This window comes from Gorilla gorilla, chromosome 17, assembly GCF_029281585.2.
Source record: "Gorilla gorilla gorilla isolate KB3781 chromosome 17, NHGRI_mGorGor1-v2.1_pri, whole genome shotgun sequence".
NCBI lineage: Eukaryota > Metazoa > Chordata > Mammalia > Primates > Hominidae > Gorilla > Gorilla gorilla.
Window position 1 is genome coordinate 61,063,560 of NC_073241.2, and position 144,179 is coordinate 61,207,738.

The 144,179-nt window shown below is 39.6% G+C and overlaps 1 protein-coding gene, 1 non-coding gene and 2 pseudogenes across 5 annotated transcripts; 3 read left to right on the plus strand and 1 right to left on the minus strand.

Moving 5' to 3' along the window:
* Nucleotides 1-941: 941 nt before the first annotated feature.
* On the minus strand, nucleotides 942-114,382 carry TRAPPC8 (trafficking protein particle complex subunit 8). 4 transcript variants are annotated; one of them, XM_055368284.2, is made up of 29 exons: nucleotides 113,737-114,382; nucleotides 102,496-102,690; nucleotides 88,777-88,866; nucleotides 87,480-87,654; nucleotides 84,656-84,809; nucleotides 80,950-81,043; nucleotides 80,027-80,283; nucleotides 79,574-79,689; nucleotides 78,735-78,885; nucleotides 71,913-72,013; nucleotides 68,758-68,863; nucleotides 61,719-61,850; nucleotides 45,410-45,634; nucleotides 44,361-44,469; nucleotides 41,893-42,087; nucleotides 41,339-41,469; nucleotides 38,374-38,448; nucleotides 37,821-37,947; nucleotides 35,585-35,739; nucleotides 28,511-28,953; nucleotides 26,651-26,798; nucleotides 24,851-24,947; nucleotides 23,602-23,670; nucleotides 23,453-23,511; nucleotides 20,578-20,751; nucleotides 17,708-17,809; nucleotides 10,300-10,445; nucleotides 3,079-3,168; nucleotides 942-1,984 (listed from the first exon to the last, which is right to left on the minus strand). In XM_055368284.2, the coding sequence occupies exons 1-29, from the start codon at nucleotides 113,891-113,893 to the stop codon at nucleotides 1,750-1,752; spliced, it is 4,308 nt and encodes a 1,435-aa protein (XP_055224259.1). In that variant the 5' UTR covers nucleotides 113,894-114,382; the 3' UTR covers nucleotides 942-1,749. The 4 variants fall into 4 exon arrangements, with proteins under 4 accessions (XP_055224259.1, XP_055224258.1, XP_055224260.1 ...); XM_055368283.2 differs by having other exon boundaries at nucleotides 80,027-80,286; nucleotides 113,737-114,371; XM_055368285.2 differs by lacking the exon at nucleotides 3,079-3,168 and having other exon boundaries at nucleotides 80,027-80,286; nucleotides 113,737-114,375.
* On the plus strand, nucleotides 108,667-108,773 carry LOC129528474 (U6 spliceosomal RNA). Its single transcript, XR_008673699.1, has one exon. It is a non-coding gene; the product is annotated as a U6 spliceosomal RNA (small nuclear RNA).
* A 24,289-nt stretch (nucleotides 114,383-138,671) lies between the features above and the next one.
* On the plus strand, nucleotides 138,672-140,123 carry LOC101126880 (6-phosphogluconate dehydrogenase, decarboxylating-like; annotated as a pseudogene).
* Nucleotides 140,124-143,457: 3,334 nt separating this feature from the next.
* LOC101130244 (epsin-2-like) overlaps nucleotides 143,458-144,179 on the plus strand; it is a 758-nt pseudogene continuing 36 nt past the window's right edge.

Sequence of the window (144,179 nt, forward strand, 5' to 3'; positions counted from 1 at the left end):
TAAATAAATCAAGCCCTGGTGTGTAGCATTTGCTGGTTTTCCTGAGGTAAACATTCTACTATCATTGATTTCAAGCTACCAGCAAGTCACTGAATGTAGGGTTGGCAAGAGATGAGCAGAAACACACCATTATGTAGTATTTCCAGGATACAGATGCAATAGACATAAATAATCCTGAGTAATATTCAGGAAGTAATTTTGAGTGCTTTATTACCTTTATTTTTAATATATTCAGTTGTAGGTTTATATAGTTTAATTTTTTTATTAGTGTCTGTTTAACAATCGGTTCAATTTAATATTCAGCTGAGTGGTTTAAATATGAGATACCACTGTGATTATGCCTCCTTCTCATTCTTCTTTCCTCCTCAGACTTTTTTATAAGCCCATGGCCCTAAACTCTCAAGAAGGAAATGAGTGTCCTTAGAATGTGACCTTCCTCTCCAACTTGTCCCACACCTGCTAAGACACAGAGTGGAAGGAGCTGAAAAGCCAGAGACCCACTTAAGATCCAGAAGCATAAGCAGCAGTTGCAGAGAGGCACACAGACTAGCCACCCATCTCTCAAGAAGAGTTGTTCCAAGTACAGGTTTGGAATCTTCAGTCTGAAAACGGGGTCTTTTGATCTCTCCCCACTTTGGTGCAGTCCGCTCCGATTAGTGCCGAGATTGAGACTGGAACAAACCATGGTAGCTGTCAATGGCACAAGGACCCCATCTGCTCCAGACCTGACTGACCCTGGCTCTTGTACTCCCTGCCACCCACTCCTACACCCTGTCTTCCCTCCTTCTCCAACGACAAGAGATATTCATTGAAACACCCTTGCTCCCATTTCTCTATCTGCAGCAGGGCTGAATTGAAATTTCTTATGTCCAAATGCCCATTCTCTGAATAAAAAGATATTTTGAAACCAGACTTTCTAATCAACAGATACTAATACGCTATACAGTGAATAGCATGTCTTTATTCTATTTACAGTATATTTGTTATAAATATAATACATTTTTGAAAAGCTTATTTTTAATTGAGATTTATATTTTAAACAGATCAACTCAATTGTTAACGTTATATAATAAAGAATATGGTAATTTTAATGACAAAAATCGTATTGTGAAATAGCGCACTCTAGACTGAGATGAATGAGGGGAAAAAAGTCAAAACTCCTTTCAAAACTATATTCAAAGCATCAGAAAAAATTTGTTTTCTTTTTACAAAGTTATGTATAAGTCATAGGGACCACCAAATACTGAAATATGAAGACTCTATGACCAAAGTTCAAAACTGATTTTAAGGAACTGTGTGAAGCAAGACAGGAAAATTTGTATTTAACACTCTATAGAACTTCACAGTAAAGCTGGAATTTAGAGACTAATGGCTTAACAGGAGTACTGCCAACAAGGCCTTTCCTTTCTCAGAATCATCCCCTAATATTCATATACCATTGACAAGTTGTAACAGCAGACTTAGACTTTGTGTTTTCTTAAGATGGGGCTTAATAAGGTGCACAGATATGCTGATATCCTGTATTATGAGCATGTAAATTATTCTCAGGGTTTAAAGAAATACAGAAAAAGAATGTAAGTATTCTCAGTCCAACGTGCTTTGCATCATCAACAAAATGACAAGTCAAAGTATTTTGCAGGGATCAGATATCAATCAACCTCCATAACAAGTTAGGTATATCAAATACTGCTGTAAAACCCATCCAGCAAAAACTGATTACTGTGGATTTCAGTACAAATTTCCAAGTTGTCACACATTATTGATGATGATCAGGGCAGGCATGGAATTCTGCTGACTTGTTTCAAACACTGTAACTTGGTCCGATAACTTGGCAAATACCCTAGGAGTTCCAAGGTTATAAACACCTGTATGAACAAAGCACGCTTTCAGCTGCAGACTGTGAATCTCCTGGCTTTTAAGTTGAAGTTTATACTGTGTTTGTCCAAGCCACGTGAATGATCCATGGATTTCCAGTGCTTCTGGACTAAGGGAGGAGGAAAATGTAAGTTGCAGGATTTTTTTCTTTTTAATTTTTTTCCCAAAGTCACATTAACATATCCCTTTCAGCTGGGCGCGGTGGCTCACGCCTGTAATCCCAGCACTTTGGGAGGCTGAGGCAGGTGGATCACCTGAGATCAGGAGTTCAAGACCAGCCTACCAACATAATGAAGCCCCATCTCTACTAAAAATACAAAATTAGCCAGGTATGGTGGTGCACGCCTGTAATCCCAGCTACTCAGGAGGCTGAGGCAGGAGAGTCGCTTGAACCTGGGAGGCGGAGGTTGCAGTGAGCTGAGGTTGCACCACTGCACTCCAGCCCATGAGAGAGCAAGACTCCATCTCAAGAAGAAAACAAACATCCCTTTCATCTAACAATTCTATTTCTAAAAATTATTTTATGAAGCCAACTGTTTATTAATAATAGCAACATCATTACTATAACAGCTAACATTTATTATTTAATAGTTACTATTTTCTCGGCACAATGCTAAGAGTGGATTATTTCATTTAATGCCCATAAGAGTTAGTATATGTTGGAACTTGATTTCAAACCTAAGGTTTTAACTCCTTAGTTAGCCATATATAAGTGTCTGTACATGAATGCTTTTAATATTGAAACTGTTTATAATATTGAAAAATGGAAAAGCCAGTACCCAATAAAGTATTAATAAATTTATGATACACAAAATCACATATATATGTGTCTGTTTGGATTTCAGAGAACTGTCCCAGATCCTGTTTGGGGTGTTATACAGAAATATTAAGTATACGCTTTATAGTATTTTTCCAAAAATTCAAAAATTTCTGAATTCCCAAAAGCATTTGGCTCTAGGAGTATCTGATGTGGGACTGTGGATCTCGATGTTTTTTGTTGTTAAGTACTATTTTATAATCAAGAAAAAAAAATCTTTCATATTTAAAGCCTCTGTAACACATCTGTAAGCCTTCTATATTACCAAACAAAAAACCAGGACAAGCTTGAGTAACTTTCTTATCCATGTTAGGTAATTATTTGCATAATTTCAAAATATTAAATTGCTCCCAAATCAAATAACCTTGCACTAAACAAATCTTTACCTTGTTGTTTTATGCCGAAGATCAACTATGACATCTACATCAGCCTTAGAACAATTGGAAAGTAAAAGAGTGACTGGTACTAAACAAAGGCTATGGAAGAAAAATAAACAAAAAAGTTATATTTTTTTTCTTCTTAAAAGCAATTTTCCTGAAAATAACACTTAAGAATATGTAACAGAGCATAAGCTCCTTAAAAACAATCAGATTCAAGAAGGAAAAAGCTCAAGTTCCAAAATCACTCAAGACAAATTATATTGTAAATAAAAAAATATATTAATACAATGACAATATTAAATATCAGAATATATACATTCACAGAACTATTTTATTTTCATTTATTAATCTTCTAAAAACAACTAAAATGTTTCTAGATATTTCACAAAATGAAAAACAAAATCTCAACTTAGATCAATGAAGAAAAAGTAAACCATGAAAATGCCAACAATACTGTTGTCTTTGTGCTTATTAAAAATTACTTAATTTTGAGAACTTGGCCTAGACTGACATTTGTTTTTCTATCAAATTTGCACTACATCATGTTTTGAAGAATATGAGAATGATTTCTATATAGTTATGAGGAAATCTCTTTCGAGTGGATACATTTTGCTCAGGTAGCCTAGTTTCTGATACCATAATTAATAAATTACTAAAGCATAGGAAAAAAGGCAGTGATAGAAGAGGACATGTGAATAGAGTGGTACAGATTTCAAATCAAGAATGCAAGAAATGAATATAACATGTACAAATGAAGCAGGGTTATATACTATTATCTACCTTTTACTCTATAAACACAAAGATAGTAAAGAAGAAAAAATAGTAACCGTATAAGTTCATACACATTAACTTTTAAATTCTGCTCAGATAATATATTTTATACTTTCAGAAACTTTGTATCTTCTTACTGAGAAATACTTTTTAAACAATACCACAAACGTCACAGGTTTCCCTAAACAAAAACTAAGATGATTTAAAATACATACCAGGTTGTACTGGTGCTATGCCCTAACTTCCCCCACAAACTTCTCATGTGGCAAGAAGGGCAACAAAGACTACTGGGTAGGTGTCCAGTCAGTCTAAAGCATCTCATTAAATTAAGTTCCAATTGCATAATTTGTAGCCCAAAGTAAAAATTCAGGAACTTATGTTATTCTGTTCCCATTTGATCCTCAAATGTCAAATTCTTTGTACCTTACCCAAATGCTTCTAGTAGAAGAAGAAATGTGAACATGTGGATATCTCCTGGTCCAAAGTGAAACTCATCATCTTCATTCCAGTGAAGAGCACCCCCATCTACCCCAGCAAACTGTAAGTATCATACTGATTCCTCCTAACAGTCACTAACCTCCACTCCCAATGTTCTTCACAAATTCCTGCCAATTCTCTCACCCACACATCTCTGGAACCTGGTTACTTCACTGTATCTCATTTTCCTTACAAGTTCAAGTCTCATGTCTCATTTTACTGCAAGAGCCTCTTAATTAGCACCACAATGCAATCTATTCTTTAACCATGTTTCTCACACTTGAGTATGCACCAGAAATACCTGGCAAGCTTGTTTTAAAAAACCTGCTGGGCCTACTCTCAGAGATTCTGATTCCATAGGTCTGGAGTGTGGCCCAAAAATTGCATTCCTAGGCTGGGCACGGTGGCTTGTGCTTGTAATCCCAGCATTTTGGGAGACCGAGGCGGGCGGATCACAAGGTCAGGAGATCGAGATCATCCTGGCTAACATGGTGAAACCCCGTCTTTACTAAAAATACAAAAATTAGCCGGGCGTGGTGGCAGGTGCCTATAGTCCCAGTTACTCGGGAGGCTGAGGCAGAAGAATGGCATGAACCCAGGAGGTGGAGCTTGCAGTGAGCCGAGATCACACCACTGCACTCGAGCCTGGGTGACAGAGCAAGACTCCGTCTCAAAAAAAAAAAAAAAAAAAAAAAAAAAAAGAAATTACATTTCTAAGTTCCCAGATGATACTAATACTAATGCTCCTGGTCTGGGATCACATTTTGGTTGTTGTTGTTGTTGTTGTTTATTCTTTGAGATGGAGTTTTGCTCTTTTTGCCCAGGCTGGAGTGCAGTGGCACGATCTTGGCTCACTGCACCCTCCGCTTCCCAGGTTCAAGCTATTCTGCCTCAGCCTCCCAAGTAGCTGGGATTACAAGCACTCGCCACCACACCTGGCTAATTTTTTTTATTTTTTAGTAGAGATGGGGTTTCACCATGTTGACTAGGCTGGTCTTGAACTCCTGACCTCAGGTGATCCACCCGCCTTGGCCTCCCGAAGTGCTGGGATTACAGGTGTGTGCCACCAGGTCCAGTCTTGGGACCACATTTTGAAAACTGCTTTACACAATAGTTTTTCTAAAATGCTAATCTAATGAACCACAAACAGGGCTGAGAAATCAAAGTTCTGAACTATTCTCCTACCACTGCATCCAATGAAAAAGCTGGGCTCTAGAGTCAGACTGCTACCTGTACCTCAGTTTTCTCAACTGTAAACTGCAAAGAATAATAATTGATTCTACCTCTTGGGTTTGTTGTGATTAGGTAAAACATGTTAAGTGCTGAGAATGGTGACTAGCACATGTTCAAAAGCTCCATAAACATTATTTAATATAACAATTTATGCTCATGGCAGCTAAACATAGTATGATTTTATCTTTGTTATCTCCTGTCACCTATTCTTTCTTCTATTCTCATACCTCTACTGCTCTGTGTCCCACTACCATGACCAAACCTCCTACTGTCCCATTTCCTCACATTTCTACTTGTTTTCTGAAACTCCCATTAAATTAAGAATGCTTCCTTATATCCTCCATCTCTTCTCTTTGTGTTTCTACATCTATCTTTAACTGTATCGTCCTCTCAACAATAGATGCTGTATTTCTTCCAACATCTTCCATACCTCGGGGTGGCTGATGTAGTTCTTAATGATTTCTTCCTACTACCTCTCCTGTAAAGATGCCTCCACTCTTTCATCATAAACTACCTTAAGGTTTGTATTCTTTTTTCTGTTCCCATTCTAACAAACACAGTGACAGTAACTCAGTACAGCGAGAATTCTTTGGGGAAAGGGGAAGAAATAGATATTCTGAAATATTTGAGGTAAAGATGAAGCATGTGTAGTCTGAACATCTGCTTTACCTCCCATTTGTGAATTCATCTGCTGTATCGGTCAAGCAGAGGCATACACCTAGTAAGACACTATTCTCTCGCTACCCTCTTCTGTACTATCTATTGGCATAATTTTAGAAGTGTCAGGGAAGTTTGTTTTCTTCCTTCAACTCCAAGTCTTGTCATCATTTTGGATAACTTCACTGTCTAGGTATATGACTTATTCAACATCTTCCCAAATCCTGGACCTATCATCTCCATAATCTTCAGTACTATTCAAAACTCAGCCACACAACTTCCATGACCAAACCATGACATTTTTTCCCATCACATTAGACAACTATCCCTAACATAATACTCGGTCACCCCACTCTGACCACCATCTCCCAACTCTCTAGCTTTCTCAATCATACTCTCTCATCTGTTTTTGACTTTTACACGGACACCCAGTCACTCGATCCTTCATTTCAACGGTTCTCAACCTTGGTTACTGTGGTAACTGTGAGTACTGCTTAGCAGTTATTCACTCTCACTGTGGGACTGTGAATCATCCTTGTTGATTATGGAAGTGAGGCTATTTGGTCAATGAAATATTAACATCTTTTGATGCAAGCAAAAGTCTTAAATGTGCTTTTGCAATGTGGCTCACTTCTTATACTCCGGAGACATGCCACCAGAACATACTCCAGGTAGCAGCTGCTCCTTTGGACTGGGCCCAAAATATATGTGGCACAGACGGGAACCCAAGTTTCTTCAGGTGCCAAATCCAAACAGCACACAGACCAAAGCACAGCTTCAGCCAAATTAACTGGCAGACCCATGAGTATGGAAATAAATGCTTTGTTATAAGCTACTGATTTCTGACATGGTTTGTTATGAAGCATTATTGTGGCAACAATGACTAATAGAGATGGACATGGGTATGATCTGCAGACATTTTAAAACTAGAGATGCCGGTACTCTGCTTCCAGAGAATCTGATTGAATCAGCCCAAGCACTGGAAATTTCAGAAATTCCCAAATGATTCTAACATGCAGCCAAGGAGAAAACTGCCACATTTTATCCTTGAACCTGCCTTGTTTTCACATACTTCCATGCAGAGTTTTGATTTTGGAATGCTTCATTTAACCCACTCTTCTACTTTAGTTTGATCAAAACTTTCCTGTTTCACATAGATTCCATAGGGTTTTTTAACCCCTAAGTAGAATGATGTAGAGAACTCCTAAACATCCTAGCCTCTCAATGCAGCAAAGGTTTAACCACTAAGGTTAAAAAGAAGCACCAAGGTTATTCAGAAAGTACATGAAGCAGGACAGGTTTAATAAACAGAGCTGAAGTAGAAGATTGGGTTAAAATGAATCACAGAATCAAAATTGTTCATAGAAGTGTGTGAGGTTCAATAAGGATAAAACACAAACATTTTTATTTTCACTTATGGTTGCATATTAGGATCACCTGGAGAACTTAAGAAAATCCAGGTGCCAACCCCTACTCTGGGCCAATCAAACTGGAACCTCTGAGGGTAGGACTGAATGAAGCATCTTTCAGTCTTTCTTTTTTTTTTTTTTTTTGAGACAGAGTCTCACTCTGTCGCCCAGGCTGGAGTGCAGTGGCACGATCTCGGCTCACTGCAAGCTCCGCCTCCTGGGTTCATGCCATTCTCCTGCCTCAGCCTCCCAAGTAGCTGGGACTACAGATGCCCACCACCACACCTGGCTAATTTTTTTGTATTTTTAATAGAGATGGGGTTTCACCGTGTTAGCCAGGATGGTCTTGATCTCCTGACCTCGTGATCCGCCCGCCTCGGCCTCCCAAAGTGCTGGGATTACAGGCGTGAGCCACCGCGCCCGGCCCATCCTTCAGTATTTCTTACATTTCCCCAGGTGAACCCTGCATACATCTGTATCAGAGAAAGGAACAAAGAATGAGTACTGGGCAACATTAAGACCATGACAAAGACTTAAGACCACAAGTATTTAAAAAATAACTTAGGATAACATTTTTTAAAGATCCAACAAGAGTTAAGTGCTGGTGAAGGTATCAAACAGAAGGAATTCGCATATGCTGCTATTGGAATATGCAAACTAGTAAAACCACTTTGGAGACGTTCCTATGTAAAAAAAAAAAAAAAGGCAAGCACATATGTACAAGGAAAGGTGTAGAATATTCACAGCAGAATTCAAAATAGTTCAAATCAGAAACTATTCTACAGCTGAGCGTGGTGGCTCACGCCTGTGATCCCAGCACTTTGGGAGGCCGAGGCAATCTGCCTGAGCCCAGGAATTCGAGACCAGCCTGGCCAACATGGTGAAACCTCATCTCTACTAAAAATACCAAATTTGGCTGAGCTGGTGGTGCACAGTGCATGCCTGTAATCCCAGCTACTCAAAGGCTGAGGCATGAGAATCACTTGAACCTGGGAGGCAGAGTTTGCAGTGAGCCAAGATCGTATCACTGCACTCCAGCCTGGGTGACAGTGTGTGACTCTGTCTCAGAAAAATCTAAAAAAAGAAAAAGAAGAAGAAAAAAAAAGGAAATATTTTAAAAGTCCATTAACACTTAAGTAGGTAAACTAATTCTAGTATATCGAAACATACTCACATGCAATGAAAATCAATTCTACAGGTTCCTGCAATGGTTGACTCTTACTAACACAGTATTAAATGAAAGAAGCTAGACATACAAATATACTCTATAATTCTACTTATATAACGATTATAGAGATAATCATTTAGGTGTTAGCTTTGTTAAAAAAAAAAATCACTTAAAAAAAAAATAAAGAGAGACATGGTCTTGCTGTTTTGCCCAGGCTAGAGTGCAATGGTGCAAACATGGCTGACTGTAGCCTCAAACTAATGGGCTCAAGCGATCCTCCTGCCTCAGCCTCCCAAGTAGCTGGAACTACAGGCGTGTACCACCATGCCTAGCTCTAAGTTACTTTTTAAAATATTTTTTCTCTTAAAGTCACTGTCAAGGTCTTAATTTTGCCCAGTACTCCTTCTACGCATCCTCAGCTAGCATCTTCTCAGTAGCTATCCTAAAATTTCACTTTTTTTCAAATTCTCTACCCTTTACTGTTATCTCCTAGATTAATTAGCTAACCTTGCTCTTATAACTACCCCCTAAAATGGAGGCACTACATAACGTGTAAGAAGGTCCCTTCTTTAGCGCAAAGCAAATCCTGTCATTCTTCAGTGCATGTATCTTATCTTTCCATCTACTAAGGATTTTGTTAGTTTCCCTGCATCTCATCATTTTCTTCAAGACCAGAAACATGCCTATATCTTACCTAGTAAGAACAGATACTCCCTGATCCCTTTTCATAGCCCAGTTTCTTGAAAGGATGGTCAACGCGGTATCTTTACTTTCTTACCTCCTATTTGCTTCTCAACTTATGATGTCATGCTATTCTACCCTCTATACAGTGGCATTCTTCTCAAAAATCATGATCTCCTTATTGTCAGATCCAATGACCTTTTGGCCCATTTACTATTTGAGCTTTCTGTAGCATCTTAAACTATTAACCACTTCTCTTGAACTATTCTCACTCAACCTTTGAGATAGTTTCTTTTTATTGGTCTTTTCTTCCTAATTTTTTAATTAGTTCTTTTTCTTCAGTTTTCTTCATAGGCTTCTTTTTCCTTAGCTTCTTTCTCAGATGTTACTGTTCCACAGGTCACCATCCTCTTTCTGTTCTATTCCATCCTATCCCCATCCCCATCCAGGGTGTTTGCACCAAAATTCATACCTTCAATTATTACTTAGATTGTTTCTAACAGGCTTCTCTCCATCTTTTATTTGCAAAACTGGCAAACTTTTGAAGTGTTGCCTGATTCAGGACTTCTTATTTTTAGAATTTTAGAGGTTTATATATTCCAGCTATTTACCAAAATTACAAATATATCACATTTGCCATGAAGTTTACTTAATAAATCTTTAACTGATATTGTCTAAACTTGAACTGTTTAGTTCAAGTATTCTATAGACTCAAAAACATTCTAAATTTCCTCTTCAATATTTGGGTTAATGTCACTGCCAAAATAAAAGAAACAAATACATGTGCCAGTGTGTTGTAGAAAATTTTGGTAACAAAAATAAAGCTCAAACCTTTTTTGATGAAATGGATGATTAAATGATTCTGGGTAGTGAAGACTCGTTTTAATGAGACTAGAAAGCTGCTCTACTGATGGCCTTGAGGAAACTGTAATGTTTTCTGGCCTGAAAAATTTCAATAGTTCCATTTCTGGTGGCTCCTGAGAAAAGAAAGAAAAAACATATGACAATAAAAACACTACCTTGTTTAAAAAAAAAAAAAGCATAGTGTATATATACAAAAGTTAAAATCAGCAGAGATAACGTAATGCATGAACAGTACTTTTCTGCTGTTAAGCTAATAGCTGCTATCATTTGCAGTATAATCTAGGATAAAAAAATCAGTATCTGGAATCATTTATTCATTCCTCACTTATGTGTTGGAGTTAGACTTGAATCTCAGTAGCTTTACGTATTAGCTCTGTTATCTTGGATAAATTACTTAATACTTTAATAATTAATTTCTTCATATGTAAAAAGAAGTTCATGACAATAATAACTTCAAAGGTTGTTGTGATTCTCATCTGATAATACTGCACAGGACTTAGGACTGCAGACATTCGATTGCATAGCACCTATTTTAATAGCTGAAAATCTAAAACTGTTTAATATTTCATTCTGAAAATATCCAGCTGCATTATATAGATTATAGTGCTTCAACTACACTAGCTAAAGGTTAAAATGCACGTAAAAAGTATTAACATAGCTGTTTGTCAGGCACATTATGACTATTTCAATAAATAATCATTATCATCTAATGAAAATAGAGGTCAGGCAGGGTGGCTCACGTCTGTAATCCCAGCACTTTGGGAGGCTGAGGCGGGCAGATCACTTAAGGCCAGGAGTTGGAGGTTAGCCTGGCCAACATGGTGAAACGCCATCTACTAAAATTATACAAAGTAGCCAGGCGTGGTGGTACACACCTGTAATCCTAGCTACTCAGGAGGCTGAGGCAGGAGAATCACTTGAACCCAGGAGGTGGAGGTTGTAGTGAGCCGAGATTGCACCACTGCACTCCAACCTGGGCAACAGAATGTGGCTCTGCCTCAAAATAAATACAGAGACAGAGGGAGGGAGGGAGGCAGGGAGTGGGGGAGGGTGAGAGAGAGAGAAAGATGAAAGTAGAGAAACATCCCATTTCTACTATTATTTTCTTTCTTGGTTATTTTTTTTTCTCTATTTTCCCTCACCACCCAGGAGAATATTAATTTTCTGATAGCTGAGTTTGATTTTTATCTATACCAGCAATTGGCAAACCATAGCCCATGGGCTAAATCCAGCCTGCATCCTGTTTTTGTAAAGTTTTATTGAAACGCAGCCACATCCATTTGTTAACATACTGTCTATGGCTGCTTTTTGACTTCAATGACAGAAATGAGGAGTATTATGACATAGTCAATCTGGTGAGCAAACCTAAAATACTTCCTGGCCTTTTTCAGTGTAAGTTTGCTGACCCCTTATCTACACAGTTGCAAAAGCAAGAGCTAAATTTGCTGGAAATAAAATAAAAGCTGGCACTGGTTCCAGATTCATCCCATTAACAACTAACAAATTAACCATATTATATTCAAGTAACACCCTGGGGCTACTGGTAAAAAAAAAAAAAAAAAAGACAAATTTTAAAAAACACAAACAAAAAAAGATTATAGCCTAGTCAGTGGTAATAGACAAGCATATAATCATATGGCCAGAAATTTCATTTCCAGAAATCTATCCCACAAAATATGTAAAAAGCAAAATATTTGAAACTGGCATGACATACAAATGTATGAAAATTGACCAAAAATATCATATAGTCAAATAAAGTTTAACAGCATGTTAAAAATACATATATTCCAATGCTTATATTTGCATAAGCATGGAACATTTCTGGAATAGAAAAGGAACTTGATTATGGGTAACTTCAAAAAGTGGCCCTGAGGAGAGAAAAGAAAATCAGAATTTGCTTTCTCATTTGTATATTTGTTTTTTTTGTTTTTAATTTTTTATCTTTCCCATTGACAGCTTGTGGATATTTTGCTTTTTTGCAATTAAAATTACTACTTTTATAATAAAAATTTTAAAAAATCAGATAAACCAGAGTATATGAAAGAGAACATAAATGTGATTAAGGGGAAACCAGAGAAAGAAACTATCTGATACAATGTAATAGCCTTCACATGTGGGATGTAGGTGGAAGTATTTGCATGTTTAAAAAGAGGAAAATTAATTCAGAAACGTTAAAAAAAACTGAAGATCTTTAAGTGGCAGAGATTATATACAAATACAGTTCTATTTTGAACTACTGTGCTATACTGCTTTGGCAATTAAATTTTCCTTCTGCTAATCATATGACTTAAAATTATAATTTTATATGCCTGCTGTTGCCTAAACAGAGGATTCAGATTATGAGGACTTCTACCTATACCTCACAGGGTTGTAATTTTAAGTACTGATGTGAACCAACACTTGACAAATACCAAATACCTTATGAATGGTATCTATTATTGTTATTTACCTATGTGGATTACTTTATCCCCCAGTATCAGATAACTTTCTCTAGCTGAATGTTTTTAAAATTTATTTAAAAAAATAAACTATCTCAGACTTGTTTTCTTTAAGAGACAGGGTCTTGCTATGTTACCCAAGCTGGTCTTGAACTCCTGGCCTCAAGCAATCCTCTCACCTCAGTCTTCTATGCAGCTGGGACTAAAGGCATGTACCACCACACTCAGCTTCTTTCAGACTTTAAGGAAATTTAGATTGGTCAATTAGAGATTCAAACACAAGACCAGTATACCCTTGGTACACAAGCATCTTGGTGTATGTATGGGCTACTTGCCAGCTTTTCACAGGATTCAAAATATAACACTTATATTGGTGATTTTACCTTTGTCCAAGGTCTGTCATTTGGCCTTATAGACTGGTATTTAATCTCACTATTTTCTCAGAGTTAAGTAATGGCGAGATGTTAATCACTACAACACAGTTAATGTGGATGAATGCCAATATATAGTGATAAATATAATTTGCTACCAACTGACCAATGTGCACAGGGTTTCTGTTGGTAGTTTACTTAGGAAGCAAAGTTTCAGAACACTGATTGTGAGACATGAAATCAGACAAGGGATATTAGTGAGGTAACATAAATGTTGACTGGCATCAGGCTGATCACCTGCACAATGAAGATGTAACTACAGAGACACCAAATACTAATGTGGGTAAGCAGAACCTACTTATCCCATGACAATGGTTGGATGAATATTGGCAATGTCTTTTTTTATTCTATAATTTTATAACTGACTGACTCCCCTACTGATGGACAGTTTCTTTCTTTACTTATACAGGATGAGCAGCCCAAATCCAAAGATGCAAAATCTGAAACGCTCTGAAATCAGAAATGCTGCAAAATCCAAAAAATTTTGGGTGTTGACATGACACTCACAGGAAATGCTCTTCAGACCATTTTGGATTTCAGATTTTCAGACTAGGGATGCTCACCTAGCAGGTATATGATGCAAATATTCCAAAATCCAAAACACTTTGGGTACCAGCATTTCAGAGAAGGGATACTCAATCTCTTATTTTCTCTCAGGCTGAATTCAGTTTGTGTATGACTAGGAATGCTCTTTCAAATCTTGCATATTTCTGCTCTGATCCATTACATAGTTTTTTTTTTATGTGAATGAATCACTTTATGAAAAGAAAAAGATCTAAAGGTGCAATACATTTTCAAGGCAAAGAAATTCATGTACAAAATAGTAAGATAAAAAGTAGAAAGACTTTCCTTTTATAAATTCTTAAGGAAAAATGTTTCTAAAACACTTTAAACTTAAGGGTTGTATATTAATCTGCAACACAATCAATTTAGCAGGCTCTTATATTTAAAAATAACAAGAGAAATTATAATTCCTTTCTTTTTATAACAACCATTCAATGAAACCTGTAGTTTATTAAACAATATCACCTCTTCTGTCTTTTTTCTTTTTCGGTTAAAATTTTACCATTCATTAAGTGAGCTGAATGAATGTTTACGTGAACTTCATATGTAGTAAATGCATAACATAAGCACACATATAAGTTCTGGAAATAGAATATTTGCTAAAGGAAATAGATTTTGTTGTTACATTGGTAAAATAATTTTGTGCACAGCATTCCCTATATTTATTCTTTATAAGGCAGAACAAAAATTAAAAGACATGCTGATTATAGAACTGCAATGTTGAAAGTTGCAATCTTAAAGCTTACTGTGTACTATCTATTTGTGTGCAAACTATTAGTATGACTGAGCCACTCATATCTGGTTAAAATATTTTTGGTTTCTTAATGCAGTGGAATGAATTTGGTAACTCAGCATTCTTTATTCATTTACTTAATAATTACCAAGTACTTATTATGTGGTAGCACTATCCCAAGAGGTTGTAGTAAAATAGTAAATAAAGCAAACAAATTCAACCTCAATAAATAAGTCTACCTGGGGGATAGACGGAACAATGTGAAAACTGATAAATTACAAATTCTCAATCAACAGATTTCTATTTTCTCTCAGACAATTTTAAAACTGAAAATTATTATGAAATATTATAGCTGTACTTATTTCACAGAGTCTCATTTGTAAAATGGGTGTAATTCTACCTGCCTTGCTTACAGAGTATGAGGACCAAAGGAGAATAAAAGCCACTTTGTAACCTGCAAGAAACACAAATTCAATATGCTCTCAATCAGTTTGGGTACATTTCCTTACTTTCTGGCACCATAATATCTTCTGGTTCATCTTGCATTTTCTCTGCCCCAGCCCTAAAATCAACCATTTTTCCAAGGAACCCTGGCTCCTTTTATTGGAGAACAGTAAGTTTTCAGGTGAAATTTTTGTTGCGAATAAAAAAACTACAAGTATACCAAACAATATGGATAAATTTCACAAACACAGAAGTTGAATAAAAGAAGCCGAGGTATATATTGTAGGACTATTTACATAAATTCAAAAGCAGTAGTTTTGCTTTTGACTTGTAAGTCAGAAAGAAGTGACTATAAGTTTGGTCTGGAAGAGAAAGATTTCTGATTGGAAAGGAACAAACGCAGAACTTCTGGGTGCTGGTTACGTTCTATTTCTTGATCTGGGTCCTGGTTTGGAGTGTTCCTCAGTTTGTGAAAATCAAATAAGCTATTTACTTTTCTGTACTTATGTTACACTTCAGTAAAAAGTTCAAAAATGTATTATTAATATATTCAAGTCACCAAAAAAATACAAGCTATTTATTTGAGACTTCTAAATTATACTGAATACATTTCTATATACCACCTGTCAGGAGGAAAGCACGTGAACAATGGCCTTAGAAGAATACCTGCAACCTTGCAGTGAGCCGAGATTGTGCCACTGCACTCAAGCCTGGTAACAGAGTGAGACTCTGTCTCAAAAAAAAAAAAAAAAGAAAAGAAAAGAAAGAAACCAGACATTTATACCACCTCAAATTATCTCCCCACAAATTACTTACTATTATGAAAGGAAAAACAGTAACTTGACTGTGAAGAAACATGGCACCACCTTAAATGATCCAACACTGATGAGGCAAATTAACATCATGCACTTTCTTATGCAACACAACACTTAGTATAAACTTAATCTAATCATGAGGAGACATGAGAAAAACCCAAAGAGGTATTATTCTAGAAAATAGGCCGGGCACAGTGGCTCACGCCTGTAATCCCAGCACTTTGGGAGGCCGAGGCGGGCGGATCACGAGGTCAGGAGATCGAGACCATCCTGCCTAACACGGTGAAACCCCGTTTCTACTAAAAATACAAAAAAAAATTAGCCAGGCGAGGTGGCGGGTGGCCACTGCACTCCAGCCTGGGCGACAGTGAGACTCCGTCTCAAAATAAATAAATAAATAAATAAATAAATAAATAAATAAATAAATAAAATAAAATAAAATAAAATAACTGGCCCAAGCTCTTCAAAAAATGTCAATGTCATGATCAACAAATAAAGGCTAAGAAACTGTTTCAGATTAAAAGAGACTAAAGAGATATAACAACTGAATGCAAAGCATGATCCTGAACTGGATCCTGGATAGAAAAGAGCAAATAGTTACATGGATGGAATTAAAACCTTTGATAGCATTTGAATATGGATTGTATATAAGAGTACTGCATCAATGTTAAACTTCCTGAATGTGATAATGTTGTAGTTTTTTTTTTTTAATGTAAGAGATTTGTCTTTCTTCTTAGGAATACTCAATGAAGTATTATATTTAGGGACAGAGTGACAGGATGCCTGCAATTTACTTGGGAGTAATTAAGAATGATTAAGGGAAAAAAACTAATACATATGTAAATAACAACAAAGCAAATAATGCAAAATGTCAACCACTAATAACCTGAATGAAAGTTATAAGGGAGTCTTTTACACTATTCTTGAAAGTTTTCTGTAAGTTTGAAAATTATTTCATAATAAAAAGTTGTCAAAACTAATGGGAGGGGTTGCCTTCAGGTCCACGGTGAAATAAAAAAAAAAAAAATAATGGAGGTGGGGCCCTGAAAATTAAGATCTGTTATTTAAAAACAAAATACAGGGCCATTGTTTGAATTACTAGACTAAATGTGCTTATATTGTATTCATACTTACTATGAAAGTTTTTCAGTAAGATTAAGTATTATTTTAGGAAAAATAAGAAAGCATACTCAATGCTATCAGCAGCTGCTACACAACTCCAGAGGCCACCTTTTACATATTACAATATACCCTCGGAGCTCTGCAATGATATCCTGTTATAACAAATAAGAAAATATAGAGATATAGTTTCTCTACTCTTAAGCAAATCAATTCTTTTCATACCTATGAATTCTGGATTCAATATGGAATGTATGTGAGGAAACCCCAAAAACCGTAACTGCATCTTAATACTCTGATAAAGGTGCTAATGAATTTTAAAATCAATTTATGTTCACTTTTAACTTTAATCATTCTTCTGTCACCAACACCCAACCCAAATACCAATATAAAAACCTGAACATGGCGGTGCGTGGTAGCTCATGCCTATAATCTCAGCACTTTGGGAGGCCAAGGCAGGAGGATCGCTTGAGCCCAGGAGTTCAAGACCAGCCTGGGCAACATGGTGAAACTCCATCTCTACAAAAAAACACAAAAATTAGCCAGGTGTGGTGGCACACACCTGTAGTCTCAGCTACTCAAGAGGCTGAGGCCAGAGGATCACCTGAGCCCGGGGAGGTCAAGGCTGCAGTGAGCCATGATTGTGCCATTGCCATTGCAAACCAGCCTGGGTGGCAGAGTGAGATCCAGTCTCAAAACAACAACAACAAAAACCAAAAAACAAAACCTGAACAAACCAGACTCCTTCAAAAACACAAAAGCCAACCAACCAAACAACAAAAAAAACCCCACAAGTTCACCAGAAAGCTCCAAAGCAAACTATGTTATCACCTGTTTCTGAGGATATGAAAAGGCTTCTTTTCCTATAGTGCGAAGAATAACATGATGTTGACCTTCCAAAATAAGCTGCTTACTGTCTTCCACAACGTATGCCTAAAAAATGCAAAGTACAAAAACGTTACCGTGCTTGACAGTAACCTCTAAAGTAACCAACCCAATACTTGATAGAAAGTGGAAATATTATGGCCAATATCTATCAATTATTGACACTCCTGGCAATGTCACCATTTCTTTATTATTTATTATTATTCATTTAGTTATTCATTCAATCAATAAAGTATCTATCCAAAAAACAAATCTTTTCACCTCAATATAACACAGTTGGCCTGGATATTTGAGAGAGATACATCATGAAATCCTTTCCAACATTCTTTAGAATTCTTAAGAAACTACTTTAAAAGAACTGTGCTATAACACAAGCTGTTTTCTTTATTGAACTACCAATATACAGCTAGAAGGCTTATTCTTACAGTCTAGCTTCTGAAATGTCCTAGGGTTTATCACACAGCTGAGCAAAATCAGTGAGTACAATCATAAATCCTGTAAGTGGAAATGTTATGTTCGTAAATATAAATATATATGCTTTAAAAAAGGCTTTTTTCTTCCAATATAGTGAGCAGACTTTATCTATATTAAAATACTTGTTCCAGTTTATAACTCTTCTCTCTCTTGAATTGCTTCTGTGTTGGGGAAAATATAATCTATAAATGGCTCTGATCTACTGTCATTATCACATTATGTGCAAACACAAAGGCTTAATTTTTTTGACAAGCCCGATATTTTTACTGTTAGGTTCAAAAAACATAAAATTACTCCGTCAAAATGCTATCAAAGTTTCTTCTTGTTTACTTTCAATTTCTATACTTATAATGGACTAGTGACAGTTTGCCATCCACAGAACAAACTTTGAGTAGTGCTGCAGTAAGGCATAGGATGGCTCAGGACCTGCTCAGCATCTATATTTGCAAAACCCAGAAAGGCAGGAGAAGTTAAACACCTGACAGGGTAATGTTTAATCAAGAAGGAATAAGAGCTGACAGATAAGGGTCTGAGACTTGTCAGATGTCTTTTCTGATGATGTTATGGCATTGAGCGACAGTCACCCATAGCCATGGCTAATTCTATAATGCATCCTCCTGCTTGCGCAAAACCTTAGATTTTTAAAACTAACCTTTATTTTTGATTAAAATTGTTTAGGAGTTGTATTATGTCCCTTTTTCAACTATTTTTTTTCACAAAAATGTTCAAGCTCTTGGTTTTCTCCTGAATCATATTTCATTCAAGAGTCCTATGCTTCCTGTGCATCTTACTCTATAACTTTAATGACTTTTCAAGTTTTCTTTAATCTAATGAATCATTTTTACATTATCCAGAACTCTAACTAAAACAAACAAAAATCTACCAGTCACTTTCTCCATTGAGTAAATTATAAACTTACGAGGGTACTAGCCACTACCAAACTTAATAACCCATTATTTAATGTATTCAAACTTCCATTTCCCAGCCAAGGAGCATCACAATCTTAGATAACTTTCTTCTTTATGTGATTAGTGATACCAGCAGTGGGCTTTAGGTTCAGGGCCATTTCTTAAAAGATAACACTTTCCCCCTCATCAAAGAATACCATGCACTTAACAATGAGTACAGAATACATTACACAAAACCTTGTCTCAGAAATATTATGGATTGCTACACGGCATAAACCTATTGAATGAAGACACAAATGCCAAAGATCGTTATACACTTATATAATATGATTCTAAACTTCGGAAGAATTTGATTTCGCCAATAACGTATAACTGATCTTTTTAACATAAAATGCCTTCTATAATCAACAAAAGTATCAATTTACTTAGTAGATTTCATTTGAAACATGCAAAGTCAGCTTGGTTTCAAAAAAATGTTTATTTAAAAACATGGTTTAAAAAAAAACACTTCATAAAAACTTCTGAGTCAACTTAAAATACATGTATTGATCACCTAGTATGAACATGTCTCTTGCATCAAACAACACAAAATCAAAACCTTGTCACAAAGTTTGGGTGATTATTCTTGGACAAGATCCTTAATTTTACTGCAGAATCATTTTTAAAAATAGGTAGTACATGCATATGATACAAAAGGGTGTAATGTAAGAATTAAGACTCCTTTGCAGTATAGTTCAGTTAACTTTAGGGAATACTAGTGTCTAAATAATCTCATTCTGGTCTGCCATGTGTGAACTTTATTTGGATCTGATTTTTTTTTTAACAGGGTAAAATAGTATATTTAAATAATCTGGAAAAAACTGATCACAGACCATCAATTAGATAATTAAGAATTATTAATTTGGTTGGGAAAGATAATACTGTGCAGTTATATTAAACAAAAAAGTCTTCATCTGTTAAAAGTACATATAAAAGCATTTACAGATGAAATATGTCATTTTAAAAATACTACAGCAAAAAAATTAAGAATAAAAGAGAAGAGAAGGTAAATGGATTATATGAAATATGAATAACAAAAAATTAATGGTTTTTGGAGCCAAGGTAGTGGATTTCCAGAGGTTCATGGTGCTATTTTTCCCTCTGTAGAATGTTTGGAAATGCCCCGAACAGTTTAATACCACCTGCTTTCAGAGCTTATCATGTCTACAATATTCTCAGTAACACATAGAAATAACAGTAACACAGAAGAATGGTATCTAATTTGAATGAATTCTTTTTTTAGGCCAAAAAAAAAATATGTAACTGTTAAAGTTTCAATATTGAAACTAGAAAAGATAAGCATAAAAAATATAAATAGTAATATACGTTTGTGCTTCAGCTTAAGACTCGAGTATCTACAAGTGAGGCTTGCTGAAATAATTTAGTAGCACATACCTTCCATAATATGACAATATTCAAATCTACCTCACTGCATTTTTGAATCAATCTCACAGCATCCTCTGTTGACTGTTTTTCTGTATGCACAGGCAAGTGAGCTTGTGGTTTTTTCAATTCAGAAGATAAACTTCGATAAAAGAAGTCTGCACATGGGCTTGCTGAACTTATTATCTGTTAAAAGAAAATCACTTGTGTTCATAAATGCTTTTAATTATGTTGTCAAAATTTATTTTGTATAACTCAGTTTTAATTAAATACATCCTGCCAAAATTTGTATTTCTATAGCTTATACATACCCAAAATACTTATTCAATAATTCTTGTCAATGTAGTTGAATACAGGGAGGCCACTTGAACATTCAAAAGATTTGGTACAAATTACCCTAAATCTTTTTTTTTTTTTTGATACAGGGTCTTACTCTGTCATCCAGGCTGGAGTGCAGTGGTGCAATCTCAGCTCACTGGAACCTCTACCTCCTGGGCCCAAGCAATGTTCCCATCTCAGCCTTCCGAGTAGCTAGGTTACAGGTGCGTGCCACCACTCCTGCCTAATTTTTGTAGCGACGGGGTTTTGCCAGTTTTGCCGTGTTACCCAGGGTGGTCTTGAACTACTGAGCTCAAGCATTCGCCTGCCTCAGCCTCCCAAAATGCTGGGATTGCAGGTGTGAGACACTGCACCCAGCTGCAAGTTACCCTGAATCTTAAAGCCGTCACCCCAAAATAATTAAACTACGCTCCCATAACATTAGCTTTGACCTTCCAAGTATCTAGGGAGAATGAATGGGTATCACCAAGAAAATAAAAATAAAATGTTGAAAACCCGTATTTTAAAATGACAGAAATATTTCTCATTTAAATCCAAGGCAATATCCAATGAAGCAGAATGCAAATAGAATTATTAGCATTAACTTGGCTTTCATGCTTAAACAATGAAAGTATAAGAATTTTAAATGGACTCAATTACAGGATTTCCCTTAACTAATGAATATTATGCCACATAATAACATCTTTATATTTATGGTTTCCTGTATTACAGGCTATGTATATATCATGTAGATGTTAAACTTCAAGTTAATTATTAAATAAGTATTAAATATGAATAAATATATACATTTTCTCCTTATGAGCGAACTTCTTGTAAAACACTGTCCCCATAGTTTTCTCATTAATCTGTAGTGCTTGGCAAGTTCTATTTATTCAACCAGGTTCATCAAAATGAAAAATGTGTTTCTTTCTGCCTTCACCAGTGCTCTTACACTAAATTATTTAACAACAAACACAATAAAAATTACAATATAAGAGTCCTGCTGATGTTTCTGGGATTTTAAAAGTTTTTAAAGAAATTAAAAACAAATAACTAAAGTCCTGAAAACTAAATTCAACCATTCAGGAAGCACAGTATCTCTGAAAGTAATGCATATTTTGAAATTACTGAGCTTTTGAAACTTGGAGATATTTCTAAATAGCTGTTTCCTCAAATGGTAAAAAGATAATGATGAGTCAGATGAAAGCAAATGATAAAAGAAGTACAAAAATATAAGGATGTTTAGAATTATCAAGGAGACGAGCAGAAAGAAGAAATCATCCCACTAATAGCACACAATTATATGAACTTTTACACCCCAGATTCAGCATTTTTCAAAGCAGGTCACTACTTCAGATTATCTTCAGGGATAGCTTAAAATGCATACTCCCAAAGTCCACCCAAGATATAATCAACCAGAGCTTTAGAGGTAAGGGAGGTAAAGCCTGTATTTTTACAAAATCTAGGTCCAATTATGGTCTGCAGGCTAACAATGTCAACCTCACCTAGGAGCTTGTAACAATTTAGAACCTCAGGTTCTACCCAAGTCCTGTGGAATCAGAATTTGCATATTAACAAGATTTCTGATAATTTACATGGACACATTTTGAAACTTTGAATACCACTGTTCTAGGAGGCTCTTTTTTTTTTTTTTTAAGAGACAGGGTCTTGCCTTGGTCTCTGACACCCAGTCTGGTCTTGAACTCCTGGCCTCAAGCAATCCTCCTGCCTCAGCCTCCCAAAGTGCTGAAATTACAGGCATGAGCCACCACATCTGGCCCTCTACGTAACTCTTATACATAATTAGGATGGAATATCACTGCCCTAGAGAGTAATAGCTTTAAAATCACAATGGAGTCTTATGTATCTGCCTTATTATCTGGGTCTCAGAATATGATATGATATGATACAGTATGCCAAAATTCAGAGGGTTATCATCTATATATTCCATTGTGACCACTTTCCCTAATAGAAAAGCTCCCTCATATAATCTTGCTTTTTAAAAAAAATATCCCAAGAACTATACTTACTTCATACGATAGTCTCAAAAGAAAGTTAATTTTAAATAACTACTTAAAATGGTATAGTCCATAAGCATTTTTGGTTTGTTTTGGGGACTGAAGGCAGGTTGCAAAACTCAATAAAGTTCAGATGTTTATTATCCTCCAAAAAGTCTGAGGAGGCTGGGTGCAGTGACTCACACCTGTAATTCTAGCACTTTGGGAGGTCGAGGCAGGCAGATCACTTGACCTCAGGAGCTGGAGACAAGCTTGGGCAACACAGTGAGACCCTGGTCTCTATAAAAAATAAAAAAACTAGCCAAGTGTGATGGCTGATGCCTGTAGTCCCAGCTACTCAGGAGGCTGAGGTGGGAGGATCACTTGATCCTGGGAAGTCGAGGCTGCAGTGAGCTGTGATCACGCCACTGTACTCCTGGGCGACAGAGCAAGACCTTGTCTCCCCCCAAAAAGAAAGCGTTTGGGAATTACTGCGATAAGCCTTGCCAAAAATACCCAGACATGCTATAACTATGACTTAACATCAAACACTACTATGCTTACTTGCATACCTGTTCATTTCCAAAGATGATATCTGCAAAGGTATATTTTTCAGAGGACTGTGTGGCTGCTAAAAAACAGGGGAAAACAAACTAATCATATCATTGGCATAAAATATAAAACGACCATTTAGTAAACTGTAAAAGTAAAGTGAATTTACCTTCTTTTTTCTCACATCTTATTGCCTTAAAGCAAAACTTTCCCTTCTCCCTACTGGCAAGTTTGGCATCTAGGAAGAAAAAGGGAAATTTTAAAGATGTTTCTCAGTTCATCACATGATAAAAACCAATTCATTATTTAGACTTCCTTGGTCAAAATAGAAAATAATTCGTAATTATAAATAATGTTTAATGAAGAACATCTTTGTTTTTATCTCAATGAAGTGACCTCTTAAAAAGGATAAATTTCAATTTTCTCAAAATACATACTCATGTGTGCACATGTATATATATATGTATTCATATATGCGACATTTCAGATAAACAGTAAGTTTGAAAGATCAGAACACAGGGACTGGAAAGCCCATAATCCTGCCACTCTACCACTTCTTCATTTCCTTTCAGTATGTTTCATATGCATGATTTATACCAACATTACTATACGAACACACTCTGCTATATGTTTTCCCACAATTGCAGGCACTTTTAAAATGGTACTTTAAGTAATTTCTGGTACACATTCTTTTGTTTGAATGTTATATAAACATGACAATTCACAGAAAAGCCAGTCAGTACGTAGGTATGGCTATTCACAGATAAACTCACCAGTGGTAAAGGAAACAAAGAGAAAATTCCATATTCTAGTCTATATATTTTTGTACCAGTTAAGTTTTGTTTTGTTTTGTTTTTTTGTGACAGAGTCTTACTCTGTTACCCAGGCTGGAGTGCAGTGGCATGATCTCAGCTCACTGCACCCTCTGCCTCCCGGGTTCAGGCAATTCTCCTGCCTCAGCCTCCCGAGTAGCTGGGATTACAGGCGCCTGCCACCACGCCCAGCTAATTTTTGTAGTTTTAGTAAAGACAGGGTTTTACCATGTTGGCCAGGCTGGTTTCAAACTGCTGACCTCAAGTGATCCGCCCACCTCAGCCTCCCAAAGTGCAAGAATTACAGGCGTGAGCCACCACACCCAGTCCTGGTTGAATTTTTGACAGTAATCATGTACCCAAGCACTGATTTTACAATAAAAAACAAAAAGAAGAAAATACAAGTATAAAAGATGTGGGAGGGAATTTAAAAAATGGGAAAGACTGGATCAAGATAGGTAATTTGACTTACAGTTAGGTAAACTAATGAAATCACAATTTAATGCTTAAAAAAGTTAATCCTAATAATCTTAAGACATTCTGGTACTATTCTGGAAAACCAAGTAATGAGTTTTCAAAATTATGTAGCAGAAAAAACAAACAAACCTTTGTTTTCAGAAAGATTTACAGATTTCTGTAACTTCCAGTGTTTGCTACTACTTGATACTTGCACTATGTGGAATTCCTTAACGCCTGCTTCACTCTGTCAAAAAAAAAGATAGGAGTCATTCAGGATTTAGAAGCACTAAATCAGAATGTTCCGATGAGAACAAAATTCAGACGCTGCTACCAAAGTCAATGTCAATTAATATAAGATGCAATTACAATATACATTACCAAAAACTTATTTAAATCCCTTTCTAAACACTTTCAGAGACATCAACATTTTGTCCAAGAAGTATTTTTGACTATAATGCATACTCAGTGGTAAATTTTAAAATACTGAAAGCCACTGAGTTATTAAAGCCTATCACAATGAGCTATTGGTAGTATTTAAAAGATAAAAAATTGTCAATTTTTAATCAAAATTATGGCATTTTCTTTTTATTTCTCTACTCTGAGATATCTCATTCTTATTAAGCAAAAAAACAAGCAACAAAAACTCACATAACAGAATCCTAATATATGGTCAGTACACATGAAATTATTTAAGTAGCATGTATTTTTTTAATTCTCCTGAATAAAAGCTAATCTGAAATTATTAAAATATTCTCACTCTTACTATAAAAATATTGATTTTTGGGGGGAGATCACCAAAGTACGGCACATTAGCCCTAAATATCCTAGAAAGCAGACACCTTACAAATTTAAGAAGTTAAAAGTAAAGAACATTACAGAATTAAGTAACATTTCAAATAAGTACCTGAATTGAATCAATCTAATGCTAAGAGTCCTATTTCAAACATGAGAGATCACACTCTCATCTTTGAGAATATTCATTTTTGGCCGAGCACGGTGGCTCACGCCTGTAATCCCAGCACTTGGGGAGGCCGAGGTGGGCGGATTACGAGGTCAGGAGATCGAGACCATCCTGGCTAACATGGTGAAACCCTGTCTCTACTAAAAATACAAAAAAATTAGCCGGGCGTGGTGGGCGCCTGTGGTCCCAGCTACTGGGGAGGCTGAGGCAGGAGAATGGCATCAACCCGGGAGGTGAAGCTTGCAGTGAGCAGAGATCGCGCCACTGCACTCCAGTCTGGGCGACAGAGCAAGACTCCATCTCAAAAAAAAAAAAAGAATATTCATTTTTACAGCCTGGCCAACATGGTGAAACCCTGTCTCTACTAAAAATACAAAAAAATAAGCCAGGCATGGTGGCATGTGCCTGTAATCCCAGCTACTTGGGAGGCTGAGGCATGAGAATCACTTGAACCCAGGAGGTGGAGGTTACAGTGAGCAACCTGGGTGACAGAATGAGAACCTGTCTAAAAAGAAAAAAGAAAAAAAAAATGTTCATTTTTATATTAGAGTACATAAATAGGAATGGCAATATTTCAGAAATTTACTATATAAAGGAAATGGCACTGTTAGAAATGTGCAAGTGAAGATTACCAAGTTAATATTGAATGTGATATATTAACAGAACCTCACAATTTAGTAACACCAATGGATCTCAATGGTGAGACCTAGAAAGCATTTTATGAGATCTTTTAGAATGAATTAATGGAACTATATAGCATATCAGTGTGTACCATAATATCAGAAAATCTTTTTATTTGAAGACAGACTAAGGGATAAAATCACAAATCTAATGAAGAATTAAGATGATTTCATACTATTCTACATGAACATTCCTAAAATCCCTAGCTTATGCTGTCTTGTAAAGGAAAACAAAAACCACTACTAAACACAAGGGAAACACTTCAAATATAATTAAAAACAAAATTCAGTTTTAAACCAACTTACAGTATTGGTATTTTCCACATCCACAAAGACTAGCATATTGCCTCCTCTGCCTTCTTCATTTTCAAGAGAATTACTTCTGCAGACAGTGGCCCGTACATTTAAAGACCGACTGGTACAAATAATTGCAGTGTGTCTTAATATTCTGTGCCTGAAGTTAAAAAAAAAAAAAAAGCACATTTAATCTCAGAGTCTCTATGTTATAATTATCTAATTCCAAATAAAGATTTTAAAAACTGATCACTCTCAGGACCATTTATACTCTAAAAATCCATAGAATACATTAAGTAAAATTACATAGTTAGCCTAACTTCAGTTCAATTCTTTCTATCCAATTTGGAAGGAAACTACTAGTCTCCCTGTCTAAGTTTTTGCCCTGCTTATCAAATTCATCTGTATAACACATAAAAATAATCTTCATATGGTAATGTTCTGATTGTGCTTCTTTCTCTCTTTTTTTTTTTGAGACAGAGTCTTGCTTTGTCACCCAGGTGGGAGTGCAGTGGGGTGATCTCAGCTCACCACTGCAACCTCTGCCTCCCAGATCAAGCGATTCTCCTGCCTCAGTCTCTGAGTAGCTGGGATTACAAGCATGTACCACCACACCCTATAATTTTTGTATTTTTAGTAGAGATGGGGTTTCGCCATATTCATCATCTTCATCATAAGGTGTCTGCTTTCTAGGATATTTAGGGTTAATGTGCTGTACTTTGGTGATCTCCCCCAAAAATCAATCATATTCACCATCTTCATCAGCCACATTGGTCAGGCTGGTCTTGAACTCCTGACCTTAAGTGATCTGCCCACCTCAGCCTCCCAAAGTGCTGGGATTACAGGTGTGAGCCACTGCACCCAGCCTTGCTTCTAATAGTGGTTCTGAAGCTACTGAATGACTACCAAATAAAGTTCAAACTTTAACCTGGTATTCAAAACTCCTCACCATATATAAGCTTTACATTTCAAAGGTTTCTTCCTCTTTACTTCTTCTACAAAAATTTTACACTGTGGCTGAACTAACTACATTCAGTTTATGTTCTCTAATCTGTAAATCTTTACAAATAAAATATATACAGCCGCTCCCTAGAACAATACCCACTACTCTCTTGCATATCCCTCCCTTGATATTCAAATGCTAAAATCTTTTTTTTTTTTTGAGACAGAGCCTTGCTCTGTCACCCAAGCTGGAGGACAACGGTATAATCACGGCTCTCTGTAGCCTTGACTTCCTGGGCTCAAGCGAATCTCCTGCCTCAGCCTCCCAAGTTATTCCTAGTTAATTTTGTAAAAATGACAATGGAGGTATCAAAAGAAAATATTCTGTTGAACAAAATATAGGTCATAGATCCTGGATGAGCCAGTTAGCTTTGATTTCTTCAGTGATCATCTATTGTAACACCATTATAATCTTCTCTTCTGTAAATATGTACTGTTTTTCATACATTCTTGTGGGGCAAGGGGGAACACTAGGGAAAAGGTAAAACAAAACAATTTTCTTAAAAAAGGATGACTGAGACGACCAGGCAGGTTGTCTTCATACATAAATGACGCCCTGTATTTAATACATGGTACCTGTTAATTTCATTATTATGTGATAGCTCTGTCTACAGTACTTAATCGTATCAAACAATTGAGAAGTTTACAGACAGAAGCAACTAAAAAAATGTGTGCCGTTAAATTTTATTTTTTCATTTTCGGGTACCTAGAACTTACAGTTCTATTTGAGACAATTTCAGATATAAATATCCTGCATAATCTGGAAAGGAGTAATTTCTTAACATGTTAGTAAATATCAAAATGTTTATCTGAATATGTGCATATACATTGAACATAGATGTTAAATTTTATAAGTTTTATAATACTAACCGTATTTTTGGCTGCTTTTTGACACTTTCATAGTAAAACAAAAAGTTAATTTCATGGACACCTTCTTCATCAGGCCCACGTAACCACATTGGCAGCTGCACTGAGGCTCCGGGTAGAAGAACAGTGTCAGGAAGGGGAACAGGAATCACCTCTGGTTGACTTCCTGTGCCAATGCCAAAGTCTACAGAAGAAGCTGATGATATGAGTGCTGTACACACAGAGGTAGCATCTGTCACAACAGTCTTGTAAGCACTACAGTTCTCAGAAGCTGAGGGACTTAGTGGTGTTAGAACAGCAGTATTACCACCGAAAGTAAAGAACTCTGGACGTTTAGAAACAACCTTCAATCCAGTAAGTGGACATTTGCTGACATTGACAAATTCTACATATGCTTTTCGGATTTCTCCACAGAGGAGCCCTGTAGGAAAATGTATAAAGAACACCTGCATTGGAGGGAAAAAATATTATTATTTGTCTGTTAAAAATTTTGAACCTCTAATGAATAACATTTTAAGACACTTTTTTTTTTTTTTAACCAAAGGTTTACAAGTGTTTCATTAATCCTTTGGTATCTCCCTGAATATGTGGCACTTAATGACTCCATTTTAGAAAATATGATGAGACAGAAGAATGTTACTCTGCCACTCAGTAGTGATTCTAGACTTATGAATTAAAGGTATACTATCAGTACACAAGAGGGCTAACATGTCAAAACTTTCACAACTTGGTAGATTATGGACCAGAAAAGTTGAAAGTAATTTAACACGGCTATATGAAGTAAATATCAGTTTTATAACCCTTATAACTGTCAACTAAAGAAGCAGCTCAACTACTTATGTCTATATCATCAAGATGAAAAGATATGCCAGATTTACCATGGGTTTTAAAGTGAAAGAATGGGCAGATCTATGATTTCATATCCATAATTTTAAAATCCAAAAAACTCCAACCTCAGGCTTTTAGTAACTCATGTGGGGGCAAAACCTGACCTAATAGAGGCTTTTTATATTCCTTCCCATTTAGTGTGATATTAATATAGTTCATGCAAGAAATATTAATGTGTTTGATTACTAGGTGCTGCCACAAAGCAATGGGGTTTACATAACTTCACACACACACTTCTAAAAAAAATTTTTAAATTGATTTCCAACACACATGTGGCCTCAATATTTCAGATGAGGGATTGTGGACTTGTGCTTAAAGAGACAGAAATTCGGGCTAATGAAATCATACAGTAAGTTATCTGCATTTAAAAGATCTTTAAGTATACTGGCTGGGCACAGTGGCTGATGCCTGTAATCCCAACACTTTGGGAGGCCAGAGTTGGTGGATCCCAGAGTTGGTGGATCCCTTGAGCTCAGGAGTTCAAAACCAGCCTGGGCAACATGGTGAAACCTGTTTCTATCAAAACTACAAAAAATGAGCCGCACGCCTGTGGTTCCAGCTACTGGGGAGGCTGCAGTGGGAGGACTGCTTGAGCCCAGGAAGCAGAGGTTGCAGTGAGCCAAGATTGTGCCACTGCACTCCAGCCTGGGTGACAGAGTGAGACCCCATCTCAAAAAACAAACAAACAAACAAACAAAAAAACAGATATTTAAATGTCACAACTAACATCTAAGCAAGCAGGAAGATAAAGGTAACAATATGAGTCAAATGTTCTAATAAAGTTATAGCTGGCAGTCACTTCATGAAATTCCAGTGAAAATATGTTTTTGAATCTAAATGTGAGTGGGACTTCATTATGGCCATATTCTTAAAAAGAAAAAAATCAGATGAAATTTGGGGACATTAGAAGCTTTAAAAATAAATGAGAAAACAAGGGATTAATGTAGAAATCCCGCACATAGATTTAATAGGATAAAAAAATAAGCTAGACATAGCATTATACTGAAGACACTGACTCTCTGTACTGATTAGTCAGTGTCAAGCTCATAGTCAAGCTAAAACTTGTGGAGGAATTATTAATTTTGTTATTACATCCAACACAGCTGCATTAATAAAAAGTGAAATAGAGTATTCAGTGTGTAAAAACACACTACAATACATAGAGACACCTAGATACCATCAAGAAGGTTACAGCATTGGTAAAATGGTAACAGTGATAGAACACATAAAAGACCAGTGGTACCAACTATGTATAGGATCACATGTACCTTCAGAACACAGTTTTACTAAATATACTATTTTGACTCTTTAAGAAGAACAAGGCCACGCACAGTGGCTCACGCCTGTAATCCCAGCACTTTGGGAGGTGGGCAGATCACGAGGTCAGGAGTTTGAGACCAGCCTGACCAACAGGGTGAAGCCCCGTCTTTACTAAAAATACAAAAATTAGCCAGGCATGGTGGTGCGCATCTGTAATCCCAGCTACTCAGGAGGCTAAGGCAAGAGAATTGCTTGAACCTGGGAGGCAGAGGTTGCAGTGAGCCGAGATGGCGCCACTGCACTCCAGCCTGGGTGACAGAGCAAGACTCCGTCTCAAAAAAAAAAAAAAGAACAAGTATATTTAGCCTTTACTTCAAATGCTCAGTTGCTGAAGTCCTTTTAAATAGTTGATATTTGTGATAGCTTCAAATATAAATGGAAAACAAGACCAAGAACTCACTATCTCACTTCTAATTTATCCTGAAGATATACATGTGTGAGTACAAAATGACATGCTTAGGATTATTCGTTGTGGCTTTGCCTGTAACAGAAAATGACTAGACACAAATCAAATGGTCTAGTTGAATGATACATATATATAATAGTGCTTGTGTGTAAGAAATTAAAGGAGTTTGCTCTTTTCTCTGCTTCTCTACATGTTAAAATTATTCCTAACAGAAATAATTGTATGAAAAAAAAAGATTTAGGGGGAAAGATTTCTAATCCACATAGCTCATTGTTTGAGTTCAGTATGCTATACATATAGTAGTATGCAAATGACTCTTATTTTTATCTTCTCTCAATGAGCTACAGTAACTTTCATTCTCACCCTTGTTTGATAAATATATATTGTTACAGATTATTTCATCATACAGTATAGATGGGTAACTACTTCTACTATTCCCTTAAACATCTCAAATTCCATAAAATATTTCTGAAATATTAGGCACAGGAATATTCTATGAATTTTTTCACCAGTTTTCATGTCTTCCACTGTCTGTCCAAATATAATAAATGGTCTATTAGCTGACTTCCATCATAATCATACCACCTTGTTGAACTAACCAACTTCCCTATTCTCTTACTAGAAAATACTGAGTGATGTTTATGGAACTGAACATCAGTGGCTTTAGGCTTTCTGTAATGCCCATCATATTCTCCTTTCAAGAGTCACTATCTATTCCCAAACTTGTTCACATAAATTAAGTATTGTGTAAACTGCTTTCATCCATAGCTGAAAGTAAAGCTTTTATCTGTAGATAAAAATCCAGACATACATAGTGTTTAGATTACTTGACAAACTGTCTAGATTCTCACTCTGAAGAAACCAAAACTGGAAACATAAAGTGCAACTTATGGATGTAGTTTAATGCATGAAACAAGATGAAACTCCTATCAGGAAACCCATACCAGCACTCATAGAAAAGGTCTCTGCTCTAAATCCACCCCCCCAGAAATGGTGAATAAATGTACATCAGTATGTTTTAAATTAAGGTAAAATGTTTAGGGTATGGATCTACTGATTTTTTTGTTTTTCACTTTACAAGCTTTGTTTCATCAACCAAACACCATTTTTGTTATGTAGAATAAGAGGCCCTCTGCTCTAAAATACCCTCTTCAAGAACTGCCTCTATAACAAAATTTTTCTAAAATTGTGATATGCAAGAAGCAAAGTTAAATACAGACCTAGCAATATCAAAAACCAGATGAATGTAAATATAAAGACTGTTAAGTTCAACAGAGTTAAAAATCCAAGAAGATATCTGGTTTAAGCTTCCTTCCTTTCTAAGTGAAAAAACTTTCACTTAGAAAATGAAGGCCAGATAATTAGGGATGAGGCTTAAACAATGTAAAAGTAAACCTCTATTCATAGGAATATGTTATTTGAGAAGCATTGCATTTAAAAACCATCTGTACATTTAACAATCTTAATAACTGAAGAATATTTAAATGATATGGCTTATTGAAAATCATAGGTGCTGGGCACGGTTGCTCATGCCTATAACCGCAGCACTTTGGGAAGCAGAGGTGGGTGGACTGCTTGAGCTTAGGAGTTTGAGACCAGCCTGGGCAACGTAGTGAAACCTGTCCCTACAAAAAAACACAAAAAAATTAGCCAGGTGTGGTGGCATCCACCCGTAGTCCCAGCTATTCAGGAAGAACACTTGAGTCCAGGAAGCCAAGGCTGCAGTGATCAGAGATCATACCATGCACTTCAGCCTGGGTGACAGAGCGATCCCGTCTCCAGAAAAAAAAAAAGGGGGGAGGGGAGGAGAGAAAAAAATCAAAGCTAGCAGCTAGCAGAATCATTAAAAACAGTATATTTTGGTGTCTTACACTGATTTATTTTGACCACATAGATCAGAATCTTCCCATCTGAAAGTAAGCTCTAACAAATTTTTAGAAACGTAATTCCAAACAAAATGTTCATCAGTTCAAGACTTTTAAAAAATAATGGTGAATAACCCTAAAATAACATTTGAATCCTGACTCATTTCAATTCATCATCTGCTTTTTAACTCCTAGGCTTTACCAATGCAATTCTAATCAAAATTATTATTGTGGGAACTTGCAAAGCCTGGACGAAAATGGCACAAGTATTAAGAAAAATGAAAAAAATTAAAGATTATAAAAGGGACTTGGCTTGCCAGATTTAAAAAAAAAATGATGAAGCAACAGTATAGTACTGACACAGAAAGAAATAAGGAAATATTATCAAACAGAGTAGACTGCATCTAAAAGAGAACCTGGTATGGATACTTTCAGAATATTAATATAATAGAAAGATGGCATAATGAGTTGCCCACATTCTATTAATGGTACTAGAACTAAAAAACAAAGTTTGAGCCTTATCTCTTGACAACCAGAAACTGGCATTTGGGTCAGTCCATAAGTTTTTTTTATTGCCCTACAAAATTCTTTACATGCATCACAATTAAGCAAGGGTTAAATGCATACAGAATATGGGTAGTTCAGCAATGCCCACCTCTCAGCACACACCACCCATCACCATTTTCATGAGTATGTTACCTATATCACCACTACATGTATAGGATTACTACCATAAAAATCATCCAGTAAGAAGAAAGGAAATAACATCCAATTAAAAGAGTTCCCAGCACTTTGGGAGGCCGAGGTGGGCGGATCACGAGGTCAGGAGATTGAGACCATCCTGGCTAACACAGTGAAACCCCGTCTCTACTAAAAATACAAAAAATTAGCCGGTGCATGCTGGCACCTGTAGTCCCAGCTACTCAGGAGAATGAGGCAGGAGAATTGCTTGAACCTGGGAGACAGAGGTTGCAGTGAGCCGAGATCCTGCCACTGCACTTCAGCCTAGGTGACAGAGCAAGACTAGGTCTCAAAAAAAAAAAAAGAGTATAAGCAGGCAATCATATGGACACATGGAGGGGAAAAAAATCATACAAACAAAAAACACTGATCAACCCTATCAGTTATCAGAGAAATGTAAATAAAAACATCATTTTTCAATCTGATTTGCAAACATTAAAAAACAAAAACTGATATTATCCAGAATGGCACAGATGTAAGGCAACAGACACTCTCACTCTGAAGAAAAGTGCAATTTACTATAGTTTTGCTGAAGGTTATTTTGTAGTGTATTGCGAAATTTAAAATTTATATATCTCTCCACCCAGTAATTCCATTTTTAAAGTTTAGTCAAATCTAGAACATGGACAAAATATATACATGATATTTACTGCAGAATTGTCTGTATTGATGAAAAACTAGAAGTAAACCCATTAAGAGCAGGAAAATATATTACAGTATATCCAAATAAAAGAATACCATATGTAACGGTTAAAAAGAAGACTGAGTTATGCTGTTAAGGACAAAAAGCAAGTACAGGATAAAACGTGTAGTATGATTGCATCTATAATTATTAAAACTATATATAAGTGCACAATGCAAGGTCTGAAAAGATAAACAGCAATTTGGTATCACTGGCACTTTTGGAGGTAGGTTGCTATCCTTGTAAACTCCCTACTAGAATAACTTGAGGATGTGGGAGGAAGGGCCTTTTTCACCCTTACATTACATGACCCTACCACCTTTGCCCTGCTCCTCAGGTATAAGCCTGATCCAAAGTGGACCACATCTTTCTTCTAGAAACTTGAAATTTGAAGTGGCTCAAAGACTGAAAATTGCTGGACTAGGGTTATATCAAAAGCAATGCTTTCTAGAGGCTTAAAAACATTTGCTCTTAAATTCCCTGGAGCTTCTGCCACTTCTTGTTCTATAATACTTTAGTATTATACTTTAGTAAAATACTGAAGTATTATAGAACATATTATAATACTTTATATTATAATATGTTCTATAAAATATAAATATATATATTTATATTATATATTATATATATGTTCTATAAAATATTATAATACTTTAGTATTACAGAACAAGATCCTTCAACTAAATAATACATTTCTCTTTCTCTGGCTATACTACCTAGCAACAGTTTCTATCTTTTCCAAATTTTAATTTGTATGGTATAAAAGTAGGATAGGATGGGATAAGAAGGTGAAGACAAGAAGAAGGTGAAATACTGCTTTTTATTCAGATGCTTCTACATTGCTTAAGTTTTTTTATAAGCATTCATTCACAAATTATTTTTTATAACTTATGAAAAAGAGTCACTCATTTTTAAAATCCAGAGTGGATTTTTTAGAAGTATTTTTCCCAATTTCCATTAATATTTTGAGGGTTATATTTTAGAGCCTGGCTATGACTTAATGGCAATTTGCATGATTGCCTTACATTGTGAATTAAATATATTTAACACTAGCTTAACAATAATTTAAAAGTATAGTTCAATGTAATATCAAAAACCTCAGAGCCTAAAATTAATTTACTCAGATTTGCTCATATAGATAAATTAAATCCATGAAATTTTAAAAAGTGAAATACCTCCAACAGTGGCATTTCTTCTGTGATTATGGGATCTAAACGTCGATCAGGGCCATATTTAACAGATGTTTTCTCTTCTTTTGTGTTGTTAAGTCGAGGACCTTGAATTTCTAAATCCTGCTTCCCTCGGACTGACATACTCAAGGAATATTTTCCTGAAATAAAAAACAATCAATGCCCTAAAATAATTTGGTATGTTAACTGACATCAATTTAACTTGAATATGTGAATATTGTAAGTTTCAGATTATTTCTAGAAAAATTCTAGACAATTTTGATTAACATGATTAATCAAAGAATTTAGTATATTTTCATTCCATGTTTAACACCAACTAAGGTATGCTACTTAATTTCTCACTTGGTTTTAGATATACTTTGCAAAAAAAGACTACACATTACTCAATAGGAAGCCCTCTGAAATCTGTATTTAACCATGTGCCTATTAACTAACAAAACCTGAGAGAATAACTATCTTAGGTCCAACAATTTAATTTAGGCCATGAGAACGGGTATCTATTCACAAAGAAAAGAAGTGGAAAACAATGAAAAGGTCAACTTTTTACTTTTACTCATATTCAAATATATACACTAATTTGAATTATTTCTGGAATATAAATAACTGAATCTTCTCAAGAGACTGCACAAAGAAAATTAAATACAGTAGAGTTTTCTCAAAATTAAACTTCTTTAATATTCATGTGAAATTTTTCCCAAAAGCGTCCATGTAGTGCATATATGTGTGAAAAAAGCTAGAGTATACAACTATCTTTCTTGCAGGACTACTTAAAGCCTTTAATGTGCTGAAGGTCACTGTAATAATCTCAAGCCAGATATAAAATGTATTGATTCCCACACTTCATGTGACCCAAATCCTTATTAGCATTTTACATAATAATGAGCTACACTAAATCATGAAAACTCTGCTTAGAAGATAGGATTTTAACAGTTAATTCAGTCTCTTCCCATTAATATTATACAATAACATATAAAGTATTTTTTAATGCATATATTTGGTGCCTTAAATAAAACAACTACCTATATTTTACTGACAACCATAAATTTGTGTACTAGATTAAGATCCTAGTTACATACAAGTGGGAAAAGAAACGAGATTCAAAAAGCTCTTAATATCCAGTTATCTTGCTTTAAAAATGCAATAAATTAGCATTTTTAAATTATATATAATTTAAATTATAAATAATTTAAATTATAAATTATATAAATTATAAATAAACTTTGTCTGGTTCTTGTCAACCAAAAAATACAAATACAGTACTAAAATGCAGAATACCTTACTCAATTTTAGTGCAAATTTTTTTCTTTAGTAAAATGTTTTTAGTTTCTATGGATTCATTTCACTTATTTTTCTTAAATGGTGTACTGAATTATCCTAGATACCCAGGCAAGTATATTTAATTGAAAGTTAAAAGAATCAACAAATTTTCCAAGTGTTCCCACTTTCTCAATGTTAATAATCAGCTTTTGTAAATGCTAAATTCATGTTTGTCAAGGACTATTCAACTCAATTTGTTGTAAAATAAGACATATCTATTAAAATGAGCCAGAAGTAGGAAGTTTCATGGTAAACTCCCTCTCCTAGCATCTTTTCAACTTAAACTCAAATAACTACCCACAGTAATTACATGGTAATGTTAAATCTTGAAGGGTTCCCTGAGTTTAAAAAACAAAGAAAACTATGTTAAATGCACGTATCGTGTAGTTTTACTCTTCAAAAATGTGTAGAACATACTGTATAGTGCACCAAGAATATCAGATTAACACTAAAGCTCTATTCTTTCAAGACAGAAGATAGAACTTAAGGTATTCAATATCCAGTGATGTGAAAACATAGGTCTTTAATTTGTTCCATGTTTTATAAAAAGGAAATATTCAAAAAAAAGAACATATTAAGATGGTTTTTATATTGGCAGCAGACAATCAATGGTTAGAATTTATTTGGTTAGAATTTACTAAATTTGGATCAGTAACAGAAAAAAATACAGTCTAAAAATTAACAAAAGAAAATATATCAGAAGGGAATCAAGTTGTTTACTTTTGACGCTAGAGATGATGTTAGAAGTTAAAATAATCTAAATTTGTCATTCTTACATCTGGCTAAATGTCTTTACTTAACGATACATTAAACCTATTTAGAAAATACCTCATTTTTGTCCATTTTATTCTATGGAATGATTTAAGAAAGTTTTCTAATTGTTTACCAATGCTATAGCCTTTACCTGTGTGACATCCGGGAAGAGCACCAATGCCATCTACTGTCATAGAGCCCTGAATAGTGCCAAGATTATAAACAACTCCCAGAATATGCAGCTCCCCTATGTGATGGGGAAAGAGCTTTAGTCTTGCCTGTGGAGATATTTAAGTCAGTCTTATTATGTTTTCATAATATCTTAAATAGCACAATACCTAATTCTATAATGTTGCAAAAACATAAACTCAGGACCTAAACTTTTAAAATGCCAATTAATTTATGAAAAGCATCTTCTTCAAAAGAAAATGTCTAAATTTAACAATTATAGGCCTAAACCCTCAATAATAACTTTTCATAAAAAGCATATCAAGAAGAAAGCAACAGGCTTCTCAGGAAACTAACAAATCAAAGACCACTGCAAACCACCAATTTCCTCCCGAGCAATTCCTATTTCCTAATCTTCCAAATTTTAGTTCTTAAGAAAACTAGAATATAAAATAAACTGAATAAAGATTATTTAAAAATTTGTTTTCACCTTACTTTCAGAAAGGCATAAAGCAGAGAAATGATAAAATAATTACCACTTTTGATTCTTCGCCATTAATTAAGAACTCTGAAATAACTTCAGCTCCAATCATTTCAGGTTCACTTGTAACCTAAAAAATAAATTTCATAAATTATACATTCTAATGAACAAAGTATCAGATTATTAACACTCCTATATATCAATACTTCAAAACAATAACACTAATTAAAGTCTGCATTTACTTGGTTTTTACCACATGCTGAGCTCTACACAAAGTGTTTTTATTTCCACACCTAGAGTAGACCCAGGCTGTAGTAGGCACTCAATATATATTTTTTTCATTTTGTTCAGTCCAATTCAACTGAGAAGGATAAGCAATCGATTCAAAGATGCCACTATCCACACGCCTGTAATCCAAGCTACTCAGGAGGCTGAGGCAGGAGAACCGCTTGAACCCGGGAGGTGGAGGTTGCAGTGAGTCAAGATGGCGCCACTGCACTCCAGCCTGGGTGACAGAGTGAGACTCTGTTTCAAAACAGGGGAGCATATCAAAGATGCCGCCACCAAGATAATAAAACCCTGAGAGAAAATACCTAGCTGCTCATAGTCAACAATGGCCAAATGGTCATTTAATTTAATCTTACAATAATAGCAAATTTCTTCTTTTGCTCTGACCAGCCTCTTTTTCAAAATTGGTCAATTACATAGAAAAGATAATGGTGGGCTAAGCATGATAAAGAAAGACAGGTAGACAATAACAGCAGTGGGAGAGAAGGGGAAAAGGACTGTTTCCCCCAAAGCAATGACATTTCTCTGGTCATGTAGCAAAGCAGAGCTAATTGGCTCATAATGGAGATAAACCTGATCCTCATAAACGCTATTATACTTTCACCATGACATTATTTAGCACAAGAAACAAAAAACTCCCTACATTCCAGTTCAGCATCTTAGTCCATCACCAGCTTAGTCCATTTTCTTCATTTCTTAGTCATGAAAAAATCCAAAGAGTTTGAAATTTATAGAAAAATATTATTTTAAGAAACACTTCATCATACAAATGAAAATATTCACTTAACTTTAAACCTCCTTTAAAATCTCCCATATTGAACAGACTAATATACTTAAAAAGCTAATAAATCTTTTTAAAAAACGTTTCCAAGTTTAACCGCTCATACTGAGTATTCCAGGCACCCAAAAGATTAGAAAAATTGCAGAAGTTGCTAAAATTCAAGTCAGAATAAAGCCTGGGAAATCTCATTCAAATTATTAACAATGAATATAAATAATACAAAATATCTTCGACAAATTTAACCAGCAAGACTTATTTATTTATTTAATTTTATTGTTTGTTTACTTGTTTTGTGGTTTTTTTTGAGACAAGATCTTGCTCTGTCTCCCAGGCTGGAGTACAATGGCATGACCTTGGCTCACTGCAGCCTCAGGTTCCAGGACTCAAGCAATCCTCCCACCTCAGCCTCCCAGATAGCTGGGACTACAGATGTGTACCACCACATCTGGCTAATTTTTAAATTTTTGTAGAGATGGGGGTCTCACTATGTTGCCCAGGCTAGAGCAAGACTTAAAATAAGGCAATCTTGAAAAAATCAAAACACTTGAGCACCAAAATGCTGGGTTATTTCCCAGTTCCAAAATCCTTTTTTTTTTTTTTTTTGCCACATTATTAAAGCATTTAGCAAGGTAGTATAAAAAAAGCAAGTTATATAATAGATACTGGTGAATAAACTAATAAATTAGTAAGCAAATATATCTATTTGTCCAAGTTATTTCATTTACAGTCAGGTGGGTATTAATAAAGAAACTATTTGGCCACATCATTTCTGCTTCAAAATTAAGTATCTTAGATACATAAAGGACTTACTAGACACGGAAATGAAAAGAAAAAATATAAATGAGGTTTTGAATAGGCAATTCACAAAAGAGGAAAAACAAAGAGTTTCAACTTCACCAGCAATCAATGAAATGGAAAATAAAACAGTTAAGATGGCATTTTAAAAATATCAAATCAACAAAGTTTTTAAGTAATACTGCTTACTGTCATAAAGATTAGACACCCAAACCCATATGCTGCTTAGTAAGAAGCTCATTGGTATGAACTTTTATGAAACCAGCAGGGCACTACAATACTTTTCCCTAAAATCTTCACTTCATGCCCTGGAATCTTCCCCACAAAAATAATCTAAAGGTAAAAAGCCACACACAAAAAAGTGCACCACAGTATTACTGTGATAGTCAACAAATGGAAACTTGCCAAAAAACTATCAAAGATAGTAAAATAGCTTATAAATCACCCATATGATGGAATATTATGCAAAAATAAAATATTAAGACACTCTGATATCAGAATATGCCTATAAAACAACACAGAATGTAAAAAGCAACATACACAGTATGAAGGAATCCCAAATATGTGGGAAAAACATACAAATGAAAATAACTGGAAGGCTGGGCGCGGTGTCTCATGCCTGTAATCCCAGCACTTTGGGAGGCTGAGGCTGGCAGATCACCTGAGGTCAGGAGTTCGAGATCAGCTTGGACAACATGGTGAAACCCCGTCCCTACTAAAAACACAAAAATTAGCTGGGCGTGGTGGGTAAGCCTGTAATCCCAGCTACTCAGGAGGCTGAGGCAGGAGAATCACTTGAACCTGGGAGGCAGAGGTTGCAGTGAGCCGAGATGGCGCCACTGCACTCCAGCCTGGGCAACAGCGTGAGACTCTGTCTCAAAAAAAAAAAATAAAAACAAAATGACTGGAAAGATACACAGCAAAACGTTAAAGTGGTTATTTCTAAATATTATGAAGACAGATGGTTTCACTTCTATTCCTTATGTTTTTCTGTATTTTCGATTTTCAAAAATAAGTACATATCATAATTTTTATAACTAAGGAAAAATAAACCAAAAAGAAGTATAGCTCACTGAACAGAGTACATTGAAATGTTACTACAGCATTTGTTAGGCTGTAACTGAAACATAATTACAAATACCTTTTAATAACTTACTAGTTGTTTAACTTCTTCATTATCCTTTCCACTGAAATCTTTAGGATGAAACTTCCACAGCAATGACAAATCAGTCAACAAAAGTAGAACTTTCAAAGGGTTTCTAAAAGCCACTTCCACTGTAATTGGTTCTATTAAAAAAAAGGCCTAAATTAATAACTTTAATAAACATCACACCTCATTCTCAGCTTCGATCTTCTAAATGCATCTTGCTTTCATAGCTCTGCATTTCTGCCTAGACTGTCCTTTATTACCTTATAAATGTCCACGTATTCAGGATTCAGTTGTAATACTACATTACCTCCTTGAAAAGATTTCCCCAATTTCTCTGTACTAAAGAATGCCATTCCCTCTTGTATATTCCAACATCACATTGCAAATAGCTGTAGAAGAGTCCCCCTTGTCTGGTTTTATAAATGCAGCTCAGTAAATTATGAGTTCCTAATTTATTTTTGCATCCCCAGCACCAATTATGTGTGCCAAACAATAAATTATCTTCATCATGCTGTAAGTAAAACAAATAAAAAAAAGAAATAAAAATTCAAGTATATCACCTTCTACAACTGCAAGTGGAAATCTTGAATTATCTGAGTAACTGTTCAAACAGTATTGTGTGGGATGAAAATTGGATGGAATTACTCCTTTGTTAACCACAGAAACAACTTGTTCCTCAAGTTCTCGCCACTGCTGAGAGGATTCAGAATCATATTCTTGATCAAGACTTACATGAGTAGCTGCTTGTTTTTCACCTAAAAAAAATTTGTAACAACACGTTTATGAAGACTTGCCCTCAAATAAAACATATTTTAAATAGACATAAGGTACAGAAATAAAAATATATATATATACATTCACTCTTGCCTATTTCTAATTCTGAGTGAAAAATATCCTCTCATTAATCCTAGCTTATCTGGATTTTGCTTATAATACTGATGTTCTTTTCCTCCTGACTCTGAAAGAATGTATTTTCCCTAGTGTCCACAAGCAATTTTTATATAAAACATTTCAAATATACAGAAAAGGCATGGAGACTAATATAACAAATATTTGTATACTAAAATTTAACAAATGTCAACTTTCACCTATGATCCCAAATATTTTTAATAAAAAAAAACATCACAGATAGAGTCGATGTCCTCTCTGCACCACCCCCAATCTTATTACTCTCCTTCGCCCCCACTGGCATCACTTCTTCCCAGAGGTATTCCAAAGTTAAAGTGTATCATTTTCATCCATGATTTTACCACATAAGTATATCTAAAAAATGCATAAAATTAGTTTTTATGTTTGAAACTTATACTGTAATTGACTCTTCACTCAGCATCAAGTTGTGGGAAATGTAGAATTAGCATGAATTCTCATGTACTGCAGTATGAATCCATTATTGAATATACAAAACCATATCAATTAATCCTCTATTAGGAATTCTATTTCTTTCACTCTTTTGCTATTACAAACAATGCTACTATGAATATGACAATTTAAAAAAAATACTAAATCGTATCTCAAGGAGAAACATTGATTAAATTCAAATATAAGAATGTTTAGAATGACAAAGTTTAACAGCCATCAAGAGCTTTAAAATATATGCATTTATATAAAATATATTTGTATAGATTTAGGGGGTACAAGTGATGTTTTGTTATACAGACATATTTTCTTCGCGGCAAAGTCTGGGCTTTTCGTGTAGCCATCACCCAAATAGTATACATTGTACCCATAAGTAATTTCTCATCCTTCACTCCCTACCCTCCCAAGTCTCAATGTCTATGTGTACACATTATTTAGCTCCAACCCCAGTTATCGATGGAAGCATGTAGTATTTGACTTTCTGTTTCTGAGTTATTTAATGTAAGATAATGAAGAGCTTAATATATTTATACTTTTGTTCCATTATTGCCATTCTAGGGCTCAATCCTAAAGAAATCCTGCATTTAAAAAAAAGTCTTACAAGAACAGCAGAACATTGGTAACTGTTCTTTACTTCTATGTACATTTGAAAATTTCCATAAGACATTTAAAAAACAAATTTTATCTACAAAGATGTCCATCACAATATGATTTTTTTTTTTTGAGACAGTCTTGCTGGAGTGCAGTGGCGAGATCTCGGCTACTGCAACCTCCGCCTCCTGGGTTCAAGCGATTCTCCTCATTCAGCCTCCCGAGTAGCTGGGACTACAGGTGCGTGCCACCACGCCCAGCTAGTTTTTTGTATTTTTAGTAGAGACAGGGTTTCACCATGTTGGCCAGGATGGTCTCAATCTCTTGACCTCATGATCTGCCCGTCTCGGCCTCCCAAAGTGCTGGGATTACAGGTGTGAGCCACCACACCCGGCCACAATATAATTTTATATAAGCAAAAGATGGAAACAGTCTATATATATCAACTGGATGTTAAAATAAAGTATAAGCACTGAATAGAATATTTTACTAACATTAAAAGTTTATGAAAATTATATAATAACAAAAGCATTCTTTAAGTGAGAAAAGCTGTTGTAATTACAACTGTTTTGTTTTCATTTCATTGTTTTTAGTTTTTAAAGCTGGAAAGAAAAACACCAAAATAGTTATCTTCAGGTGGCAGGACAAAAGAAGTAATAGAGAGCTATTCATTTTCCTTTTTTTTTTGAGACAAAGTTTCACTCTGTCGCCCAGGCTAGAGTGCAGTGTCGTGATCTCAGCTCACTGCAACCTCCGCCTCCCGGGTTCATGCCATTCTCCTACCTCAGCCTCTTGAGTTGCTGGGACTACAAGCATGTGCCACCATGCCCAGCTAATTTTTTGTATTTTTAGTAGAGACGGGGTTTCACCATGTTAGCCAGGATGGTCTCGATCTCCTGACCTCGTGATCTGCCGGCCTCAGCCTCCCAAAGTGCTGGGATTACAGGCATGAGCCAACCGTACCCGGCTGAGCTATTAATTTTCAAATATTCAACTATACATCGTTTTTTAAATGGAGAAAGGAAAAGAAGTTTTTTTAAAATTGTCATTAGGTAATTAGGCTAAATAAAACTTTACTAACCATCCGCTGGTCGTCTGTCATGGCCAAAAAAAACCCGTGTTGCTGAACTGTTAATATACGGTAAAGGAAGCTGTGGCAAAGGACCATCTGGTGACAGCTGACTTACATTCTGAGAGAAATATAAAAGGGAAAAAAAGTAGTTTTTGTGAAAATGGTATTTTTATTTGTTTCCTCGTTTCTTAATACACAAGGCATTAAAAATATGTTAAGCAAGAATATTAAGATATGTAATTACTAGTTTTATTTCTCATATCAGTCATAAAATTTTACAACTCAGAAGCACTTCAGATATTTATTCTGTCTCAAAAGAATCTTACTGAGGTTACTCAGCTAATTACCTGGATGTTAAATATGCAAAACTTATTTTAGTAAGCGTTTTACTTCTTATGACTCATTATAGCATCCTATCTGCCAAAATTCTAACCCATATAATTTCAAATTAATAAAGTCTAGACCCTAAAGGTAGTTATTTTCTGCACGATAGATATAATATGCACTATTCATAGGCCTTGGGAAAAAATTTACAACTTCCCATTTTTTCCATAAAACAATGCTTTATATGTTTATCTGCTTGCCTCAGTGAAACAGTCCTTCTTCCTGTTAATTTTTCTCCATTGCACCATAATAGCCTGTCTACTTTCCACAGATCCATACCCCCTCATCTTTCACAAGGAAAAGAACATAGAATGTCCATCTCCAAAGGATGGTAAAGAGAACCCACTTAAAACCAACTGTAAAATCAGTTGTGAGTCTATAAAAGCATGATGAATAAAGAATCCAGAAAACCCGTGGAATCTTTTTTTTTTTAAGATTCTAAGAACAGCCACAAATCAAGTGTTCATTGTAATATTAAAATTCTCTTTTCAAGAACTGTGGAAGGGGCGATGTAACCAAGATCTATAGCCAAAAAGCCTAGACTGCCACAGCTTTTTTATGACTGATAACTACATATATTCTAATAAAACTATCCTAAGATATGGTAATAAATAAATACTTTCACACTAAAATACAGTTTTAATATCTACTCCTGAATGAAAATAAACAGTCACCTTGTAAACATAAAGATATTCTCTGAGGAAAGCCCCCTGTTGAGCAGCAGATTGTTTACTTTCATTAATTAGAATATGCCTAAAAGCAGACACAGCATTATCCAGCTGTCTAAGAGTATAGGACTGGCGCCCAATAGTGAAATTAATGTGATCCTCTGCAAGAGACCAGCCTTTTCCTTTGTAAACTTGCATGGCTTGACAATAACAGCGTAAAGCATGCTTTTTCTGTAAGAAAATAAACAAAATAATGTATTATACGCCAAATTTGTTTGAACTAGAAAAAACAAATACAAACACACACATAGAAACAATTAAGTAACTGGTCCTTCCTCTAAGGGGGACTGGGATAATGAAGAAAATAAAACTAACATTTATGATAATCCCTTCACAATTATATACGGAATGATATAGATAAAGTTACCTGAGCCATTGTGTGTGTGCGTTAGAGAGGAGTAGGGTACCTAAAGGAGGAAAAGGGAGACCAGACTGCTTTGACATTTACCCACTACTTCTCTGAGCCACAATTTCAAAACATCAACTTCAGAGGAAAGAGCTTACTTCTCAACTTGACTTTATCTACCTTAAATTCTTTCTGGAAAAAGACAAGGGATATGTAAACAAACTTCAACATCTAAAATGGTCAGATTTCACTAATATTATCATGAAAAAAATGTTCTCATACTTTAACTAGAAGCATGCTATGTCTACAAAGAGTTTCTCCATATTAAGTAAAACAATAAACACATTTATCAAAGTTTTTTCTTGCCTACGATCAGAGACTTACATTGAATGTATGTGGCCACATATGCCAGATTACACATATGCCACAGTTTTCCACAGTACAAATAATATATAATAATATATATAATAGTATATATAATAATATATAAATAAACTTTTTTTTTTCTATATTAAAAATTCACATACTGGACCAACCATGCTGATCCCAGCCTGCCTGCCTGCCTGCCTGCCAGAACTCACTGGCCAGTGTTGTGACCACTGAAAGGTTATGCCTCACATGGTTCAAATAAAGCAGTGGGCTAGGACAGCAGCACAGTAAACACTGCCTGGGCAAGACATGACGGGGTTCTCTGCCAGCATCAGGTGCTACCACAGCCTCCTTTTCAAGGTGCTGTTGGCAAGTGTCAGAGCATACTTCCTGGTATTCAGTGCATTTACTGCAGGACTTAAGAAGAGCAAGAGATTAATAATATACCAGAATGATACACAAGGTGTGTGTTCAAAATGGAAAATTGCAAGGAATGCCAAAATCTTAAGAGTATTGCAATAAGAATGCAATATTTGTGGCAATAAACATCATCAATGTAAAAAATCAAAAGAGGTACACAGAAAGACAGATCCTGCATGTTCTCATTCATATGTGGGAGCTAAAACAGTGGATTTCATGAAAATAGAGAGTGGACTGGTGGTTACCAAAGGCCAGGGAGAGTGGGTGATGGAGAATGAAGTTGATTAATGGGTACAAATACATGGTTTGATAGAAGAAATAAGACCTAGCGTTAGACAGATCAGCAGGGTGACTATAGTTTACAACCATCTACTCTACATTTCAAAATAGAGAATTTGAATGGTTCTAAGGTGATGGATATCCCAAGTTCACTGATTTGATCTTTATAAATTATATGAATGTATGAAATTATCACGTATTATACCCCAAACTATGTATGTTTATTATGTATCAATTTTTTTAAAAGGAGAGTATTTTCTTCAAGATCGCTTACAGCCGGGAGGGGTGGCTCACGCCTGTAATCCCAGCACTTTGGAAGGCTGAGGCGCGCAGATCATGAGGTCAGGAGATCGAGACCATCCTGGCTATCATGGTGAAACACTGTCTCTACTAAAAATACAAAAAATTAGCCGGGCATGGTGGCGGACGCCTGAAGTCCCAGCTACTCAGGAGGCTGAGGCAAGAGAATGGCATAAACCTAGGAGGCGGAGCTTACAGTAAGCCAAGATTGTGCCACTGCACTCCAGCCTGGGCTACAGTGCGAGACTCCATCTCAAAAAAAAAAAAAAAAAAAAAAAAAGATCACTTACTAGGGACCTCAGATGCCAGTTCTCCTCAGAAAGATCAAAGTAACTAATTATCCAAACAGAAAACTGAGAAAAGACAGCCAGGATATGATGAAGAACCCATGGAAAGAAACTAGAGTGCAGGAAAGAAAAACAACAAGAGTTTGGCAGGGATCGAGTGCTAAGGAACACAAAACCCCATGGAAAGGGTAAGTGGGAGTACTTCTCTGCTGCCCTCACCCCTCTGACCATCTGTTCACCATCCAACTGATGGGGAGTCCCTCTGCCCTCATGATCCAGGACAACACTAACAGTGGCAGTTTGAGAACGTCCCAGGGACAAGGATGTGGGTGGCCAGCTCACAAAGGCATGCCCGCCCTCCTTTCAGGCCTGAACTGAGATAGGAGATACCATTGCCCTGCCCAGGAAATCTCTGCTCTTGAGTCACCACCGCACCACCAGATCCCTAACATATTCACAACTGCTGTGACATTAGCAAGTTTAGGAGACCAGTGGGTCCCCAGAGAAGGTGTGAGACCCATGGAGATGTAACCCTTAATTTAGGCTGCCCCTAGGGGAAGGGGGGACAGCAGCCTGCCGAAGCCCCACCTTGAGACAAAGGTAATGCAAGCAAGCAACAATCGCTGAAGTGGGCAGCCCCAGCGGCTAGAAATGAACACGAAGAGGGGATCATTTCCCGCCCACCCCATCCACTGTTGTGGACACAGGAGAGGTTCTCCCTGCTGGGAGCTGGCAGATGTGTTCTTGGGGAAAGCACTTTTCATGCTTTTTGTGGTGGCTCCATCGCAGCTAAAAGTGAGCCTGGCTGGGCGCTGTGGCTCACGCCTGTAATCCCAGCACTTTGGGAGGCTCAGGCAGGCAGATCACAAGGTCAGGAGATCGAGACCATCCTGGCTAACACGGTGAAACCCCGTCTCTACTAAAAATACAAAACATTACCCGGGTGAGGTGGCGGGGGCCTGTAGTCCCACCTACTCGGGAGGCTGAGGCAAGAGAATGGCATGAACCCTGGGGGGGCAGAGCCTGCAGTGAGCCAAGATCGCACCACTGCACTCCAGCCTGGGCAACAGTGAGACTCCGTCTCAAAAAAAAAAAAAAAAAAAAAAAGTGAGCCCATGGCCAGGCACGGTGGCTCACGCCTATAATCCCAGACACTTTGGGAGGCCGAGGCGGGTGGATCACCTGAGGTTGAGAGTTTGAAACCAGCCTGACCAACATGGTGAAACCCCGTCTCTACTAAAAATACAAAATTAGCCAGGCGTGGTGGTGCATGCCTGTAATCCCAGCTACTCGGGAGGCTGAGGCAGGAGAATCGCTTGAATCCAGGAGGCAGAGGTTGCAGTGAGCCGAGATCGCACCATTGCACTCCAGCCTGGGTAACAAGTGCAAAACTCTGTCTCAAAAAAAAAAAAAAAAAAAAAGTGACCCCATGCCAACTGGGCTTGCAGGAAGGGCAAGGCCCAATTCCCCCTCCCTACAGAGAAGCATCCGGGCAACAGAAGGTGGACAAGCTGCAAAGCTGTTTACTCTGTACTAGAGGAAGAAGTTCCACCCTGAGCCCATTTTGGTGGCAGCTGCCCGTTTTGGTGGAAGTGTACTCTGGCCAGAGCCTAATGGACAAAGTCTACATGAACTGATGGTTGTGAGCCCTCTGACAGGGGCGTGATAAGGAAGCTTCTGTCTGCTCAGGATGAGTAACTGGTGCACCCCATCCCAAAAAGGATCAAATAATCTATAAAGTAAATATTATCAGACTAACAACAGACTTCTCAGAAGAAACCTTACCAACAAAAAGAGATTTGGGGCCTGTTTTTACCCTTTTTAATGACAAATAAAAACAAAAACAAAAAAACTGCTAGCCAAGAATTTTACAGCCTGCCAAACTAAGCTTCATAATTGAAGGAAAAAATAGTCTTTCTCAGACAAGAAAATGCTAAAGAAATTTGTCACCACCCGACCAGCTCTACAAGAAATGCTCAAAGGAGTTCTAAACATGGAAACAAAAGGATGATACCTGCTACCATAAAGATACACGTAAGTACAAAGTTCAAAGATCCTATAAGGCAGTTATACAATTAGGACTACAAAGCAACTAACAACATTATGACAAGTACAAAACCTCACTTATCAATATTAACTTTGAACAAAAATAGCTTAATTGTTCCACTCAAAAGACAAGATACAAGCATATGCTATCTACAAGAGACCTATCTTCTGTGTAACGAGATCCACAGGCTCAAAGTCAAGGGGTGGAGAAAGATCAATCACGCAAATGGAAAACAAAAAAGAGCAGGGGTTGTTATTCTTGTTATCAAATAAAATGGACTTTAAACCAACAACATAAAAAAAAAGACAAAGAAGGGAATTATATAATGATAAAGAGTTCAATTCGACAAGAAGATTTAACTAGCCTAAACATATACACACTCAATACACACCAGAGCATCCAAATTTATAAAATACTACTAGACTGAAGAAAAGACAAGCAGCCATACAGTAATACTGGGGGACTTCAACACCCCACTGACAACACTAGACAGATCATCAAGGAAGAAAACTAACAAAGAAACTCTAGAATTAAATTAGACTTTTGACCAAATGGACCTAATAGACATCTACAGAAGATTCCAACTGACAACTACAGGATATACATTTCTCTTATCTGTGCATGGAACATTCTCTGAAGTTGACCATATACTGGGTCACAAAGCAAGTCTCAAAAAATTTTAAAAAGTCAAAATCATATCAAGGATCTTCTCAGACCATAGTGGAATAAAATTAGAAATCAATACCAGGAGGAACGCTCAAAACCATATGAGTACATGGAAACTAAGCAACTTGGCATTGAATGACTTTAGGGTAAACAATGAAATTAAGGCAGAAATTTAAAAAAATTTTGAAACAAATGAACATAGAGACAGAACATATCAATACCTCTTGGATACAGCAAAAGCAGTGTTAAGAGGAAAGTTTACAGCACTAAATGCTTATATCAAAAAGACAGATCTCAAATTAATAATGTCACACCTAGAGGAAAGAGAAACAAGAACAAACCAAGCCCAAGCTGGCAAAAGAAAAGAAATAAAGATCAGAGCAGATCTTTATTCTTTAAATGAAATTGAGACCAAAGAAATCATACAAAGAATCAACAAAATAAAAAGTTATTTGAAAACACAAACAAAATTGATGAGACTACTAGGCAAGATTAAGCAAGAAAAAGAAGAGATGATTTTAATAAGCACAATCAGATATAACAAAGGTGACATCACAACTGATACCACAGAAATACAAAAAGTCCTCAGAGAATACTATGAACCCCTATGCACACAAACTAGAAAACCTAGAGGAAATAGGTTAATTCCCAGAATCATACAATCTCCCAAGACTGAACAAGGAAGAAACTCAAATCTTGAATAGGTCATTAAGTAGTTACAAAATTCCATCAGTAATTTAAAAAAAAAAAAATCAACAACCAAATGAAGCCCAAGATAGCCGGATTCAAAGCCAAATTCTACCATATGCACAAAGAAGAGCTGGTACCAATTTTACTGAAACTATTGAAAAAAATATATATATATATAAATAATATATATAATATATATATATATTTTTTTTTTAAGGAAGAAAGATTCCTCCTTAACTAATATCATCCTGATATCAAAATCTGGCAAGGACATACACACAAAAAGAAAACAAGTCAATACCCATGATGAACACAGATGCAAAAACCATCAATAAAATACTAGCAAACCAAATCCAGCTGGACATCAAAAAGTCAAATTAATCACAATCCAGTGGGTTTTATTCCAGAAATACAAGGATGGTTCAATATTTGCAAATCAATAAATGTTACTCACCACATAAAGAGAATTAAAAACCATATGATCATCTCAATAGATACAGAAAAAGCATTCAATGAAGTCCAAAATCCCTTCATGATAAAAGCTCTTAACAAACTAAGCATTGTAAGAAACATACCTAAAAATAATAAGACCCATATATGACAAACTCACAGCCAAAATCATATTGAATGGGGAAAAGTTGAAAGCATTCCCCCTAAGAAGTGGAACAAGACAAGGATGTACACTCTGCACTCACACCACTTCTATTCAACATAGTACCAGAAGTCCTAGCCACAGCAATCAGGCAAGAGAAAGAAGAAAAAGCATCCAAATAGGAAAAGAGGAAGTGAAATGATCTTTGTTCAATGATGACAAGATCCTATACCTAGAAAACCTAAAGATTCCTCCTAAAGACAGTAGTCATTAGGATAAATGACTTCAGTAGTTTCATGATACAAATTTAATGCACAAAAATCAGTTGTGTTTCTACACAGTAATAAAACTCAAGATGAGAACCAAGTAAGAACTCAATCCCATTTACAACTGCCACACACACACAAAATAAAATACCTGGAATACATTTAACCAAGGAGGTAAAAGAGAACTACAAAACACTGATAAAAGAAAGTACAGACACAAACAAAAGAACAAAAAAAACTCACGCTCACAGATAAGGAAAAATCAATATAGTTAAAATAACTATATTGCCCAAAGCAATCTACAGATTCAACAAACTATCTATCAAATAAATAATGTCATTTTCCACAGAATTAGAAAAAACTATTCTAAAATTCATATGGAACCAAAAAAGAGCCTGAGTAGCCAACAAAGTCCGAAGCAAAAACAAAGCCCGAGGCATCACATTCCCCAACTTCAAACTACCCTACAAGGCTATAGTAACCAAAACAGCATGGTACTGGTATAAAAAATAGACACATGAACAATGAAATAGAATACAGAACTCAGAAATAAAGCAGCATACCTGCAGCCAACAGATCTTTAACAAAGTCTACAAACTAAGCAATGGGGAAAAGGACTCCCTATTCAATAAATGGTGCTGGGATAACTGGGCTAACCATATACAGAAGAATGAAACTAGACCTCTACCTATCACCATATGCAAAAAATTAACTGGAGATGGATTAAAGACTTAAAGATAAGACCTCAAAGTATAAAAAAATCCTAGAAGAAAACCCAGGAAATACCCTTCTGGACATCACCCTTGGCAAAAAATTTATGAGCAAGTCCTCAAAAGCAATGGCAACAAGAACAAAAATAGACAACTGGTACCTAATTAAACCAAAAAGCTTCTGCACAGCAAAAGAAACTATTAGCAGAATAAATAACGTCCAAAATGTGAGAAAATACTTGCAAACTACACATCCGACAACGGACTAATATCCAGAATCTAAAATTTGTAACTTAAATCAAGAAAAAAAATCAAATAATCCCATTAAAAAATGGGCAAAGGACGTAAGGTACTTCTCAAAAGATACACAGGCGGCCATGAAAAATATGAAAAAATACTGAACATCACTAATCATTAGAGAAATGTAAATCGAAACAATGAGATACCATCTCATACCAGTTTAGAATGGCTATTTTAAAAGGCTATGGAGAAAACAGAATAGTTATACACTGTTGGTGGAAATGTAAGTTAGTTCAGCCAGTGTGGAAAGGAATTTGGAGGTTTCTCCAACAGATAAAAGAGAACTACCATTCAACCCACTAATCCCATTACTAGGTATGTACCCAAAGAAAAGTAAATTGTTCTACCAAAAAGACACCTGTATTCTTATGTTCATCACAGCACTATTCACAGTAGTAAAAACATGGAATCAACCTATGGTGCTCATCAATGGTGGACTGTATAAAGAAAATGTGGTACATACACACCATGGAATATGACACGGCCATAAAAAAGAATGGTATCATATCCTTTGCAGCAACATGGATGGAGCTAGAGGCCATTATCATAAGTGAAATAAATCAGAAATAGAGAATCAAATAGGCATGCTCTCACTTACAAGTGGGAGCTAAACAATGGGCATGCACGGACATAAAGAGGAAATAATAGACACTGGGCACACCAAAAGGGGAGAAAGATGAAGGGAAGGAAGTGAGGGTTGAAAAACAACCTACTGGATAATATATTCACTATTTGGGTGATGGGTTAGTTCTCTGAAGCCCTAATCACAGCATTACACAATATACTCATGCAGCAAACACAGACATGGACCTCCTGAATTTGTAATTATTTTTATTTTTATTTTTTTCGAGACAGAGTCTTGCTCTGTCGCCCAGGTTGGAGTGAAGTGGCACTATCTCGGCCTACTGCAACCTCTGCCTCCTGGGTTCAAGCGATTCTCCTGCCTCAGCCTCCCAAGCAGCTGGGATTACAGATGCACACTATCATGCCTGGCTAATTTTTGTATTTTTAATAGAGATGGGATTCCACTGTGTTGGCCAGGCTGGTCTGGAACTCCTGAACTCGTGGTCCACCCACCTCAGCCACCCAAAGTGCTGGGATTACACACATGTGCCACCATGCCTGGCCTCTGTAATTACTGTTTTAAAAGAGGTACAGCCAGGCGCAGTGGCTCACACCTGTAATCCCAGTACTTTGGGAGGCTGAGGTGGGTGGATCACGAGTTCAGGAGTTCGAGACCAGCCTGGCCAACATGGTGAAACCCCATCTCTATTAAAAATACAAAAATTAGCCAGGCGTGGTAGCGTGCGCCTGTAATCTCAGCTAATTGGGAGGCTGAGGCAGGAGAATCGCTTGAACCTAGGAGGCAGAGGTTGCAGTGACCCGAGATCATGCCACTGCACTCCAGCCTGGGCGACAGAGAAAGACTTCGTCTCAGAAAAAAAAAAAAAAAAAAAAAGAGAGAGGTACAGACCACCTCTCAGTGCCAGCAGCAGTATGTCTGACAGAAAAGATGACCAAAAAAGAAGGGATGGGAAATTGATGCTGACCAAACACACTATAAAAGTACACCCTGTAGAAAACCAAAAAAGCAGCAAAAACACCAAAGCAGTTATCCAATGTCAGCCACCACAAAAAGAAGATAGACAGTAGAGTGGGTAGCACCCACTGTAACAGCTAGAAGACTTCCCACATCTCTACATCAAAATAAATTTCCAAAGAAAAAGGTCCAAGTTCCAGTCAATCACAATTCATGGGGATAGCTTTCCTCCAGATCTGGCTCTGAACTCACCAGGTACTAACCATTTGGCCATCACTGCCCAACTAATGAAAGAAGTGAACACTGAAGAAGATGCTACATCAAAAGGACCAAATGTTTTCAAAAAAGAAAAGAGGACTGCAAAGTTGAAGGCTGATTTTTAATAACAGGTATCTCAAATAGAGACAAATTAACCAGACAGAAGAAACCCAAAAGTGGTAACAGTTCTAAAAATCTAAAAGTTTTTAGAGCTGCAGTTTAAAAACCAAGAGGAAGTCCTGAAACAAGCAAGCATCTGCTTTGTTCAAAGGCAAGAAGTATATGAACTCAGTAATAATAATGACTGTGAAAAACCAGTTGGGAGGTCGAGTGTGGTGACTTACACCTGTAATCCTAGCACTTTGGGAGGCTGAGGCAGGTGGATCGCCTGAGGTCAGGAGTTCAAGACCAGCCTGTCCAACATGGTGAAACCCCATCTCTATTAAAAATACAAAAATTAGCTGGGCTTGGTGGCAGACACCTGTAATCCCAGCTACACGAGAGGCTGAGGCAGGAGAATCGCTTGAACCTGGGAGGCAGAGGTTGCAATGAGCCGAGATGGAGCCACTTCACTGTAGCCTGGGCAAAAGAGCGAAACTCTGCCAAAAAAACAAAAACAAAACCAGACGGGAGTTTCCAGAGCATTAGCATATGTAGTCATGGATAGAGTTAGAGGCTTTGTTATTATCTTGTAACTAGAAGCTATTTTATGAAATTTAATTTTGATGTGGTCATCCCTCTTTATACCACTGCACTGGCCTGAATGGAAATACCAGCGTGTGCTAAAACTGCATGTGAGCATACAGTGAATGTGTGTGTGAATATTTATGTGTGTGTATATATTTATGATGTATGCACATTTTTACACAACCGGTTTGTTCTGTAGTGATACAGTTTGGTATTCTTTTCTTCTGGCTATTGCTGCACCCTATCACAAGCATAAGCAGCTATTTGAAATTACTTATCACTGCCACTCTCTGAACTCAGACAACCTCCATCCTAAAAAATGGGATTTGGTACCAAGAAAAGGCTTTTTTTCACTAAACTTTTGTTTCAAAATATACTAGTTTCCACTGTCCTCCACACGTGCCTTACAGTATTGTCAGAATTGTCTTTGAGGGGGTTTTTTAAAGAAATATTTTCTTGGCTGGGTGTTGTAGCTCATGGCTGCAATCCCAGCACTTTGGGGGGCCAAGATGGGATGATCTCTTGAAGCCAGGAGTTTGAGACCAGCCTGGGCAACACAGTGAGACTCCATTTCTTTAAAAAATTAAGTTTTTTTTTTTTTTTTTTTGAGATGGAGCCTCACTGTGTAGCCCAGGCTGGAGTGCAGTGGCACGATCTCGGCTCACTGCAAGCTCCGCCTCCCAGGTTCACGCCATTCTCCTGCCTCAGCCTCCCGAGTAGCTGGGACTATAGGCACCCGCCACCACGCCCAGCTAATTTTTTTTTTGTATTTTTAGTAGAGACGGGGTTTCACCGTGTTAGCCGGGATGGTCTCGATCGCCTGACCTCGTGATCCGCCTGCCTCGGCCTCCCAAAGTGCTGGGATTACAGGCGTGAGCCACCGTACCCAGCCAAAATTAAGTTTTTTTAAAAAAGAAATACTTTATTGATTAAGCGATAAATAAAAATAGTCTGCCACTGGACGGCATGAAATGAGAACACAGGATGTCTTCTGTATATTCCTACAAACATACCGAATTTGAATCTCATCATGAAAATAGCAGAGACATGTAACTTGGGACAATCTACAAAAATAATTGGACTGTAACCTTCACGAGTGTTTAAGTCATGAAGTCAAACGATCCTTTGACTAAAAAAGGACAAAACATCCTATGCCCTTTGATAAAGGACATGCATGAGATGACTGTCAAAATCTGAATGGGGTCTGAGGATTACACAGTAGCTCTGTATCAATGCCAATTTTTTTTACTTTGATGGTTATGCTATGGTTATGTAAGGGAAAGTTCTTGTTTCTAGAAAATAAGAAATATGGGCCAGGCGCGGTGGCTCACTCCTGTAATCCCAGCACTTTGGGAAGCCGAGGTGGGCAGATCACCTGAGGTCAGGAGTTCGAGACCAACCTGACCAACATGGAGAAACCCTGTCTCTACTAAAAATACAAAAAAAAATTAGCCAGGCATGGTGCATGCCCGTAATCCCAGCTACTCGGGAGGCTGAGGTGGAAGAATTGCTTGAACCTGGGAGGCGGAGGTTGCAGTGAGCCGAGATCGCGCCATTGCACTCCAGCCTGGGCAACAAGAGCAAAACTCCATCTCAAAAAAACGAAAAATAAGAAAATAAGAAATATGTCCTAAGGTATTTGAGGATAAATACGGCAAGAGATAAACCACTTAACACTCAAATGGCAAAAAGAAAAATTTCTGAACGGTGCTTGCAACTTTTCTATAAACTTGAGATTGTTTCCAAATTATTATTATTATTATTTTGAGATGGAGTTTTGCTCTTGTTGCCCAGGCTGGAGTGCAATGGTGCAATCTTGGGTCACCACAACCTCCACCTCCCTGGTTCAAGTAATTCTCCTGCCTCAGTCTCCCGAGTAGCTGGGATTACAGGCATACGCCACCATGCCTGGCTAATTTTTTTTGTATTTTTAGTAGAGTTGGGGTTTCTCCATGTTGGTCAGACTGGTCTCGAACTCCTGACCTCAGGTGATCAGCCCACCTTGGCCTCTCAAAGTGCTGGGATTACAGGTGTGAGCCAATACGCCCAGCCTGTTTCCAAATTAATTTTTAAGTGATGTTTCTTGAGGAAAAAAAAAAAAAAAAAAGCAACCCTATCTTCAGCATTTAGTAAAGGAACACAGTATTAAAAACTGATAGATATAGAAAAAGAGTTGAATGTGTCTTGTGTGTTCAAGTGGATTTTCGAATGTGTTCAAGTGGATTTTTAAAGATTTTTTTGGAAAAGAAATTTAAATGAGGTAAAAAGGTTTGAGTCAGCTTTTTATAGTAAGAACAGAAAGGTTGTCTAATCACATACACTCTTCCCCAGTGTTGTTTTTTTACTGACTACTTTCATGCCACTTCTTTTTAAAATGCACTTTACTTTCTGATATTCTTAATGAAAAATAATTGAACTATAAACAACTTCTGGGGATGCCGAGCGCAATGGTTCATGCCTGTAATCTCAGTACTTTGGGAGGCTGAGGCGAGCAGATCACGAGGTCAGGAGTTTGAGACCAGCTTGGCCAACATGGTGAAACCACGTCTCTACTAAAAATACAAAAAGTAGCCAGGAGTGGTGGCACGTACCCGTAGTCCCAGCTACTCAGGAGGCCGAGGCAGGAGAATCACTTGAACCCGGGAGGTGGAGGTTGCAGTGAGCTGAGATTGCACCACTGCACTCCAGCCTGGGTGACACACACACACACACACACACACACACACACACACACACTTCTGGGGCAAGATAAGCAATTCAGCATGAATTCTCAAATAGAGGACTAAGAGAAATGGCATTACTCTATAACTTCTTCTCTCATTCTCACTCATCCCTACCAATACAACCCTGTTTTAAATTCAAATGTCATGAAAAGTTGGTGCTTGTCATCAAAAAGCTTATCCACCACAATCAAGCTGGCGTCATCCCTAGGATGCAAGGCTGGTTCAACATATGCAAATCAATAAAGGTAATGTATCACATAAACAGAACTAAAGAGAAAAACCACATGATTATCTCAATAGATGCAGAAAACATTTTTGATAAAATTCAACATCTCTTCATGTTAAAAACTCTCAATAAACTGGGAATCAAAGGAACATACCTCAAAATAGTAAGAGCTGGCCGGGCGTGGTGACTCACGCCTGTAATCCCAGCACTTGGGAGGCCAAGGCGGACGGATCACCTGAGGTCAGGAGTTCAAGACCAGCCTGGCCAACGTGGTGAAACCCCATCTCTACTAAAAATACAAAAAATTACCCGGGTATGATGGCAGGTGCCTGTAACCCCAGCTACTTGGAAGGCTGAGGCAGGACAATTGCTTGAACCCAGGAGGCAGAGGTTGCAGTGAGCCGAGATCACGCCATTGCACTCCAGCCTGGGCAACAGGAGCGAAACTCCATCTCAAAAAAAAAAAAAAAAAAAAAATAGTAAGAGCCATTTACAACAAACCCACAGCCAATATCATACTGAATGGACAAAAGGTGGAAGTATTCCCCCTGAAAACCAGCACAAGACAAGGATGTCCTCTCTCATCACTGCTATACCAGCACAAGACAAGGATGCCCTCTCTCACCACTGCTATTCAACATAGTATTGGAAGTTCTGGCCAGGGCAATCAAGCAAGAGAAAGAAATAAAGGGTATTCAAATACGAAGAGAGGAAGTCAAATTGTCTTTGTCTTTGCAAATGACATGATCCTATGTCTAGAAAACCCCACTGTCTCAGCCCAAAACCTTCTTAAGCTGATAAGCAACTTCAGCAAAATCTCAGGATACAAAATCAATGTGCAAAAATCACAAGCATTCCTACACACCAACAACAGACAAGCAGAGAGCCAACCAAAAAGTAGGCAAAGAACATGAACAGACACTTCTCAAAAGAAGACATTTATGTAGCCAAAAAACATACGAAAAAAAAAGAAAGCTCAACATCACTGATCATTAGAGAAACGCAAATCAAAACCACAATGAGATACCATTTCATGGCAGTCAGAATGGTGATTATTAAAAAGTCAAAGCTGGGCATGGTGGCTCACGCCTGTAATCCCAGCACTCTGGGAGGCTGAGGAAGGTGGACCACCTGAGGTTGGGAATTCAAGACTAGCCTGACCAACATGGAGAAACCTCATCTCTACTAAAAATACAGTATTAGCCGGGCATGGTGATGCATGCCTGTAATCCCAGCTACTCGGGAGGCTGAGGCAGGGGAATTCTGTTTTATGGCACACGTATGTTCACTGCAGCACTATTCACAATAGCAGAGACATGGAATCAACCCAAATGCCCATCAATGATAGAATGAATAAAGAAAATGTGGTACATACATACACACAATGGAATACTATGCAGCCATAAAAAGGAAAGAGATCATGTCCTTTGCAGGGACATGGAGGAAGCTGGAAGCCATTATCCTCAGCAAACTAACACACGAAGAGAAAACTGAACACCACATGTTCTCACTTGTAAGTGGGAGCTAAACAATGAGAACACATGGACACAGTCCAACACACACTGGGGCCTGTTGAGGGGTAGGGTGGGGAGAGGGAAAGCATCAGGAAAAAGAGTTAATGAATGCTGGGCTTAATACCTAGGTGATGTGTTGATGGGTGCAGCAAACCACCATGGCACACGTTTACCTATGTAACAATCCTGCACATGTACACTGGACCTTAAAAATTTTTTTTAAATAAAAAATTGGTGCTTCTCAGAAACAACTAGGCCTCAAGTCAGAATTATATGTGTTCTATGCACCCTAACTTCCAAGGAAGAGACTGTTCTTGATGAACTTCAATTAGATATATATTGTATTGGCTTATCTAGTAGATCTTAATTTATAGTCATATTCTCAGATTTCCACAAACTGTACTGTTTTGTGAAAGAGCTGTCTTGGGTTCAGAGTGTACAGAGTGGTCATGAAATAGCAAATCCAGCTACCCTGAATCATTAACTTCACAGGGTTATATACTACAGTAAGAGGTGATTACGAAGCCAGATAGCAAATGTATCTCAACCTACCACAAAGGTAGCATTTTTAACTTGTTAGGTATTTCCTAGAAGCAATATGCTCTATAATCTGGGAAGGCAGATACAAGCAGCTGTTTCTAGTTCCAATGACATTACCATTCTCACAAATGAAACCATTCACAAAAGTGGACAAAGATGTAGAAAAATGATGACTTATTTTCAATAGGAGACAATAGACCATTCCTAATGGGACATATATTTTCTTTCAAGCAAAGGAAACCTCCTGCTTAATACATTTTGTCATTTTTTGAACAGAAACCTTTTAACCAGTGATACACAGTGGCGTAACATGTTTCAGATGCACTTGCATTTACTATTGAAGAAAAGCCATGAAAAGTAGTAATAGTTATTTCTTTAAGTTTTTCCCATGTTAGAGCCTGAGAAATTCTAATTCATGGAGTGTATCAATTATTATAAAGACGTTTAATTTTATATTAAGATTTGAAAGGTTTTTTAATGAACATTAAGCAAGTCCACATATTTTCTAACTTTCCACAGGTTCCAAAAATAGAGGAAGGAACCCAATTTTGAAATGTTGGTTTTAAAAAATTACAATATTTTTACATGAAATTGAGAGTAATTTCTGAACATCTTTACTTCTTTGTACCTTTGAAATAATGTACATTGTGTAAAACACTGGGATGCTTTGATTAGCACAGACTTAGAAAAATTAAGGATGCTCATAGTTACATTTCATACTTAGTAAATTCATATTAACTAAATTTTTAAAAGATCCTCATATGCCCCTAATAGTTCAAAAGCTCCTTAAGACGTAAGACCATGTTGACTTTATGGGTGAATGTTCAGCTCCTAGTACAGTCTCTGAAATATAGAGATGGTTGTTTAATGGTTGTTTAATCCAAGTTTCCATTTATATTTATAGTAAATCATCATTTCCCTACTGCTACTCTCGGCCTCCAAGAAAGCTAGCTCTGTCCAACTAATGGTTCTAGGACAACTGGGGCCGGATAAATCTCTCTAAATCAGTAAAGATCCCAGCAACTCAACTGCTTCAAGAGACAACAGACAGAAGATGTCTATACATTAAGTATTTAGTCAATAGCATTATAAAGCACTCTGAAACAGAAAGAGCAGGATTTTTTTAAAAAGTACTTTGAAAGAGAACAGAAGATCACAGCTGAAATAGGGAGAATGCATTCCTGCTTGAGTGCATACAATCTATCTGGCCTTTCACAAATGTGATTTAGTTTAACCTAACCAAAATTTGGATAAAATTACAAATTTTATAAATAAAAAAACCCCGAGGCTCAGAGAAGTAGCTTGACCAAAGTTGTGAGTAGAAGATCAAAATTTATAGCCAGATTTGTCTAAATCCAAATCTCACGCCCTTACCAATATATTACCTCAGAACAAAATTTAGTTTTTAAGATCCTTTTTAAATAATAAAAATGGACAAATGACACACACTTATAAAATAAATAGCAACTTTTCATTGTAAAGCAAATGCACTCACCTGCCCTGCTTTACTAAATCGATGGCCTGCCAATATCATATGAAACGCGTATTTTCTAACCATGGGACTTTTCATGTTTATAAAGCAATGTGCTGCCTGTTCCAAAAGAAGTGCACTTCGAAGATCAGAATCCTAGTGAATGTTTAAAAGAGAAAAAGGTTAGTTTCACCAAGTTAAAAGTAAATAGATAACTAGTGAAAAAAACATTTAATTTCTTAATATATAGCATATCCAATGTTTAACTTAAGAGTATATGAGGGCAAAGATCAAGGGGCAAACCAATCTTGATTTTTCCAATAAACACAAAATTCTTTTAAGCTTTGAAAACATCTTCTACCATGAAATACTTAGCTTTTGATAAAAGCCACATGTCTGGTTATGATATGTGCCATGTACCAAATCTGTGAATAATTGCAATCCTTTCTCAAATGGCAAAAAAGTATGTAAACTACAAATTTAATACAGGTATACCGATAAAAAATAAACCAGAAAACATTTACACCAATCGAATTTCCTCTGAAAATTGACTTGTTGGCATATTTTCATCCACCCAAGAAAACATGTACATAGATTATGAAATATTCTAATCTACTACTTCATTCTCTGTAAAATTTTACTGTATTTAAAGGAATCCTCAACTTTTGCTATAATTCTAGAGGGCCAAATCGACTGCATTTCATTAAAAAGTTCAGAGGGCTTCTGCTTCAAAGATTTTCTTTTCACCTGTTATTATTACATTAATGAAGAATACAACTCAAGTAAGTTTCCACTTCAACTGAACCTTACAGTACAGCATCTACAAAACCACATACATTACGTCACTGCCCTTAAGACAAATCTTTTGACTGAAAGAGTCATCACTTTACAGATAACTGAGAAAGTACTGAAGGTTGCTGATTAAATATCAACAACATTTTCACCAAAACTTTCTCCAGGTTTTTAGCTGTTCTCAAGCTGAACTTACCATGCCCTTCCATGTGTTCTGCTGCCATTATTTTCCCCAGGGAAAGTTGAAAACAGAAAACATTGACTTTAAATGCGATAATCTCAACAAATTATAGTTACATCAAAAGTGTTCACAGACCATTGATTAGCATAAACTGTCTCTGCGTCAATCATAGAATTATACTAGAGCTGAAACAGACTCGAGGAAATCATCTAGAAAGCATTCAGTAAATGGCAGCTATTATCTATTTCATCCTCCTCCTGACAAAAACTAAATGATTAGATGATTGCTCTAGTAATTAAGATCCAAAAGCTAGTAAGTAAAAAAGTCAGAAATATGTAATTAATGAGTGGTTCTTAAAAACGGGTTTGTGTCAGAAATACTTAGGGGAGCTTGGGAGCCTATTTTATTTTTTAGAAAAATGTTTTCTTTTTAGAAATTATTAATACAAACTAATTTTTTTAAAAAGAATACGTTTGAAGAAAAAAGTGAACATCTTTCCTAGCCCATGCTTCATGTCATTTGCCAGAGTAACTATTCTTTACAGCTTAATAGTGTTGTGTCATGTCACCCCTCCTATATATGTATGTGCATGTGTTTACATGCCTAATACATATGGATTTTTTAAAATACATATATATTTTGATACATAAGTGGTATTTATATGGAGTACCTTGCTTTTTTCACTTATGTAATGGACATCTTTCTAAGACATCTACATCTGTCTCATTTATTTTAAAGCTACACTGTATTCCATTATATAAATGTACCCTAACTTACCAATTGATTGTTTCATATTTTGTTACTACATAAAATGATTTGATAACTATCTTTATAGAAACATTTGAATAATTATTCAAATATTTTTAATAGAGAAATTTCTGGAAGTAGAACTGTGGAGTTAATGAAAGCTATGCATATACTACTTCAGATTCTAATCAATATAGCCAAACTGCTACAAAAAAAGTAGCACCAATACATACTCTCATCAACAAAGAATAAGAGTATATGTGTTCCACTCTACTCAGCCAAAAATCTTTAAAATTTTTAGCTAATAAAATAAAAATGACACCCGGGAGCTCACACCTGTAATTCCAGAACTTTGGGAGGTGAAGGTGGGGGATCGTTTTGAGCCAAAGCGTTCAAGACCAGCCTGGGCAACAAAAAGAGACCCCTGTCTCTACAAAAATTAGCTGGGCATGATGGTGAGTGTCTGTGGTCCTAGCTACTTGGGAGGCTGAGGCAGGAGAATCACCTGAGCCTGGGAGGCTGCGGCTGCAGTGAGCCATGAATGCACCACTGCACTCCAGCCTTGGTGAACGAATGACGCCTTGTCTCAAAAAAGGGGGAAAAAAAAAAAACAACATCTTGTTCCTTAACATACATTTCATAGTAGGACTGTTAATCTTTTCATATGTTTAGGGGATTTTGTAATTTTCCTATGAATTGCCTGTTTATGCTCTTTTGTGAATGGTTTGTTGCGATTTTCTGCTTTGTAAGAGCCCTTGTATGCTCTTAATATTGGTCCTTTGTGATATATTTTGCAAATAGTATTTTCCAGTTTTGACATGAAAGAGTTTATTCTTTTGCAGGGAAGCACACTCTCTTTGCCTTTATAGTGTCAAGATATTACATCAAACTAAGAAAGGATGTTATCATTCCAGGACTTTAAAAAGTGGTCTCCTAGTATTTGCTTCTAGGTGTGTGTGTGTGTGTGTGTGTGTGTGTGCGCGCGTGTGCCTGTGTGTGTGTTACTCTGGTTTCATTTTTTATTATAGCTTAATCAAGCCATAATATATTAAAACACAATGAATAAGCTAAGATTCCAACCCAAACAGCTGGTTAGGTATCACAATACCATTTTGTGAGTAAGTTAGCTCTCTCCACTGATTTTAAATGATACCTTAATCATATGCAGTATTTAAATTCTCATTCCAGCCCATTAATGTCTATTCTTATCACTGTATAGAGTTTTACTTTCTGTAGCCTTATATTTTAATAGCCATATATTTTAATATCTAAAATAGGTAATTCTCCCTAATTATTGTTTCTATTTCAGAATTTCACTTAGGCCTCAACAGAGTTCAGTTTTTTAAGTGCTGTAATTTCTTAAGTCTATTCTTAGCACAATGCACATATGCATGCATACATACACACGAAAAAATAAAATAAAATAATATACACACACGCACTTTTTTACTGCCTATGAAGCTTCACTAAACTGCAAAACCTGGATGGGCAGCAATCCTGGACATTCTCATAAGCTAAGAATATCCCCTGAGAATATTTAATGGTTTGCAAATGATTCTAACGCACAATCCAGTTAAAAACCAAAATGAGAAACCCTTAGCATTCCCAAATTTAACACTCAAGAACTGACCAACTGAAGGCAGATGTGGAAGTCCATGGCCTTCCATGGTATTAATTTGGCTGAAACAAAATTTTGACTCTTGCATGTGGACAATCAGTTTCTAGACTGACTGAGAATCAGTTTCTAGAGCTGAATACCATGTTCTCATATCTTAGTCCAGCTTTATTCTTCATTGGACCCTGACTCTTACTGTGACACCCAAAGTGGTAAAAACATTGTTTTGAGAGGAGGAAAATTGCCCTGAAAAGAATGACAACTGGTATCAGTGTTGATGGAAGAGAAATAAAAGGATTTTTACAAAGTGATGGTTTTATCCAGAAAGCAAAGGCTTTAAATGAACTGAAAGATAAAATTTTAATACAGTGGTGTATTTCACGCCATCGAATAACAAGTTTTGTTTATGTTCTATAAGAAACTAAGAAAAAAAAATCTGTTGATAGCACTTCAACAAGAACTCTGGCCTATGAAAATTCTCCACAACCAAGAGATAATTTTAACAAAAGATAAAAAGATAACAATAACTTAAAATATGAGAGTATGTACAGGAAAAAAAAATCACCTGAGGTAGAGGCCTCAATTAACACTTCAATAAAAACACAGTTGATAAAGCCACCAGTTGCAGCTAACTAACTGAATTAAACATCAAACAAAAGATGGCTCTAAGCTTTTAAGATTTCATCTCTGCATAATTGTGAAGTTAACAGGAAAGGTGCTATCAGCTGATAAATTTCCCATAAGACCAGTTACTCCTAAGCTGAAGAAACTTACAAAAAACTGGTATTAGCATCCCTAGAAACTGATTTTTCATATTTAAAATAGTAACAGAAAAAATGGGTTATAAGACCAGAATAAGTGTTCAACACAGAAACAGACACAAGCAGGTATGTCTTAAGCACCAAATTCATATACATCCTATGCAGTGATAAAGGTAGTATGTTTCACCATTAAACTGGGTTTGCTCTGCCATTCTGAGAATCCCAGGGCATAAAACAAAAAATATGATTCACTTGACCAAAAATTTGCAGTACACAAAGTCAAAGCACAGCTCCTCCTTTTGCCTAGGCCTCATTAACTATCTTTTGCTATGACGGTATTAGCAAAAATCTAGGGAACACAGCTCAGGAATGTCAAGAGTATGTAACTCAATTCTCCAGCTTCAAAACCAGTGTACATCTCTTGATATTATACAGCCTTTCTAGTTAACAAAATACATACAGTAAATGTAAATTGTTGGTAAAGATTTAACATAATTTATAAACATTATGCCTAATAATCATTAGTTTCAAGTTATCTCAAAGAAATTTATGAAAGGTATAGCAGAAAAGGCCATTAAGAATCACAATTTCTGGGTACGTGCACCACCACTTGCCCCCTCTCCCCACCACATGGCAGCAAATAACAATGATACATTTTCTAGACTTTCATGATAAAACAAATCATCCAGATTTGAGAAAGAAAAGTGGAAACAAAGAGTTGGAAAGAAGAGAAAAATGACAAAAAATAACACGGTTATAATGCAGACAGGAGAACTTGCTCTGAAGAAATTTTATTCACATATGTGGATAGAATGGCATATTGAAATCATTTAAGCAAGGAAGAAAAAAAGGAATTTTATTGAAGCTCCTGAACCATAAATTCTTTTTACATTCACTGATAATCCTTAGGTTGAAGAACACAGCAACACATTCAAAGCCAAGTTAAGATTATTTATTATAATAGAGAATATCAAAATACTCAAAAGCCTATATTCAGCTCTACAAATAGTTTGTCTGTTATCTATTCATATTTATTAGTCAGTGTCCATGCAATAACAATTATTAAACATTTTAAATATCACTTCTGAACCTAACTAGCTAGACCTTACAGAAACTTTTGTAGAAGAATTAATGGTTCAGTTACAACAAACACTTGTAGAGCATCTAATCCATGTGCCAAGGCCAGTGTTAGGCAACATGAATAAAAACAGAAAGCAACACGGTTCCCTGCCCTCAAGAAGCTAACAGCTTAAGAAGCTTAAACATAATTTCCAATATAATATAATATGACAAGTCAGGTTTTACAGCATTGTATGAGAGAGCAGAACAGACACACTTAGGACAAACAGGTGTATTAGGAAAGACTATCTGAAGTACACAACTGATATCATGACTAGTAAATTAGGCAAAGCAAAAGGAAAAAGGCCGCAGTCCCAAAGAGAAAATATTAAGAATGAGAACTAGAACAGTAGAAGTTTAAGAAAAACCAACAACAAAAGAAAGAGAGAGAAGTAAACTATTTGGAGATACAAAAAGAAAATATATTTTTAAAGGTTAAAATTTTTTAATTAAATAAATAATGTTTAAGAGCTTCAAAACAAAAATTACTCCCACCCCCACCCCCACTCTGCACTGGATTACAGACAGGATATGAGAATACAGGAATATCTCAAGCCATTTCTGCCTTGAGCAAATAGAGGGCTAGTTAGTGATAACATAATTTAAGATCACGATATATTAGGTAAAAAATTTTATGGGTTTATTTATATGTTAATTTAAGATGCCTTGGAAACACGCAAGTAGATAAATCTTTGTTGTTGTTGTTGAGACAAGAGTCTCGCTCTGTCGCCCAGGCTGGAGTGCAGTGGTGCGATCTCAGCTCACTGCAACCTCCACCTTGTGTTCAAGCAATTCTCCTGCCTCAGCCTCCTGAGTAGCTGAGATTACAGGTGTGCACCACCATGCCTGGTTAATTTTTGTATTTTTAGTAGAGACAGGATCACACTATGTTGGCCAGGCTGGTCTCAAACTCCTGACCTCAGGTGATCTGCCCGCCTCGGCCTCCCAGAGTGCTAGGATTACAGGCATGAGCCATCATGCCTGGCCACAAGTAGATAAATCTTAAAGACAGTTGGCCATACAAATCTAAAGCTCAAGGAAAGGTCAGGGTTGAAGACAGATTTGAAAGTGAAAAGCATGGCTGTGAACAAGATCATCCCCAAAACGTAAAGAGTTAAAAAGTGCATTGGTCCAAGGATTAAAATTCTAGGATAATTTAAAATTTAAGGAGCAAACAAAGGAGGTGTTTGATTTTGTTCCTTCGTTCTTCAGTATTCATCTAAAAAATGTGTTATTAACAGTACTTATAAAGGAATTACTACCATTCTTTACAAGCCTGCAGTCAATGTAACTCAATAATATTTGTTGTAAAATCTTCAACAACTATACATGAATTACATTTTTCTCTTTTAAAATATTCACAATATAGGTTTTTTAAATGTTTAAGATGATTTTCTTAAAAAGTTCATGCTAGTTGAAAGTAAAACTAAAAATTCCTCAGTGATTAATCTTTTAAAATTAGCTTTATCTCCCTAGCAAGCAGACTCGGATAACAAAATATGAATAATAAAAAATAAAATATCATTTTATATTAGGAACAATGCACATGCATATTGTTTTCAATATTCTTATTCAAAGGACAAAACGTAATAAGTCACAGAGTATGCTCAATACATGTCTGTAGTTAATAATGAAATGTAGGCTTAAAATACGTAAATAAATTTAATTTATAAAAAATTACATTTAAAATTAACTCAACAAAAAACTAAAATAGCCATGTTGTAAATTCCCAAAGACAGATTTCCCTGGCTAATTTTATGTTTTGTAAAGCCTTTCAAGAAAAAAGATACATCTTTTTAAAAAAAAAGAACAATGCTAATTAAAGCAAATACTACACAGTTTCAGTACCTCACTGGTCAACCGTATTAGGAGAGCTGCAGCCTCTGAATATTTGCTTTGGCTTTTTAAAAGTTCAGCACTAAGCAACACACATCTTTCAGCCAACACCATATTCCTATAGAAAAAAGGACAAGAAGATAAAATCAGCACAATAATACCTTAGCACATCAAAGTAAATGTGTTCAGCAAAAGATTCCAATTACAGTTTTAGAGGATAGTTGCAGGGAGATGGTTCCAGGACCCTCCAGGATACTAAAATCCAAGGTTTATCAAGTTCCTTATATAAAATTGCATAGCATTTGCCTATTAACCCATACACATCCTCTTATATAATTTAAATAATCTCTATATTACTTATAATACCTACTACAATGTAAATACTATGTATATCATTGTTACACCTTATTTTTTATTTGTATTTTAAATTTTTGTATTGTTATTATTTATTGTTGGTTTTTTCCCAAATATTTTTAATCTGCAATTAGTTGAATCTGCAGATGCAGAACCTGCAGATACATAGGGCTGACTGTAAAAAGAAGAAAAGAAGTCTATGTCCTTGTTTTGCACCTACCAAAAAGGTTTTTTAAAAAAATCTTCAAAGACTTCTTATAACTCATCAAAACTTTTCATTATCATGTAATTTGGCAGTAAGAATACAATGCAAAGTCATATCTCCTGCATGCAAAAAAGCTAGAACTGGTTCCAGAACCTATTTAACAAAGTCTGCTTTGAACAGAAAAATATAAACATGTCACACATTATTTCTTTCTCCTTCCCTATGCAAATTCTGACTGTGTTTCATTTTGCTGGCTACTTTGAGAAATATTTAGGTATTTTCCCCCTGGTAGTACCATTAGGATATTTCTGCTGGAGATGGCTTACAGCCAGTGTTGTCTGATTGATTCCTGATCCAATTTTAGTTTTTTTTTGTAAAAACACAATCAGTTGATTTTGTGGACTACTATATCAGTAATCTAGAATTAGATTATCCATTTTAGAAAAGAATAAAAACAAATGAAAACATTCTTACTATGAAGTTACAAGATGGAATCCTATTGCTGGCAAACAGCAGCAAAAGTTTTTCTTTTTACTTTCTAATCCTTATAGAATCAAAAATATCACTTGGCTTTAAAATTATTAATATAACTAAAGCTTGCTAACTTGAACTTACTTTGGAAACCCATTCTAAACGATGAATAGTATTTATTTTAGAAACACAATTTACTCCTTTCAAAAATTCAAAAATTACTATACTGACTTGTCATAAACTTTCTACAAATCACACCTTTTCTTGGAGGTTAGATATTTATGAATACCTAAGACTGTTTTGATGAACACAAAAGACTCCTATATACTAGCAACTACTTATATAACAGGTTCAGTTCTTAAAGATTTGTCTTCAGTAAATTTTATAAACTCCCTTAAATCTTAACACTTATTTTACTTATTTATGTTTGATTCCTAAACCATTTATCCCATATGGTCAATTACTTCAGTTTCCTCATCTGTAAAATGAGGATAACAATAGCATGCACGATTTCAGAGGTTTGTTGTTAAGACTAAATGAGCATATAGATTTCTTTGGCATGGTGGCGAATGCTGAACACTCAAAAAATGTTTATTATTATCTTATTAATGATGTTGTTCTGTTCTAACCATGTTACCATTACGATGACTACTTTTACTTCAACATTATAGGGGTTTTATAGGGGTCAAAACTGCCTCTATATCTGCCTTCCAGTGCGTCTATTCTGAAACAACAGATAAGTCGGATTAATCTTTCCGAAAAATAACTTTTATTACGTCAACTCTCTACTCAAATATTCGGTAATTTTCCATTTACTACTACGTAAGTCTCCACTGCAGCTTAATAAAAATAATACATGGGCCTGGCGCGGTGGCTCACACCTGTAATCCCAGGATTTTGGGAGGCCAAGGTGGGCGGATCATGAGGTCAAAAGTTTGAGACCAGCCTGGCCAAAACAGTGAAACACCTTCTCTACTAAAAATACAAAAAATTAGCTGGGCATGGTGGCGGATGCCTGTAATCCCACCTACTTGGGAGGCCGAGACAGGAGAATCACTTGAACCTAGGAGGTGGAGGTAGCAATGAGCTGAGATCACACCATTGCATTCCAGCCGGGTGACAATGTGAGACTGTCTCAAAAAAAAAAAAAAAAAAAAAAACAGGGCTGGGCATGGTGGCTCATGCCTGTAATACCAGCACTTTGGGAGGCCGAGGTGGGTGGATCTCTTGAGGTCAAGCATTCGAGACCAGCCTGGCAAACATGGTGAAACCGTCTCTACTAAAAATACAAAATAGCCAGGCATGGTGGCGCGCACCTGTAATCCCAGCTACTCCAAAGGCTGAGACAGGAGAATCACTCAAACCCAGGAAGAAGAGGTTACAGTGAGCCAAGATTGCGCCACTGCACTCCCACCTGGGCGACAGAGCAAGACTCCGTCTCAAAAAAAACCAGAAACAAAAATAAAAATAATACATGACAGTAAAGGTTCCTCACACAGATTTATCTCAAACCTCCTTTCCAAATTTATCATTCAGTACTTTCCCTATACAGAAACCTTCCAACCTAGCCAGGGCTTTCTTCTCTTTAGCCAATAATGCACATCTAAAACATTATGCCTGCCAATCACAATTCCTGATACGTCTTCATGGTTATCAAGTCCTAACCACCTTTCTTTCAAGATCTATCCATCAAATATCCCATGAAATCTCCCCTGACCACTGGGGACCAGCTCATAGTCTCCTTATAGGTGGTGAGTTCTCACTTTTATAGGGTTCCAACAGAAAGCACTATGAATACAATATTGTTTAACTATTTGTGTTTTGCCTATTTAACAAAGAAAATGCAAAATGACTAATTCCTAACTTGATAGCAGTTTAAAGTTAGAAATGTCCCCACAATACAAATTACCTTCAATGTAACATATAATCTCAACATTACATAACACATTCCTAACCACCAATCCAAACAAAATAGAAAAGAAAAAGGTATAATAAAACACTAACTTTTTAAAAATCACCTCAACTTGTCTCCGACTATATTAACTTGATTTGGGAGTTTAGGAATGGGAAAAAAGAAAAAAAAAAGAACAAACTGACCTTTAACTGGATACAACATAATTCTTATATAGTCACCTACTTGCAGATATCTCTGTATGTCTGAATTGCTGTATCCATGTAATGAGCAGGATATGGCCTAGGTGCTCCTGGTTGAAGAAAAGCAGACACTGCTGCCATTTCCTAAAATAAAAGACATAGTTTACATATTTCAAAAGAAGAAACAGTCTTACAGTTTAGATGGGAAACTAAAAGTTGGAATGAAATTTGCTGGTTTTTTTTTTTTAACTGGATACACATGTATAAACTTCATAGCCTAATGCAGACTTGAAAAACACATTTGTAGCCCAGTCACTCTTCAGAGAACATGGGTGATCCGACTCTGGAAGGACTGAAGTCAGAGAGGTCAAAAGAGCACCTAGAATTCAAGTAAGTAATGAGTAAGAGTCTTATAGAAACCTCCAAGTAGCACTGTCTTACTTGGCTCTTGTGAGCAAAGACTGCAGTACCTTCAATTAAGGCCTTTAAAACATCCTTAAAGACTAGTGGATCCTTGGCCACCTGGTCTCAGAGAAATCATGAGAGTAACAGGCATTTCTTTATTGTATTTATATTATTTCTCTTTCTACTTTCCAATTTCTGAACACCCTCAATGACCACTGTTTTGGGATGTGTTTTTCCTGAAAGAACATGGGGAATACAGAGATCAAAAGGGAGATGCTTCCATTACAGGTAAAGTTAGATCAGATAAGATTTAGCAGTTAAACTCCAGGAAAATGAAGAATGAATTCTGGTGTCCAGACAATTATGAAAGGCTCAGGCAAATATAAGGGCACCACGGGCTACATGGGGAGCAAAGACTGCCTCCTAAGATTTGTTTAGACCCCAGGGAGGTCTTCACTTTTGCCTAAACTCAGATTTGCCATGGAAATTCCAGAGCAGACATTTGGATTTGTCCTCCTTTGGGCGTCTACGTGAATGTTGTGTGGCAGTGTCAGTGGGTGCACGTATATACAATGTGCTTATGGGTGAATGTTTGGTCAGGCCTAGTGGTTAGGTGTGTTGTCCATCACTTTTATTTTGTCCAGATTTTTTAATCTTCTGTTTTCTATAGCTACTCATGTTTCCCCTTCCTCTTTGTCACTGTAGTATTTGACAGTTATCTTTTCCCATCAAAAATATGCTGAACTGGCCGGGTGTGGTGACGCATGCCTGTAATCCCAGCACTTTGGGAGGCTGAGGCGGACGGATCACTTGACATCAGGAGTTGGAGACCAGCCTTGTGAACATGGTGAAACACTGTCTCTAATAAAAATACAAAAATTCCTGAACACCCTCAACAGCCAGAAGTGGTGGCAGGTGCCTGTAATCCTAGCTACTCAGGAGGCTGAAGCAGGAGAATCGCTTGAACCCGGGAAGCGGGGGTTGCATTGAAGCGAGATAGTGCCACTGCACTCTGGCCTGGGTGACAGAGTGAGATTTGGTCTCAAAAAACAAACAAACAATAACAACAACAACAACAAAATATGCTGACCCTACACTGGTCCGAGCAACCTCTTGGGTCACAGCAAGAGGTTATTTCTGTTAAGCAGCATCTTACCCCCAGTGTTCTCCCAGATATTCTGCCTAACAGCTTTAAGTGGGAGGTTGAATAGTCAGTTTATCTAAGCCATCTATTTTTCCAACTAGCTTGAAAGGTATTTCCATTTATGTTTACTCCATGGGCCTCTGATATGCTGAGATGTAACACAGTTTTGGTTGTGGTATCATCTGTTATAGAGACAAAGGGAAAAAAGGTTGGCCAGGCCCAACATAACCAGCATGTTAGGTTGCCACTGGAGATGGGGGAGTCAGTCTCCACTTTACACAGCTGGGTTTTTCTCCTCTAACCCATTTGCCGGGCTTTCTGTTTGAAAATAGCCCCTACTGGCCAGGCGCGGTGGCTCACGCCTGTAATCCAGCACTTTGGGAGGCCGAGGCAGGCGGATCACGATGTCAGGATATCGAGACCATCCTGGCTAACACAGTGAAACCCCATCTCTACTAAAAATACAAAAAATTAGCTGGGCGAGGTGGCGGGCGCCTGTAGTCCCAGCTACTCGGGAGGCTGAGGCAGGAGAATGGCGTGAACCCCGGGGAACGGAGCCTGCAGTGAGCCGAGATCGTGCCACTGCACTCCAGCCTGGGTGACAGCGAGACTCATCTCAAAAAAAAAAAAAAAAGAAAATAGCCCCTACTCCTCTCCAGTGTCCTGCTTTTTGATTGTGTGTGTGTGTGTGTGTGTGTGTTTTCCCTGTGACACTGGAAGTGGCAACAATTTTCCACCCAGAGAGAAGCTTTGGCCCACAATGCTCCAAGAAGGAATTTCCAAGTGTATGTGTGTGTGTGTTTTTTCCCTGTGACACTGGAAGTGGCAACAATTTTCCACCCAGAGAGCAGCTTTGGCCCACAATGCTCCAAGAAGGAATTTCCGTGTGTGTGTGTGTGTGTGTGTGTGTGTGTGTGTGTGTGTGTGTGTGCGCGCGTGCCCCCACAATGCACCAAGAAGGAATTTCCGTGTGTGTGTGTGTGTGTGTGTGTGTGTGTGTGTGTGTGTGTTTTCCCTGTGACACTGGAAGTGGCAACAATTTTCCACCCAGAGAGAAGCTTTGGCCCACAATGCTCCAAGAAGGAATTTCCAAGTATTTGCTGGTGGAAAAAGAGCAGAGGCTACGACAAGAATGATTTAGTGTTGTACTTTCAGAAGAATTATCTACGACAGTAATATAATTAATACATTTATATAAGCTTTCAATCTTAAAATTCTCTAGTTAATATCTGAAGTCTTCCATTCAATATTTAAATGAAATTTTCAAAAAAACCTAGTAAACACTTTGCGTTATGGTGTATATATACTACCAGATTAGCCTAGCTTATGATTTCTACTATCACCCTCCTCCCTGTTCTTCCCTAACCTTCAATAAGTAGAGAACAGACCAATGATGGATCACAAAGAGAAGAAATAAAGTACATCTCTTTCCAATTTATTGGCAACAATATAAAATCAGAGCTCACAACGGCTTGCCTTACCAATATATTCTGCCAATTACAAACTCTAGTTTATACCCACTATCTCATAGACAGTGCAAAGACCATTTTTCTTAAGCCTATTATTACTGTCAATTTCCTAGATCATATTTCATTTTAAAACCTCATTCTGGATGGGCACAGTGGCTCACACCTGTAATCCCAGCACTTTGGGAGGCTGAGGCAGGAGGAGTGCTTGAGCCCAGGAATTCAAGACCAGCCTGGGCAACATACTGAGATCTGTATCAAAAAAAAAAAAACTCATTCTACTGGCAATAACTAGGACTTTAGTTAATAATTCAAATAATATACAATGGTGGTTAAAGGATTTAGAAATGAAGATTAAGCACAGTGCCACATGCCTGTAACCCCAGCACTTTGGGAGGCCAAGGCAGGAAGAATGCTTGAGCTCAGGAGTTCAAGACAATCCTGGACAACATGGCAAAATGCCATCTCTACAAAAAATATAAAAATTAGCCACATGTGGTGGCGCATGCCTGTAGTCCCAGCTACTGTGGGGGGTTGAGGTAGGAGGATCAGTTGAGCCCAGGAGGTGGAGGCTGCATAAACTGTCATCGCACTACTGCACTCCAGCCTGGGCAACAGAGCAAGACCTTGCCTCCAAAAAAAGAAAAAGAAAAAAGAACCTAAGTTTTAATGAAAATGGCTCACGCCTGTAATCCCAACACTTTGAGAAACCGAGGTGGGTGGATCACCTGAAGTCTGGAGTTCGAGACCAGCCTGACCAACATGGAGAAACCCTGTCTCTACTAAAAACACAAAATTAGCCAGGTGTGGTAGTACATGCCTGTAATGTCAGCTACTCGGGAGGCTGAGAGGGGAGAACAGCAGGATGGGAAAGCCATAATTCACTTTTAAGACAAACAAATGTACTTCTCTGCAACATTTTTTAAAATAGAAGAAAAAACAAATAATGATTTGAGAACTGAAATATGATTAAAGCCTTTAACCTGATAGTTCCATGAATGACAGTATGAACGATATCTATTTTAGAATGCCTCTGTATCCTCAGCACTCAGCAGTATCTGCTCTAAAATTCATTGAAGCTAAATAAAAATACATAATATCCATGTGACAAAATATCGTACAGCTCTAAAACATGTTTTCTTGGCCAGGCCCAGTGGATCACGCCTGTAATTCTAGCACTTTGGGAGGCTGAGGCAAGCAGATCCCTTGAGGTCAGGAGCTCGAGATCAGCCTGGCCAACTTGGTGAAACCCCATCTCTACTAAAAATTCAAAAATCAGCTGGCGGTGGTGGCACATGCTTGTAATCCCAGCTACTTGGGAGGCTGAGGCAGGAGGATCACTTGAACCCAGGAGGTGGAGGATGCAGTGAGCTGAGATCAAGCCACTGCACTCCAGCCTGGGCAACAGAGTGAGATTCCATCTCAAAAAAAGAAAAAAGTCTGCAAGCATTCCTATTACTGGTTTTGCTGTGATATTTATTTTGCCTTTGTAGTTACTATGACTAAATATCTTCTATAATTTTCATCTAAAAAGGTATACGATCTAGTCTATTCTACTCCAACACATTTTTATCTTATCAATTAGTTAGCATGTGAATGGTAAGGGAAGTGATATCAGTTCAAATTAAATTTTTATTTATTCATACATAATTTTTCTTAGGCAAGGGAATCAAAAATAGCAGTATTATAAACTTATATCCTTCAGTAGGAAAGGAAAAAGCCCTGAGCTCAGCTGCTGCACAGAAAGGCGCTCTTTCAGCTGCTAAAAACTGAATGCCTACACTTTGGTGCATGTGGACTGTGTCTCCAGAGAAGTACACCACCAGCCTTGCACAGCTCTGGGCTCAGGGCAGGCTGTACTTTCTTCTATGATCAGCTTCATGGCAGCTCCACTGGTTGGGAACTCTTCTTGCTCATCCCCATCTCTATAAAAAAATTACTTATTCCCTGAGGTATCCTCAGCCATGCTAAGCTGCCTATCTAGATTATTTAGGTAATCTTCCAAGGTACCATTTAATGTTTTTGTTTGTGCTCTGGTTACAAAGATGAATAGGTTTCAAAAAGACTATCCCAGTCTAACTTTTCTCAGAAGCCCATTATTTTTAGGGTAGCTTTTAAAGGCTAAGTGATTTTCAGGTGCACATATATCATCTAAGAGTAAATATGCCTTTATTTTCCAGTGCTATATTATTTTCTCTCAAATAGCTACTAATACTTCCAGTTGAATGGCTTAAATGTAGTTTTTATCAAACATTCTACTTGCAGGTACATTAAATAAAAATTTCTCATTACAAATGCATACCTAGGTTATAAGGTATTAATAATAACATGAAGTATTTATGATTTCATATTAGCTTAAATTGGATGACTATAATGAGCAATCAGAGAATATTTAGCCAAGGAAAATTCACTTATATTTTCAAACACTTCTCATGAACATAGCATATTTTCCATTTCTATGAAAGGTTTTTAAAAACTTGGTTGGCCGGGCACAGTCCATCGCCTGAGGTCAGGAATTCGAGACCAGCCTGGGCAACACAGCGAAACCCCGTTTATACTAAAAATACGAAAAAAAAAAAAAAATTAGATGGGTATGGTCGGGCATGCCTGTAATCCCAGCTACTCAGGAGACTTAAGCACAAGAATCTTGAACCCAGGAGGTGGAGGTTGCCGTGAGCTGAAACTCTGTCTCCAGAAAAAAAAAAAAAAAAAAAGTGGGCTGACTTTTTTCATTAAAAAATTAGAGAACCAGAAAGCAATAGTAATATAATTTTGCTATTCTGGCTTCCATTTTTAAGTTACATATTATATATATGCACAGTATTAAAATAAACGCAAAACAAATGCCAGTTATTAAACAAGTATCTGTCAGCCTGTGAATATTTTCTAGCTAAAAAAAAGTATCTACACAATTACCAATGAATTATTCTTATAAAGTTTTTTCTTCACTTTTGTTTATAAGCTTACATGTCTTTTAAAAGATTAAATAAAAAGTAACAGTGCTAATTTTACTCTTTTCTGAACACATAAAGCAGATTACACATATATTTGTGGTAACTTTTCAAAAACATTAAAAGGTTTTAGGCAACAAGTATAGCAAATTCTTTGGAAATACCTGGCTTTGCAATCAATTACAAAACTAACACAACTGATATTACTGACAGCTTATTATATATACGGCATTATGCTAAGTGCATGCCTTATACTTTATCTGATCCTATACCATTAGGATTCGCATATTTTACAGGTCAGAAAACTGTAGCTTAGAGATATTCAATAACTTGCCTAAGATGAGAGAGTGTCTCACACCAAAGTACATGTTCTTGATGTATGAAGTCATACAGCAAGCAACTTAAAAATGTTTGTCAAGGTTTAAAAAAACTTCTAAAAAAATTTTTGTATTTTAAATATATTAGAAAATGAAATACAATTCTGAAAGCTGATGCAAAAGTTGGAAAGTACTAATAAAGAAAGAAACCCTAATACATGACCATTTTTTAATTACCTAGTTTTTTGGGTTTTGTTTTTAAGAAATAAGTTTTTTCAATTTATTTTTAAAGATGCAATCTTACTATGTTGCTCAGTCTGGTCTCAAACACTTGGGCTCAAGCAATTCTACTGCCTCAGCCTCCCAAGCAGCTGGGACTACAGGCATGTGCCACCATACCCAGCTAATCAACTAGTCTGAGGGAAATCCATCAACTCAGCATTAAGGAATTAACAATCTATAAAGTACTATATGCTCTTTGAGTACAACTTTATCCCTAAGGATTCTGTGTGCCACCAAGAGAAATTTCTAAATAATTTATGGTAGCAGAATTAAGGAATTATAATACCACAGAATACCAACCAAGGCACCAGCTGCATAAAGCATTGCTTGATCATTAAGAAAATCTTTCTTTGCAGTATGATAGCAACTGTAAGCCAAATCATAATGCTGCACCAAAAAACATAAGTCAGCCATTTTCCTGATTTGAAGTTCTGGTGCTTCCGGCGGATACCTGTAAATACAAAAGAAAATAATTTATAATTTATTACCCCCCAAACCATTAAAATTATAAAATACATTAACAAGCTGCCATGTTTTTCTAGAATATGAAGAAAACTAATGCTGTTTTAAAGAAATTCTACCTCCAACAAGAGTATCAGTTCTCAAAAATACCTGGAAACAGAAAGTTCCTTGTTTTATTATTTATAGCCCTGAAAATGTCTCAATGACAGGCAAACATTTTCTCCATGGTCAAATAATGAAGTAAATGGTTAATTCCAAGTGACTCACATTTATATACAACCAGGAGAAAGATTAAAATCCAAAATGGATTAATTGTATTTTTTCCTTAAAATGGTTTTTTGTGTAAAGCAAAATTAAATGTGTCCCTTGTCTTAGAATCATCAGGCCATTACATTTTAGATATAGAATGGTTACTAATGAATACCTAGTCTAACTTCATTGTTTTACAAATAAGGAAACAGACCAAAAGTGACTTTCCCATTTGTTTTTAGATGTCCAATTACTTAGTTTTTAAAAAATTAATATGATTTACTTGAGTCACTCTTCTTATCCACCTGAATTTTCACCAATAAGAAACTAAGAAATTAAAGAGATAGTTATCTTCTGCAGGATATACAATCAAACACTAGTCAGAGAGTTAAACAGAGGAAAAACAAAAATGATAACACTTTACTCACAGCAAGCCAGATGTATTTTTCAGGTCATTAATGTTCTTTTCTGGAACTTTACTGCCACTAAACCATTTTTTAGTTGCAGAAAATAGAGATCGACTCAAACCTTTTCTTGATATTAGCTTTAAAAAAGAGATTAAATATGTTGACAAACATAAAGAATTTAATATTTTTCCTTTACATAAAAAAATTTTAACTAAAAAGCTTTAATAGCAAATGTTCATTTTAATAAAACTGATTTAAAGAAAACTATCCAATATGCTGGCAAAATCCTAGTGAAAATGAATAAGCCTATTCTAGAGTTGAACAGAATTTCATCATTGATAGTAATTTTGGGAAGTCTTAATATTGGCCTATCTTAAAACGAAAATAAAACAAAACTTCAAATACGTTTAATAATTCTTAAATTTACTATTTACTTAAATTTTTAAAATACTAATCCAAAAAATCAAACCTTACCTGATCGTTTAATTGCCTAATTGTTTTCTCTATATGTGGCAAAAGGCCCCGAAATGTGAACTCTTGTATAAACTGTCGAATTCTATCATGATCAGTAAGTGTTAAACATGCACCATGAATTATTCCAGTATTTCCTTTCTTTGTTTCATGTAACGATGAAGCAGATCTTAGATGATCTGGGCCATCAATACTGTTAGAAGGGTCACTGGATTGTTCCAACTGAAGTGGGTGAGCTCTAAAGTTATTTGGTAAGCCATCTACTGAAAAAGAGATTATTTCTTTTACTCTCAGAATGCAACAGAAAACAGTGCTAATACTACCATACTGCTAAAGAAAAAAAAAAAAGCAGAATGTTAAAATCCTTTAACTTTCAGTATAGGTAAATGTCTAAGATAAAACAGCAGTAACATCCCCCAGCCCCAAAATTAATGAGCTTGAGTTAATATTTGTTTTGGTACCTGTATTAGTAATTTGAAAATTGGTATAAACCAGGAAATGGAGAAAAATACTTTATTTTAAATAATATAAAGAATGACTTTTAAATAGTACAACAAAGCCATAAGAAAAAATATAACAAAAAAAATGTGTTATCATTACAAAAATCGTAATTTAAAGTCAGAAATAAAGCTGTCAAAATCATGTAAATTTTTAAATAATTAATGCTGTGCATCACATCTTCCCTTGCTTTCTACAAAATATTTTAAAAGAAATCTATACACTACTCATATAAAACAAATTTTTAAGTGTCAAAAACAATCAAATTCAAGTGGCTCAGTAAAATCTTCAGAAGAAAAACTAACCTGCCCAATATCTTTCTGTATTATGAAAATTTTCCCCCATCTTTTATCTATAAAGGTTAGCATGATCTGACAACAGTGCATATTTTCAATCAAAAGAGAAACTTAGAGAAAATATATCAAGACCTTTGACTTCGTTATCTAATCCATCCAATGAAAGCAAGTTATTATCAGAATTCTTATTTGAAGTTATAGTACAAGGGCCATCTTCATATGATTCCTATCAAAATAAAATTTAAAAAGCATTAGCAGTTATACTTAATCATACTTAATATACTATCAAATCCATCAACAACTATGGTTACTCTGCTAACTGTTGGCCTCATTTATTTGCTACAGCGAGCATTTTCTCATCCTCCAAATTCATAACTTCTTCCATGGATCTTATTCTATCACTCCAACTCACACCTACTATATTCTTAAATCCCCTTTCACACTCAAGCTACTATCCTAATTCTTCTTAATTCAAATTATCTCTCAGGATATCTACTTATATATGATATGTATATACACGAGTGTTCATATAAGCACATACATATGCTTATGCATCTTAAGTAAGGAATAATGGCAAGAGAGATGGACTACTAGAGTCAGACGGGGAAAGAAGAGAGGCACAGATATGTAATTCTTTGGATCACAGTGTAAGCAGGTTGGAGTGAATTCTGAATATACTGAAGTGTTATAGAAAAATATCTAACGCAACGTTTATTTGTGCAAAGGAACTGGTTTCTCAGTTAACAAAAAAACACTTAAACTAAAAGTACCCAGACTACTCTACAAGACCAGTAAATACGACGTATTATTCTGAGTGTCACGCTTTGAGGGAATTTACATAAACTAGAACTCAAGAAGTGACCAGGACAAGAAAGTCTGAAGCCACTCCTTGAGAAAGAGTTGCAGAAACTAGGCATATTTAGACTGGAAAAATATAAAAGAGGACATGAGAATTATCCTTCTATATTTTGAAAGTTGTCTTAATGGAAAACTAACATAGTCACTCCCAAAGGATCAAGCGTACAAGCAAAGGTCAAGAATTTTTTATTGATCCTTAAGCAAAATGAGAGAATTTTTGGGTGATCAGACATGCAATAGGTCACTTAATAAGAATATAGTGAGTACTGTCAATAGACGCAGTCATTCGTAAGTTTAAAAGAAATTAAAGCATTAGATCAAGCATTGGATGTAAAACCTCCAAACTATTCTCCAACTTTGAGCTTCTAGGATGCTAAGGCATAGATTTCTGATATTTCTGCCTTCTGTTAAAAATTCTCATACTGCACAATCTTCTTTATGTTCCCCTTCACAACCTTAGGTGACTGAACTCTAAAGTGAATTTTTTTCAGTACTGTTCTTATTCTTAGAATGGCCCCTAAAAGACCATTTTTAAAAATAAAGTTCCTTCACATCCAACTGGTACTTCTTTGCTTTTCCCCAGCATTATCTTAAAGAACGTCAGTAATCACCTCAATACTAAAGTCAGTAAAATACCATGATAGCACTACATCTAGATTTAAAGATTCCATTTATGAGACAGAAAAATAAAGCAAATAAACAGATTAAACAATACTTATATCAGAAGATCAAAAATTACATAAGCTTTATAACTGATTTTTTAAATGTCACACAAAGAGTGCATAATATAGTTTAATTGAACAATATAAATATATTTTCCATTTACTTAAGAATTTCTAGGCCAGGCGCTGTGGCTTACGCCTGTAATATCAACACTCTGGGAGGCTGAGGCGTGCGGATCACTTGAGGTCAGGAGTTCAAGACCAGCCTAGCCAACAGGGTGAAACCCCGTCTCGACTAAAAATGAATCGCTTGAACCCAGGAGGTGGAGGTTGCAGTGAGCCGAGATCTCGCCACTGCACTCCAGCCTGGGCAACAGAGTGAGACTCCGTCTCAAAAAAAAAAAAAAATTTCTGGCCGGGTGTGGTGGCTCATGCCTGTAGCCCCAGCACTTTGGGAGGCTGAGGCAGGGGGATAACTTGAGGTCAGGAGTTCGAGACCAGTCTGGACAACGTGGTGAAACCCCATCTCTACTAAAAATACAAAAATTAGCCAGGCGTGGTGGCGGGAGCCTGTAATCCCAGCTACTCGGGAAGCTGAGGCATGAGAATAATTTGAATCTGGGAGGCAGACGTTGCAGTGAGCCGAGATCATGCCACTGCACTCCGGCCTGGGCAATAGAGTAAGACTCCGTCTCAAAAAAAAAAAAAAAAAAAAAAAAAGAATTTCTTCTAGGCCAGCATGATGGCTCACACCTGTAATCCCAGCACTTTGGGAGACCAAGGCCTGGGCAACAGAGTGAGACCCTGTCTCAAAAAAAAAAAAAAAAAAAAAATTCTTCTAAACAAAAAACAGTGACTCTTGATTATCTGAACTAAGCATAGGAACTTGGCATTTGACTACTACCAAGCGGCATACTATTGTACCTTAGAAGTCTGACAAAACATCAAACGCCCATCAACTTAAGCCAATAGGACAATCAATCTTTTTCTAGAACTCGAGGTTAAGAAAGGAGTAATTAAAAAACAGTAACTCCTGAGAGTACATAAAGAAGGGAAATCAACGGAAAGTTGGAGGGAAATGCCCACCCACCTAAAAAGTATGAGTTCCTGAAGGTGGCTATAAAAGCATGTTAAAAAGGTACGAAAGAGGCTGGGCATGATGGCTCATGCCTATAATCCTAGCACTTTTGGAGTCTGAGGCGGACAGATCACCTGAGGTCAAGAGTTCGAGACCAGCCTGACCAATATGGTGAAACCCTCTCTCTACTAAAAATACAAAAATTAGCTGGGCGTGGTGGTGTGCGCCTGTAGTCCCACCTACTTGGGAGGCTGAGAGAGGAGAACTGCTTGAACATGGGAAGTGGAGGGTTGCAGTGAGCCAAGATCGCGCCATTGCACCCCAGCCTGGGCAACAGAGCGAGACTGTCTCCAAAAAAAAAATTAGCCAGGCATGGTGGTAGGTGGTGGACGCCTGTAATCCCAGTTACTCAGGAGGCTGAGACAGGAGAATCGCTTGAACCCAGGAGGTGGAGGCTGCAGTGAGCTGAGATTGTGCCACTGCACTCCAGCCTTGGCGACAGAGCGAGACTCTGTTTCAAAAAAAAAAGAAAAGAAAAAGAAAAATGTAGGGAGCAACCCCAGAGCATGTAGATAATAAAGAATTGACTGTAGGCATTCATAATGAATTAAACAGACAAGTCAGAAATTCCATTCTGCACGTCTAGCCTATCTAATTCAATTCTTAACGTGTAATTCACTTTTAATCTTTTAAGAAAGAGATCAGTCCAGGCGCAGTGGCTCACACCTGTAACCCTAACACTTTGGGAAGTTAAGGTGGGCAGATCACTTGAGGTCAGGAGTTCAAGACTAGCCTGGCCAATATGGTGAAACCTCACCTCTACCAAAAATACAAAAATTTGCCTGGCATGGTGGCATGTGCCTGTAATCCCATGTACTTGGGAGGCCGAGGCAGGGGAATCACTTAAACCTGAGAGGCGGAGGTTGCAGTGAGCTGAGATCACACCACTGCACTCCAGCCTGGGCGACAGAGCAAGACTCTGTCTCAAAAAAAAAAAAAAAAAAAAAAAAAGAAAATGATTAATTCACACTGATAGTACACACCTGAAAAGAGTGCACATAAGGGATTACTGTAGTTAGTTAAAAACAGCTTTTAAACCACTGACCTAAGAGCTCACCTCTGACAGATCAAAACTGACCAGATTCCACACAATTAATATGAATAATTATACTAGTTAAACCAAAACGTAAAAACTGAAGTATAGTTTTTGTGGTTTGCTTCATTTATTTTTTACATATACCTGGTTTTGAATACTATTTTTCTGGAGATACTGACTCCAAGGATCTGGTATCTGTTCATCTGATGCTCGATTAGATGTTCGAGAATTAATTTTAAGTAAATAGCAACCCTGAGTTCCATATTTCTGTTTCATTTCTTCATAAATTGATTCAGCTCTAAAACAGAAAATGGAAAAAAATCTGAAGTAAAAGAGGAGCAGGCCTTAGGCAATAATAGAGACTAAAGTAGTACAAAAATAACATTAAAATAATCCCCCAAAAAGGCATATTTAGACTGGAAAAATATAAAAGAGGACATAAGAATTACCCTTCTAGAAAATTAGGACAGAATAACCTAAAAGCTAAAACAAAAATCATGATAGCAATTGAAATTTAGCTAGCTTAGATACCACCTTAAAGCAGTTACCAAAGTGTGTTCCGTGGAATAAAATTCTGCAAGATACTCCTCTACGTTATTCAAAGAGAGAGCTCTGGTGGTCAAACTAGATTGGGGGGGAACTACAGGAAACAAAACAAGCGTTTTGACCCAGCATGGTGGCCATAATCCCAGCACTTTGGAAGGCCAATGTGGGAAGATCACTTCAAGTCAGGAGTTAGAGACCATCCCAAGCAACATAGGGAAACCCTATCTCTATCAAAATTAAAATTAACCAAAAATGGTGGCACACACCTGTGGTCCCAGCTGCCCAGGAGGCTGAGGTGGGAAGACTGCTCGAGCCCAGGCACTGCACTCTAGCCTAGGCAACAGAGTGAGACCCCCATCTCAAAAAAAAAAAAGAGGAAAAACAAGAAAAAAAAAAAAAACCTGGAAAACTAACCACCTTCAAATGCAAATACTAATACTATGTAAGCAACAAGCCTAGCAAACAACAAAATAATATTACGCACTAAAAAATTATGGCTGGATAAGTAAAATAGTTATAGAAAATTTGTATAAATGCAGATGCATGTGTGTGTACACACACTGAAGGACAATAAAGCAAACTCCTGCTCACGTTACTAATGATACTGCTAAACCTAAGAACCATTCATCTGATACTTGAATTACTACCTTAAATATCCTAATTACAACCATTCAATACGGAAGACACACTCCAAATTGAACTGACAGAAACTAATTCTAATAGTCATTTCAAATTTTTTCTATTAATATAGTAGTACACCTTATCCAACGGGCTACAGACATTTCAAAATATCCTAAAGATTAGTAATCTTCAGAGTAATTAACTGGATCTACAGAGGAAAATTTAATAAAAAGATGGTGGTCCATGCTCAGGACAAGGCGGGTAATGATTATTAAACTACATTTCCTCAGTGGCACTAAGGCATCAGAATAGTTTCAGACAAAACATTAATCTGCTCCACACCTTGCACCAAAAGCCAAAATAAGCTCCAAAGCCATGCAAGTAAAATTACTGTGTTTATCCTATTTTTCAAGAATTTATTTTATTTTTAAAGACAATCTATTCACATATCCCGAATACAAAAGGACTACTGCAAACAGCAAATCATGAATATTAAAGGGAACATTAAAAAATGTTTGAATATTTCTAAGGCTATGAAAAATATCAAGGCTATAAATATGAAGTCACAAGAGAGTGGACAGTGGAAAAAGTGCCTGTAAGCAAGTCAGGCCATGAAAAGTGAGAGGAAAACTGGGAAGCAGAAAAGAACAAAGAAAGAGAAATAATTTTATATAAAACCAGAAATAACAGCTATGATCTACAGTTGTGAAATGACAAGTGTTTTTGTACAGACTGTATAACAATTTTACATTAAAAAGAAAGTTTGGGTAAGCATATGAAATCTAACATAAGGCCAGGCGAGGTGGCTCACGCCTGTAATCCTACCACTTTGGGAGGCCAAGGTGGGCAGATTACCTGAGTTCCAGAGCAGCCTGGCCTACGTGGTGAAACCCTATCTCTACTAAAAATACAAAAATTAGCCGGGCGTGGTGTCATGTGCCTGTAAACCCAGCTACCCGGGAGGCTGAGGCAGGAGAATCGCTGGAACTCAGGAAGCACAGAGGCTGCAGTGAGCCAAGATGGTGCCACTGCACTACAGCCTGGGTGACAAAGTGAAACCCCATCAAAAAAAAAGGGGGGGGGGGCAGGCGCAGTGGCTCCCGCCTGTAATCCCAGCACCTTGGGAGGCCGAGGTGGGCAGATTACTGAGGTCAAGAGTTCAAGACCAGCCTGGACAATATGGTGAAACCCTATCTCTACTAAAAATACAAAAATTAAGCCAGGCACGGTGGCTCACGCCTGTAATCCCAGCACTTTGGGAGGCCCAGGCAGGCGGATCACGAGGTCAGGAGATCGAGACCCAGCTACTCAGGAGGCTGAGGCAGGAGAATGGCATGAACCCAGGAAGCGGAGCTTGCAGTGAGCTGAGATCGTGCCACTGCACTCCAGCCTGGGCAACAGAGTGAGACTCCGTCTCAGAAAAAAAAAAAAAAAAAATAGCTAGGCATGGTGGCGGGCACCTGTAATTCCAGCTACTCAGGAGGCTGAGGCAGGAGAATTGCTTGAACCCAGGAGGCGGAGGTTGCAGTGAGCCGAGATCGTGCCACTGCACTCCAGCCTGGGTGACAGGGCAAGACCTCGTCTCCAAAAAAAAAAAAAAAAAAGAAATCTAACATAAAATAACTTGACTGTTGAATATAACGCCAGGATAAAACATAAAGTTAAATGCTTTATTAATAAAATTCACATTAAACTTTTACATTCTTGTATCAAAAATAAATCCAAAACGTAAATAAGCTATCTCCAAATTAATGTTAAATCATTTAACTGGAAAAAATTTAAAATTAAAATAAAAACTTACCTCTGTTCATCTCCTGCACTTACATCATGTAAAAGTACATAGTATTTAAGTGTATTTGGTATAAACCACTTGGGGTAGGAATAATCACTGTTGTGCTGAATTCGATGCTGTTCTTGTGACAACTTTGAAAACTGTTCCACAGGTTCAGCTTCACTAGATGACGCTACCAACATACCTTGTAAACCATATTATTAAGGTAATTATCGCTTATTACTCAATGATAAATACTGTCCTACTGAGATAAACAGGAGTTTTGTTTTGTTTTTTTTTTCTGAGATAAAGTCTCACTCTGTAGCCCAGGCTGGAGAGCAGTGGCGTGATCTCGACTCAACGCAACCTCCGCCTCCCAGGTTCAAGTGATTCTCCTGCCTCAGCCTCCGGAGTAGCTGGGATTATAGGCGCAAGCCACTGCACCCAGCTAATTTTTTATATTTTTTGTAAAGACGGGGTTTCACCATGTTGGCCAGGCTGGTCTTGAACTCCTGACCTCAGGTAATCCGCCCGCCTCAGCCTCCCAAAGTGCTAGGATTATAGGCATGAGCCACCGTGCCCAGCGGTATTTTCACAGCAAAAAAAAAAAAAAAATCCAATTTCATTGGTTTTAATTGCAAGCATAAAATAATTTCTCCAACACTCCAAATAATTCAATACTCCAGATAATTCTAACAGATTTTTTTTGTTGACAGTTTTTTGGGCCATTAATATATATATAACAAGGAAACTCATAAAAATAAAAATGGACAACTGTACAACTTCAACAGAAATGAATTCTGCTGCATCTTGCTTCTCTCCATTCTATCTCACTGCAGTTACAAATTTCATCCTACCTCTTAACTTTCGTCAGTAACCACATTAAGAAAACTAAGCCACAATCATCAAAAAAGAATACCCATTAAAAAATTACTAAAAATATCCAAAATTATTTTTCATGAGTCTTAGGATAAGCAGTCAATTCTGAGGCAATCAGCAAAAGCAGTTAACATTGTTTACATTTTCTTTCTAAAATTGCTAAAAAAGTTATTAAGCATGAAATATTCAAGCTAGGGGGCTAAAGAAAAATAAGCAAGCCCTCTGTAGTCTTATTTTATAATCAAAAACTAAATTGATTAAAAAATTGTTATAGCAGTCCTGTATCTAGGAGGCCATTTAACAAAATAAGACTCCGTGTATTGTCAATCTATAAAAAATAATTTATCTATTCTCTGTATCTTCAACAATTTTGCCTTCATTAACTATTTCTGAGATTAATAACTTCCATAATATTTGATTTCAGGAGAACATAAATGTCAAAGGATACATGCTAAATAGTGGTTCAGAAATTCATGATCCGATGCTGGCATCGACTGAAGAAAGGTTTCTCTGTAAGACTCAAACCATGGAGTAGTGGCTAAAATTAACAATATACAAAACAGTTAAAATTATTCAATAGAATCAGTTTACAACAGACAAAATTTCAAGTCCATATTCCTAAAAGGTATAAAAAAAATTTCTAACAGTAAACAAGCATTTTTCACCTGTGCTTTCAGATGTACATGTGTGTATATATAAAATGTGTATAGGGCCTGGCACGGTGGCTCAGGCCTGTAATCCCAGCACTTTGGGAGGCCAAGGTGGGTGGATCACGTGAGGTCAGGAGTTCGAGACCAGCCTGGTCAACATGGCGAAACCTCATGTCTCTACTAAAAATACAAAAATTAGCCGGGCATGGTGGCACGTGACTGTAATCCCAGCTACTCAGGAGGCAGTAGAATTGCTTGAACCCGGGAGGTGGGGGTTGAAGTGAGCTGAAATCACACCACTGCACTCCAGCCTGGGTGACAGAATGAGACTCCGTCTCAAAATAATAATAATAATAATAAACTGAGTATATATGTACACACACCTTTTAAGCCATTCACAAGAATATATTCACACAAGAATATATTCATATATTCACACAAGAATATATTCATATATTCACACAAGAATATATTCATATATTCACACAAGAATATATTCATATATTCATGAGAGTATATATATTTGCAAAAATAAAATTGAATTATTCCCAAACCTAGTGTTCCCACAACCTACTTACCTATTAATGCTCTAAATATTACCTACATGAGTAAAAAGATTATTTCTTTAGAACTCAAGTTCTGTGACCCTGCCACTAGTCACACTGCCATAAGTAGATCTTTTTCAGAAGTAACACTTAGCACAGAGGTTCTCAACTGAGCATGATTTTGACCCCTAGGAAACATCTGGCAACATCTCAAGATATTTTTCGTTATCAGTTCTGGGGTAGGTGGCTTATGCTACTGGCATCAAAGAGGTCAGGAATAATGCAAAACATCTCACAAGACAAGACAAGACAAGACAGCCCCCACAATAAAGAATTATCTAGTTCAAAATGTAAATGGTGGTATGGTTGATAAATCTTACTTTGTAATTTGATTACTTGAATATGACAGTAACAAAGCCTCTTAAATGAAATTTCGAAGTACCTTTACCTTACAACCAAATATAAAGAAGTGTATTTTCATTGTTTGTATAAATGTATATAATGTGATTCTTAAAAAGTCAACTCTCTCTTGTTCCACATCAAGTATTTTGTATCACAATTATTCTTTTTATTTGAACTTACGTAAAACTTAGTGGTTTCACTAGGTTTTAAGCAGATTATATCACAGTTTTACTAAAAGGACTCCATTCCAATGCTGATTTATGCTGATATATCAAATCTTACATTCCTTTTGCTTTCATCTTAACCACTGAAAACAGCAAATATATTCTTTCTGCTTATATTATAATACTATATTAAACAACTGGAAGGGCTGAGGACAAAGCCATTCATCTTAACCAAATAGCATTCTAACCTGGTGCCAAATATACAGATATTTTAACACCAGCAAATGCCTCATGAGAATGACCCATATATTACATATAGTCTGATTAGGAGAGCAACTACTATCACGATTTCATGTTCATCGTTATAAAAGAGGAAATGGGCAGGGCATGGTGTTTCACACCTATAATCCTAACACTTTGGAGGCTGGGTGCGATGGCTCACGCCTGTAGTCCCAGCACTTTGGGAGGTCAAGGCAGGCGGATCACTTAAGGTCAGGAGTTCGAGGCCAGCCTAGCCAACATGGTGAAACCCCATCTCTACTAAAACTACAAAAATTAGCCAGGCATGGTGGCGCCCTCATGCAATCCCAGCTATTCAGGGGGCTGAGGCAGGAGAATCACTTGAACCCAGGAGGTGGAGGTTGCTGTGAGCTGATATGGCGTCACTGTACTCCAGCCTGGGCAATAGAGTAAGACTCAGTCTCAAAATAAATAAATAAATAAATAAGTAAATATAATAATAATAATAATCCTAACACTTTGGGAGGCTGAGGTGAGTGGAGTGCTTGAGCCCAGGAGTTTGAGACCAGCCTGGGATACATGGCAAAACCCCATCTCTACTAAAAGAAATACAAAAAATTAGCCAGGTATTGTGATGCATGCCTGTAGTCCCAGCTACTCGAGAGGCTGAGGTGGGAGGATCACCTGAGCCCAGGAAGTCAAGGCTGCAGTTAGATGAGAACGTGCCACTGCACTCCAGCCTGGGCGACAGGAGTGAGACCCTGTCTCAAAAAATATAAAATAAAATAAAAATAAAAGAGGAAAACATTCCCAGAAAACATTACAATCTACATTTAAAAAAAGGCAAAAATTGGAGAATAAATGAAACACACAAATAGGAAACTAATCTTGCCACCCACCACGAACACCTACCCTTCTCCCCAATTCAGTCAAAGTAAGTCTACCTGGAAATTTAATGCATATGTAGTACCAATGATAAGAAAATAAGAAATACATAATGAAAATTATCGTTAAATAGAAAGGGATCTCCACATATACAAGGAAATTACTATCTCCACCTTTTAAAATTATTTTTTCTATTTACTTTGTTGCTTCAATGTTTCCTGAATTAAACAAATGACAGATAAATTATAGTCATATGAAATTGGGTTTGTTTCATGGTGGAGGTGGAAAGTTCTGAACAAAGCAGATCTTCCAAAATAGCTCTTCTTAGCAACACTATCTGTAATGACACTGAAAGACTAGAAAACACACGCGCTCATCAGGAGAAAACTGATGAACAACAGTTCATGATGGACAACAGATGTCTCATGAGAATGACCCATATATCCTACATAGTCTAATTAGAAGAGTTACTACTGTAACAATTTCATGTTCATGCAATACCAGCTGCTTCATGTTCATTCTTATAAAACAGGAACTAGGACTGAGGCAGTGGCTCATGCCTGTAATCCTAGCACTTTGGGAGGCTGAGGCAGGCAGATCGATTGAGCTCAGGAATTTGAGACTAGCTAGGCAACATGGTGAAACCCCATCTCTACTAAAAAAAAATACAAAAAAATGGCCAGGCGCAGTGGCTCACACCTGTAATCCCAACACTTTGGGAGGCCGAGGCAGGCGGATCACCTGACGTCAGGAGTTCGAAATCAGCCTTGACCAACATGGTAGAACCCTGTCTCTACTAAAAATGCAAAAATTAGCTGGGCATCGTGGCATCCACCTGTAATCCCAGCTACTAGGGAGACTGAGGCAGGACAATCGCTTGAACCCAGGAGACAGAGGTTGCAGTGAGCCGAGATCACGCCACTGCACTCCAGCCTGGGCAACATGTTAGAGCGACACTCTGTCTCAAAAAAGAAAAAAAAAAAAAAAATTAGCTGGGCATGGTGGTGCACGTCTTTAGTCCCAGCATTCTCTTGAGGTGTAGTTAAATAAATTATGGCCTAACCATTAAAAAGATACATTAGCAGCTGTAGAAGAAAGGGGAAAAATCTCTACATATTACAATGAAGTGCTCTTCCAGATACATTAAGTGAAAAAAGTGACAGCAGAAAAGTATGCATTTTTGTGCAAGAAAAGGAAAATATGAAGAGCCATACCTATATTTGCTTATAGTTTCAAAGAGAAGTAATAGAATAAATCTACTACATTTAATTATCTATACAAGAGAGAAGAGAAAGAAGGGAGATAAGAAAGGAGAGGGATCGACCAAGTGCTGTGAATAAAGAGATCTTTAGGTCAGGCACAGTGGCTCACGCCTGTAATCCCAACACTTTGGGAGGCCGAGGCAGGCGGATTACCTGAGGTGGGGAGTTCCAGACCAGCCTGACCAACATGGAGAAACCCTGTCTCTACTAAAAATACAAAATTATCTGGGTGGGCGGGGTGACGCATGCCTGTAATCCCAGCTACTCGGAGGCTGAGGCAAGAGAATCACTTGAACTCGGGAGGTGGAGGTTGCAGTGAGCCGAGATCGCACCATTGTACTACTCCAGCCTGGATGACAGAGCGAGACTCCGTCTCAAAAAAAAAAAAAAAAAAAAAAAGTTATCTTTGAGATTTGATTTGGTCAGAAAAGCCTCTAATCCACATTGTCAGCCTCAGAGCTTTCTGCAATGTATAATGTAGCTTTCTCATCTCACCTTCTGGAAAACGAATGTAATTAAATATTTCATTTATTACGCTTCGATTTTCTTGTATCTGGGTTCTACTCTTAGGATGAGGTTATCCAATTATATGTATATTTAGAGGAAGAAATGAAGGGGAAATTCAATATGTTTATGTCACTTTCTTATTGCCTGAAAATTGAATAAAATCAAATTTATCAGTTGTTCCCCCTAATTATGCAAAACATCTTTTGAAAACTATATTACATGAGTGCTTCTGCCTCTTTAAGACAAAAGAAGAATGTAACCCAAAACTGTCATTTTTTCTTAAAGTTCATCATAAAAGTACTAAAAGAGTAACTGTAATTAGATTTTTATTGTGTTTTAAGTAAAGTAAGGTCTATGTGTTTGAGGGGAAAAAAAAGAAGGGACATGAATAGAGGACAAGCCTTCTCTGTATCTTGCTTTATATAGTTTTGAGTTTGAAACTATGTGAATGTATACATAATTAAAAATAAATTACAAAGCAAAATACATACACATACAGACATACACAGACATACTCTTAAATTGAAATAACTTTCTAAATACTAGTAGTAACTGGTAGCTTGTGGCTGGGCGTGGTGGCTCATGCCTGTAATCCCAGCACTTTGGGAGGCTGAGGTGGAGGGATCACTTGAGCCCAGGAGTTGGAGACCAGCCTGGGAAACATAGCAAACCCTGTCTCTACAAAAAGTACAAAAATTAGTCGGGAGTGGGACATGAGGCTGTAGCGCTGGCTACTCGAGAGGCTGAGGTGGGAAGATCGCTTGAACCCAGGAGGTCAAAGCTGCAGTGAGCCAAGATGGTGCCACTGCACTCCAGCCTGGGCAGCGACAGAGCAAGACCCTGTCTCAAAACGAACAAACAAAAAACAAAAAATTTTCTTGGACTTATCTTGGGATAAAAATCACTATTTTCCTCATATCCCTTTCCATCTCTACATGTTCTTTCTTTGGAATTGAAATAGCAACCATGTTTTCCTACTAAAGTTTTCTGGCCATGTTCAGTGGCTCACGCCTGTAATCCCAGCACTTTGGGAGGCCGAGGCAGGCTGATCACTTGAGCCCAGGAGTTCGAGACCAGCCTGGGCAACATGAGAAAACCTCATCTCTACAAAAAATGCAAAATTAACCGGGCATGGTAGCCCACACCTGTAGTCCCCGCTACTCGGGAGGCTGAGGTAGGAGGATCGCTTGAGCCCAGGAGGCAGAGGTTGCAGTAAGCCAAGACAGAGCCACTGAACTCCAGCATGGGTGACATAATGAGACCCTGCCTCAAAACCAAACAAAAACATGCAGAATGTACTGTTTTGGTAAGGAAGGGTAATACGGTCTTCCTTCCTTTTAAAATAAGATGCAGCCCAAAATATACCATTCAAAGACTACGCTTGGATTTAACAGATAATGCTGTAAGAGTAAACAGGATAATGGATGATAAAATAGATAACAAAAGTTGAAAAAAATAGATACATTAGACCTTCCACATTTTAGAAAAATTAGACATGTCAATTGGGACAAATACAAAACAGTACCTAGGTGGGAAAAAAAGACAATAGAAACGAAGTAGGTGAGAAAAATCTATAAAACTGAAACCATCACAAGAAATCCCTGTATATAACAAACACTTTCAACTCCATCAATGTGTCTTTCCAATTACTGTACCAAGGAATAGCAGCTTTAAATGACCGATCTGAAGAAAACACGGCACTGTTAAGCTTATGAGGTAAATATCTAACATCTATTTCTTTAACAGAATGAATGAAAAGTATGCTGACTCACATTAATGGTGAAAATTAGAAGCATACATCTGAATATATAAGAATTAATACCTTATTAAAATGGATAAAATCACTTTTCTATGATCTCCAAAGAGTATTATTCTGTTATAATGAAATTTTACTAAAATTAACGTAGTACTTCATCATATCTCATTCTCAGTCTTCATGGCCAACATAAAAATAAAGCTGAAAGGAGGTGCCTTTCAGTAAAAGGGAAAGAAGCTAAAAAAAAAAAACTGTTTTCTTCTGGTGTGTAGTTTATCCTACTTAAGCCCAGGAGTTCGAGACCACTCTGGGCAACTTAGTGAGACCCTATCTCTAGTTCTAAAAATAATAAGGCCGGGTGTGGTGGCTCATGCCTGTAATCCCAGCACTTTGGGAGGCCAAGGCAGGAGGATAACCTGAGGTCAGGAGTTCAAGACAAGCCTGGCCAACATGGCAAAACTCTGCCTCTACTAAAAAAATACAAAAATTAGCCAGGCGTGGTGGCTCATGCCTATAATCCCAGCACTTTAGGAGGCTGAGGTGGGTGGATCACCTGATGTCAGGAGTTTGAGACCAGCCTGGCCAACGTGGTGAAACCTCATCTCTACTAAAAATACAAAAAATTAGCCAGGCGTGGTGGCGGGTGCCTGTAATCCCAGCTACTTGGGAGGCTGAGGCAGGAGAATTGCTTGAACTTGGGAGGTAGAGGTTGCAGTGAGCCGAGGTCGCGCCATTGCACTCCAGCCTGGGCAACAAGAGCAAGAATCCGTCTCAAAAAAACAAAAATACAAAAATTAGTTGGGCGTCGTGGTGGGCGCCTGTAATCCCAGCTACTTGGGAGGCTGAGGTAGGGAGAACTGCTTGAACTAGGAGGCAGAGGTTGCAGTGAGCCAAGATCGTGCCAGTGCACTCCAGCCTGGGCGAAAGAGCAAGACTCCATCCCTCCCCACCGAAAAAAAAAAAAATGGCCAGGAGTGGTGGCTCACACCTGTAATCCCAGCACTTTGGGAGGCCAAGGCAGGTGGATCACTTGAGTCCAGGAGTTCAAGACCAGCCTGGCCAACATCATGAAACTCTGTCTCCACTAAATATACAATTAATAATACTAATTTTTTTAAATCTGCCTGAAGCAGGAGAATCGCTTGAACCCGGGACGTGGAGGTTGCAGTGAGCCAAGATCGCACCACTGCACTCCAGCCTGGGCAACAAGAGCGAAACTCCATCTCAAAAAAAAAAAAAAAAAAAATCCGCCTGAAGAGTTAAGCTATAGTAATTGCCTCCACCTGCTTTTAAATGCAAATAGCAATCAATCCTCCCATATGAGGAGATGTTGGCAGGGATCTGAGAATGCAAGTAATATAATTAGATAAAACAATTTCCCACAACCAAATCATAACTATGTTGTTCCTATAAATGATCTGCCAAACCACTTTAATAGAAAAAAAAGGCCCAGGACACAGCCAGAGAGCAGATTTCAGAATCCTTCTCTGGATAAACTAAATGGCCTCAAAGAAAAAAACTATAAGTAATAAAAATTGGGCAACCCTTAAACCTATTCTTAGCCTTACCACCCAATAAAGAAGTCTACTAACTGATAAGCTTTCTTATACTCAGTCAGGGTTTTAATGCCTCAATTTGAAATAGAAAATAATGCCTGGTCTAACCAAACAGTTGAGGTAAGTGTCCAACATGAAAAAAATCAAAACAAATAAAAATAATACGAATGAAAAAAAAAAGGCACAGGATAGAAGAAAACTTAAAAAAACAAACAGCCAACAACAATTTATTACTATCTTCAGAGTTAAGACACTATAACATAAAACCTTAATAGCATGTCACAATAAAGGAAAATCTAGAGAAGAAAATAGCTCCAAAAAAACCCCAAAAAGACACCAAACATTAAAACTTCAATAGAAAGATCAGAAGATAAAGTCAAGGATATTCACACCCAGAAAAATAAAAAGACAGAGATAGACAATTTTAGAAAAAAAGAACATTAGAGGATCAACTCAGGAAGTTCTACATCCAACTAACAGTAGTTTCAGAAAGAACAGAGAGAACAATAAGGGAGAAATTAACAAAGAAAGAATACAAGATAGTTTCTCAGGGCTAAAAAGTGCATAACCAGACTGTCAAAAGAAGCTACTCAGTAAAATAAGTGAAAAAGGAGTTATAAACCCCAACGTGAAATTTCAAAATAGCAGGGATGAAGACCTTCAAAAACTTCTAACAGCTGGAGGGCTGGGGGTAATACATATAATGGCTTCTAGCTTTTTTAGGAGCAATGCTTGAAGCTAAAAGAAAGTGGATCAATTCTGAGGGAAATGATTTATAACTAACAATGTGCACAGTCAAACCATCAATCAAGTATATAAAATAAGAACATTTTCCAACATTCATTCCTCAAAAATTTTATTTTCCATGCATCCTTTCTCAGGAAGCTACTAGAGATGTCCTTCACCATACTAAGGAAATACGCAGAAAATATATATAAATGAAATACTACATAGGAGTGAAGGGAAGGAAATCCTCAGGATGACAGCTGTGGAGTGGGCCTCCGACAGCAACCAGTCCGACATAAAACTGAACACCATTTCCCAGCTTTTATTTCATTATATTCTCTGTGTTTTACAGCTTTTTTCTAATCAATCCTTTCCCCCGATTAAAGTATTTTTTAAAATAACACCACAATTGTATTGTGTATCTATTTATGCGTGGAGACCCTTTGGAGAGCCACAGACCACTGTAATAGCTAAGATTTTTTTGTCCCCCAAGGACCAATTTTTACCACATAGGAATATCATCCTTAATGAGAATATATGCAGTAACAATAGAGATTTCTTGAAAGAGCTATTGATAAATGGGTTATTTGACAAATTAATCTCTCGAGTAGAAAATACAGTTGAAGAAGTCTGAGAAACTAGCAACAGACACAAAGAACTGAGCAAGATGTTTTGTTTTGGTTTTTTTTTTTGAGACAGAGTTTCGCTCTTGTTGTCCAAGCTGGAGTGCAATGGTGGGATCTCGGCTTACTGCAACCTCCGCCTCCCAGGTTCAAGCAGCTGGGATTACAGGAGCGTGCCACCACGCCCAGCTGATTTTCTGTATTTTTAGTAGAAACAGGGTTTCACCATTTTAGTCAGGCTGGTCTCGAACTCCTGACCTCAGGTGATTCAGCCTCCCAAAGTGCTGGGATTACAGGCGTGAGCCACCACAAGATGTTTTTAAAAAGACAATTACTAACTCCTGAAAACACAAAATACTGTATCAGAAACCCCAATAATTGGCTAAGCAGTGAAGAAGTGAATGACATTTAGTCATATTATAAGCAGTGAATATTAACCAAAAACTATGAGATGGAGTGGAAAGGATGGAGAGTAATTAAGCCAAATCCTTATCAATGATAATGAGAAGTCAATAAATAAAATTTATTTAAATTTAAAACTTATTACGCCATAGACAGCCATATAAAAATATTACTTAGAAGCACATAATCAATACCCGAGGAAAAGACTACAGAAATTGGTGGGGCAAGGTACAGATCACTGTTGTTTTTTCCTTTAAGTCTTTTTATCATTTTGTCTATGTACACATATCATTTTGAGAAATTTATTTTTCTTTTGAGGCAGGGTCTTGCTCTGTCACCCAGGCTGGAGTGCAGTTGCGCAATCACAGCTTTTTGCACCCTTGACCTCGCAGGCTCAAGCAATCTTCTCACCTCAGCCTCCTGAGTAGCTGGGACTACAGGTATACACCACCACACCCAACTAATTTTTTTTTTTTGAGACTCACTCTGTTGCCCAGGCTGGAGTTCAGTGGCGTGATCTCGGATGACTGCAGCCTCTGCCTCCCAGGTTCAAGCGATTCTCCTGCCACAGCCTTCCAAGTAGCTGGGACTACAGGTGCCCGCTGCTGGCTAATTTTTGTATTTTTAGTAGAGACAGGGTTTCACTGTGTTGGCCAGGCTGGTCTGGAACTCCTGCCCTCAAGTGATCCACCCGTCTCAGCCTCCCAAAGTGCTGGGATTACAGGCGTGAGCCACCATGCCCAGCCACCAGCTAATTTTTTTAAAAAAATTTTCTTCAGATGGGGCCGCAATATGTTACCCAGACTGGTCTTGAACTCCTGGCCTCAAGTGATCCTCCCACCTTAGCTTCCCAAAGCGCTGGGATTAGAGGCCTGAGCGACTATGCCTGGCCTTAATAAATTAAAAGTAACAGGTATATGGGCTTTGGAGGTTAGCAAAATATTTGCAGTATGAAAAAGATACTTTTGGTCAGCATCTGAACTCATTCCTGTCATCTCAGCACTTTGAGAGGTGGCTGCTTGAGGCCAGGGGTTTGAGACCAGCCTAGGCAACATAGCAAATGAGTGGACCTGGTCACTCATGCTTGTAATCCCAGCACTCTGGGAGGCCAAAGCAGGCAGATCACTTGAGGTCAGGAGTTTTAGACAAACGTGGCCAACATGGTGAAACCCCATCTCTTATTAAAAATACAAAAATTAGCCGGGTGTGGTGGTGCACACCTGTAGTCCCAGAAACTCAGGAGGCTGAGGCAGAAGAATCGTGTGAACCCAGGAGGAAGAGGTTGCAGTGAGCCAAGATCGTGCCACTACACTCCAGCCTGGGCGACAAAGCAAGACTCCGTCTCAAAAAATAAATAAATAAATAAAATAAAATAAAATAAAATTAAATTAAATTAATATTAAATAAAATAAAAAATACATAGGCCAGGCACAGTGGCTCACAACTGTAATCCCAGCACTTTGGGAGGCCAAGGTAGGAGGATCGCTTGAGGCCAGAAGTTCAAGACCAGCCTGCTAATAAACACAGTGAGACCTTATCTCTACACACACACACACACACACACACAAATTTTAATTAACCAAGCATAGTACACACCTATAGTCCCACCTACTCAGGAGGCTGAGATGGGATGACCCCTTGAGCTCAAGAATTCAAGGTTACAGTGGGTTATGATCATACCACTGCACACCAGCCTTAAACAGGGTGATAGAGTAAGACCCTATCTCTTAAAAATAAGAAAAAAAAATAAAAGAAATAAATATAAGACAAAAAGATATTTTTGTTTTTTAAATGATAGGTAATCCCTCTCTGTGCCCCTTTAGCACTTTTGGCATACCAGATATGCCACAGCTCTATTACAATGTATTGTGATATTAACGTATTATAAATTAAATTAGACCTTACTATGATTACTGATTAACACATTTGTCTCCCTACCAGATTATAAACTTTAAAGCATGTGTTGTTCATCGCTGTATCTCAATACAAAGCACATAGCAGAAATCAATAAATATTTGTTGCATGACTAACAAACTTGTTAAGATCCTGCAAAACAGAATCACATATAAAGGTCTACGAGAGGCCTTAAGAAAGAATCCAGCCAGGCCAGGAGTGGTGGCTCACGCCTGTAATCCCAGCACTTTGGGAGGCTGAGGCAGGTGGATCAGTTGAGGTCAGGAGTTCGAAACCAGCCTGGCCAACATGATGAAACTCCATCACCTCTAAAAATACAAAAAATTAGCTGGGCGTGGTGGTGGGCACCTGTAATCCCAGATACTCGGGAGGCTGAGGCAGGAGAATCTCTCGAACCCGGGAGGTGGAGGTTTCAGTGAGCCAAGATCATGCCACCACACTCCAGCCTGGGTGACAGAGTAAGACTCTGTCTCAAAAAAAGTGAAAAAAAAAAAAAAAGAAAAAAAAAAGAAAAGAATCCAGCCAAACTCCTGTTTTCAGAGGTGGAAACAGAGTCTCAGAAACACTAAGTGACTTGGCTGGGCATAGTGGGTCATGCCTGTAATCTCAACACTTTGAGAGGCCAGGGTGAGAGGATCACTTGAACATAGTGAGACCCTGTCTCTACAAAAAAATTTAAAAATTAGCCAAGCATGGTGGTGTGCAGCTATAGTCCTAATTACTTGGGAGGCTGAGGTGAGAAGATTGCATAAGTCCAGGAGTTCAAGGCTGCAATGAGCAATGATTACACCACTACACTCCAGCCTGTGTGACAGAGAGAGACCTTGTCTCTTTTAAAAAAACATATTAGCCTGGCATAGTTGGTAGGCTGAGGTGAGAGGATCACCTGAGCCCAGGGAGGTTGAGGCTACAGTGAACTGTGATAGCACCAATGCACTCCAGCCTGGTCAACAGAATGAGACCCTGTCACAAAAAATACTATAAATAAAAAGAAAAAGAAACACTAAGTGATTTATTCAGGTTATCTAATTAACTAATGACTATGGTAGTATAAAAACTTGGACACTCTGGCATTTGATTCATTGCCCTTCACACTACAACACTGATGGGAGAAAAATAACAGTTCAAATTCTATTCCTTTCTCCAAGAAATACCCAAATTTTTGCTTCATATTGAAAACATGCTAGGAACTGTTAAGAAATTCAGATGTTTTTGACTGGTAAAGATAACCATAATATTCTCAACTTAAAATTATCAAGTTGACTCATCTTGCTGGAATTAAAACTAAAGGCAAAGAAAAAAGAAAAAAATACAGAACACTTAAACGAAATAATTCTACAAATATTTTTAACTATACAAGAGCAAACAACTAACTTGGTGACCTAACATATGCCTGTTTCAAATTCTCTGCATATGTTTAGGAAAAACTTTTTTTTTTTTTTAAACAGTCTCGCTCTGTTGCCCAGGCTGGAGTGCCATGGTGCCATCTTGGCTCACTGCAACCTCTGCCTCCGGGTTCAAGCGATTCTTCTGCCTTGGCCTCCCAAGTAGCTGGGATTACAGGCACCTGCCACCACACCCAGCTAATTTTTGTATTTTTAGTAGAGACGGGGTTTCACTATGTTGGTCAGGCTGGTCTTGAACTCCTGACCTCAAGTGATCCGCCTGCCTTGGCCTCCCAAAGTGCTGGGATTACAGGGGTAAGCCACCACGCCTGGCTGCTTAGGAAAATCTTTAAATATGAAATTAGGAAGTATTAAAGTATTAGATTATAAACTATCCTGGCCTAAAAAGATTACTTTATTAGACTGCTGAAGTATGTTAATTTGATGATGTACTTTGAATATTTTCCCTCTAAAATATCTACCCCATGTCAATTAAGACTTTTTAATATTGGAAAACAGTTAGACCAAATACTTCTAATTCACTTTACATGTTAATATATAATTTCAGGCTGGGAACAGTGGCTCACACCTGTAATCCCAGCACTTGGGAAGCTAAGCAGGAGGATCACTTGAGGTCAGGAGTTTAACACCAGCCTGGGGAACATAATGAGACTCCCTATCTCTATAAAAATTTAATTTAAAAAATAAAATACATATGTACATATATGATTTTACCTACCAAGCTTGTTATGAAAACATTTACCATTCAAGTTAAAGACGTACTCACAACAGATTACATATTTACGCATTTTATAAACATTTCCTCCACTTAACACCAAGCAAGATAAAAATACAATAAACTTAATGCTTATTTAATTATAATATTACTTATGTCACAAAAGAATTTTTTTAATTTACTGTTAGTTCTTTCATTCAACAAATATTTATTATGCATATGTTCTATATACTACTTTAGGTCCTAAAATAATAAATAGGCAAAGCTCCTAGGACTGTTTTCAACATTGTATTCTCAGGCCCTAGCACTTAGTAAGCTCTTAAATACATGTTGATCATCTCCCAAGTCATAGAATCGCTTTTTCTAACAAAACGAAATTTCACTCAAAAAATAACAATAAACCTTGTTACATACCACTGATGTTAAGGTCATAATCTCCTGCTGTAATCACATTAGCTACTAATCCTTCTGCAGGCTGACTGCCAGAAACAACATCATTCAAAAGCTTCCGGATGGCTCCAGGCTGAGGTGGCTGGGTGACAATGTTGCTTACTGCTATCTTCAAATTTTTAATTACGTGAAGTTGATTATTAGGATCTCTCATGTGAACTTTAAAGAAAAAAAAGAAAAAAACTTGAAATTAATTCTATACAATGCATAATAACCCAAAATTGGGCTGATGGTTTACAAACAAAAAGGATGTACAAAGCAGAAGCCAGCAATTCCAAGTGGAACGTTCTTCCAGAAATATAAATGGTTGACAACATTCCCTCATATACCAAAAGGGCTAGCTAGACAGTTTATTAACCGCAGGATTCCTTCCCCTCTCACTACTGCTCAGCTTTCCTACTGTAGGTCCTCTCCTTTCCTATGTTTGGAGTTGCCAGAAACCAACTACTATCCATACCACTTCCCTAATTCTCACCTCACACTAAAGCTGGTCCAAGGCAGCGTAAGGTCTGTGGTATTAACACTAGAAACAGTAAAAGGAAAAAGAAAGGGGAGTTAAAATGTTGCACTTGGGCTTCCTTCTTCTTTCCCTAGTCGGCCTGCATTCTTAGCCTCTTTTTCACTCTCATAAAAATCAATGCCCACTCCAGTGCACGATGCTGTGGTGGAGGCTGTGCATGTGCAGGGCCAAGAGGTATGTAGAAACTCTGTACTTTCTGCTCAAATTTGCCATTAATCTAAAACTGGTCTTAAAAATAGAGTCTACTTAAAAAAAAAACTCTGGCCAGGCGCGGTGGCTCACGCCTATAATCACAGCACTTTGGGAGGCCGAGACAGACAGCTTGAAGTCAGGAGTTGGAGACAAGCCTGGCCAACATGGCAAAACCTTGTCTCTAGTAAAAATACAAAAAATTAGCTGGGTATGGTGGCGGGCACCTGTAATCCCAGCTACTCAGGAGGCTGAGGCAGGAGAATTGCTTGAACCCGGGAGGCGGAGGTTGCAGTGAGCCGAGATTGCACTGCTGCACTCTAGCTTGGGTGACAGAGTGAGACTTGGTCTCAAAAAAAAAAAAAACAAGAACAACAAAAAAACAATGTCCAGATCCCTTTACCACCCTAATACTTCCTGCCTCCACCGTCCTATAGTCCTTGTTTCAGCCTATACAATTTATAACCAGTAAGTAGTTCAGAGCTTCAGGACAGGGAATAGGTTCTGAGGCAATTATAGCAAGAAGACAGTGTCCACAGTCCACAGAACAAAATGTGAGCATATTTTTTCACATAATCAGACAAAATGTTCCACAGTAGCATTAAAAGCAGTCCATTACAGGGCTGGGCACAGTGGCTCACGCCTGTAATCCCAGCACTTTGGTAGGTCGAGGTGGGTGGATCACCTGAGGTCAGGAGTTCGAGACCAGCCTGGCCAACATAGTGAACCCTCGTCTCTACTAAAAATACAAAAAGTAGCCAGGCATGGTGGCGGGCGCCTGTAATCCCAGCTGCTGGGGATGCTGAGGCAGGAGAATCACTTGAATGCGGAGGCTGCAGTGAGCCAAGGCGAAGGGTTGCAGTGAGCCAAGATTGCGCCACTGCATTCCAGCCTGGGCGACAGAGTGAGACTCCGTCTCAAAAAAAAAAAAAAAAAAAAAAGCCGGGCGCAGTGGCTCACACCTGTAATCCCAGCACTTTGGGAGGCCAAGGCGGGCAGATCACGAGGTCAGGAGATCGAGACCATCCTGGCTAACACGGTGAAACCCTGTCTCTACTAAAAACATAAAAAATTAGCCGGGCGTGGTGTTGGGCACCTATAGTCCCAGCTACTTGGGAGGCTGAAGCAGGAGAATGGTGTGAACCCGGCAGGCGGAGCTTGCAGTGAGCTGAGATCGCGCCACTGCACTCCAGCCTGGGCAACAGAGCGAGACTCTGTCTCAAAAAAAAAAAAGAAAAAAAAAGGAGTCCATTATAACGATTGAGGACCCAGCTTTTGGAGTTGGACCTTAATTTAAATCCCAACCCATTACTTATCATCTGGGCTACCCTGAACAACTTAACCCTTCTGTGCTTCAAATTCCTCATCTGCACATGTGATTGCTATCTACTTCACGGGTCATTTTAGGGATTTAGGTGAACTATTGGTAGACAGTAATTGCAAAGCACTGAGCACCATGCTCAACAATGCATAATGACGGCGGTATAGCAGCAGCAGCAGATACAACATCACCTACTTCAACTGCACCATGGGTTATCATCACATACAAATAAGAGGCAACTTTGGGAAAGTGGTCTGGGGACCTACAAATAAAGAATGACACATTCTTCTCAATGGAAAATGCCTTATACCAAAATCAAGGCCTGCCTATATTTTAAATAAAGTTATATGCATACAAACTTTTCTACATTTCCTATGTGTTCTACTGATTTCTAATATTTTTTACTAAAAAAATGACTCAAAAACGTTTTTAAAATACTGTACGTGGTACAAATGTGTATTTATATTGTAAATATAAATATAGATACACAAAAAGTATACATGCAGCCGGGCATGGTGTCTCACTGTTGTAATCCCAGCACTTTTGGGAGGCTGAAGCGGGCGGAACACTTGAGGTCAGGAGTTCGAGACCAGCCTGGCCAACAAGGTGAAACTCCCATCTCTACTAAAATACAAAAATTAGCCAGGCGTGGGGGCAAGCGCCTGTATTCCCAGCTATTTGGAAGGCTGAGGCAAGAGAATCACTTGAAACCAGGAGGCAGAAGTTGCAGTGAGCCAAGATCACACCACTGCACTCCAGCCTGGGCGACAGAGACTCCCTTTCAAAAAAAAAAAAAAATGGTACATGCAAATTCTATGATAGTGGTTGCCTATAAAAGGAAGGAAAGAAAAGAGACTAAGATAAGGTAGAAAGAAAACTTCAACCTGGGAAGTCTGTCCTATAATGTTTGATTTTTTTTTTTAAAAGAAAAGATAAAAAGCAAATATGATGGAGGGTTAATATTTGTTAGTTCTGGGTAGTGGGGAGGTGGATGTTTCTTGTATTATCTGCATTCTTCTATAACTGTTATGTTTTCTAACTTAAATAAACATACCAGCCTCTCTCCCTAAACTTCCCAGTCGGTCTAATTATGCAGCAGAGAAACCAAAAAAAAAAAAAAAAAAACTATGGTGCATTTCTGATATCCTTAGGAACATATTGGACAAGTATTTTCCTTAAAGTTGCTTCATAGCTGGGCGCAGTGGCTCACACCTGTAATCCCAGCACTTTGGTAGGTCGAGGCGGGCGGATCACCAGAGGTCAGGAGTTCAAGACCAGCCTGGCCAACGTGGTGAAACCCCGTCTCTACTAAAAATACAAAATTAGCCAGGCATGGTGGCACGTGCCTGTAATCCCAGCTACTCTGGAGGCTGAGGCAGGAGAATCGCTTGAACCCGGGAGGCAGAGGTTGCACTGAGCCGAGACCACACCATTGTACTCCAGCCTGGGCAACGAGAGCTGAGATCACACTACTGCACTCCAGCCTGCTGGGCAACAGAGAGAGGCTCCGTCTCATAAATAAATAAATAAATAAATAAATAAATAAATAAATAAATAAATAAAATGTATTTTGAAAATAATGACATCTTTTATGCTTTTACCCAGCATATAAAACTGTACAAAGAAAACAGGCTAGGCCGGGCGCGATGGCTCATGCCTGTAATCCCAACACTTTGAGAGGCCTTGGCGGGTGGATCACCTGAGGTTGGGAGTTCAAAACCAGCCTGACCAACATAGAGAAACCCCGTCTCTACTAAAAATACAAAATTAGCCAGGCGTGGTGGCGCATGCCTGTAATCCCAGCTACCAGGGAGGCTGAGGCAGAATTGCTTGAACCTTGGAAGCGGAGGTTGCAGTGAGCTGAGATTGCACCACTGCACTCCAGCCTGGGCAACAAGAGCGAAACTCCACCTCAAAAACAAACCAACCAACCAACCAAAAAAAAAAAAAACAAAAACAGGCTTTGTAAATAAGTCTGCAATTACAGGCTGGAGCCGCTGCACCCAGTGGCTCAAGCCAGCTACTCGGCAGGCTGAGGCAGAACTGCTTGAACCTGGGAGGTGGAGGTTGCAGTGAGCCAAGATCGCGCCATTGCACTCCAGCCTGGGCAACAAGAGCGAAACTCCATCTCAAAAAAAAAAAAAAAAAAAAAAAAAAAGCAGGCTTTATGAACAAGCCTGCGATTATAGGCTTGAGCCACTGCACCCAGTGAGTGCCTCAAGCCTGTAATCTCAGCATTTTAGGAGGCTAAAGCAGGAGGATCACTTGCACCCAGGAATTCAAGACCAACCTGGACAACAGAGGGAGAGAGACCCCACTTCTTTTTTTTTTTTTTTTTTTTGAGACAGAGTCTCGCTCCGTCACCCAGGCTGGAGTGCAACTGCATGATTTCAACTCACTGCAACCTCCGCCTCCCAGGTTCAAGCAATTCCCCTGCCTCAGCCTCCCGAGTAGCTGGGATTACAGGCGCCCGCCACCACACCCGGCTAACTTTTTGTATTTTTTTAGTAGAGACGAGGTTTCGCCATGTTGGCCACACTGGTCTCAAACTCTTGACCTCATGATCCACCCACCTCGGCCTCCCAAAGTGCTGGGATTACAGGCGTGAGCCACCACACCTGGCACAAGACCCCATCTCTATAAAAAATTTTTTTAATTAGCTGGGTGTGATGGCACACACCTGTGTGCTACTCAGGAGGCTAAGGTAGGAGGATCTTGTATACTTTATACATATAAAACTTTACCATATTAAAAAACCCTCTGGCTGGGTGTAGTGGCTCAAGCCTGTAATCTAGGCACTTTGGGAGGCCGAGGCTGGCAGATCGCTCGAGTCCAAGAGTTCAAGAACAGCCCGGGAAACACAGCAAAACCCCATCTCTACAAAAAAAATTTTTTTTTTTAATTAGCCAAATGTGTGGTGCAAACCTGTAATCCCAGCTACCCAGGAGGCCAATGTGGAATGATAGCTTGAGCCCAGGAGGTCGAGGCTGCAGTGAACCATGATCATGCCCCCTGTATCCAGCCTAGGTGACAAAGTGAGACCCTGTCTCGAAAAATTAATAAAACAAAATGAAAACAAATTTTGAAAAACTGACTTGAATTTTATTCAAAGTTTGGTACTTCCACACCTTGGAGATTAATTACTTCATTATATAAACATGGTAGTTAAGATTGATGAAATATTTCCAACTAAAAGAAATTTAAGAGGCCAGACGCAGTGGCTCATGCCTGTAATCCAGCACTTTGGGAGGCCGAAGGCGGGTGGATCACTTGAGGTTGGGAGTTCGAGACTAGCCTGGCCAACATAGCAAAACCCTATCTCTACTAACAACACAAAAATTAGCCAGGAGTGGTGGCCCGTGCCTGTAATGCCAGCTACTTAGGAGGCTGAGGCAGGAGAATTGCTTGAACCTGGGAGGCGGAGGTTGCAGTGAGCTGAGATTGTGCGACGGCACTGAAGTCTGGGTGACAGAGCAAGACTCCGTCTTTTAAAAAAAAAAGGAGCCAGGCACGGTGGCTCACGCCTGTAATCCCAACACTTTGGGTGGCCAAGGCGGGTGGATCACGAGGTCAGGAGATCAAGACCATCCTGGCTAACATGGTGAAATCCCGTCTCTACTAAAAAAACACAAAAAATTAGCCAGGTGTGGTGGTGGGCGCCTATAGTCCCAGCTACTCAGGAGTCTGAGGCAGGAGAATGGAGTGAACCCAGGAGGCGCAGCTTGCAGTGAGCTGAGATGCACCACTGCACTCCAGCCTGGGTGACAGAGCGAGACTCCGTCTCAAAAAATAAAAATAAAGGAAAAGGAAAGAAATTTAAGGCCGGTCGCAGTGGCTCGCGCCTGTAATCAAAGCCCTTTGGGAATCCAAAGCGGGTAAATTGCTTGAGTCCATGAGTTTGAGACCAGCTGGGCAGCATGGCAAAACCCCATTTCTACAAAAACTACAAAAATTAGCCAGGTGTGGTGGTACACGCCCATAACCCCAGCTACTGGTGAGGCTGATGAGGGAGGATATTTTGAGCCCAGAAGGTTGAGGCTATAGTGAGCCACGGAGTTCGAGACCAGCCTGGGCAACAGAGTGAGGCTCTGTCTCAAAAAAAAAACTGCTCACTTCAGCAGCACATATACTAAAATTGGAATGATACAGAGAAGATTAGCATAGCTCCTGCACAAGGATCACACAATGTTTTTCAAGAATTCAGAAAGAAAAGAAAAAGAAATTTAAGAAAACTGGAGATATTAAATAGCCTTCAAAAGTTATATCCTAGTCTACTTTTTTTTGTTGTTTTTTTGAGACAGAGTCTCGCTCTGTCGCCCAGGCTGGAGTGCAGTGGCAAAATCTTGGCTCACTGCAACCTTCACCTCTCGAGTTCAAGTGATTCTCCTGCCTCAGCCTCCCGAGCAGCTGGGACTACAAGCGCCCACCACCACACCAGGCTAATTTTGTACTTTCAGTAGAGATGGGGTTTCGCCACGTTAGCCACGCTGGTCTCAAACTCCTGACCTCAGGTTATCATCCAACTCAGCCTCCCAAAGTGCTGAGACTACAGGCCTAAGACACCGCACCTGGCCTACTTTTTAATCCCTTTAGTAACCTTAATTTCAAAATAAAATAATATATAACCCACATACTTCCAAGTTAGTGTTTAAGTGAAATTTTCTTAAAACTTACAGAACATCTAAATGATATATTGCAACATTGTTTAGAACTATCAAAGAACTATCACTAAGCAAAAACAAGACTTAATTTTAATTTTTTGTTGTTTGCTTGATTAATTAATATTAATACCACGACTCTTTGAAACATGGCCAGTGGAAATTCTTTGAGTATTAGGATCTCAAAATTTGTGTCAAACAGTGACTACATTAACTCTCAAACATACATCAAGCATAACAATCACAGAAAATACATATAATAAATTTAATTATATATTTTAATATAATTTAATTTTAACATAATTTAATACTCTTCAGGTTTTAAAATGTCTCTAAGGAACCTAAAATGGCTCTCCGTTGTGTAATACATCAAGTCTAAACTGTATTTTGAAGGCCCTACACACAAATAGTACTCAAATCTCTTCTATCAACCCTCTCTTTGGTATAGCTTTAAACCAAGTGTTTTCTACTAAAATCTAAAAATAAGTCTCCTGACAATACTTGGCACTGTACTTGACACTCCTTGATAACTCAGTAGTCAAGGCAAAGTTCTACCCTAAGTAAAGGCATACCTACAGGCCAGAAATTGAGTCTTCTTTTTTAACATTTTTTTTCTCCCTCTAAGGAAATGTTAGCTGGTTTTAGTCAGTTGTATTCTTAAATTACATTGCCTGAAATTATATTCTCATGCCTCACTTGCTAAAGAAAAGCTGTTGCCTGGCTCAGTGGCTCATGCCTGTAATCCCAGCACTTTGTGAGGCCAAGGCGGGCAGATCATGAGGTCAAGAGATAGAGACGATCCTGGCCAACATGGTGAAACCCCATCTCTACCAAAAATAGAAAAATTAGCTGAGCATGGTGGCACGAGCCTGTAGTCCCAGCTACTCGGGAGGCTGAGGCAGGAGAATCACTTGAACCCGGGAGGCGGAGCTTGCAGTGAGCCAAGATCTATCTCGCCACTGCACTCCAGCCTGGTGACAGAGCAAGGCTCTGTCTCAAAAAAAAAAAAAAAAAAAAGCTGTCTTTGAAGAATCCCCACACTTGAAACAAACAGTAGCCTGTTCTAGATGGTAAAGAATTCTAAAATGTATTTATACCAGCAAAAAACTAAAACCAAGAAAAATTAAGTCCTCTTTGCCAAATTTCTAATGCTACTATCATAGTCCATGTTCATCTTGAAATGTAAAACTTGTATCTACTTATATCTATCCTTATAAACCACACAACTGACTAATCTCCAAAACTTTCAACTCATTAATGTCCAAATGTTTCAGACCCTCAAGAATCTACTACCATTTACCATTAGACATAAAATCGCAAATCCCTTTCCTAGAATTCAAGGTCCTCCCTTTATCTAAGCATCCTCTTACTACTCTGTACCCCAGTAAGAGTTTCCTCCCTGTTTCCCAACCATTCAGTCATAATTTAGACCTTTTGCCCATACCATTATAATCTCAGACCACTCCTTCATAGGGAATGACTGCCCTCTTGCTTTCTACCAACTGTCTACCTATCCACTAACGTCCAACTCATTAAATTCCTTCACTAGGCTGGACGCAGTGGTTTGAGACGAGCCTGGGCAACGAGGAGAAACCCCATCTCTACAAAAAATTTAAAAATTAGCCAGGCATGATGGCATGTGCCTGTAGTCCCAGCTACTTGGGAGGCTGAGACAAGAGGATAGCTAGAACCTGGGAGGTTGAGGCTGCAGTGGGTGAGGGAGCTATGGTGATACAATTGCACTCCAGCCCTCCCAGCGTGGGTAACAGAGCAAGACCTTGTCTCAAAACAAAAAACAAACAAACAAAAAAACTCCTTCCCTAATCTTCCCCAGTCTCCTGAAGGAAATCAGAAGTGTACTGACAATGAGCCTCTATCACAGCACTGTCCAATACAGTAGGCAACAGCTGCATATGGCTACTGAGTACTTGAAATGTGACTAGTACAAATTGAGATGTTAAGTATAAAAGGCACACCAAATTTCAAAGACTAAGCAATAAAAAAGAATGTAAAATATCTCATGAATATTTTTCACATTGATTACACATTGAAATAGTAACATTTTGGAAATACTGAGTTAAGTAAAATATAGTATTAAAACTAATTTCGGCCGGGCACGGTGGCTCACGCCTGTAATCCCAGCACTTTGGGAGGCCGAGGCGGGCGGACCACGAGGTCAGGAGTTCGAGACCAGCCTGGCCAACATGGTGAAACCCTGTCTCTACTAAAAATACAAAAATAAGCCGTGAGCACCTGTAATCCCAGCTACTAGGGAGGCTGAGGCAGGAAAATCGCTTGAACCTGGGAGGCAGAGGTTGTAGTGAGCCAAGATCGCGCCACTGCACTCCCAGCCTGGGCAACAGGGCAAGACTCCATCTCCAAAAAACAAAAAACAAAAAAACTAATTTCACTTGTTTCTTTTTACTTTTTTAACGTGGCTACTAACATTTTTTGTTGTTGTTGTCTGTTTGGTTGGTTTTGAGATGGAGTCTCACTGTGCCTCCCGGGTTCAAGTGATTCTCCTGCCTCAGCTTCAAGAGTAGCTGGGACTACAGGCGGCCACCACCACGCCCAGCTAATTTTTGTATTTTTAGTAGAAACGGGGTTTCACCATGTTGGCCAGGATGGTCTCGAACTCCTGACCTCGTGATCCACCCGCCTCGGCCTCCCAAAGAGCTGGGATTACAAGCGTGAGCCACCGCGCCAAAAATTTTTTAATTATACCTGTGACTCACATTATATTTCAATTAGACAGCACTGCTCTATGGTGTAAATACATAATTCTAAATACTGTCAGGAGATAAGATGATTAAGAACACAATGTCTTGAGTCACACTGCCTGTTTCAAATCTTTCCCAGACGCAAAACTGTGAACAAATTAACACTTCTATGCTTCAAGGTCCTCAAATTTCAAATTGCAATAACAGGATTCAATGAGGACTAAAAAAGAAAAGTTACACAAAACAAGTATCAGGTATTAGCATTATTATTATTTATTAAGAAAGTAGGAAAGAGTACACATATAAAAGTAAAACTAGCTCAAGTGTTTGTGTTTTTTTAGGAATTCAAGGCCGGGCGCGGTGGCTCACGCCTATAATCCCAGCACTTTGCGAGGCCGAGGCGGGCAGATAACCTGAGGTCGGGAGTTCGAGACCAACCTGACCAACACGGAGAAATCCCGTCTCTACTAAAAATACAAAAATTATCCCAGTATGGTGGCGCATGCCTGTAATCTCAGCTACTCAGAAGGCTGAGGCAGGAGAATCGCTTGAACCTGGGAGGCGGAGGTGGCGGTGGGCTGAGATCGCGCCACTGCACTCCAGGCTGGGCAACAAGAGCGAAACTCCATCTCAAAATAAATAAATAAATAAAAAACAAAAAAATAAAAAAACGTAGGGCATTTTGTTGCTCTTGTTAAGTCCAACACTGAAGGAACTGAGACTGATGGCTACGATACAGGCTAAAGAAAATCCAAAAGTTTCCAAACTTTGTTTTTTTGGACAGCTCCCTCTCTCCGCTAAAAACAAAAGCTAATTTATAATGGAACTATTCTCCCAAAAAACATGGTAGCGCAAAAATGGTACAGCACTGATTTTTTTTGTGGATAAGTCATATTAAGCTAACAAACATCACAGTCGTTTGCCTGACACAGGCTTATTATGAAAACCTTCAGTTCTTACCGACCTTAACAAAAAAAACTTTACTTGGACTTTGTTGTTTGCAAGATATTGGCTAAAACATGCTTGAAGCTTTACCACATTATTTTCTCCTAATAAAAAAATCCAAAACTGGAGAAAACGGGTAGCTTCTTAACAAGACATTCATTAACAAAAGACATTTCCATCCCTATAACTATAGATAACTCCAAATATCCAGGTTAAATTAACCACAACTTGGGCTTGCTTCCTCTTCCTTAGGGCAAAAAGCTGCTTCGAGTTTTATTCTTCTTATAATACTTTTAATTTTCTTGAGAGATTAAGCAAAATACCGTATAGCGAAGAATATATTAGTAAAACAGCTACACGGTAGTTCAGACAGAGATGACCCTCAACGCTACAAGAATGTAATAACATCCACAACTACTTTGAAAGTCCAGTTTAACATCCAAGGGAGGATGACAGGTCTTCCTTACTCAGACCCTGTCGGTCTAAGAGGCAGCATTTTCCTACCTTAGCTGCTTTGCAAGTGCCTAATTCCTTCGCTATGGCCGTGGAGAACAGTCTCAATGCCGTTCTCGAAGACTCACGTTTATCTTTGCACCAATTACTTAATGACCTAGGTTGTCCGAGGAAGAAAGGAAGTGCCCAGAGAAACTGGAGCTTAGGACTGCGCTGTCTTGACAACCTCACGGTCCCTCCTCCAGCCGCCCCCGGAGCACCGCGGGGCCACAGCCCCAGACGCCACGGTACCGGCTCCAGGACGTAAACACTGCCCTTCTCTTCCCTGCCCGCCCGCAACTTCCTTCTCCCGACCACGGCTTTGCGGGAGCCCACTGGAAAAGGGAGGATACCACATACCCTCGGAAGTGAGGCGGGAGAAGGGCTTAAGCAGCTCCGCGAAGCTGAGGTGATTGAGACGAGTGAGCCGCTCGGCTTCGTCGCTGCACAGCGCAGCGACACAGGGGACGAAGGAGTCCGGGATTAGCTCCTGCACTGATTGTACACACTGGGCCATCGCCGCGGCACAGGCAGCGGCGGCGCCCGCCCTCCGGCCCACCCTGCGAGGTTATCCTGCGGCTGCAGCAGCTACCGCCGCCGCCCGCCGGCCTGGCCCGGCCGGGCGGGGCCCCGAACGCACTGGAGCCTAGAAACAAGTAGAAGGAACAGACGCCGCCGCTTCGGTTTCTGGGGCACAATCCACTGACCCCCCCTTCCCGTCACCGCCGCTTCTCAGCGCTCGTCCCCGCGTGCTCGCATTCCACCCCGATAGGTGGAGACGCCGACAGTCACCACTTAGTCCTTCGGACGGCAAAACCTTGGTCACTGCCCGGCCGGAACCGCCATGTTGAGGCCGAACCCTGACCAACCGGCAGTACTACTCCCAGCTGCCCCCGCGCGCGTCCCTCACGTGACTGTTAAAGGAGACGGTAGGGGCAAGGGAAGAGAGCTGAGGAGAGGGAAGTGAAAAGCGACGGAGGCCGGTTGGGAGGCTGGAGCCGGAAGTATTCTGACGGAAGCTCCCTGGGAGGGGCGGGGCTACAAGTGCGGTGGGCGGGGGCGGGGCGGGGGCGGGGGCGGGGGCGGGGGCGGGGGCGCGGGGAGGTGCACAACTGTAGGCCGGGTTCTCAAGCTCGCCCTTAGCAGAGCAGAGCTGAGAGCGACCTACTGGCGGCAGGTGGAGCCTCGAGACGGGTGCTGTCGTGGTGATGGAGGCGCACGCTCGCTTCCCACGCAGTTTGGCCTTTTTGACGTCCCTAAGGCTCTCTCCCTGGCTGTTGTGGGCAACCGATTTGGTTGGTCGCGCTGCTTCCTACGCTCGCCGGCGGAGCAGCTAGTGGCACCTGCTCGGAGAGAGGGAGTGGATCTCTCGGAAGTGCTTGGGGTTTCGCTGAAGCGGACCTGAACAGACCATGTGTCCTTTAAATACAGCCATGCTTTTAGAAACGGACTGTCACTTTATGTGGACTCAACCATTGAACAGAATGTGTGCTGTTGTGAGTGCTGCAATTCCTTCGAGTGTAATTGCGCTACTGCATTTTTGTTGGTCGCAGGGAAAGGGTGTGCCTGCAAATGTCCGCGTGGTTCGTCCTCAGCCTCTTCCTTTTTACACTGTGCTAGGATGTTTACTTGCTGGTGGTGGAGGTAGGGGAAGCCAGTATTTGTGTACTGTGTACTGTCCTGAACCGGCTTTCATTCCTGACTTTTCAAAGATTGCTTTAAAGGTGGGGGGGCGCGGGTCAAATATTGTTTTAAAGGTGGGGGACGGGGTGAGGTCAATGGTGTGTGCCTTGTAAGTAGAAATGAATGAAAGGAATTTTACTAATGTGTCACTCAATTGTTTGAGCTCCTTCTGTTTTGCATGCCAAAAATATAAGGCAAGGAAAAATGTATCATTCTATCATGATTTTATGGTGCTTTAATTAAAGGAGTCTTCCCCAACGTCAATGTCTCAAATTTTTCGACTTCTTGACACCCTCAGGTTTTCACTATGGTAATAATTTATGACAAGTAAGATGTGTGCTTCTCATGTAAGTTGATAAATGGGAGGTAGGAAGGCACAGTAGGACATATTGATGACATGCCTTGGCTACAGATTAATTTATAAGAGTGTCCATCACTTTAGGAGATTTATTTGCCAAAGTTAAGGACGAGCCCAGGAAACAGGTCTATGCCTTTCTTCGAAGATGATTTTGAGTGCTCCAAATTTAAAGGGGAAAGGGCGGGATATTGAGAAGCACACTGTTTTCATGTAAGGGGGCGGTAGGAGAAAATAGTAATTCTTGCCTTTGTCTGGCTCAGTGAATCTGCATTTTTTACATAAGATGACATAAAATGGGCAGAGGAAGAATGTGGGAGTCTGCATTTTTCATAAGATAACAGACAAAATGGGGTAGGGGAACAATCAGATATGCATTTGTGTCTGGCGGGCTGGGGTGGCCACCTGTAAAGATAAGCTATCAATTTGCATTGCCATGAAGTTTTAACAGCACACTAAGAATTTCCTTGTGGGCAAAATATGGGGGAGAGATGTAGCTTTTCATCTTGCAGCAATCTTATTTAGGAACCAAAAGGGGGAGGCAGATTTGCATGACCAGTCCCAGCTTGACTTTTCCCTTTGGCTAAATCAGTTTGGGGTCCCAAAATTTAATTTCCTTTTGCAAGAGATAACATGTGCAAGTTAAGGGTCTGGAAATTCATTTCCTTAAAACTACGTCTGGAAATTATTATTAAATCCCTAGGGATACACACAATCCCTTTTCAATGCTTCTGATTCACTTCCTTACCCTTTATAATGTGAGAATCTCACATAATTTAGTGTGACTCAAGTTATAAGATACATTTTTTATAACAGGACTCCTAAATGCAAACATACTATTTATCTAGTACTCTAAAAAGTTTCAAAGGCCATTTATTTTTATGCTGAAAGTAAAAACAGCTGAATTAGACTCTTTGAAAAGGACTTTCAATGGTAATTTAGCCAAAATAGATTTTTCTGAGATATAATTCACATGCCATAATATTTACCCCTTCAGATAAGTGTACAATTCATTGGTTTTCAGTTTATTCCAAAAGTTGTGCAACCATTACTACTATCTAATTCCAGAACATGTTCATCCCAAAAAGAAGCCTTGTACAGGCTTTTATCATTCTGCACCCTGCCATGCCCTCCAACTCCTGGCAATCACTAATCTACTTTCTGTCTGTGTAGATTTACCTATTCTGGACATTTCATATAAGTGAAATTATACAATATGTGGCCTTTGTACACATATTACTTCACTCATCAATATATTTTAAAGGTTCATCCATGTTGTAACATGAATCATTACTTCATTCCTTTTTATGGCTGAGCCTAAATGGATTTTTGTCTTATGCATTGACTTTGCAGTTGGGTTTTTTTTTTTTTAATATATAGAGATGAGGGCTCACTGTATTGCCCAGGCTGGCCTCAAACTCTGGGCTCTGGTGATCCTTCTGCCTCAGCCTCCCAAAATGCTGGGATTGCAGGTGTGAATCACCACACCCAGCCTGACTTCACAATCTAATACCACACCCATACACAGTGTTTCCAGTGAGTAACTTCACTGTGTAAATCTACTTCTTTCATAGTCTATCCTGGTCTCTTCTTTCTTTTGACAAGGTACTGTTTGAACTGTGGAAACACCTTAGAGGAGATGATACTGAGGACTTAACTCTGACGTTTTTCCCCTCTTCCTCAAATTCCTATCTAAGGGGCCTGTGGAGTCACACCCTACAGAACATAAAATGTTATCAAATGGGTGAGGCGCGGTGGCTCACGCCTGTAATCCCAGCACTTTGGGAGGCTGAGGTGGGTGGATCACGAGGTCAGGAGTTTGAGACCAGTCTGGCCAACATAGTGAAACCCTGTCTACCAAAAATACACAAAAAATTAGCCGGGCGTGGTGGTGTGTGCCTGTAATCCCAGCTCCTCAGGAGGCTGAGGCAGGAGAATCACATGAACCCAGGAGGTGGAGGTTGCAGTGAGCCAATATCGTGCCACTGCACTCCAGCCTGGGCAACAGAACAAGACTCCGTCTCAAAAAAAAAAAAAAAAGTTATCAGATGGGTTTTATGTAAACTTATATAATATGGCTTACTTTCCAACTTGACTCTGGCATAACATCACATGACAGATAAAGGAAATCAAAGTATTTTACCTCAAAATATATTTCTTTGCCATATTTTGAAATGTCCCTGCAAAGCTATTTTCTGGAGAGAGAGGTAATTGCATCTGTTAAGAATCTCTATTAGCTGGGTGCAGTGGCTCACACCTGCAATCCCAGCACTTTGGGAGGCCGAGGCATGTGGATCACCTGAGGTCAGCCCGGCCAACATGGCGAAGCCCCGTCTCTACTAAAAATTTAGCAGGCCGTAGTGGTTGGCTCCTGTAATCCCAGCTACTCTGGAGGGTGAGACGGGAGAATCGCCTGAACCCAGGAGGCAGAGATTGCAGTGAGCCAAGATTGCAACATTGCACTCCAGCCTGGGCAAGAAGAGCAAAAAACTCCATCTCAAAAAAAAAAAAAAAAAAGAATCTCTAACAACATAATTAGATGTTTCCCCCTTCCAGGCCCTCCCAATTCTGAAGAGATTAGCTGAGAGTCTAGCCCCTTTTACAGGTCAGAATAGGAAACATTTGCCATCTATTGTCTCTAAGGATGGCCACCTAGGAGACTTCATCTACATAATAAGAACCTTAGTGTCCACCACCCCTTATCTTAATCCAGGCATTCCTTTCTGTTTATTCCAGGTCTTTAAATAGTAACTTCACTCTTTCAACCAATTGCCAATCAGGAAATCTTTTAATCCACCTATGACCTATAAGCCCTCCGCCAAACCCTCTTCAAGTTGTCCCACCTTCCCCGACCAAACCAATGTATACCCCAAATGTATTGATTGGTGTGTTATGTCTCCCTAAGTTGTATTAAAACCAAGCTGTAACCCAACAGTCTTGGGCACATATTCTCGGTACCTCTTGGGACTATGCCTCAGGCCTTGGTCACTCATATTTTGTATAGAATAAACCTCTTCAGGGCCAGGCACGGTGGCTCACACCTGTAATCCCAGCACTTTGGGAGGCCAAGGTGGGCAGATCACAAGGTCAGGAGTTCAAGACCAGCCTAGCCAACATAGTGAAACCCGGTCTGTACTAAAAATACCAAAATTTTAGCCAGGCATGGTGGCGTGTGCCTGTAGTCCCCTACTCAGGAGGCTGAGGTGGGAGAATCACTTGAACCTGGGAGGTGGGGGTTGCAGTGAGCCAAGATCATGCCATTGCACTCCAGTTTGGGCAACAGAGTGAGAGTTTGTCTAAAAAAAAAAAAAAAAAAAAAAAGAATAATCCTCTTTAAATGTTTTAAAGAGTTTGATACTTTTTGTCGACAATATTTACTGTGACCATAGTAGCAGACCTTTTAGTCAGGATTCTTTCAATGTCAAAACAAAGCAAATTAGGCCAGGCACACAGTGGCTCATGCCTGTAATCCCAGCACTTTTGGAGGCCGAGGCAGGCAAATCATCTGAGGTCAGGAGTTCGAGACCAGCCTGGCCAACATGGTGAAACCTGTCCCTACCAAAAATACAAAAATTGGCCAGGCATAGTGGCATGTACCTGTAGTCTAAGCTACTTGGGAGGCTGAGAATCGCTTGAACCTGGGAGGTGGAGGTTGCAGTGAGCCAAGATCACTCCAGCCTGGGCAATACAGCAAGACTCCATCTCAAAAACAAAAAAGGCAAATTAAATCTATACTAACTTCAGCAAACTAGAGAATTTAATGGCTCATGTAACTACAGGTAGAGATGGGATAAAGGTCACAGGAAAGAAAGAAGAGCTGCAAAAATAATGGCTTCAAGGACCAAAGGCCAGGATTTGTTACCAGCAAGTCCCTCTATCTCTAATTTCTAATTCTGTTAGGCTTCGTTTTTCAGGAAGCCTCTGTCTACATGATAGGGTTTGCCCACATCCCCAGATCATATTGTTGAGGCTCAGAATGTCGACAAAAAGAGTCGAATTCTGTAAAATATTTGAGGATATTTATTCTGAGCCAAATATGAGTGACAATGAGGTCCTGAGAACATGTGCCCAAGGTGGTCGGGCACAGCTTGGTTTTATACATTTTAAGGAGGCTTGAGACATTAGTCAAATACATTTAAGAAATACACTGGTTTTAAGGGAGGAGACCACCCCTCATATTGTCTTATGCCCAACTTCTGCCTCCAAAGAAAGAAGAAGTAAAAACTAAAAGGCAGAAATGAAATTGAAAGGAGCCGGGCACATTCTTCAGCCTTGGGCTTAAAACAAACAAGCCCAGTACAAACACATCCTATCCTCCTATCCTACCACATATCGCCATATATCTCTCAAACTTCCTGAGCCTAGTAGAAACACTACCAGGAAAGCCTCCGATAAGAGGACAGCCGTTCAAAGTTTTACTGAAAGAGCGGGAACTAAAAGAATTCTTTTGTTCCTCTGTAACTTTCAGGCTATAAAAAGCAAACACTCGCATTGTTCAGGGCCCTCTTGTATGCTGTGTAATGGAAGGACCATGTTCGAACTTGTAGTAAAGATCCTTGCCGCTTGGCTTTGACTCTGGACTCTGGTGGTCTTCTTTAAGGAACTAACGGTCTAGGCATAACATCTGGGGGCTTGTCCGGGATTCCCCAAGCCTACCAGACCTCTGGTCAACGGATCTGCTAGGATCGATCTACTGATAAGTGAGCTGACTCGTCTCCGTTTGTCTGTCTGTGTCTGTTCTGAATCTGAATCTGTGACTCACGAGGTCTGAAACTGGAGCTGGCACAGTCCTGGCGGACGTGCTATAGGACGGCCAGCGGAGACCGGTGGGAGACGTCCCCTGGCTCTCATCTGATCTATATTGCAATCTGAGCTGCCCCGGTTTGGCAGGCAGCAGCTGTCTCTGATCTGGGCTGCCCCAGCGCGATCGCGATCCAGGCAGCTAACTCTGACCCGAGCTTCCGGTGCGTGCTTGCAATCTGAGCTGCCCCGGTTTGGCGGGCAGCAGCTGTCTCTGATCTGGGCTGTCCCCGCGCGATTGCGATCCAGGCAGCTAACTCTGACCCGGGCTTCTGGTGCGCGCTTGCAATCTGAGCTGCCCCGGTTTGGCGGGCAGCAGCTGTCTCTGATATAGGCTGCCCCAGCGTGATCGCGATCCAGGCAACTAACTCTGACCCGGGCTGCCAAAGTGCGCCTGTGATTAGATATCATTAATAAGTCAGATCAGATTTCCTTTACAAGGATTCAAACCCACATTCCTTTACAGGAAGAGACTACAAATTATTACAAGATAAGTAATACCCAGAGCACTCCTCTATCTCTCCTTACGAGTAATTTCAAAGAAGTTAGAGCAAGGGGCCATGATCTTAGTACAGAAATCAGGAAAGGAAAGCTAATTACTCTGTGTCGCTCCGAATGGCCTGCCTTTGATGTGAGGTGGCCGCCCGAAAGGACCTTCCGACTTGCTGTCATCACTAGAGTAAAGTCCAAGATTTTCCTACCTAGGCGTGCAGGCCACTTAGATCAAATCCCATATATCCTCATATGGCAGGACCTTGTTGAGAACCCGCCTCCTTGGCTGTCCCCTTTCCAATTAGCCTCTGAACCCTATAAGGCACTGGTTGCTCGACCACTAAAATCCAAGCAACCAACTGCCCCCCCCATCCTGTTCTACCTGACAGCGAGGACCCACTGTTCACAGAACCCCATCCATACCCCTCCAGGCCCCAGGCCCCAGCCCCCCTGGCTGAGCTGCGGGAAGGAGCAGGCGGACAGGAGGCGGCCGGCACACACGTGCCCGCTGAAAAGGAAAGTAACTTTGAAAGGCCGGCAGGGCGGACGCGAAGGCACACTTCGCGGACTAGCCCCCCTCAGCCGCCTGACTCCATGGTGGCTTTACCCCTTCAGGAAATAAGACCCCCAGATGACACAGGAATCCCCAGGCTCCAGTACTGGCCATTCTCCACCAGTGATCTGTATAACTGGAAGACTCAGAGTGCTCGGTTTTCAGACAACCCCAAAGATTTACTGGCTTTACTAGATAGTGTCATGTTCACCCACCAGCCCACTTAGGATAAATGTCAGCAGCTCCTCCGAATCTTGTTCACCACGGAGGAGCGAGAGAGAATACAGATAGAAGCTAGAAAGCTGGTCCCGGAGGACGACAGTCAACCGACTGCCAACCCCGACCTCATAAACGCAACCTTTCCTCTGACCAGGCTGGCGTAGGACTACAACACGGCAGAAGGTAGGGGATGGCTACACCTTTATCGCCAGACTCTAATGGCAGGTCTCCGGGCAGCTGCTCGCAAGCCCACTAATTTGGCTAAAGTATATTCTATTCTGCAGAGGAAGACAGAGAGCCCAGCTACCTACTTAGAAAGATTAATAGAAGCTTTTAGACAGTATACCCCCATAGATCCAGAGGCTCCAAGAAGTCAGGCAGCTGTTGTAATGTCTTTCGTAAATCAGGCAGCCCCAGATATTAAGAGAAAACTCCAGAAATTAGAAGACTTGGAAAGAAAGCGGATTCAGGACCTCCTTCAGATAGCCCAGCGGGTTTACAATAACAGAGATACTCCAGAAGAAAAGCAATTTAAGGCCACTGAAAAAATGACCAAGGTCCTGGCAGCAGTGGTACAGAAAGAGCATCTACAGCCAGAGTACACCCAACCGAGGCGGCCCCCCCAGCATGATAATCTGAGCAAAGACCAATGTGCCTACTGTAAGGGGGCTGGCCACTAAGTAAGAGACTGCCCCAAAAAGAAACCACGAGGACAAGGACCCGGACCCCCTAGGTCTACACCCGTACTAGTGACTCAAGACGAAGACTAAGGAAGACAGGGTTCGGACCCCCTCCCCAAACCTAAGGTAACTTTGCAAGTGGAGAGGTCCCCAGTCCAGTTCTTAGTCGATACAGGAGCACAGCACTCGGTCTTAGTTAAAACTAATAGGAAATTATCCTCCAAATCCTCGTGAGTACAAGAGGCCACAGGAGTTAAGAAATACCCATGGACAACACAAAGAACAGTAAACCTCGGAGCCAAGAATGTAACCCATTCTTTCCTAGTCATCCCTGAGAGCCCCTGTCCCCTATTGAGGAGAGACCTGCTAACTAAAATAGGAGCACAGATCCACTTCCTCCCTGAGGGGCCCGTCGTGACCAACTCCCACAATCGACCCGTGTCCGTCCTGACTATAAACCTAGAAGATGAGTACCGGCTCCACCAGGAGAAAGCGGCCCCTGACAAGGACATAGCAACCTGGCTCCAGCAATATCCAGAAGCGTGGGCAGAAACGAAAGGCTTAGGTCTAGCAAAACACCGTCCTGCCTTATTTATTGAACTTAAGCCTAGGACAGACCCCGTGCAGGTACGCCAATACCCGATGCCCCTAGAGGCCAAGAAAGGAATTGCCCCGCTTATCCGCCGGCTCCTTGACCAAGAGGTCCTTCGCCCATGTCACTCACCCTGGAATACTCCATTGTTGCCAGTACGAAAACCTAATAGTGAAGAATACAGACCTGTGCAAGACTTAAAAGAAATCAACAAGAAAGTTGTGGACATACATCCAACTGTGCCTAACCTGTATACCCTTCTAAGTACCTTAAACCCTAAACATCAATGGTACACTGTTTTAGATTTGAAAGATGCTTTCTTCAGTTTGCCTTTAGCCCCTCAGAGCCAAAAGCTCTTCGCCTTCGAGTAGAATGACCCCGATAAAGGCATAAGTGGCCAACTGACATGGACCAGGCTGCCGCAAGGATTCAAAAACTCTCCTACCCTGTTCGATGAGGCCCTCCATGAAGACCTAGGTGAGTACCAACGTAAACACCCTGAAATAATTTTACTACAGTATGTTGATGACCTCCTAATTGCTGCTGAGACCCAAGAAGCTTGCATCCAAAGGACCAAAGGTCTCTTACAAGCTCTAGGAAATCTAGGCTACCGAGCCTCGGCAAAGAAAGCTCAAATCTGTAAGCCAGAAGTAACATATCTAGAGTACCTGCTTAAAGGAAGGCAGCGCTGGCTAACAGATGCCCGGAAACAAACTGTTCTGCAGATCCCCAGGCCACAATCCACCCGACAAGTAAGAGAATTCCTAAGGTCGGCAGGATTTTGCAGACTATGGATACCTAAGTTCGCAGAACTGGCTAAACCCTTGTATCAGGCAACACAGGGGCAATAGCCATTTAATTGGACATGCGAAGCCGAGTTGGCCTTCCAACAGATTAAAACTGCCCTACTCTCCGCGCCTGCACTAGGACTACCTGATGTTACCAAGCCCTTCCACTTATACGTGGATGAGAATAAAGGTGTCGCCAAGGCGGTAATAACTCAGAACTTAGGCCCCTGGCGGAGGCCAGTTGCCTACCTGTCAAAGAAGTTAGACCCAGTGGCTGCCAGGTGGCCCCCTTGTCTCCGAATGATTGCGGCCACGGCTCTCATGGTGCAAGATGCTGATAAACTTGTCATAAGGCAAGAATTGCGGGTCGTTACTCCACATGCCATCGAAGGTGTACTCAAACAGCCACCTAATCGATGGATGAGTAACGCCCGGCTCACCCACTACCAAGGACTACTACTAAATCCTCTCAGGATAATTTTCCTGCCCCCAACGACCTTAAACCCTGCCTCGCTGCTGCCCAACCCAGACTTGGACGCCCCACTCCATGACTGCACCAAGATACTAGCTCAAGTGCACGGAGTTCAAGAAGACCTGCAGGACCGCCCACTTCCTGACGCCGACCTCGTCTGGTTCACTGATAGGAGCAGCTTCATGCATCAAGGCCAGTGGTACGCTGGAGCGGCAGTAACTTCAGAGACTGAGGTAATCTGGGCGGAACCCCTGCCCCCGGGGACATCGGCCCAGAAGGCCAAACTGATAGCGCTCACCCAAGCTCTTACCTTAAAGGCGAGGAAAAAGCTGACAGTATATACAGACAGCCGATATGCTTTTGCAATGGCGCATATACATAGGGCCATTTACAAGGAGCGAAGGTTACTGACGGCTGAAGGAAAAGAGATAAAAAACAAGCAAAAGATCCTAGCCCTGCTAACAGCCCTATGGAGGCCAGAAAAATTAGCCATTGTACATTGCCCAGGGCATCAGAAACTAACTACTCCAACTGCTCAAGGCAACTTTCTGGCAGACCAAACTGCAAGGAATGTGGCGAAGGCTCCCAGCCAACTCCTTGCACTCCAGCTCCCTGACCCGGGCCCCTGGGACTTGCCATATTTCCCTGAATATTCAGAACAAGATCTCCAGTAGATTGACAAACTTCCCCTGAAACAAATCCAGAATAGGTGGTGGACTGATACTAATGACCAAACCATCCTACCAGAAAAATTAGGACAACAGGTGTTAGAAAACATCCACCGAACCACCCACCTAAAGGCCCGGCGGATGATAGACCTGATCAGACGCTCCAAGCTCAAAATCAGACATATAGCTAAGACAGCCAGCAGTATTGTGACAAGTTGCAAAGTCTGCCAGCTTAACAACGCATACCCCCAATCTCAAGCTGCAACAAGAACAAGGCTCAGGGGAACCAGGCCCGGTATCTACTAGGAAGTAGATTTTACTGAAATAAAGCCAGGAAAGTACAGGTACCAGTACTTACTTGTCTTTGTAGATACTTTTTCAAGGTGGACTGAAGCATTCCCAACCAAAAGAGAAACTGCTCAGGTCGTAGCAAAGAAAATTCTGGAAGATATCCTTCCCAGGTATGGCTTCCCCATCCAGATAAGGTCAGATAATAGGCCTGCTTTCGTCACTAAAGTAAGTCAGGACTTGGCTTCCATCCTTAGGGCAAATTAGAAACTACATTGCGCTTACAGGCCCCAGAGTTCAGGACAGGTAGAAAGGATGAATCGGACCTTAAAAGAGACCTTAACTAAATTGACTATAAAGACTGGCGCTAATTAAGTAGCGCCAGTGAGGTGGAGGTGAAGTGAGGTGGAGAAGAACAGATAGATCCCAGATGGCCCTTCCATCGCAGACGAGATAAAGACCTTTCATATACATAGATAGTTAAAGACCCCTAGAACTCCCGCTGGACCATGCCTCAACACAGGGCTGTATACTACTCCTCCGCCTCCACATGGCCTAGCAGTCACCTCTGTCTGTGGCGAGGTCTAGTGCAGGTACGGCCCCTGGTCCATAGAAATATCCAGCGACAAGAAAACCACCTGACACAAGATTTACGTCCTTTTTCCTGGTTAAAATTATTGCAAGAAAGATTAGAACTTGCCAACCCTACAAGACTTCACAGCCTGTCTGGCTGCTTTCTGTGTGCCACTCTAAGGCGTCCACCGCTAACCACTGTCCCCCTGCCATGAGGATCCTCCATCTCTGCCCAAGCTAACAACCACCGAAACCTCTCATATGCCCCTATCCCTAACGTGCCACTATACCTAAACCCCAGTCAAGAAAAGTTTCCCTACTGTTTCTCAAGAACTAATTCCAGCCTCTGCAACATCACTGCAACACCCCCTAATATCACCTTAAAGGCTCCGTCAGGCATATTCTTCTGGTATAATAGAACACTATCTAAAAACCTATCAAGCCCCTCTGTTACCAACCTACTGTGTCTTCCTGTCACATTAGTTCCCCAGTTAACTCTACTTACTGCCGGCGAGTTCCTAAGGTATACCGGTAGCTGGACTAGTGCTGTTATTCACCCAGACCCTAGACCGAGACCTGCACAAGCCATATTTCTCCCCCTCATTGCAGGAATCTCCCTCACCGCATCCTTCATGGCGGCCGGACTGGCTGGGGGAGCCCTAAGTCACACCCTCATAGAAAGTAACAAGCTGTACCAACAATTTGCTGTTGCTATAGAAGAGTCAGCTGAGTCCCTTGCCTCCCTCCAGCGGCAGCTCACGTCCCTAGCACAGGTAACCTTGCAGAACCGGAAGGCCTTAGACCTACTCACTGCTGAAAAAGAAGGAACGTGTATGTTTCTAAAAGAAGACTGTTGTTTCTACATAAATGAATCAAGGCTCGTGGAAGACCAGGTCCAACAGTTACGCAAGTTAAGCACAGAAGTAAGAACACGGCAGTTTGCTTCAGATGCAGACCAATGGTAGAACTCATCTATGTTTTCTCTGTTAGCCCCCTTCCTTAGACCCCTGCTGAGTCTACTATTTCTGCTTACCGTAGGACCTTGTGTTGTTAACAGAATTTTGTGGTTCGTTAAAGAAAAGTTTAATACTGTACAACTCATAGTCCTCAGAGCCCAATACCAACCTGTAAACGCTGAAACAGAATCAGACTTATAAGACCCAAGATTGGCTCTAAAAAAATACCTGAAAAGAAAGGGGGGGAATGAAAGGAGCCGGGCACATTCCTCAGCCCTGGGCTTAAAACAAACAAGCCCAGTACAAACACATCCCATCCTCCCATCCCACCACATATCGCCATATAGCTCTCAAACTTCCTGAGCCCAGTACAAACACCACCAGGAAAGTCTCCGATAAGAGGACAGCTGTTCAAAGTTTTACTGAAAGAGCGGGAACCAAAAGAATTCCTTTGTTCCCCTGTAACTTTCAGGCTATAAAAAGCAAACACTCGCATTGTTCAGGGCCCTCTTGTATGCTGTGGAATGGAAGGACCAGGTTTGAACTTGTAGTAAAGATCCTTGCCGCTTGGCTTTGACTCTGGACTCTGGTGGTCTTCTTTAAGGAACTGACGGTCTAGGCATAACAAAATCCACCGGCACACAGCCTGGTGCCGGACCTGGTTAAAGATCGACCCCTGACCTAACTGGTTATGTTATCTATAGATTCCAGACATTGTATGGAAAAGCATTTTGAAAATCCCTGTCCTGTTCTGTTCCGTTCTGATTACCAGAGCATTCAGCCCCCAGTCAGGTACCCCCTGCTTGCTCAGTTGATCACAACCCTCTCACGCGGACCCCCTTAGAGTTGTAAACCCTTAAAAGGGACAGGAATTGCTTACTCTGGGAGCTCAGTTTTTGGAGATGTGAGTCTTGCTGAAGCTCCCGGCCGAAAAAAGCCCTTCCTTCTTTAACTAGGTGTCTGAGGGGTTTTGTCTGCGGCTTGTCCTGCTACAGTTTGATCCAGAAAGATGGGACAACTCAAAGTGGGGCGGGGGGTTGGGTTACCAAACACCTTCTGGTTGATAATTGGTTGAGTTGGTCTAACTGGGATTCATCCGCTTAGATCGCACCACTGCACTCCACCCTGGGCGACAGAGCAAGACTCCATCTCAAAACACAAAAAACAGAAAGGGAATGTTCAATTTAAGATAAAAATTGTGGCTGGACGCAGTGGCGCACGCCTGTAATCCCAGCACTTTGGGAGGCTGAGGTGGGTGGATCACCAGGTCAGGAGTTCGAGACCAGCCTGGCCAGCATGTTGAAACCCCATCTCTACTAAAAATACAAAAATCAGCCAGCCGGGCATGGTGGTGTATGCCTGTAATCCCAGCTACTCAGGAAGCTGAAGCAGGATATTCGCTTGAACCCAGGAGGCTGAGGTTGCAGTGAGCCGAGATCGTGCCACTGCACTCCAGCCTGGGCGACAGAGCGAGACCCCGTCTCAAAAAAAAAAGAAAAAGAAAAAAAAAGATAAAGATTGTGGAGGTCAAAGTTCTTTTTAAGTCTTATAGTGGCTGCCCTTAGAGACAGTAAACAACAAATATTTCCTATTCAGATCTTAATTAATCTCTTTAGGATTGGGACAGTCTGGAAGAGAAAGAACTAGCTATGTTAATAGAGATTTTTTTTTTTTTTTTGGACAGAATCTCACTCTGTCACCCAGGCTGGAGTGCAGTGGTGCGACCTTGATTCACTGCAACCTCTGCCTCCTGGGTTCAAGTGATTCTCCTGCCTTAGCCTCCCAAGTAGCTGGGACTACGGGCATGTGCCACCATGCCCGGCTAATTTTTTTTATTTTTATTTATTTTTTTTTGAGACGGAGTTTCACTCTGTCGCCCAGGCTGGAGTGCAGTGGCGAAATCTTGGCTCATTGCAACCTCCGCCTCCCAGGTTCAAGCAGTTCTCCTACCTCAGCCTCCCGAGTAGCTGGGACTACAGGCGCACGCCACAATGCCCGGTTAATTTCTTTTGTATTTTAGTAGAGACAGGGTTTCACCGTGTTGCCCAGGCTGGTCTCGAACTCCTGAGCTCGGGCAATCTGCCTGCCTCGGCCTCCCAAAGTGCTAGGATTACAGGCGTGAGCCACCACACTCAGCCATTTTTTTAATTTTTAGTAGAGACGAGGTTTCACCATGTTGGCCAGGATGGTCTCAAACACCTGACCTTGTGATCCACCCGCCTCAGCCTCCCAAAGTGCTGGGATTACAGGCATTAGCCACCGGGCCAGGCCAGAGATTCTTTATAGATGCAAATTTTCCCCCACAACTAACAGCTTTGCAGGGCCATTTCAAAGTATGGCAAAGAAACGTTTTGGGGTAAAACATTTTGATTTTCTTCTTTGTCTTGTAATGTTATGCCAGAGTAAAGCTGGAAAGTAAGTTGCAATATATAAGGTTAAATAAAACCTATCTGTTGAGAATTTATGATTTGTAGAGCATGACTCCCCAGACCACTCAGATAGGAATTTGGGCAAAATAAAAAAAATCTGAGTTTAGTCCTTAGAAACCAGTATCTCAAAATAAGGTGTTTTGACCTGCTGAACTGAAGAAGCTGCAAGATCTGTTTGACCCACCCTCCCCCATTGAAGTTGAAGTTCTTTATTTACCTAAGATCCAGACCTACCAAGGAAAACTATTATTTTTTTCTCCCCCTCCCTGTAATCTCATCTATTGCAGAAAATAAGACCAAGATGTACCCACAGCTGAACAGACTCTTTCACAAGTATAATGACTGTCTCCAAGGATCATTTGCATTTCAAAAAGAACTCTTTACACATTAATTTCTGTTTCCTGATCCAGTCCTTCTCCCCAGTAATCATTTATTGCCCCTCAACAGAATTCTTGTCCTCACTCCCATAACCTGTTTTGCAAGGATCTAATGCTCCCATTCTTTCTGTAGCCTCAAGATGGTATATAATTAGCTGGTGTGGTGGTTCTTGCCTGTTGTCCTAGCTACTCAGGAGGCTTGGGCAAGAGAAACACTTGCTCAGGAGTTCAAGGCTACAGTGAGGTGTGAGCCTGATACTGTACTCCAGCCTGAGCAACAGAGCCAGACCCTATCTCTATTTAAAAAAAAAAAAAAAAGAGATGGTATATAAGTTTCTGTAACTGAGGGGTTGAGTGGTCATTCTGAAGGCTCCCACGTACGCATGTTAAATACATTTGTATGTTGGCCAGGCAGTGACTCATGGCTGTAGTCCCAGAGTTTTGGGAGGCTGAGGCAAGGGCTTCACATGAGCCCAAGAGTTCAAGACCAGCCTGGACAACATAGCGAGATGCTGTCTCTACCAAAAAAAAAAAAAAAAAATTACCTGGGTGTGGTTGTGCACACCTATAGTCCCAGCACCTTGGGGGGCTGAGGTGGGAGAATCGCTTGAGCCCAGGAGGTTGAGGTTGCAGTGAGCCATATTCGCACCACTTCACTCCAATCTGGGCAACAGAGCGAGACCTTGTCTCAAATGAATAAATAAATAATAAACGTGTATGCCTTTTCTCCTGTTACTCAACCTGCCTCATGTCAGTGATTTTCAGTGAACCTCCAGGGGTCCTGGAAAGGATCAATATATCAATCCCAGGGAATGCCTCTGATTTTCCCTGCTTGTATCACATGCCTTTCCCTTGAGGACTAACCTCTGATTTTTTTTTTATCTTGTCTAAATTCCTAAGGAGTCTAGGAGTCATGCCCTACAAATCCTAAATTATCATCAGATGGGTTTTATTTAACCCTATATATCATAATTTACTTTCCAACCTGACTGTGACATAACATTACGAGACAAAGAAGAAAATCAAAATATTTTACCCCAAAACATTTTTCTTTGCCATACTTTGAAATGGCTCTGCGAAGCTCTTCTTTGTGGGGGAAAACTTGCATCTGTTAAGAATCTCTATTAACTCCTGGCCAACATGGTGAAACTCCATCTCTACTAAAAATACAAAAATTAGCTGGGCATGGTGGCGCATGCCTGTAGTCCCAGCTACTCAGGAGGCTGAGGCAGGAGAATCACTTGAACCCAAGAGGCAGAGGTTACAGTGAGCCAATATCCCGCCACTGAACTCCAGCCTGGCGACAGAGTGAGACCCCGTCTGGGGGAGGGGAGGGGAAGAATCTCTATTAACATAGCTAGATCTTTTTCTTCCAGACCCTCCCAATCTTAAAGAGATTAACTAGAATCTAAATAGGAAACATTTGTCACCTATTGTCTCTAAGGGCAGCCACTATAAGACTTCAAAAGAACTTTGGTCTCCACAATCTTTATCATAACCTAAACATTCCCTTTCTAGCTATCCCAGATCTTTAGACAAACTCAACCAATTGTCAACCAGAAAATGTTTAAATTCACCTATAGCCTGGAAGCCCCCTGCTTTGAGTTGTTCTGCCTTTCTGGACCAAACCAATGTATTTCTTAAATGTATTTGATTGATGTCTCATGCTTGTCTAAAATGTATAAAACCAAGCTGTGTCTGACCACCTTGGGCACATGCTCTCAGGACTTCCTGAGGGCTGTGTCATGGGCCATGGTCACTCATATTTGGCTCATAATAAACCTCTTCAAATATCTTACACAGTTTGACTCTTTTTGTTGACACCCTGAACCAATCGATTTCCAGGTAAATGGGCGATATTACTAGCCAGGCATAGGTCATATTTCCATTCCTGTAGGCAGGGAGATAGAAACTATGATGAGTAAAATGGGAATGGGAAAGTTTACTGGCTAAACAAAAACAATACCCATCATATACCACAAACTACCCATTGGCTTCTCAGCATTCACACATACCCTTCTTCTCATATATATGATTCCAAGAATGCTGCTAACTAGTAATTATCCCCTTTAAAACTGAAAATAGGCTTATCCTGCATCCAAAGGAAAACAAGCAAAAAATCACATCCAGCCAGGCACAGTGGCTCACCCCTGTAATCCCAACACTTTGGGAGGCCGAGGCAGGCAGATCACAAGGTCAGGAATTTGAGACCAGACTGACCAACATGGTGAAACCCCATCCCTACTAAAAATACGTCTACGTCTCTACTAAAAATACAAAAATTAGGCTGGGCTCGGTGGCTCATGCCTGTAATCCCAGCATTTTGGGAGGCCAAGGTGGGCAGATCACGATGTCAGGAATTCGAGACCAGACCAACATGATGAAGCCCCATCTGACTAAAAATACAAAAATTAGGCCGGGCTCGGTGGCTCATGCCTGTAATCCCAGCACTTTGGGAAGCCGAGGCAGGTGGATCATGAGGTCAGGAGTTGGAGACCAGCCTGACCAACATGGCGAAACCCTGTCTCTACTAAAAATACAAAAATTAGCTGGACATGGTGGTGTGCACCTGTAATCCCAGCTACTTAGGAAGCTGAGGCAGGAGAATCACTTGAACCCGGAAAGCAGAGGTTGCAGTGAGCCCAGATCACACCATTGCACTCCAGCATGGGCAACAGAGCGAGACTGTCTCAAAAAAAAAAAAAAAAAAAAAAGTCACCACGCGCAGTTCCAAAGCAAGGGATCTCTTGAGGATGTGTGTTCTTCTTGGTCAGGTCTTCATGGTCCTATTTCAAATGACTAAATTTTAAATAAAAACAACCCCATTTCATCTCAATCCAGATCTTAAAAATAAAAAAAATTAAAACAACCCCAGTCAACAATGGAAGAACACAAGACAATCTTTTAATACCGTATTTTAAAGGAAAGACAATTTACAATGGCCACTGGACAAGGACAGCAAAAATTCATTCTCCAGTCAGTGGAATGAATCTTGTGGTCAAACTGATCTACTTCCAGTCCTGCTTGCTAGGAGGATATCCCTTAGTCAATATCCTCCAAGGCCATTCCTAAGAGAGATGAAAAAGGCACAGATAGAATATTCTCTTGATTCTGCACCTACTTCTTGTTTGCAAAACTATAAGGACTTGGGAATGATCATAAAGTATTTTCTAGAGGAGTTGGAGACAAAAATCAATAAGGAACAAATCTTTCTAGCTTATTGGTCTACCATCGTCTAAGATGTTATCTGCTTCTACAGGATTAAAGCTGAGTCACTGCCCCATCTGCTTTCTGGCCTGCAGGAATAAGGAAAAGAGAATGAAAAAGTACATGTCTAATGGTTTAAAGTCAAATCATAGCTGGGCATGGTAGCTGACACCTGTAATCCTAGCACTTTGGGAGGCCGAGGCAGGCAGATTGCCTGAGCTCAGGAGTTCAAAACCAGCCTGGGCAACACAGTGAAACCCCATCTCTACTAAAAAATACAAAAAAATTAGCCAGGCTTGGTGGCAGGTGCCGGTAGTCCCAGCTACTTGGGAGGCTGAGGCAGGAGAATTGCTTGAACCCGGGAGGTGGAGGTTGCAGTGAGCCGAGATTGTGCTACTGTACTCCAGCCTGGGCGACAGAGTGAGACTCCGTCTCCAAAAAAAAAAAAAAAAAAAATTTAAATTTAAAAAGTCAAATCATAGAAATGCCATTCAATAACTTCAGTCAATCCCACTGGCCCCATTGAGTCTCATGGACACACCTATCTCAAAAATAGACTGGAAAACATAGGCGCAAGTATTCTGTTGGTAAAGGAAGAGGAGTAGAATGTGGGATAATAGTGATCTCCACCACACTTTATCAGGAATGAGGTACCCAGCAAGAGGTATTTCCCTGGGGTCTAGGATATCACATTACTTGTCTGTGTCTCTGAATCATCTGGCATTGGGAGCTGCTTGCATCACATGCCCTTTGGACAATTTATCATGTCCAGTAAAAGTGAGAACCTATGATTACCCAGGTTTGGTCATGTGCCAGCCTTCAAGGCCAAGAGGACAGGGTCTGTCACTAAAAGTGAGGAAGCTTGCTGGACAAATTAATAACAAAAGCACAAGCAATTAAGGACGTCTTTTCCCAGTACTGAAGATGAAACTTGTCAGGCCTCTGAGCCCAAGCCAAGCCATCGCATCCCCTGTGACTTGCACGAATGCATCCAGATGGCCTCAAGTAACTGAAGATCTACAAAAGAAGTAAAAATAGCCTTAACTGATGACATTCCACCATTGTGATTCGTTTCTGCCCCACCCTACCTGATCAATGTACTTTGTAATCTCCCCCACCCTTAAGAGGGTTCTTTGTAATTCTCCCCACCCTTGAGAATGTACGATGTGAGATCCACCCCTGCCCGCAAAGCATTGCTCTTAACTTCACCGCCTATCCCAAAACCTGTAAGAACCAATGATAATCCACCACCCTTTGCTGACTCTCTTTTCGGACTCAGCCCACCTGCACCCAGGTGAAATAAACAGCTTTATTGCTCACACAAAGCCTGTTTGGTGGTCTCTTCACACGGACGTGAGTGAAAAAACTGTTCGTTTCTCTCCTCAAATGGAAGAATCCTATCAACTGTATGCTACACCAGTATATAGTTTAATATACTTTTTTTTTTTTTTGAGATGGAGTTTTGCTCTTGTCGCCCAGGCTGGAGTACAATGGCGTGATCTCGGCTCACTGCAACCTTCACCTCCTGGGTTCAAGCGATTCTCCTGCCTCAGCCTCCCCAGTAGCTGGGATTATAGGCACATGCCCCGCCGGCTAATTTTTGTATTTTTAGTAGAGACAGGTTTCACCATGTTGGCCAGGCTGGTCTCAACCTCCTGAGCTCAGGCACTCTGCCTGCCTCAGCCACCCAAAGTGCTAGGATTACAGGTGTGAGCCACTGCTCCTGGCCTGAGTCTAGCATTCTTTATCTTTAAGCTTAGAAAGTTGGGACTAGATTTCTTGTATTCACTTACATGTGAAGCTCTGAGTCTGTCATTCTTTTCTTCAAAAAAAAAATTATCTTCTTCCTAGAGATCAACACCAACCAGATATTATTCCCGCTATTTTTTTTTTTTTTTTTTTTTGAGACAGAGTTTCGCTCTTGTTGCCCAGGCTGGAGTTCAATAGTGCGATTTTGGCTCACTGCAACCTCCGCCTCCCGGGTTCAAGCGATTCTCCTGCCTTAGCCTCCCGAGTAGCTGGGATTACAGGCATGCACCACCACACCCAGCTAATTTTGTATTTTTAGTAGAGGCGGAGTTTCTCCATGTTGGTCAGGCTGGTCTTGAACTCCCGACCTCAAGTGATCCATCCACCTCAGCCTCCCAAAGTGCTGGGATTACAGGTGTGAGCCACTGTGCCCAGCCCGGCTTTTTGTATTTTTATTACAGATGGGGGTTTCTCCATGTTGGGCAGGCTGGTCTCAAACTCCTGACATCAGGTGATCCGCCAGCCTCTGCCTCCCAAAGTGCTGGGATTACAGGCATGAGCCACCGCGCCGGCCAATAACTGTACATTTTAAACTAAAGAGTGTAGCCTGGGCACGGTGGCTAATGCCTGTAATCCTAGCACTTTGGGAGGCTTACATGGGTGGATCACCTGAGGTCAGGAGTTCGAGACCAGCCTGGCCAACATGGTGAAACCCTGTCTCTACCAAAAATATAAAAAATTAGCCAGATGTGGTGGCAAGTGCCTGTAATCCCAGCTACTTGGGAGCCTGAGGCAGGAGAATGCGCTTGAACCCGGGGGGCTGAGGTTGCAGTGAGCCGAGATGGTGCCACTTCATTGCAGCCTAGGTGACAGAGCGAGACTTCATCTCTAAATAAATAAATAAAATAGTATAATTGGTTTGTTTGAGGGAATGGATACCCCATTCTTCATGATGTGCTTATTTCACATTGCATGTCAGTATCAAAACATTTCATGTACCCCATAAATATATACACTTATGTACCCACAAAAATAAAAACTAATCAATAGAAAAAAGAATGCAGGATGAAGTCAAGGGACAAAGAAATGAAGATGTATTCTCATGCTGATCACATTTCTCTGTGGGGGTCTTCAAACTACTTGCTGGAAGTCAGGGTGTGAAAAACATCTGAAGTTATTTATTTATTTTGTAGACAGAGTTTCACTCTGTCACTCAGGCTGGAGTTCAGTGGGACAGTCTTGGCTCACTGCAACCTTCACCTCCTGGATTCAAGGGATTCTGGTGCCTCAGCCTGCCGAGTAGCTGTGATTACAGGCATGTGCCACCACGCCTGGCTAATTTCTGTATTTTTAGTAGAGACCAGGATTTCACCATGTTGGCTAGGCTGGTCTTGAACTCCTGACCTCAGGTGATCTGCCCCGCCTGGGCCTCCCAAAGTGCTGGGCTTATGGGAGTGAGCCATCGCTTAAGGTGTTAAGTGATTCTTTTTTTAGATGGAGTTTTGCTCTTGTTGCCCAGGCTGTAGTGCAATGGCGCCATCTAGGCTCACTGAAACCTCAGCCTCCCAATTAGTCGGGATTACAGGCACCTGCCACCATGCCTGGCTAATTTTGTATTTTTAGTGGGGGGGGGGGGGGGGGGGGCGGTTTCGTCATGTTGGTCAGGCTGGTCTCAAACTCCTGACCTCAGGTGATCCACCCACCTTGGCCTCCCAAAGTGCTGGGATAACAGGCATGAGTCGCTGCGCCTAGCAAGTGACTTGTTGTTGTTTTTGAGATGGAGTTTCACTCTTGTTGCCCAGACTGAAGTACAGTGGCACAATCTCAGTTCACTACAACTTCTGCCTCCTGGGTTCAAGTGATTCTCCTGCCTCAGCCTCCCAAGTAGCTGGGATTACACAGGCATGTGCCACCACACCTTGCTAAATGTTCGTATTTAGTAGAGATGGGGTTTCACCATGTTGGTCAGGGTGGTCTCAATCTCCTGACCTCGTGATCCGCTTGCCTCACCTTCTCAAAGTGCTGGAATTACAGGCATGAGCCACTGTGCCCAGCCTACAAGTGATTCTTAAACAAAAGTCTTATGATTCCAATGTCAGAGAACCTGCCTATAGGAACAAAGGGGATGCAAATCAATTCTTTTATTTATTTCTTTTTTTCTTTGAATTTCCTTCCTCAGGTTAAAGCAAATCAATTCTTAAACAGTCTTACAACCCTAACTTCAGAAATCCTATCTATAGGAATAATGGGAATGCAAATGGTCAGTACCTGGTGCTACCTGACTTTTAGCAACAAGGAAGTGGGCCAAAGTACAGCCTGATTAATACTTAGTTATGACTACATATCTGTCCAGAACCCTACATGCAATTCTTGTCAATCCTGTGGGGGTGGTTTCATATATATATGTGTGTGTGTATATATATGTGTATATATATATTTATATATATAATCCTTTAATATGTTGTTGGATTAAATTTACTAATATTTTGTAAATAATTTTTGAGTATGAGGGATATTAGCATATTATATAATTTATGAGGGATATTAGCATATTATTTTATTTATTTAATTTTGTAATATATTTGTCTAGTTTGTGGTTATTATGGCCACATAAAACAAATTGAGTAGCCAGGTGCAGTGGCTCACGTGTGTAATCCTAGCCCTTTGGAAGACCGAGGTGAGCCCAGGAGTTTTAGACTCCTGCTTGAGCCCAGGAGTTTTAGACCAGCCTGGGCAACATGGCAAGACCTAGTCTCTACAAAAAAATTTAAAAAATTAGCCAGGCCTGGTGGTGCACGTCTGTGGTCCCAGCTTCTCAGGAGGTTGAGGCAGGATGATGGCTTGAGCCCAGGAGGTCAAGGCTCCAGTGAGCTGTGTTCACACTACTGCACCCTACCTTGGGCAAGATAATGAGATTCTGTTTCAAGAAAAGAAAAAACAGCTGGGTGCGGTGGCTCATGCCTGTAATCCCAGCACTTTGGAAGGCCGAGGCAGGTGGATCACCTGAGGTCAGGAGTTCAAGACCAGCCTGGCCAACATGGTGAAACCCCGTTTCTACTAAAAATAAAAAAAAAAATTAGCCAGGCGTGGTGGCAGGCACCTGTAATCCCAGCTACTTAGGAGGCTGAGTCAGGAGAATCGCTTGAACCCAGGAGGCAGAGGTTGCGGTGAGCCTAGATTGCACCATTGCACTCCAGCCTGGACAACAAGAGCAAAACTCCGTCTAAAAAAAAAAACAAAAAAGAAAGAAAGAACAAAAAACAAATTGGGGTTGAGCTCAGTGGCTCACTCTTGTAACCCAGCACTTTGGGAGGTCAAGACAGGAGGATCACTTGAGCTTAGGAGTTTGAGACCAGTCTAGGCAACAGACGGAGACCCTATCTCTAAAAATGAGGAGTTGTTCTTTTCTCCTCTTTTTTTGAAAGAGTTTATATATGATTGATGTTATTTATTTCCTGAATATTTAAAAATTTTTAGCACTGAAACTGGGGTTTCTTCATGGAAATATTTTTTCTTTTTTGAGACAGGGTTTTGTTTTGTTTTGTTTGTTTTGAGACAGAGTTTCACTCTTGTCACTCAGGCTGGAGGGCAATGGCACAATCTCAGCTCACTACAACCTCTACCTCCCAGGCTCAATCTATTCTACTGCCTTAGCCCCCCGAGTAGCTAAGTATCAAGGACCACAGGTATCCACTGCCACGCCCGGTTAATTTTTGTATTTTCTGTAGAGATGGGGTGTCACCATGTTGCCCAGGCTGGTCTTGAACCCCTGGGCTCAAGCCATTGACCCACCTTGGCCTCCCAAAGTGCTGGGATTACAGGCGTGAGCCTCCGTGCCTGGCCTCTTTATTTATTTTTAATAATGTCAATACTCTTAAAATATAAAAGCTGAATTTAGATAGAAGTTGTGCTATCACATGAAATGACAGGAGCTAGGGTTCTTTTTTTTTTTTTTTGAAACAGGGTCTCGCTCTGCCACCCAGCCTGGAGTGCAGTGGCACAATCACAGCTTATTGCAGCCTAAACTTCCCAGGCTCAAGTGATCCTCCCACCTTATCCACCTTACCCTCCCAAGTAGCTGGAACTACACAGGCACCACCATACCCAGCTAATTTTTCTTCTTTCTTTCTTTTTTTTCTTTTCTTTTCTTTTCTTTTTCTTTCTTTTTTTTTTTTTTTTTTTTGAGACACAGGGTCTCCTTATGTTGTGTGGCCTGGTTTCAAACCTCTGGGTTCAAGCACTCCTCCCACCTCAGCCTCCCATCGTGCTGGAATTACAGGCATGAGTCATCACACTCGGCCTAGGGTTCTTATTTTTGGGTAAAATGCCTTCACAGCACTTCCTATTATCAGTTTTAAAGATCAGACTCTTCCTCCATGCCTCGCCGCTCTTCGGTTCTACTCTGTCCACTGCCATGGCCCAAGCTGACATCGTGCTGATCGGATTGGCAGTCATGGGCCAGAACTTAATTCTGACCATGAAAGACTATGACTTTGTGGTTTGTGCTTTTAATAGGACTGTCTCCAAAGTGGATGATTTCTTGGCCAATGAGGCAAAGGGAACCAAAGTGGTGGGTGCCCAGTCCCTGAAAGAGATGGTCTCCAAGCTGAAGAAGCCCCAGCTGATCATCCTCCTGGTGAAGGCTGGGCAAGCTGTGGATTATTTCATCAAAAAACTGGTACCATTGTTGGACATTGGTGACATCATCATTGATGGAGGAAATTCTGAATATAGGGACACCACAAGAGAGTGCCAAGACCTCAAGGCCAAGGGAATTTTATCTGTGGGGAACGGAGTCAGTGGTGGAGAGGAAGGGGCCTAGTATGGCTCATTGCTCACGTCAGGAGGGAACAAAGAAGCATGGCCCCACATCAAGACCATCTTCCAAGGCGTTGCTGCAAAAGTAGGAATCCTGCTGTGACTGGGTGGGAGATGAGGGAGCAGGCCACTTTGTGAAGATGGCGCACAACGGGACAGAGTATGGGGACATGCAGCTGATCTGTGAGGCATACCACCTGATGAAAGACGTGCTGGGCATGGCACAAGACAAGATGGCCCAGGCCTTTGAGGATTGGAATAAGACAGAGCTAGACTCATTCCTGATTGAAATCACAGCCAATATTCTCAAGTTCCAAGGTGCTGATGGCAAACACTTGCTGCCAAAGATCAGGGACAGTGCAGGGCAGAAGGGCATGGGGAAGTGGACCACCATTTCTGCCCTGGAGTACGGCATACCCGTCACCCTCATTGGAGAAGCTGTCTTTGCTCGGTGCCTGCCATCTCTGAAGGATGGGAGAATTCAAGCTAGCAAAAAGCTGAAGGGTCCCCAAAAGTTCCAGTTTGATGGTGATAAGAAATCATTCCTGGAGGATATTCAGAATGTCCCTCTACACTTCCAAGATCGTCTCTTATGCTCAAGGCTTTATGCTGCTAAGGCAGGGAGCCACCGAGTTTGGCTGGACCCTCAATTATGGTGACATTGCCCTGATGTGGAGAGGGGGCTGCATTATTAGAAGTGTATTCCTAGGAAAGATAAAGGATGCGTTTGATCGAAACCCAGAACCTCAGAACCTCCTACTGGACGACTTCTTAAGTCAGCTGTTGAAAACCACCAGGACTCTTGGTGGTGGGCAGTCAGCACTGGGGTCCAGGCTGGCATTCCCATGCCCTGTTTTGTCACTGCCCTCTCCTTCTATGACAAGTACAGACACGAGATGCTTCCAGCCAACCTCATCCAGGCTCAGCGGGATTCCTTCGGGGCTCACACCTATGAACTCTTGGCCAAACCAGGGCAGTTTATCCACACCAACTGGACAGGCCACGGTGGCAGTGTGTCATCCTCGTCATACAATGCCTGATGATGATGATGCTGCTCCTGTCACCCTCCACGATTCCACAGACCAGGACATTCCATGAGCCTCATGGCACTGCCAGCTGGCCCTTTTTTTTTTTTGAGACGGAGTCTCACTCTGTCGCCCAGGCTGGAGTGCAGTGGCGTGATCTTGGCTCACTGCAAGCTCCGCCTCCCAGGTTCATGCCATTCTCCTGCCTCAGCCTCCCGAGTAGCTGGGACTACAGGCGCCCGCCACCACACCCAGCTAATTTTTTGTATTTTTAGTAGAGACGGGGTTTCACCATGTTAGCCAAGATGGTCTCGATCTCCTGACCTCATGATCCTCCCGCCTCGGTCTCCCAAAGTTCTGGGATTACAGGCATGAGCCACCCCTGGCCCAGATCTTTTTAAAAAGTGTTGTAAGAGACTCCTGAGGAAGGCACACAGTTTATTTGTAAAGTAGCTCTGTGAGAGCCACTGTGCCCTCTGCGCTTGCCTCTTGGGACTGACCAGGAGCTGTTCATGTGTGTGAGAGTGGGAACCACCTCCTTGCAGCAGTGGCTTCCGCATGCCCCATGTGCTGGTGTGGTTCCCATCAAGCAGACAGGAAGGGTCTTTGTGCACTCTGATCAGTTGGAACGTCTGTATCATGTGGCTGAATTCCCTTTTTCCTTTACTCAATAAAAGCTACATCAGACTGATGATAAAGAAAGAAAGAAAGAAAGAAAGATCAACACTGATTCTCCCTGGGTAGCCAACTGAGGTAGTTTGGATAATTTAGTTCTTTCTTTATCCACTTTTATTGCTGGTCCTCTAGTTTCAAAAATAAGTACATTTAAAAATAAAACAAAAAAGGCCAGGTGTGGTGGCTCACGCCTGTAATCCCAGCACTTTGGGAGACCAAGGTGGGCGGATCACTTGAGGTCAGGAGTTTCAGACCAGCCTGGCCAACATGGTGAAACCCTGTCTCTACTAAAAAACACAAAAATTAGCCTGGACGTGGTGGCTCACGCCTGTAATCCCAGCACTTTGGGAGGCCAACATGGACAGATCACAAGGTCAGGAGTTCGAGACCAGCCTGGCCAATATGGTGAAACCCCATGTCTACTAAAAATACAAAAATTAGCTGGACGTGTGGCGGGCACCTGTAGTCCCAGCTACTTGGGAGGCTGAGGCAGGAGAATCGTTTGAACCTGGGATGCGGAGGTTGCAAGTGAGCTGAGATTGCACCACTGCACTCCAGGCTGGGCAACAGATTGAGTCTCCGTCTCAAAAAAATAAGGCCAGGCGTGGTGGTTCACACCTGTAATCCCAGCACTTTAGGAGGCCAAGGCGGGGGGATCACCCGAGATTGGGAGTTTGAGACTAGCCTGACCAACATGGAGAAACCCCATCTACTGAAAATACAAAATTAGCCAGGAGTGGTGGCACATGCCTGTAATCCCAGCTACTTGGGAGGCTGAGGCAGGAGAATTGCTTGAACCCAGGAGGCAGAGGTTGCAGTGAGCTGAGATTGCACCATTGCACTCCAGCCTGGGCAACAAGAGCAAAACTCTGTCTCAAAAAAAAAAAAAAAAAAAATTAACCAGGCATGGTGGCACATGCCTGTAATCCCAGCTTACTCTCAGGAGGCTGAGGCAGGAGAATTGCTTGAACCCAGGAGGCAGAGGTTGCAGTGAGCTGAGATGGCACCACTGCACTGCAGCCTGAGGGACAGCGAGACTTCCACTCAAAAAAAAAAAAAAATCCCCAAAAAAAAAAAAAACCAATTTAGTCATAGTTATTGGATAGTTCAGGCCAAAACAGGTCATTTGGCTTGAATTACATGGTTTCCTTTTCCCAGTTTAATTATTCTACCTTGCCTGGGTGTGGATCCTCTCTTAAAGTTGCTGGCACGGAAAGGCAAATGAGAGGTAAAATGACTCAATTCACTAAGATAAATTCACCTTGCACTTTAACTCACTGTATTAGTCCATTCTCACACTGCTAATAAAGACATACCCTAGACTGGGTAATCTATAAAGGAAAGAAGTTTAATTGACTCACAGTTCCACAGGGCTGGGGAGGCCTCAGGAAACTTAAAATCATGGTGGAAGGGGAAGCAAACATTTCCTTCTGTACATGGCAGCAGAAAGGAGAAGAAGAAGAAGGAAGCCACTTATAAAACCATCAGATCTCATGAGAACTGACAATCATGAGAACAGGATGGGGGAAAACCATCCCCATGGGTCATTTATCTCCACCTGGTCCCTCCCACACATGTGGCAATGATGCAAACTCTAATTCAAGATGATATTTGGGTTGGAACACATCCACACCATATCAATCACTTTCCATTTAAAACTATGTTTATAAAGACACCAAAGGGAACAAAAGTATTAATAATATATGTAACCCAAAATAAGCTCTGGGTATTTATTTACTTTTGCTTGAAGATTATGGTTTACCTGTGTAAGCAATGCTCTAGAGATAATCAGACTATCAGAAGACGGAATCCCTATGCCAGTCTTCCTTACTCATTCCCTGGGCAAGTCCCTTAATCTACGTATATCTAAATTCTCTATTTTTTTAAAAAAAGATGATACATATCTAAATATTATATTTACTTTTGTCCATTAATTAAAATTCTGAAAACAGAGGCAGACGTGGCGGCCGTGGCTCCGTGGACTCTGGTAGTTCCCACCTCCCCAGCGCTGGCGGCACACCCACGCCAGCCCGGAGGAGCAGAGGATATTGCAAAGGATACAGATGAAGAGATGCATAGACCAGGTATGGGAGGAGTGCAGAGCTTCCATGCCATACCTAGGTGCCACCCTTCAAGAACCTTCCTGTGTTCAGCCATCCAGAAGCTTCCTGAACCTGTCCTTTTATGTTTTTCTGGAGGCTTCATTATGGAGACACAATTGACTAAATGATTGGCCATTGGTGATAAACTTAACCTTCAGTCCCCTCCCGGGACTGATCCTGCCTTGGCCTTTCTGGTGACCAACCCCATCCTGAAGCTGCCTAGGGGCTGCCAGCCCTCAGTCAATCATTCACAGGCAAAAAGACATCATTGTGGAGATTCCAAGGATTTTAGTCTTCATTTCTGTGTCGGGCACAGTGCTAAGTGCTAGGTGTTCAATGGTGATGAAGCAGATGGAGGTTACCAAACTTGTGGACCGGAGCCTCATGTAACAAACATGGACCTCACTGTAGCCTAGTCATGGCTTCTAGCTTTTTGGATCTGAGCCTCCAAAGGAGGAAATGACCGTTCAGGGTTCTTGCTCCAGCTTGATTATGGAAACTGAACCTTCACTGGGTGTGCACTTACCAAGGACAGGAAAGTTTCTCTCTTTGAAGGGCTTTAAATATGTAACAAAGAAAAATGACGACTTTATCTATCAGATAGCAGATGAAAAACATTGTGAAAAATTACTCAGAGGCAGAAATCAAAGTCCGGGAGGCCACCTCCAATGACCCATGGGGCCCATCCAGCTCTCTGATGACCAAGATTGTGGACCTGACCTACAACATGGTGGCCTTCTCTGAGATCATGAGCATGATGTGGAAGCGGCTCAATGACCATAGCAAGAACTGGCAGCATGTGTACAAGGAGCTGCTGCTGCTGGACTACCTCATCAAGACAGGCTTCGAGAGCATGGCCCAGCAGTGCCGTGAGATCATCTTTGCCATCCAGACCCTGAAGGACTTCCAGTACATTGACCAAGATGGCAAGGACCAGGGCATCAATGTGCATGAGAAGTCAAAGCAACTGGTGGCCCTCCTCAAAGATGAGGAATGACTGAAGGCTGAGAGGGCCCAGGCTCTCAAAACCAAAGAGCACATGGCCCAGGTTGCCACTGGCATGGGCAGCAACCAGATCACCTTGGGCGAGGCTCCAGCCAGCCCAACCTCTCCACCAGCCACTCGGAGCAGGAGTATGGTAAGGCCAGGTGTCCCCGGGCTCCTACCATGGCTGTGAGTAATGGAAGTGCTTCTCACCCTTTGCCAGAGCAGCAGCAATGGGTGACAGGTGGGATGGGTGTCCCCAGGCTTAGGGAGCGGTGGCCCCCGCAGAGCTTGAATCTATCCTCGGTACTGAGCCTT

Coding starts and splice junctions, on each gene's coding strand:
- TRAPPC8 (XM_055368283.2), bottom strand. CDS start 113,893: ATGGCCCAGTGTGTACAATCAGTGCAGGAGCTAATCCCGGACTCCTTC. Junction 84,810..87,479: donor AGTGCAGGAGATGAACAGAG/GTAAGTTTTTAT, acceptor TTTCTGTTTTAG/AGCTGAATCAATTTATGAAG. Junction 38,449..41,338: donor ATGAAGAAGTTAAACAACTA/GTAAGTTATTAA, acceptor TTTATTTTTTAG/GTTACAAGTGAACCTGAAAT.